Genomic DNA, 137,851 nt, shown 5'->3' on the forward strand with positions numbered 1-137,851 from the left:
AGTAAATTAGTGTTTGCCAGCAGCAGAGGTGGATAGGGGGAGGGTAGGGACATGAGAGCTAAGGGGCACAGGGTTTCCTTCAGGGATAATGAAAATATTCTAAAAATGATTGTGGTAATGGTTGCACAACTCTGAATATACTAAAAGCCACTGAACCATACATTTCAAATGGGTGAATTTTATGTTATGTGAATTATATATATGTGTAAATGTTTTATTTATTTTTGAGAGAGAGAGACAGAGTGCGAGCAGGGGAGGGGCAGAGAGAAGGAGACACAGAATCCAAAGCGGGCTCCAGGCTCTGAGCTGTCAGCACAGAGCCCTATACGGAGCTTCAACTCATGAACCCCAAGAACATGACCTGAGCCAAAGTCGGTCGCTCTACCAACTGAGCCAGCCAGGTGCCCCAAATTATGTATTAATAAAGCTGTTTAGGAGCACCTGGCTGGCTCAGTCAATAGAGCGTGCAACTCATGCAAACTCATGTTTGAGTCCCATGTTCAGTGTAGAGATTACTTTTTTAAAAATCTTTAAAAAATGAAATAAAAATAAAGCTGTTTAAAAACAGTTCTGTTAGAGGCGCCTGGGTGGCTCAGTCAATTAAGCATCCGATTTCATCTCAGGTCACCATCTCTCTCAGTTTGTGAGTTTGAACCACTGCCCCCCACCCCACACCCCCCAGCCCCTCGCCTCTGGCTCTGTGCTGACAGCTCAGAGAGCCTGGAGCTTGCTTTGGATTCTATGTCTCCCTCTTCCTCTGCCCCTCCTCTGCTTATGCTCTCTCTCTCTCTCTCAAGAACAAATAAACATTAAAAAAAAATTTGTTAAAGACTTGGCAGGAACAGGAAAAACAATTTGAAAAGCTTTTTTTTTTTTTTTTCCAAAGTAAACTCTACACCCAGCATGGGGCTCAAACTCATGACCCCAAGATCAAGAGTTGCATGTTCTACCAACTGAGCCAGCCAGGTACCCCAATGTTGACATTTTCTTAAAGTTAAAATCCATCAGTGGGGGGGGTACCTGCGTGGCTCAGTCAGTTGAGCCAGATAGTCAGTTGAGTCAGACTTTGGCTCAGGTCTGATCTCACCGTTTGTGGGTTCAAGCCCTGCATCGGGCTCTGTGCTGACAGCTCAGAGCCTGGAGCCTGCTTCGGATGCTGTGTCTCCCTCTCTCTCTGACCCTCCCCAACTTGCATTCTGTGTCTCTCTCTCAAAAATAAATAAACATTAAAAAAAATAATAAAAATAAAATCCATCAATAGGAAACAGTTAAAAATTACCATATATCCATATAATGGAAGAGACTAGACAACTATAAAAAAGAAAGAGGTAGATGTATGTTTAGTGATAATTAAAGATGTCCAAGACATATTATTAAATGAAAATAATTCAGTTGATGAATAGTATGTATGAGTGATACCATTTTTTTTAAAATTTTTTTTTCAATGTTTATTTATTTTTGGGACAGAGAGAGACAGAGCATGAACGGGGGAGGGGCAGAGAGAGAGGGAGACACAGAATCGGAAACAGGCTCCAGGCTCTGAGCCATCAGCCCAGAGCCTGACGCGGGGCTCGAACTCACGGACCGCGAGATCGTGACCTGGCTGAAGTCGGACGCTTAACCGACTGCGCCACCCAGGTGCCCCCATTTTTGTTTTTTAAAAGTCTATATCTTTGGGGTGCCTGGATAGCTCAGTCAGTTAAGTGTCCGACTTCGGCTCAGGTCACGATCTCACAGTCTGTGGGTTCGAGCCCCATGTCTGGCTCTGTGCTGACAGCTCAGATTTGGGTTCTGTGTGTCCCTCTCTCTTTGCCCCTCCCTAGCTTGCACTCTGTCTCTTTCTCTCTCTCTCTCAAAAATAAATGAACATTAAGAAAATTTAACAAAAAATAAAAATCTATAGGGGCGCCTGGGTGGCGCAGTCGGTTAAGCGTCCGACTTCAGCCAGGTCACGATCTCGCGGTCCGTGAGTTCAAGCCCCGCGTCAGGCTCTGGGCTGATGGCTCAGAGCCTGGAGCCTGTTTCCGATTCTGTGTCTCCCTCTCTCTGGCCCTCCCCCGTTCATGCTCTGTCTCTCTCTGTCCCCAAAATAAATAAACGTTGAAAAAAAAATTTAAAAAAGAATACTCTCAAAAAAAAAATAAATAAATAAAATAAAAATCTATATATCTTTTCTAATAAAGGAGAGTCATGCTGAGGGAGATCATGGACTTGTATGTTCCTCTCTATATGCTTCTCTATTATTTGCATTTTGTTTGTTTGTTTATTTATTTATTGAGAGAGAGAGTGTGAGTGGGGGAGGGACAGAGGGAGAGGGAGAGAGAGAATCTTAAGCAGACTCTCTGCCCAGTATGACCATGAGATCATGACCTGAGCCAAGATCAAGAGTCGGTCACTTACCCAACTGAGCTACTCGGGCACCTGTATTATTTGCATTTTAATGTTAGTTAAATATTACTTTTACAACTCAAGGAGATTCTATTCAGACCATTCTAGGGGGAAGGATGTCATCAAAGAGGACACAGAGTATCTAGCTTTCATTACGCAGGTATTGGTTGGGCTCTTCTCCTCCAGGCCTTACCGAAGGTGCTTCCTCTGTCTGGAATCACTGCCCTGAGTGTATGATATTACGTATACACTTGTACAATAAAATTATCCACTGGTGCTTAGTAAAAGCTCAGGTATCATTATAATATCTGTCTCATTATATGGAATTACTCGTTTACTTAACCCTGTCAGTGGGTTGTAAGGTTCCAGATGACAGGGACTGTTTTACTGTCCATGAGGGCCTAGTACCTATAGCCTGGCACAGAGTAAGTGCTTAACAAAAATATGCTCAGCGATACCTCCCTAATCCTTCTGTCACGTCTTTTCTTCCCACCTAATATGTCTTCTTCTTTCTTCGGGGCCAAGGAAAATCAAATCCTTTCCCTTCAGCTACATCAAGCCACATGGACTTTTCCTTTCCCCACTCCAACAAGACACTACCGTTCAATTGCCTAGCATTTCCAACCTTCCCGAGTGTTTCCATATTTACCTTCTTATTCCTCATGACAACCCCAGGACTGAGGAAACAGGCAAGAGGTGGGGAGGGGGCACAGAGTTGCTTACTGAGGGCCAACTAAGTGCAAGGCCATTTACCCACATCATCTCTTTTAAACTTATAACAATCCTTTTTTGGAAGTGGACATTTTTATCTCCATTTCACAAATGTGAAAATTAAACCTCAGTAAAATTATATAACATGCTGAGGAACACACAGTTATTAAACGGCAGAGTGGGTTTTGAACCTGGTGTCTCTGACTTTACAGCCCCTGCTATTTCCGTGACATCAAGTGAACAGATTTGTCTATTAACTATATTACCCAAGCTAGACAGAGTAGGAGGTAACATGTCCTGATTTCCAGCCCACTGCATCTTCCATCAGATCACTTTGCATGTTATATAAAGCCTGTAGCACACAATTTAACAATCACATGATATCTTACCTTGTTGCCCAATTGTTTTTATTTATATTAGATTCCACAGATTGGTACTATCTCCTTTTCCCCTGGCAGGAATTGTGTCATAAATAGCAACCTCCTTGAGCCTTAGTTTCCTCTTCTTTCAAATATCTATCTCACAGGACTGGTGTGAAGATTAAGTTATCACTTGTGAAGGCATCTCACACAGCCCACAATCTCTCCAGAAATATTTCTTGAATCTCAACTTCTTTTTCATCTCCTTCAACAAGTCACACAGGCCTGAGTACCTGGGTATGCTTGTATCAGGTCTTGTTATTTATATAACAGCATTCGATGAGGAGTAGTTCAGTGGGCACTTGTTGGATTTTCTCCCTTACTAGCCCCCAAAGGTTTGCATCAAACCAGTCCAAGATATGAGGAAAAGTGAAATGCTCCCAAACTGGGTTTAGCAATCTACAGTGTGTTAGCAGAGATTACACTCATACTCGAACCCTGTCAGTTGGTATAGCTAAGCCTATTTTACAGATGAGAAAATAGTCTTAGGTAAATTGCTAGTAAACTGCAGATCTGCCAAGACTCCTCAACACAGGCCTTAAGATACATTGGGCCTGGGCTCCTTCCACTCCACCTAGCCACCTTCCAAAGGTCAACTAAGTGCAAGGCTGGGGTGGGGGTAGAAACCAGACCACCACGTACTTTGGTATTTCTTGCTCCTCCTTCCCCTTTAGCTCCCGAGGATGTTTCATTGCAATTCACAGTACTTTTGCTTTGAGGATGTGCGGTCCCTTTAACGTCTTGAGTGACGTACGAGTAGCCCCGCCCATCGCCCCGCCCACCCCTCCCCACAGCTCTGTTCCAAGCCCCACCCACTGCTTTTGCCCTGCGCCAATTAACGCACTTCTGCGGGTGGGGAAGCTGGCCCCTCCTTACCTGGCAACTGGTCCGCTTGCTCCCGGGTAGATTTTCCGTTCAGTTCGTCGTGGTCCCCTCACGGCCCTCTAAGCAGTTGCCCCGCGGAAGTAGCCAAGTGTTCCGCCCCCTGGTTGCCATAACAGCAGTACGCGACGCCTCCTTGCGCCTTTCTCGTCTTTCAAAGCAGTCCTTCCTGGTCGGGGCCAAGACCCTCTCCGGAACCTCATCTTTAGTCGAGCAGAACCAGGGTCTGCGCCCCTTTGCGAGCGAAGGATTGTGTGGGAGGGTTGGAGACGGCGTCAGTCTGGTGCCCCAGAGGGGACAGGGAAATAGGGCTAGACGGGGTGGGAAAATTCAAAGAAATGAGTGGATCAGGTGTTAGGGATGGAAGGGAAGGGAGGGGTGTAGGAGGCTGGTAGGAGAACGTGGCTTAAGGGGGAGATGGGAAGAACTGGGTAGAGGACAGTCCGGGAGAAGGGAGGCGGAGCTACTAGAAGACAGTTGGGGCCACTGTGAAAAAGCCTGGGAAGGCATCCTGAAGGGAGACAGGTCCTCGGTGGGAAGTCGGAAGCGGAGGTTGGGAGTCCAAATGAGACGCTCACAGGGATGAGGAAGGAAGCACGGTTGGGAGGAGGTCAGAGGTCAAGGGTGATGGGAAGGGGTACCCTGTCAATGGAGGCGAGGGAGCTGAGGGCTGGTCAAAGCTGAGGAGACGTTCTTTCTCAGGAGGAGCACTGAGCTTGATTTGACTCCGGAGCCTTCAGCCAGGAAGAAAGATGTCAGATGAAGATGATCTGGAAGACTTCGATGCAGACCAGGATGATCTGGAAAAGGAAGAGGATGAGAGGGAGACAGAGGAGTGGGAGGACTACAGGAAGGAGGGAGAAGACCTCTCTGAGGAAGTGCGAGCATGGGAGCAGAGGGGTCCTAGGGCAAAGGGATCCAGTTGGGCTGGAAAGGGATGCCTGACTCCACTTCTTCTTGCAGTGGTTGCCCACCCCCCTCACGGAGGACATGATGAAGGAAGGGCTTTCTTTGCTCTGCAAGACGGGCAATGGACTGGCTCATGCTTATGTCAAGCTGGAGGTTAAAGAGAGGTGCCTTTATGGGGGACCAGGAGAGGCCTTGAGGTTGTAGGGCCCAATTTCCTTTCTCATCCTCTTTCTTGGGTGCCTCAGCTGGGAATTTGGAGCTCTCTTACTTTGGCCAGTGGAAGGGAAGGGTAGAATTTACTTTTCTGGAGCCCTGTGACTCCATCAGAGCTGGCCTGGGGAATTGGAGGCTGTGAGGGTGTGTCGGGGGATTCCTCCTGGACTCCTTCACTTGTCCTTCACAGTGTTGGTTCTTGGCTCTCCACCAAAAAAAGGTCCCTGCTCCCTGTTAAGAACCCACCTACCTTCTGTCCCGCTTCCTTACCACTCCCATTTGTCACTCAATCTTCTCTCCATTAATAGGCCATCTCCCTATTGCTCCCTGCTTTAGCACCTCTGTCAGTCCTTGCTGGATTATTAACCCTAACTCTGGCCTTTGCCATCTCCTAGGGATCTGACAGATATCTACTTGTTGCGTTCCTACATCCATCTGCGCTATGTGGATGTTTCTGAGAACCACCTGACAGATTTGTCCCCACTCAATTTCCTTACACACCTGCTCTGGCTCAAGGCTGATGGCAACCATCTTCGGAGTGCCCAGCTGAATGAACTGCCCTACCTGCAGGTTGCCAGTTTTGCCTATAACCAGATCACTGACACGGAGGGCATCTCTCACCCTCGTCTGGGCAGCCTGGATCTCAAAGGTGGGTCCTTAGGTTGGGCTACACGAGATTCTTTCTTTCCTCGCGTGTGGCCAACAGAAATGGGCAGCGAGGTCTTTGGTTGTGCCACAGAGCAATTTTCACTCATTCATTTATTCATTCTGACATCCATTATGATTTGTTGTGACATTTCTATGTGCTGGAGATGTAGCTGTAAACAAAACAAAATCCTTACTTGCATGTAGCTTCCATTCTGGTCAGGGGAGACAGACAACTATCAATGAACATAGTACATAAACAAATTTATATAGTACGTTAAGAGGCAATATGTGCTGTTGAAAAGTAAATTAGGGTAAAGGGAATGAATAGAGGCACAAGTGCAACTTCAAACAGGTTGGTAAGGACAAGTATCATTGAGAAGCTTGATATTGAGCAAATATTTGAAGGAGGAGAAGGAGTTAGCCGTGGGGATTGCTGGGGATTCTTCAGTCACTCCTCAAAGGCTTGGGTGAACATGTCCATTTGGCCCTTGTACTACCATACCACTTGCCCCAGGGCCCCGGGGTGTTAACTCTGGAGCTGTCCCTCCTCATATCCACCAGACAGGAGGATGCAGAGGCTCCCAACATTCAGGGTCTCCTGCTGAATATCTGGAGTGGCCCTCTGAGCTCCTAATACCCTCCTGCTCCTTAGGTAACCGCATCCGCATGGTGACAGGTCTGGACCCCCAAAAGCTGATCAGCCTGCACACCTTGGAGCTTCGGGGGAACCAGATAGAAACCACCCTGGGAATCAACCTTCCTAAACTGAAGAACCTCTTCTTGGTAGCTCACTGGATTAGAGGGTGGTTGGTGCAGGAAGGTGGGCACTGTTCTGGGGGCCAGGATGCCTGGTGTCTAGGAGGCTCAGCTACTAGCTTCATCATCATCGTGATAATTTGGTATCATTTCTTGAGCCCTTAGTTGGTGCCAGATGCTATGGGGACGCCAAGTTAAAGCAGACAAGGTACTTATCACCTAGCAGGGCTGATAATACATAATGCATAGGAATAAAGACAATTTGCTTTGATACAGGCAGTAGCATAATTTGCTCTAACTGAGGCACAGATACCAGGCAAAGGCAGCCACTTAAATGTCATGTTTTTGACTCTTGAGCTTCTTCATTCTAGGATAGTGCATTTCTCCTCAGTGGAGGCGTGGGGACTCTTGGGCCCGGGGATGGGTTGAAGCATCTCTCCTTAATCAAGAGGTGGCTTTGGTGGGATGAGCAGTAGGAGGTTACTGCTGACCTTTCTCTGGACTGGAAGCATCTCCTAGTCTTCTTTACTCTCTACACAACCTCTACCCACCTCCACTCCCCTCCTGCACTCCTTTGTCTCCACTCTTAGGTTGCCTCTGACTTCTCTTCCCTGTCCCTGCTACTTTCTCCCAATCTATGCACTGTATCCTGGGGTCTAGGCCCAGAACATGCTGAAGAAGGTGGAGGGCTTGGAGAGCCTAAGCAATCTCACTACCTTGCATCTTCGAGACAACCAGATTGAGACTCTGAGTGGCTTCTCCAAGGAAATGACATCGTTACAGTATCTCAACCTGAGGTATGTACCCCCTCCAGGCCCCACCTTGCCCCTACCCTGGACCAGGAGCAGCTTTTGACCCCATATTCCTCCCTGGCCCCAAAGTCCCAATCCTAGTTCACTCCCAGATTCTCACCTCAACCTTCATCCTGATCTTTACCCCTCCTTTCCTTACTGTCTTCTGCATTCAGTCCTAATTGCAACACTGAGACCTTTATAGCCTGAGACTCCCGAATCTTTATTCACTCCATCCACAGTTCTTGAGAACATGCTATATGCCAGGGCTTTGTGCTGTGTTTTGGCAACATTTAAAGGAATCAGAGACGGTCCCTGTCCTCAAGGGACTCAGAGTCTGGCTCCAATTCTCTTTTCTTGGTCCTATTCCATGTAAATTTCTGCTGCCCTTCTCCCATCTCCGGGACCCTTATTCCCCATCCCATTTCCTGCCTCTCTTCTCCTGAGCCCCACCTGTAAGGGATGGCTCCCTTACCGATATAAAACACAAGATGTGCTCAGATTTGAGGAGAGAAGAGTATTTGAAAGAAATTCTCTAGATAGAAAGGCACTAGGGATCAGGGGGTGATTTTCTTTCAGCAACCCTTGTCTGATGGAGGATTTCATGTGTGTTTCTTTAAGCAAGATGTAAGGACACTGCCTCCTTAGTCAACATGGCCAAATTCTTAAAGCTGGCAAAGGAAAGAGAATCTCCAAGTAAAGAGATGTGATTGCACCTTGAAGCTCCAATTCCTGCCATGGCTTCTGGAGCAATCTCTTGCTAATTAGTTCTGCCATATTGGTCAGGCAGGGCTGGGGCTGCAGGGTGGCAGGGCGGCGGGGGTGGGCGGTGGGCTCCTTTCCTTTAATGGTCTAGCCTGAGATAATGGACCCTCCTCAATGGCTGTTAATGGGGGTTGTTTGGAAGTTCAGTGTAGTGGGGAAGAGGTAGCTCAATGACTGGGCAATGGAATGCACAGGACAGCCCAGCACGAAGTGCAGTGGGAGTAGGGCTCCCAGTGAGAAACACCCTGTGAGGTGTAGTCACCTCCGTTGAGGTTAAGGCTGAAAAAACAATTAAACCTGATTTCCTAGAGGCATGAGACAAGAACATGAAAATAAACATATTTTATGTTTAATGAGGCGCATTAGGAGATGAAGCTTGTTCTTCAGGCCGGGAGGCCCCAGACCGTCTCTAGCTCTAGGCTCCTTCCTGAACGCAGCACCCACATTGCACCACTCACCTCCGTGAACTTAAAGCCCAGCTCCTTGTCCACTGGCCTGCCTCCTACTTGCTAACCTTTGACTAGGTAGGATTGATAACAGAAGAAGTTTGGCTTTGCAAGGGAGATGTCCCCCCTCCCCTCCCAACTACAAGACAGGGCTGGGACCTAGCTTTGCTGCTCCAAAAGGACAAATACGACTGGTGCATTACAGAACAGACCATGGTGCTCCCAGGTTCCTGGAAGGGCAGAGGCAGGACTGGAGCAGGTTGGACAGACAGCCCCTCTGCTGCAAAGCTGGCAATGCTGAGCACGCCAGTCCGCAGAGGCAGGTTCTAGGGAACCCGGTGGGAGATTCCCTCAGAGGCCCCATTCCTGGGAGCTGGCCCCCAAAGCCCATTCTGCCCCAGGGTGAATCCCTCCTGACCACTCCGGCAGGGGCAACATGGTGACCCACCTGGGAGAGCTGGCCAAGCTTCGGGACCTGCCCAAGCTGCGAGCCTTGGTGCTGTTGGACAACCCGTGTACAGATGAGAGTGACTATCGCCAGGAGGCCCTGGTGCAGATAGCACACCTCGAACGCCTGGATAAAGATTTCTACGAGGAGGAGGAGCGGGCTGAGGCTGATGAGATCCGTCAGAGGATGAAGGAGACCCAGGAGCAGGAGGCTGAGCCTGAGCACAGCTTCGAACTGGAGCAGTCTTCCATGTAGCAGCAGCTCTTTTAGCCTCCAAGAATAGTAAGGAAGCAGACAGAGAGGCAGGAAGAGGAGGCCAGGGGTCTGGCAGCCAGGGGAAGAGAAGCTGCTACGGGAGGAGGTGGCTGAGGCAGGGACATGGCGGGAGAACCCTTGGAAAGACCAGAGTTAGGAGTCAAGGGGTGTCTCAGAGTGAGTAGAGAGGACCAGGAGGGCTTGGGAGGAGCTGAGGAAAGGCTTAGGAGAATACATTAGGGGAGGAAAAGTAACCAAAGAGAATCTGGGAGGCTGGCAGAGATGCTGGTGGGGGGCTGGTGGCCACGTGCGACACACAGTGGAGATCAGCTGGAAAGGATAGGTCTGGGGTGTGGTGAGGGGTAGGGGGAAGGGGTGGAGGTGGTGGTTGAGGATGGAAGCTGAGGGGAGGCAGGGGAGGAAGATCTTGCACTAAAAATCTGAAGCTAAAAATAACAGGAAACAGGGGTTCTGGGAAGAAAGGAGGGAAAATGAGGCAGAAAGAGACTGGGGAGGTGAGCCCAGGGAGGTGTGGCCCCTGGGCACCGGTGATGGGGTCACAGGCAGCACGGGGAATGCAGTAAAAGGCCCAGAGGCTTTACTTCTGTCCTCTTCCTCCAGGAGATCAAAGACACTGGCCCTAAGACCCGAGAAGACTCCCAGTTAGGGGGGCTTCCACGTTCACCCCCCTCATCCTGAGACAGAGCATGCCCTCTCTTGCCTCACACCTGGGAATTCATCACAGCTTGCTGTCCAGGCTCTGGGTGGGCACCTGGGCCACGTCCGGTGGGCCTGAGCCCTGCCTGGAACGTGTGTGTGTGTGTGTGTGTGTGTGTGAGTGTGTTTGGGTGTGTGGCAGCCCTCGGGCAGGTATGGGAAAATCAGGCCTGGATGGGCCCAGGGGATGCTCCTAGAGTTGGCTGCAGAGGAGCTGCGGAGGCGGCTGGGTGTGTTACAACAGTTCGGTTTTCAAATAAAGAGACATTTTGATACTCTGTGTCTGACTGGGGTTGTGAGACACCAAGTCTGTCATGGGCTTCACTGGTGTGAGGCTGTGCCTGTTACCTTCGAGGGGGGCAGAGCGTGGGTGTGAGCGCGTGTGGGTGCTGGGGGCCAGGTCCTGGGTCGCCCCTAGCCCCTCCCCCATAGCTCTCCCCCGCGCCCTCCCCCACCCCGCCCCCCACAGGCCCCCCACCCGCACTCCTACGTGCGCCTCCGCCGGAGGCTCCTGACTCATCGGGGGCTCCGGGTCACATGCGCCCGCCCGGCCCTATCGGCGCCTCCCCCCGCCCGCCCCCCGCCCGCCGCCCGGGAGCCGCAGCCGCCGCCGCCGCCGCCGCCGCCACCACTCCCGCTCTCTCCGCGCCGCCGCCGCCGCCACCGCCATCGCCACAGGCTGAGTCTGCAGCCCCGAGGTGAAGCCCCAGCGGGCCCCTGCACCCCTCCGGCCCCCTCCCCTCGCCGCCGCGCCCCCCGCCCTTTCCCCTGGCCTGCGCGCATCCCTCGCCCCGTGGCGCTGCGCACCTGCTCAGTCATCTGCACCTCCCCAGGCACCCTCCCTCCCAGGCCTTCTAGGACCGCTCCTCTCGGTTAGTGGCGGTCGCCCCCTCCTCATCTGGGCGTCAGGTCTCTCCGCACCTGTTTCTAACTGCGCCTTTCTCCACCCTTGCCTGCCCCTCTCCCTCGGCCCCTCTCCGCCTCCGGTTCTGTCGCTGTTAAGTTCGGGGTCTCCCTGGGCTGTGCATTTTTATCCTGGCACGTCCCTTGGCTTTGCATCTGGAGAAACGTCTTCTCTTCCCATTCTTCAGCATCCCTAGACTTCTGAACTCCCCTCTCTCCCCTTCCTCCCCCATACTGCCCCTCTCCTTTTACATTGCTTCTCGCCGCTGGATGGGGGAGGGATGGGAGGAGGGGAGAATTTGTCTAGGGGCTGGCGTGGGGTGGGGGGGAAGGATGTGCCCAGCGTTACCTCTCCCCCCAGATCTCTTTTCCCTCCCCGCCCCCGCTGCAACCCCCAGGGTCTGAGGGCTTCTCCAGGACCCTCTCCCCAGACTTCTGTACTGTCCATCTCTTGGGAAGAGGAGGGACGTATGTTTAGGAGAGAGACTGGGATCTTGGAGTGGGGTTGGGGGTGTTAGGTTGCGGGGGAGGAGGGCTCTGGAGGAGAGGCCCCAGACAGCCCATCCTCTTTTGTCAACAAGGAGAAATGCAAGTCTGGCAGCCATTACACTCTGAGATCTGGGGGAACCCCACCACGAATCCGCTGCTGGAGCTACTGAGGGGGTCGAGGGAACCTGTGCTAGTGCCCCTCCCTCCTCACTGCGGTGTCCTCCCTTCTCACCCGTTTGATCCTACCCCGCCCCCCACTGCATTGACCTCCCCTTCCTCACTGCATTGACCTTCTCTCCCCGTGGGGGGGGGGGGATCCCTTCTAAAGCCGGGACTGCAGCCAGCTCCTCCCCACCCCCCACCCACTGCAGTAACCTCTTTCCCATGGCTCCCAGTCTCTGGCCCCTCCCACTGATCAGGCTCCACCTCTCTAAACCTCTTATCTTTCTCCTTCCTTTCCTTCCACCCAATAACTCAGCCATCATGTCGATAGAGAAGATCTGGGCGCGGGAGATCCTGGACTCCCGTGGGAATCCCACGGTGGAGGTGGATCTCTACACCGCCAAAGGTAGTGGGCAGGGCATGGGCCTTCCCACAGCCCTCAGGCTGGGTTTCCCCTGGCTAGGGAGGGGAAGCTGCCTTGATTCCCAGTGGGGATGGGGTGCTGGGCCAGGTTCACCAGCCTGGACTGTGGGGGTTGGATACTTCTTGTCCAGCGGAGCCCAGATAGGCTCATCTCTGTGTTCTATTTTATGTATGGGATATATCCTGCCTCCGCAGGCCTGTGTGTGTACCTGTGTGCGTGTGTGCATATGTGTGCTGCCTGCATAGCTTCATATCTGTGGGTTCCTACTTGTACTTGTGGGACCTCAACTGGGCAGATGAGGCCCCTGCTTATGCTTTGTGTGTGTGTGTGTGTGTGTGTGTGTGTGTGTGTGTGTATGTTAGCAGTGTGGGGATAGGTTAGAGCTAGAAAGCTGAAGGAATCCCTGGTCCCTGTAGTGTCCTTCTCTGTCCCTCCTTATTTCGTGTCCCTCTCTCAGGTCTCTTCCGGGCTGCAGTGCCCAGTGGAGCCTCCACTGGTATCTATGAGGCCCTGGAGCTGCGGGATGGGGACAAACAGCGTTACTTGGGCAAAGGTGAGGCCTTTTCTCTTTTCCAGACTCTCCCATCCCTCAGCTTTATACTCCTACCTCACACCAGTCCACAGCCCCCTTCTTGCCTGCGCCCCACTTCTGGCCCTTCCCAGCCTGACCCAGTCTGGCCTCTCTGCCTCTCCCCAGGTGTCCTGAAGGCAGTGGACCACATCAACACCACCATTGCTCCAGCCCTCATCAGCTCAGTGAGGCCTGCTCTTTGCTGGGGGCGGTGGTGGGCAGGACCAGGGTCCTGGAAGCAATCCTGGATGAGGGGAGGAGGGAGAGAAGGGAGATTCCTCTTGGGAATCATACTTCTCGAGGAGAGTGTGGGGAGACTCCTTCCCCACCCCTGCTCCCAATCCAGACAGGCCTGCTTTCACAGAAACCTGGTTGGCTGCTGGCCAGCTGTGAGCCTATGTGGGAATGGGGTGGGGCCCTCTGCCTCCGGGCCCAGCCTCCATCCTGGCCTGGGGTGATGGTGGCTCTGTCTACAGGGTCTGTCGGTGGTGGAGCAGGAGAAGCTTGACAACCTGATGTTGGAGCTGGATGGGACCGAGAACAAATGTAAGCCAGGGCTGGGAGAAAGTGAGGAGGTGTGAGCAGGGTGGGTGTGTGGAGCACACAGGGCACTGAAGGGGCCAGTGCTGTGGGGACTTCCTTCGGAAGGCTGTCTGGACTAGCCCACCTTCCATTCTCCTCTCAAAGCCAGAGCAAGAGAAGAAGAATTTAACCACAGTAGGAGGGAGTGACATTAGACAGAAGAACTTTGCAGCGTGAAGGGGGGGAGCTGGCAGCGGACAGTCTGGCCTCAAGATGTTTAGAAATAGGTGGAGCTGTCTGCCCTTTCCCATTACATCGAGTGTGTGTGTGTGTGTGTGTGTGTGTGTGTGTGTCCTGCTATTTTCAGGAGAGGACTGATGAGGTGTCGCAGGAGTGGAGAGGGGAGAGGGGTTCTCTTTTACTGGCTCCTTTTGGGGTATATAAGTGGAGTCAAGGGCTCGGAAATTTAGGGGACATTTTGCTCAGTGCCTTCCTCTGTAATCTCCCAGCCAAGTTTGGGGCCAATGCCATCCTGGGTGTGTCCCTGGCCGTGTGTAAGGCAGGGGCAGCCGAGCGGGAATTGCCCCTATACCGCCACATTGCTCAGCTGGCCGGGAACTCAGACCTCATCCTGCCTGTGCCGGTGAGCACTGCGCCACGCCTGTGCCTGTCCCAGTCCCAGGGGTGGGTGGGGGGAGAGCATGAAACCTTGTGAAGAATGATGGGGGTGGGGGGGGGGAGTGCATTGAGGCACCTAAAGAGAAAGGAGAGAGACTTGAGACTTTGAGCCTGGGAAGCTGGAGCAGGTGTGGGATCTTGGGTTAACAACCCAGGGGCAGAGGAGGGAAGTGCTCTGTGACTTTTCTGTCCTGTGGCCCCCCAGGCCTTCAACGTGATCAATGGTGGCTCTCATGCTGGGAATAAGCTGGCCATGCAGGAGTTTATGATCCTTCCAGTGGGCGCTGAGAGTTTTCGCGATGCCATGCGACTTGGGGCGGAGGTCTACCACACACTCAAGGGGGTCATCAAGGACAAATATGGCAAGGATGCCACCAATGTGGGAGATGAAGGTGGCTTTGCCCCCAACATCCTGGAGAACAGTGAAGGTGAGGCCAGGAGCCCTACTCCCTGCTTTAAGTCTTGCTCTGTCCTTGGACATCAGGAAGGGCCACACAGCTCCCCAGATCCTGAGGAGTATGGGTGGGAGGCCCTTGAGCCAGCTGAAGGAGGAACCCATACCGGAGTGGGTCCCAGAGGGCCTGCCACATTTACAGGCAGGCCTAAGAGGACAGTCTTCACCTGTCCAGCTGGGAATGCTGGGAGGTGGTCTAAGTGACTTGGAGGATCCATCCTGGACTTGAACTTTGTAGGATTCTCAGTTTGATGAGATGTACTGTACTGTAGGGATTCAATTCTGAGTCTATCCCATTTCTACCCCCAACCTCTCAGGTCTCTAAGATCCCTAATTTTTCTCTGCTGTGGGAGGAGCTATCTAGTGAATAGAAACAATAACAGGAAGGGGCGCCTGGGTGGCCAGTTGAGTGTCTGACTCTTGATTTCAGCTCGGGTTATGATCTCAGAGCTGTGGGACCGAGCCCTGCTTTGGGCTCTGTGCTGAGTGTGGAGCCCGCTTAAGATTTGCTCTCTCTTTCTTTCTGCCCTCCCCACTCTCAACTTAAAAAAAAAAAAACAAAACAATAACAGGAAGTGGCTAAGAGTTCAGGTTCTGGGGTCAAATTGCCTGGATTTGAACCTTGACTTAAGAGTTACTGGCTAGTGATCTTTCTTACTCAGCTTCTCTGTGCTTGTCTTTCTTGCCTATAAAATGGGAACAACAACAGTATCTCCCTCTTAGCACCATTGTACTTAGGTGACATAGCCCATAATAAATGATAGCTATTGACAAAAAAACCTGTTACAAACAGAATTCCATTCCTCTGTCCTCTTAGAAGATGGTCTGCTCTTCCCAGACCTGGGATGACCCTAACAACAATTGTAGCCAGGCTTCTTCCCAGCACCAGTCCTGTGCCTCGGCTCTGAATTTCTTTCTTTTTCACATTCCTCTTTGCCCACCCTTCCTGCTGGTGATCCCACTGTATTCCATCCCCAGCCTTGGAGTTGGTGAAGGAAGCCATCGACAAGGCTGGCTACACAGAAAAGATTGTCATTGGCATGGACGTCGCTGCCTCGGAGTTTCATCGCGAAGGCAAATATGACTTGGACTTTAAGTCTCCTGCTGATCCCTCCCGATACATCACTGGGGACCAGCTGGGGGCCCTCTACCAGGATTTTGTCAGGGACTATCCTGGTGAGAACAAGGGCTATGGGAGGGAGGGCAGCGCAAGGGTCAAGGGGCAGGCGGGGATGTGTGGGGCAGCCTGGGACCTTGTGGGGCACTGACTTAGGTGCCAGGTGGAGGTGTCCTAAGCAGAGCCAGAGAACCAGGACAGGGGCCAAAGAGCCTTCTGCAGGGGCTGGCTTTGTATGTAATGTAAATGTGCAGGTACCTATGGTGAATCTGTTTCATCTGCTTCCGGTCCTAATTAAACTCGTGTGTCCCGCAGTGGCTGGGATCACGGGGAGGGCTTTGGAAGGAACCAGTCATGGTGAGAGGGTGACTGGGCCCAGCAGGGAGCTTGTACCTATCAGTGTTTTTGACTGATGAAGCTGTGGATGCTGAGTAGAGCTGGAAGCGCTGTGGGGGTAGGATGGGAAGGCTGAGGAGGAGCTGAACTACCCTCTCCAAACCCACTAAAGGCTGTGACTCCTGCAGGGAGGAGGCTGGTTTCCGTTTCCCTGAGACAGAGCAAGACATAAATGCAAAATGAGGGATTTAGAATAGCACAGAGGGAAAGCTTCCTGGTAATGAAGGTGGGAAAATGCAAAGGCAGTTACGAGAAAGATCCCGAACGCTTGTTTTTTTGGAAGGTGTTCGGAAGGTGTCGGGCGTGATCGCATAGTGGTTAGTGCTCCTCGTTGTGTGGAAGGTTTTCAGAAAGAATCTAGGTAAGTGTCAGGGCAGGCTTATTTCGGAGGCAGGGAAGCAAGGATGAGCAGGCTAAGTTAGCCAGGGGATGTATCCATTTCAGGGAATCACAGGGTGGGTGTTCCTGCCTGATGCAAGCCCCAGGGAGGGTCAGCGGCCCCTCCTGCTCTCCCTGCAGTGGTCTCCATCGAGGACCCCTTTGACCAGGACGATTGGGCCGCCTGGTCGAAGTTCACAGCCAATGTAGGGATCCAGATCGTGGGCGATGACCTGACAGTGACCAACCCAAAGCGTATCGAGCGGGCAGTGGAGGAAAAGGCCTGCAACTGTCTGCTGCTCAAGGTCAACCAGATCGGCTCAGTCACGGAAGCCATCCAAGCGTGAGTGTCCCCTGGCTCTCCCCTACCCGGCCCCTGTTTCTACAGGATGCCTCTGGCAAGTGCTCCCAGCCTCGTCCTGGCATAGATGCTGAAGAGAGCGGGGAACCTGCAGTCACCTTCCCAGCTCTTCCGGCTCTGTCCCCTCCACCCCATGCCCTGTGCCCCTCCCAGAGAGCTTCCTGCCAGGTGTTTGTTTGTTTGTTTGTTTGTTTTAGTTTATTTATTTATTTTTGAGTGAACAGAGAGAGTGTGAGTCAGTAGGGGAGGGAGGGGGGGTGGGGGTGCGGGGAGGGGTGCAGAGACAGAGAGAGAGAGAGGGAGAGAGAATCCCAAGGAGTGCCCTGCCAGCACAGTGCCCCATGTGGGGCTCAATTTCACGAAACTGTGAGATCATGACTTGAGCTGAAACCAAGAGTTGGACGCTTAACTGACTGAGCCACCCAGGTGCCCCCGGCCAGGTGTTTCTCGACATAGACCAATGTTGGGGCTGGGAAGAGAGTGCCCAGTGTGAGGGGCTGGAGGTCAGTGCTGATGTATGGCTGCAGGTGCAAGCTGGCTCAGGAGAATGGCTGGGGTGTCATGGTGAGTCATCGCTCAGGAGAGACTGAGGACACGTTCATCGCCGATCTGGTGGTGGGGCTGTGCACGGGCCAGGTGAGTGCAAGGGCGATCTTTGTGAAATTGGTGGGTTCTGTCGGGTGGGTCTCTCTTTCCAGGTGTTTGCGGGTGTCGGGAGAATGTCAAGGGAGTGTAAGTTTCCTTTCAGGAAGTGAAGGGGTAGCCACTGAGCTGCATATGTTTGGGGATGTTTCAGATCAAGACTGGTGCCCCGTGCCGTTCTGAGCGTCTGGCTAAGTACAACCAGCTCATGAGGTGAGGAAACCTGGGGGATGAGAGCCCGGGGCCCAGAGGGTTAAAAGCTCCGATACCCAGGACCTGGAGAACAGTAGATATCCAGAAAATACTTGTTTTCGAATGATGGGTTTACCCATGGCCTGATTGATGGCTCCCACAGGTCATGTGGAGAAGCCAGGGGATGCCCCTGCTTGGGCCGGACATAGGGACAGGTGGTATGACAGGCTTGGAGAGGATAGGGGCCTCCTGGAAAGAGAAGTGGAATCCTCCTGCGTCCTTATTTCTTTTCTGGCTCATCCCTTCCAGAATTGAAGAAGAGCTGGGGGACGAAGCTCGCTTTGCTGGACATAATTTCCGCAATCCCAGCGTGCTGTGATCCCTCTACTTGCCTGGAGACCTGGAACCCCTCTCCCATCCTCCTGGATCCTCTCTCTTCCTGTCTTGCTCTGTGATATTTCACCCCGGACACCCCGGCTGACCTGTTGCTCTGTTCCTTGGCTTGTCCAGCCCCTGCTCTGTGCTCTCCCCACTCTGGGCTCCACACTCTCCACTTCTCTTTCCTTTCTATTCTCTCTCCTCAAAAACTGGCCATGGGACTGAGGATTATGAGGGAGTCCCCATGGAAGAACAGTCAGGGTCTGTGTAGAGGTGCATCAGGGCTGACTGGGGACGTGTTGAGAGAGGGGCCGTGTGTCACTGTGCTTTCTGCCGCTTCCACACGTTTGTCCATGTGGCATCTGAGCCAGGGAGTGTGCAGTGCCGAGGGGGAGGGGAGCGCTGGCCGCGTGATCATGCCTGGCCGAAGACTTCAGTGAATTATTTATTTGTTTATTTATTGTTCACTCGTCTTGTTCATTAATTCAGCGTTTCTCCACAACTCCAGGGCCAAACCCTGGCCTGACCAGAGGAGATCGCGTGTGTGTGCGTGGGTACTTCATGTGGCCGTAGATTCCGAGATGGCCTGGGGTGGGAGGTCTTGCTGAAAATGGAACGGGAAGGGTAACAGAAAAGGGACCTGTCATCAGTTCCTTCGTGTCTCCCAGCCCTTAACCTAAGCCGGCTCAGTCCAGAGGTGGGGCTGTGTGCCCGGGGACTCTTCCCCCATAGCTCTCCCCCAGCCCCGGCTTCCCTGTTCTTCCTCCAGCTGCACCCGAGCAATGTCTCACTCCCCTGTGCCACGCTCCACAGTTGCCACCACCTCTGTGGCGTTGAAATGAGCACCACCATTAAAGTCTGAATCACAGTGCATTGTTGTGTCTGAAGAGTCTTTCGTCCGTATGAGGGGAGAGAAGACGGAGCACCCAGAAGTTGGTGAAACTGGATAGCAGAGCTGGGGAGGACACAGAAAGATGAAGAAACCCAACCAGTATGGCTAAGACAATGGCCCTGCCTACCCCTCCCCGGCTGGGTGGGGACCACCTTGGCCCTGCCTTCTCATCAGCAAGCCTGGCCCCAGGACCCAGGTCAATGAAGAGTTCTTAACCTGGAGTCCAAGAATCCCTAGAAGTGTCAAAAATTCTGTGGGTGTGCATTTTGGGGAAAAGGGGTCCAAAGCATTCTGGATTCCCATAGGGCCTTGACCAAAGAAGGGATAAAGCTATGGACTGGAGCAGTTCCCCCACTGGGCCTCTCCCCAACACATTCCTGGCCACTGTGGGCCACAGCAGCGCTGTGTGGGCATCACCCCCTGCAAGATGGGGAACTGGGGAGGGAAGGATGGTACCAGAGGATCTGGAGGTGGGCTTGAGAAAGTGTTCCTGGAAACCTGAGAGTCGGGACCGCAAGGGCTGGTTTGGCCTGCGAGTAGGGCCCCAGTGTGTGGCTGGAGACCCACTATAAACCTTCAGCTCCAGTGGAACACTGACTTTGAGATGGGGACCCAGGAACCACCTAGGGGGAGAAACCCTCTCATAGGGCTGGGACACAGAGCAGAGCCCAGCAGGTAGGTGTTCCACCCGGGGCGCTGTGGCCACTAGAGGGAGGCAAGGTTCTGTGGGACACCAGGCTCCCCCTGAGCTAGGGGTGGGATGGGAGGAATTTCAAGGCTGTCCCCTCTATGGGCCTCCTACTCTGTTTCTACTCTGAGTTCTGGTCCTGGGCGCCCTGCCATCCTGCCCAACTCCAGAACTAGAAGAGGATTTTAGTCCTGTATGGGCAGGACCCATTTCACTGCTCTTCTTCCTGTGTCCCTGACATACTCAGCCATTTTCAGTTCTTGCCCCTGCTCCTCCAAGCCTCTTAGTAGGGGCATCTCATCTTTCCCTTCTCTCCTGTCTCCTGGCGCCCTTTCTGTTCCCCTTGGGGCACACTGTACTTTGTTCTGTGCCTCTCAGTTTTCTCTGGGGTTCCTAGGATCTATCTTCTCCAACTCCTGGGCTGACCAAGACCATTTTGGTTGGAGCCACATTTCCTAACCTCTGTCCTTTCCTCCCTCCTTGCTAGGTGGGCTTCTCTGGCAGCCATCCCCCCCCCCCCCCCAAAGGTTCTGGGTTGGATTGGGTTACAGTTGGCTCTGTCTGGGCCTCCCAGGCCCCTCTCTCCACTTTCCCTTTGTGCTGTTGCCTGGAGACCAGTGGGTTGTGGGGGGCTGGGGTGAGGGGGTGGTGGTGGTGGTGTGTGTGTGTGTGTGATGCACCCCAAAGCTGAACGGTGAGCCTGGTCTTAAGATAGGGGAGGAATTGGAGGGGGTAGGCCCTGGCTTCTCTGACTCTACCTGTCTTCTGTTCCTACGTAGGCCTACATTTTTCTTTTAGGCTCAGGTATGTCACCATCTTAGCCCAGCCCTTAGTGGTTAAAAAACTAGAGAGAGCAGCTCCGCCTAGAAGGGAGCTGGGAAGGGCCTGGGCCTGGGCCCAGTGGGAGACTTGAACTGAGAAGTGCAGAAAGAGAGGAAATGCAATGGGGAGCGAGTAGGAGGAGCCTTGGAACAAAGTTGGGGGGTGGGGAGAAGGAGCAGGGGCCATTCTAGGGCTTAGAGGAAGGGAGGGCAGGGATCACTGGGGAGAGGGGGACAGGGAGCTGGCCTGGTCTGTGGAAGGCCCTGAGGAATACAGAAGGTGAGCGTGCAGTAGAAAAGTGAGTGGCAAACCAAAAAGCTAAAGAGTGGTGATTCATCCCCAGGCCAAGGAAGCCTTGCCCAGGTTCCCCAGTGCTTTAGAATCTGTTTAAAGCTTCGGGTATTCCCAGAATTTGGCCGAGCCTGGCCCAAGGAAATATGAGGCTAATTCCACTGAGTTGTTACAGAGCCAGCCTCCATCCTTCCCAGAAGGCTAGTGGGATCCTGCCATGCAGGGCCTATCTTTGGCCTCTAGCTGGCTTGGCCCCACACATACCCTACTCCCACCCCAAATCTGGAGAGCTATTAAGGGCTCCCAATCCAGGCTCCAGCTCCAGCTCTTCCAGTTTCCCAGCCTGCCTCCCTCCCATTCTCTGGCCTTTCCAATCTCTGCTGCCAAAAATCACCCAGTGTCTTGGTGTCCTTTGTCCTGGGAGATGTTGCTGCTTGGTATGGGGCCAGGGAGACCGCCTAGAAGACATTGGTGGTGGACGGGCGGAAGTGTTGGCTTTAGGCTGGAGACTGGAAATGGCTGCCTGGAGAGCTAGGAGGGTTGAAGGAAGACCCTGTGGTCTGCGGGTGGGGTGGGGATTGTCTACATAGTAGAATGATTGGGATTGGGGAACCAGGGCCCCAAGGGATTTCGCTCCACGGTGAGCCTAATCCCCACCTGACCCCTTCCCTGTGGCCAAGAGTACTGTCTGTGATGACTTCAGACAGGTTTGGGGAGGAAAATGGAGACACCACCAGACAGAAGGGCCTGAAGAAGATGGTGTCCCATTCCCATAAATTAATCCCTTACCTACACTGGGGCTTGCTTCTCCCATTTCTATCATTTCCTTCTACTGCTTTCCCTTTCCATCTCCACTCGTCTTCCTCATCTCTGGCCTTCCCTCCTCCATACTGCCACCAAAGGCCTTGTTTATCTTACATTTCCTTCTAATCTTCTTTACCCACTCCCGCCCCCCCCCCCCCATTCTATCCACCTTTGTCTTGCCAACCGAAACCCTCCTCAGCTCTCTTGGAAACCCCCCACCCCCAGAATCCAGCCATCCCTGTGTCTTACCCCCTCCTTTGCCACCCAGTACCCTAGTCCCTCTAGAATATGCATCCGGCCCCACCTCTTTCAAACCTTCCTAAGGTTCTTCACCTTTCCACTTCTCTCCATGCTGACATCTCTGAACTCGACTCTCTCCAGCTTTCCATCATCACCCCTAAATTCTTACATTTATTATATTCCTAATACGAATCACCTCCAAATTACTCTCATCCAGAAAACCCATATTCCTATATATCAATGTCTCCATCTTTTCAATTTCTTCCTCTCCCCATGACCCCAAACTTCCATCCCATTCTCCCTCATAATCACCCCCCCCACATCTCCAGCTACATGTCTGCCAGAGACGCTGTCACCCCAAGATTTAGTCATCCCTCCTTGTCACATACCTCACTGCCCTCGGAGCCCCCGTGTAGCTCCATTTTCCCAACGTAACCCCATTAGACCAATCTCTGCCACACACCCACGACCTCCCACTTCCCCTCTGCCACAGACCCCTTGGTCCCCAAACTTCTCCAGTCTCCCCTTATCGGCCCTGACAACCAACAGCCCCTCCCACCCAGTCGTCTGGTTCCCCACATTCAGCCTCGGCGAACCCCTCCCCGCGCCCCAGCCCCCTGGGCCGGCCTCGGCCAACTCGCACAGCGCCTCCCCCTCTCCGGATCCCCCTCTCTCCCCCCTCGCAGCTTGCCTCGCGCTCCCTCCCTCGCGTCTCCCTCCTGGCCCCTCTCTCCTCCGTTCCTCCGCGCTCCCTCCTTCTCCCTCTTCCTCCCTTCTCCCATCCCCCTCTCCCAAGCTCCCTCCCTTCGCCGTCCGCTTTCCTGTGCGAGTCGCCGGACGCGCCGCCCAGCCCGCCCGCAGCCCCGCGTCGGGCCGGGGCCTCGGGCCGGGACCCATTTAGGGGGGACCGCTGGCCTCGAGGAGGGGCTAGGAGGGGGCGAGGGGGACGAACGCCTGGGAAGGGGCGGGGGCCGCGGGCGGAGGCCGCCTAGGGGGCCGGGGATCGCGCGAGTGCGGGCTGCGCGGGGCGGGCGCGGGCGGCGGGCGGGAGGCGGCGGGTCAGAGCAGCTCGGAGCGCCGGCCGGGCCGCGGGGGCGAGCGGCGCGGCGGGGGCGGGCGGCGCGGCCCGGGCATTCCGGGCGGCCGGGGGGAGGTGGCGGGCCTGGGGAGGGGCTGAACGAGAGCGGGGATCGGGGTCTGCTCCGGGGGCAGGCGGGCGATCGGGGCCAGGTGGGTGAAAAGGGGGGATGGGGGCCGCCCTCCGGGGGGGTCGGGCCCGGCGCCGCCGCCGTCGCGGCGGCGACTGAAGCCGGGAAGAGGAGAGGGGGGCGGGGGAGCGGCCGCCGCCGCCCCCCGGAGGCGCCGGAGCCCCGGATCCCGTTCGGAGCCAGCCAGCCGTCCCGAGCTACGACCAGGTAAGATCTGCTGCCACCCGGGCCTCGGGCCCGCCCGGGTTCTGGCCCGCGGCTCCCCACCCCCACCCCTCCCAGTTTCCCCCTCCCGCCGCCGCCGCCGCCGCCGCCGCCGCCTCCATTTGTTATTTTCCCGATCCGGTACCCCCACTGCGGGCTCTGCCCGGCCTGAGGCCGGGGGACTCAGGGGGGTGGGGCCGGCCCCCAAGGAGGGATGGGGGCCAGGGCACCCGGAGGATCGGGTGGATGGAGGGAGGTGGGAGGGTCTCAGGAGGAGGGCTGATGGGGCAGCGAGGGTAGCCAGGACCCCGGGACCAAAAGAGGAGCACCGAGGTGGAGGGTGGCTAGAGGAAAAAGGGGGATGCAGGCGAGGGGGCTTCGGGCGAAGGCAAAAAGGGACTGGAGATATGGCAGCGAGGTGGGGCATTAGGGCTCCAGGAAAAGGCCCAAAACCCGGGTTTCAGAACTCAGGGTTGGGGGTGCTAGGTGTAGAAGGGAAGTAGGAAATGGGGAAGGGGTGTGGTAGGTGGAAAGAGAAGGGTCGTAGCTGATGAAGGAGGAGAATGGAACCTGGGGAAACGGAGGCTCTGAAGGGACCAAGGAGAGGTCCACGTTTGAGAAGCAGAACCTGAGGTGTCACAGGGTTCAAGTGGGAAGTGGATGCCTTTGTGACTCTATTTTCTTTCCCGTACTTTAGGTCACCTCTGACCTTGTTTTTCCAGACCCCAGCATGGTTCCTTCTTGGAGAGGGACACACTGGGGCCCAGTGCTCTGGTCCCCCTAAAACTATGGGGAGGAAGATGGGAACACTGAAGGGAGAGTTAGGGAGAAAGGGTTTCTGAGAGGGTGGAAAAGGAGAGAATTGGATGGTCTTATATGCACTCCACGCAAGTTGTGACCTCCACCCTCAAGTCCCCAGAGCACCCACAGCCCCTCTAGCTGGGGTTTCTGAAGGGGGAGGTATCTTCATTTTTGTTTTGAGCTCAAAGATTTCTCTTTGTGCATGGGCTTATTTCTACTAGGGTAGGTACTCTTCTTAAGCTCCCTTCCCTGAGGGTGCTCCTGGAGGGTAGGAGTTGCTTTGGCAACTGGAGGGGGAGTGGCTGGCAGATGGACTCCTGGGATAGACTCTTGAGGGGCAGGTTCTACCATTTTGTTGCCATAGCAACGATCCAGTGGGATGTCCTATAGGTGGGGGTTCAGAATCTTGATTGGACCTCAGCCTTTGGCTATGTTCTTGGTACTCTTGGCTGGGTTCTGGAAGGTGTTTCTGGTGCTGCTGGTGAATAGGAGGTTCCCAAGGGGGTCCTCCGCCTTCCGGCAAGCAGTTTGTTGGAACAGGTAGACATGTTACTTGCCGGTCATAGACGTCGCTCCAAGTTCCTCCCCTTAGGCATGGTGGGAAGCTGGAAAAGCTTCTGTTCAAGTTACACCAGGTTTTGGTAGTTCTTTCTGGCTTCTGCCTCCCTTATTATTAGGGACTTCTTGTATATAGTATACAGTTGTTTGCTTCTTTGCACTGATATTCTTCTGTTTTCTTAAACTTGAGTTTCCCTTCCCAAGTCTCCCTTTTTCTCTTTCCCAGACTATCACGACAGTGACCCCTTCCATCCACTAACCTTTGACCTTCTGCTTCTCTGACCTTGTGGGAGTGGCTGGGCTCTCCAAGCTCATCTCATTTGAGGGTGGCCCAGGCCAGAGGGCTGTGCAACAGCCTGGTGCAGTGGAAATACTCTGAACAGGAGCCAACATACCTGGGTCGGGTACTGGTTGTACCTCTAACTGTGGCCTTGGGCCAGTCACTTCTCTGAGCCTTGGCTTCATTGTAAGATGAAGGGGTTATAGATAAGATGATCTCTGAGGCCCCTCTGACCTCCCCTGGTTCTAAGAAGGCTTAGACTAATGCATGCAGACTTATCTGCTGGTCTGGGCCGCATTGTTATCTAGGAGTCACTTTGGACTGGTTTGTTAGTCTGGCAGGTCTGGAATGATGATGGGGGCTGGGCCAGTGATCCTGAAATTCACCCTGCAAGCCTTTCCCAGAAAGCCTTATGCCTTGATCGTGTATTCCCTCTGACATCCTTCTCGTATTTCTCCCTTATTCTCCTATTCTTAGAGACTCTTTCCCTATTTCTCACTTTTGCATCTCCCCAATCTGGTCTTTATCCTTCTTCTTTTGCAGTAAGGCCATGAAAGGGAATGTGTGTAGTGTGTTGCAGAAACACAGTAGGTGCTTTATAAATATTAGTTCCAGTGACTGGCTCCTAGGGCTAGATGGAGTATAGTTCACCTTGTTGATGCTGAAGCATGCTCCGAGTTCAGAAGCATATATATGGCCCAACCCTAATTCCTCTCCCCTTGCCACTCCTTTCCCCCGAGATTACCTATGCTTTTATGACTGCTTTTCTCCTTCAAAGCTACTCACTGCTAATTTTATCAGATTTCAGCTGTTTAAAACAGTTGCAGTAGGGGGAGGGGCACACTGATTGCTGTGTTTTTCAGTTACATTCGTGCATTTCTCTGACCTTTTGGATCCCCTAGCTGTAATGGACTTGGTGAATGGGTTCTGGGATGGAAAGGAGAGATGGGCACCCTCCTCTAGAGGGGCTGGCAAAGACACACCAGCCACACATAGTAATCCTGGCTGTGCTTTGGTTAAGATTGTTTTCCTCTTTTGTTACAGCGGGTTTTGTTCTTTGGATTTTTGGAGGTTGACAATATTTAAAACTGATCTCCACAACAACTCAAAAATGTGGTAGTAGTTGTAGTTGAAGAAAAGTGGCTGGTTTACTGGACAGAGCATTAGTTCTAAGTTCAGAAGACCTGAAGCTCTGTCCCAGCTCTTTTATGATTCTAAGTAAATTATTATTAAGTTTCCTGGAAAGGTTAGGTTCAACCCCTCTCTGCCCCCTACCCCCCCCCCCTTGCCGGTCTCAGTAGTTAGGGTTCAGTGGAAGTGAATAATTAGGGTTCAGTGGAGGTGAAGGAGAAGTAATTACTCTGTATTCCTGGGGAAAAATATGCAGTATACTGTGATAATACCATTTACCTAGCCAGGCCTTGTAACTCAGAATAGTTGGGTAAGTTTACCCCATTCCCACCAAAATCGGGCAACATTTTATTCGAAAAGACCTACTGAAGTTAGTCAATAGGCCAGGAACAAGAACGGAACAGAGCACGCATATATACGTGACATCAGTGGGAGATACAGAAAGGAAGAAAACAGTGAGAAGATACCATTTTTGCTTCCAAAAGATCTTATGGTCCAGTAATACGGAGACCTGACCCTTAGCAAGAAATACCAACAAGTACAAAGGAAAATAGCTGACTATAGATATAGGTACAGAGATAGATAGGCCGTGAGGAGGTATGTGTCCCTGTCTAAACCAAGTGGGAATACAGGTTTACCAGTCTGTAAATTTGTATTAAGTGCTCACTGATTTTCACTGCTTTGGTTGGTAAAATGAAAGTCCTGACTTTCTAGCCTTGGGGAACCCAGGCACTAGAAGTGGGTGGGGGAAGGTCTCCATGAGACTCTCAGAAATAAGTTCGGCACTTTGGGGGTACCTAGGTTTGGGCTTGGGATTGGTAGGACTGTGTGCATTTGTGTTATAGAATGGGGCATTCTTCTCCCACCTACTCTGATGTGAAAAGATTCTTTTCATATCTCTGGGACTGATCTAGGCCTTCTGAGAACTCACCCCACCAACTTCTGACGAGAGTATAGCAAAGTCTAAAAGAAATAGCATGGGCTTTGAAGTCAGGGAGATGTAGGCCCGATTCCGGTGCTGTCACTGGTTTCTGTGTATTCATCACACGAAGTTGGGCAAGTCACAGTCTCAATCTTTGAGCCTCAGTTTCCTCCTCTGTATAATGGAAATAAGAATACCTACTTTGCAGGGTTAGGTTGTAAATATTAAATGAAACTGCATGTAAGGGCATGACATAAAGACAGCACTCAATAAATTCATACCTCAGCTACATTTCTTTATGCTCCCTGGGAAGGCTCTGTGGAACTCGTGTACCCACAGATACTTTCCAGGTATCAGGAAGGGTAGAATAATGTGAGTGCATGGGTAGGGTACCTCTGAGTTTTCTGCCTTCTCCAGAGTTGAAAGAGATGATGTGAGCAGAGTCTCTTTCATGTGTAGATAGCTGAGGTAGCCCGTGGGGCGAGCCAGCAGTGTCTTATGGGGGTTGTACCTCTTAGCCCAAAGGCTTAGGGTTGGGCCACTTACTCAAGGCCCTTGATAAGCACAACAGTATCGCCTTCAGACTCTGTTCCCCAATTTGGAGACTCTGATGGTTTTTTTTTTTTTTTTTTTTCCAACGTTTATTTATTTTTGGGACAGAGAGAGACAGAGCATGAACGGGGGAGGGGCAGAGAGAGAGGGAGACACAGAATCGGAAACAGGGTCCAGGCTCCGAGCCATCAGCCCAGAGCCTGATGTGGGGCTCGAACTCACGGACCGCGAGATCGTGACCTGGCTGAAGTCGGACGCTCAACCGACTGCGCCACTCAGGCGCCCCTCTGATGGTTTTTTCTAACAGGCTTCACTGAAAACAAATCCTGCAAGTTCCAGGGGCCTATACTGGAAACTTGGGAGATCCTGCTTCCCGCTTCCCAGGCCACAGCTGTGGGGAACTTGGGGTGAAGCAGAGAAGTTTCTGTATTCAGCTGCCCAGGCAGAGGAGAATGGGGTCTCCACAGCCTGAAGAATGAAGACACGACAGAATAAAGACTCAGTGAGTAATAGCTAAAATAAGAGCCACAAAGGGGCAGATGAGGGGCAGAGAAACTGGGGTGGGGTGGGGAGCGGTGAGGGCCTGGAGAGAAAGAATAGAAATAAGGCACGCCATGAAGTTAGGTGCTAGGTAAAAACAAAACAAAACAAACAAAAAAAAACGAACCAAAAACCTACATTGTCTGCTTCCTTCCTTTTCCCTCAGATGTCAATGAGGAGTGGACGGAAGAAAGAGGCCCCTGGGCCCCGGGAAGAGCTGAGATCGAGGGGCCGGGCCTCCCCTGGAGGGGTCAGCACGTCCAGCAGTGACGGCAAAGCCGAAAAGTCTAGGCAGACAGCCAAGGTATTCTGTCCTCAGGTCCTCCCACAGGATGCCCAGGCACTGGGGCTGACGGTGTATGTGTGTGTGTTGTGGGGGAACTTCCTGTCTGGCAGAGAGTAACTGTGGAGGCTCGGGAGGTAGGAGAAAGGAATTTTCTTTCTCTCTAACAGAAGGCCCGCGTAGAGGAAGCCTCCACCCCAAAGGTCAGCAAGCAGGGCCGGAGTGAGGAGATCTCAGAAAGTGAAAGTGAGGAGACTAATGCACCAAAAAAGACCAAAACCGAGGTGGGTGACCCTTGCAGCCATCCTCACCCATTTTCTGACCATGCTTTCCCAAAAACTTCCCTTCACGATTGCTACTTTAATCTTGCCTGGGACATGAGAGAAAAGTCATATCCTAGGGCTTATTAAAGGAGTCCTGTCTATAGTGTGTCAGGTGGGTTTTTAGGGCTTTAGCCAGACCACTAGATGACCAGGCAGGGCCAAAGGGCCTGGAAGAGTGTGAGGGATTCTAGCCTCTCCTTTTCCAGGTCCTGATTTTCATGAGGGGGCTGGAGAGGAGGTTAAAGGTGAGAGGTCTTAGTGGAAGGAATAACTCATAAGGAAAATGCATAAGGAGTGGTCTTCTTAAAAAGCACGGGTTTCTGGCATGTGTAGTTAAGGGGGTGAAGGAGATGAGAGGAGGGCGGATATGAGCTGGTGGAAGACAAGGATTTGGGTGTAGCTGGGGACAGCGAGATGGTGCTTGAGACGGACACTTGAGGAAAGAATGGAGTTTTACAAGGAGGGGAACAAGAGTGGCTGCTAGGGTGGAGCTGAGAATGTGGGGAGAGTGGAGGAATCCCCACGTGGCAGGGACGGGGGCTGGAGCCAGAGTTCATCACGTCGTACAGTGGTTGCTGGGAGGGGGATGTGGTTTTGTGCAAGGGAGGCCCCAAATCTCGGGGAAGCGAGGGAAAAGAAAAGGGAAAAAAAAATGGTCCTCCTTTTTCTACAGCAGGAGCTCCCTCGGCCACAGTCTCCCTCCGATCTGGATAGTTTAGATGGGCGAAGCCTCAACGATGATGGCAGCAGTGACCCTAGGGATATTGACCAGGATAACCGAAGCACGTCCCCCAGCATCTACAGCCCTGGAAGCGTGGAGAATGACTCCGACTCATCTTCTGGCCTGTCCCAGGGCCCAGCCCGCCCCTACCACCCCCCTCCACTCTTTCCTCCCTCTCCTCCACCGCCAGACAGCACCCCCCGACAGCCAGAGCCTGGCTTCGAACCCCATCCTTCTGTGACACCCGCTGGATATCATGCTCCCATGGAGCCCCCTCCATCTCGAATGTTCCAGGCTCCTCCTGGGGCCCCTCCCCCTCACCCACAGCTCTACCCGGGGGGCACTGGTGGAGGAGTTTTGTCTGGACCCCCAATGGGTCCCAAGGGAGGAGGGGCTGCCTCTTCAGTGGGGGCTCCTAGTGGGGGTAAACAGCACCCTCCACCCACCACCCCCATTTCAATATCAAGCTCTGGGGCTGGTGGTGCTCCCCCAACAAAGCCACCTAACACTCCAGTGGGTGGTGGAAACCTACCCTCTGCTCCACCACCAGCCACCTTCCCCCATGTGACACCAAACCTGCCTCCCCCACCTGCTCTGAGACCCCTTAACAATGCATCAGCCTCTCCTCCTGGCCTGGGGGCCCAGCCACTACCTGGGCATCTGCCCTCTCCCCATGCCATGGGGCAGGGTATGGGTGGACTTCCTCCTGGCCCAGAGAAGGGCCCCACTCTTGCTCCCTCACCCCATCCTCTGCCCCCTGCTTCCTCCTCTTCTGCCCCAGCCCCGCCAATGAGGTATCCATACTCGTCTGCAGGTAGCAGCTCTGCAGCAGCCTCCTCTTCCAGTTCTTCCTCTTCCTCTGCCTCCCAGTACCCAGCTTCCCAGGCATTGCCCAGTTATCCCCACTCCTTCCCTCCCCCAACAAGCCTGTCTGTCTCCAATCAGCCACCCAAATACACTCAGCCTTCCCTTCCATCCCAGGCTGTATGGAGCCAGGGTCCCCCCCCACCTCCTCCCTATGGCCGTCTCTTAGCCAACAGCAATGCCCACCCAGGCCCCTTCCCTCCTTCCACTGGAGGCCAGTCCACAGGCCACCCACCAGCCCCAACACATCACCATCACCACCAGCAACAACAGCAGCAACAGCAGCAGCAGCAGCAGCAGCAACAGCAGCAACAGCAGCAACAGCAACATCATGGGAGCTCTGGGCCCCCTCCACCTGGAGCATATCCCCATTCCCTGGAGAGCAGTAGCTCCCACCATTCCCACCCTTATGCCATGTCGCCCTCCCTGGGGTCTCTGAGGCCCTACCCACCAGGGCCAGCACACCTGCCCCCACCTCACAGCCAGGTGTCCTACAGCCAAGCGGGCCCCAATGGCCCCCCACCCTCTTCCTCTTCCAACTCCTCTTCTTCCTCTCAAGGATCCTACCCATGTTCACACCCCTCCCCTTCCCAGGGCCCCCAAGGAGCGCCCTATCCCTTCCCACCGGTGCCTCCGGTCACCACCTCTTCGGCTACGCTTTCCACGGTCATTGCCACAGTGGCTTCCTCGCCAGCGGGCTACAAAACAGCTTCCCCACCTGGGCCCCCGCCGTATGGAAAGAGAGCCCCGTCCCCAGGGGCCTACAAGACAGCCACCCCACCGGGATACAAGCCGGGGTCGCCTCCCTCCTTCCGAACAGGGACCCCACCCGGCTACCGAGGCGCCTCGCCGCCCGCGGGCCCAGGGACCTTCAAGCCAGGCTCGCCCACTGTGGGGCCAGGGCCTCTGCCACCTGCCGGGCCCTCAGGCCTGTCCTCCCTGCCACCACCACCTGCGGCCCCTGCCTCGGGGCCGCCCCTGAACGCCACGCAGATCAAGCAAGAGCCGGCTGAAGAGTATGAGACCCCCGAGAGCCCGGCGCCCCCGGCCCGCAGCCCCTCGCCCCCTCCCAAGGTGGTAGACGTGCCCAGCCATGCCAGCCAGTCAGCCAGGTGAGCCGCCAGGGTGGGGTAAGTTTGGGCCTGGAACGGGGAACGACGAAGGGGCAATGGAGAGACCGGCAGAGGCGACAAGAGGGGAGCCTTGACGTTCGTGTGGTGCCTTTTAGAGTACTCGGGGGCCTCGCCTCCCTCACCGCCTGCGCGGGCTGGTTTGGGGGCAGGGTCACCGCGGGGTCGCTCGGGCAGCTCGCAGGGGCTAAGCGCGCGCTGCCCTCGCGCCCGCCAGGTTCAACAAACACCTGGACCGCGGCTTTAACTCGTGCGCGCGCAGCGACCTGTACTTCGTGCCGCTGGAGGGCTCCAAGCTGGCCAAGAAGCGGGCCGACCTGGTTGAGAAGGTGCGGCGCGAGGCCGAGCAGCGCGCGCGCGAAGAAAAGGAGCGCGAGCGCGAGCGGGAACGCGAGAAGGAGCGGGAACGCGAGAAGGAGCGCGAGCTGGAACGCAGCGTGGTGCGTCACCACATGCGCCGTCCGCCTTCTGGCCTTCCTCTGCGCCGCGCGGGGGGGGTGGGGTGGGGTGGGGGTGGGGGTGGGGCGTGGAGGGCAGGGGGCAGGGGGTGGGGGCCGGGGAAGTCATTGCGCCCCCTGTCGGACAGGAGGAAGCACGGCAGCCCAGGAAATAGAGACCCAGGGATTCCAGCGGGAGGAATCCTTCCTTGCATCCTCCCTTGGGTGGGGGAGGCAAATTCAGATCAGAGTACCTGTGGATGGTAGGGAGAGCCAATATTCAGGAGAAGGTTTAGGGAAATTCCTACTAGGGTGAGTTCCAGTAAGGTGACGCATTTTGGCCTTCAGCTGCCGAGACAATTGAGCAGCTCTGGATCAGCCACATTTTACCAGACCTGCCCTTTTGACTCTGCTTCTCCCTGTATCCCACAGAAGTTGGCTCAGGAGGGCCGGGCTCCAGTGGAGTGCCCATCTCTCGGCCCAGTGCCCCATCGCCCTCCATTTGAGCCGGGCAGTGCTGTGGCTACAGTGCCCCCCTACCTGGGTCCTGACACTCCAGCCCTGCGCACGCTCAGTGAATACGCCCGGCCCCACGTCATGTCTCCTGGCAATCGCAACCATCCATTCTACGTGCCCTTAGGGGCAGTGGACCCGGGGCTCCTGGGTTACAATGTCCCGGCCTTGTACAGCAGTGACCCAGCAGCCCGGGAGAGGGAGCGGGAAGCCCGTGAACGAGACCTCCGTGACCGCCTCAAGCCTGGCTTTGAGGTGAAGCCCAGTGAGCTGGAACCCCTACATGGGGTCCCTGGGCCGGGCCTGGATCCCTTCCCCCGACATGGGGGCCTGGCTCTGCAGCCTGGCCCACCCGGCCTGCACCCTTTCCCCTTTCATCCGAGCCTGGGGCCCCTGGAGAGAGAACGTCTAGCGCTGGCAGCTGGTCCAGCCCTGCGGCCTGACATGTCATACGCCGAGCGTCTGGCAGCCGAGAGGCAGCATGCAGAAAGGGTGGCAGCCCTGGGCAATGACCCGCTGGCCCGGCTGCAGATGCTCAATGTGACCCCCCATCACCACCAGCACTCCCACATCCACTCCCACCTGCACCTCCACCAGCAGGACGCCATCCATGCAGGTGAGACTCCTACTTCTTTGTCTTCATTGCGTTCTTGTCCCCTGGCAAGTAATTGGGTCTTCTGTTCCTCAGGCCAAGACTTTTCTCCTCTAGTCTGGCATGAGCCTCTCTCCCGGGATTGCTCCCCTGATCTTGGCCTCCCTGTCATCCCCCATCTCTTCATGCCCCCAGAGACTGTAATAACCCACACCCCGCCCCTCTTCACAGTCTAGCATCTCACCCACGATAGAGGAAACCTTTGAGGGAACGCCACCTTTCTACCCTCAGAACAGCCCCCTCCCCATACCTGGGTCCTTGCTCCTTTGAATTCAACTCTGTTATCATTTCTTGCCATCTTCTCTCCTCCCAGGTGGAGGTCTTTCATGTTTTTCCCCATCTCCAGGCCTCCTACCTTCCAGAAACAGCTCTATAGCTTTGACTGGGGTTATCATAGGTGCTAATGAGCTTTATTCACTATCCTTTTGCTGTATTTCCTTTTGTCCAGTACTTTGCCGGATTTAGCCTCACAGTCATAGTCCTTCCTGGCTCCCTTGCGCTTTCTCTCTCTTAGCCGCCTCTCTCTTCTGTCTTACTTCCCAAACTTCTATCCCTTCCTATCTCCTCTAAGCAGTCCACGTCTCTCCTTTTCCTGAGACCCCTCTGACAACTGCCGTCTCCTATTCTCTGCCATCCACCTGTCCCTACTCCAGTAAGGTCTTGTCCTGACCACCCACTAGGCCCTTAGTTCTTCCATTATGTCTCTGTTCCTCACTAGGTCTCCCTGTGTTGATTGTCCATCTCTTCCCAGGCTTGGATCCCTTCACCCAAATGCATGGTTTTCCCCAAACCTGCCTTCTGGTGACACCTTCCTCTTCTCTACCCTCTAGCCTCTGCCTCGGTGCACCCTCTCATTGACCCCCTGGCCTCAGGGTCTCACCTTACCCGGATCCCCTACCCAGCTGGGACCCTCCCCAACCCCCTTCTTCCTCACCCTCTGCACGAGAACGAAGTTCTTCGTCACCAGCTCTTTGGTAAGGATGGAGGTTGGGGGTGGGGAAGGTCGAACGAGAGAAGGGCAGAAAAGAGGAATCTGGGTGGTAGGATTAGCCTGTTTGGGCTTGGGGAGGGATGAGGAGGTAACCAGAGGAGCTGAGAACAGGAGAAGGAGGGCTGAGGCCCTGCCCAAGAGAGGCACAGGTTTTAGTGCCAGGCGGAAGTTTGGATCTTCTCCAGGACTGGCTTTTGCCTGTTTTAGCCTCAGTTTCCTCTGTCTGTAAGGTGGCCAGCTCTGTCCTGGCCCAGAGTAAGTACTCAGGACTCCAGCAGTCATGGGCCCCCCCGCCCTTCCTGCCCACAGCTGCTCCGTACCGGGACCTGCCAGCCTCCCTCTCTGCCCCGATGTCTGCAGCTCACCAGCTGCAGGCCATGCACGCGCAGTCGGCCGAGCTGCAGCGCCTGGCGCTGGAGCAGCAGCAGTGGCTGCACGCCCATCACCCGCTGCACAGTGTGCCGCTACCTGCCCAGGAGGACTACTACAGGTACCCTGGGACACCCCTGGGCCAGGGGTGAGGGGGTGTGACCTTAGCCAGCCCAGGATGGGGTGTGGGCAGCGCACTGCTGGCCTTTGGCCTCTGGGGGAGGGAGCCCCTCCTTCACAGTCCTCCTCTGTGAGAGGGGCCAGGTCGGGGTTGACCTCGGTGTCTCATGCCTCTGCTCTGCATCCCCTCTCCACCCAGTCACCTGAAGAAGGAAAGCGACAAGCCACTGTAGAACCTGCAATCAAGAGAGCACCCATGGCCCCTGCATTTGGACCTCGGAGGCCTCCCTCCCAGCCTGCCACCCACGGCTGAGGAGGGGTGCTGCTCATTTGCAGGGTTTCAGCAGCTGGGCAGAGGGAGGGAGGAAGGGACAGATGGAAGGCCAAGGCTCCTGTGGTATGCAGAGGTGGGGAGGTGGCCAGGGGTGGGGGTGGGGGGTGGGGGCAGAAAGCGCACAGTATCTTGGACCAGGTCCCTCTTTCTTGTCCCCCTGCTTTCTTCCTCCCCCATGCCCAACCCCCGGTGGCCACTGCCCCTCCCCCACCCCGTTGGTGTGATTATTTCATCTGTTAGATGTGGCTGTTTTGCGTAGCATCGTGTGCTGCCCCCGCCCCTCCCCAGTCCCCGTGCGCGCGTCCCTTCTGCGATGTATGCCCCTTGCCCTTCCCCGACATTAATAATTTATATATATAAATATCTATATGACGCTCTTTAAAAAACATCCCAACCAAAACCAAACAAAAACATCCTCACGACTCCCCAGGAAGATGGCTGTGACTGGTTCTTTGCGGGCTGTGGGGGCGGATTGGGGCGGTGGTGATGGGGGACTACGCAGTAGTGCCTGGAGAGAAGGCTGTGGAACCGAACACAAGTGGGTGTAGCGACCTCTGCAGAGTTGGAGAGGAGATCTCGGAAGAGCCAGGGGCCCTGGAGCCCTGGCTCCGCTGGAGGGGTACTATGGAGCTAGCCAGTCCCCTCTTGAGTCGCAAGGCTGGGAAGTCCAGATGCTGGAGGCCAAGGACAGGCCCGCCTCTGACAGGGTCAGGCCTAGGAAGCCACTCAGACTTTGGAGGCGTTTCTGCCACTGGCCCCACAGCTAGGAGCCGCCAGAGTCCAGAATCCTTTCCGTCGAATAGATTGGGAAACGGTTATGAAGCGGAGGTGCAGGGGCGGAGTTCCACTAGGTTAAAGCGATTCGAAGTCTGGATTCTTAAGTACTCCTTGGTTTGAGGAGGAAGTGGGTGACCATTTCAAACGTGTGGAAGAGAAGAGAAATTGGAGGGCGTTACTTTGGAGCGCACACCCCTGCACAAGGCCATTTTAGGCAAGCACGGGGACCGCCTCAGCACTCAGCGTTTATTGCAGCGAATCACATCGTTCTCAAAAACTGCAGGGGGTGTGACCAGCTTTCCCAGCCAATCAGCTTTGGGTTCATTTGCATAGGTCTGAATCAAATGTTCACAAACTCTAGAAATGGATGATATAAACAAGTTTCTTTTTCCCCTATCTTTCCTTCTGAAAGTTATAGTGTCCCTCGTTGATTATACAGCAATCAGAATTAGAAAACGCGACACTGAGCTCACCCTCACCAATAGTGGCGTTCATGGATATCCCATGTTCTCTCCAGGCCACTTCCTGTAGTGTTACAGCTCTTTTAGAATTTGTCTAGCAGGTTTTCCGGTTTTTACCGGAAGACCCCCTCCACAATACGTTTTAAACAACAGAGCGACTTCGGTTCTAGGAGTGATTTTCTCTTTTAGATATTTTTTTTTTCACCCGCCCCCCCCAACGGCATCGAGTCCAGTTGGGTCATCTCTCGTTTTAAGGCGTTTTGGCGTTTAGTATTGCGCTGCACCGCGAGGCTTCCGGCTGCCGCTGATGCTGCTTCCCTTCCACCCCCGTCAGTTTCGAGAGTCGCTCTAGCAGGCTGATCGTTTTTCCCGTGCATTTCCTTGGTTCGGCTGCACGTGCAGCTTTTGTTACCCTATGGCGTCCGCCTCGGCCCAACCTGCGGCCCTGAGTGCCGAGCAAGCCAAGGGTGAGAAGCATTCTAGCCACCGGGTGGGCTTCCTGTTGGCGAAGGGCGCGGGCGGAGGGTACGAAGCGAGAGGTGTAGTTGCGCCGCCGGGAAATGGGGGCACAGGATACCATCTTTCTCTCCCCCCAAAGGGGTCCTTGCCCCTAGAGCGAGGGAATCTAGGCCGAGTTTATCGGGTTACTATGGCTTCAGCCCACTAATTCCCTGCCCTCTTCCCTGCGCTTTCGGTTGGGTCCGCCGGCCATGCTCTGACGCCTACCCGGGGATGCATCTGCCGCACAGTGGTCCTGGCCGAGGTCATCCAGGCGTTCTCGGCCCCGGAGAACGCCGTGCGCATGGACGAGGCTCGGGACAACGCGTGCAACGACATGGGCAAAATGCTGCAATTCGTGCTGCCCGTGGCCACGCAGATTCAGCAGGAGGTTATCAAGGCCTATGGCTTCAGCTGCGACGGGGAAGGTGGGTCGGATGAGGGTCGGGGTGAGTGGGTCCGGGAGAGGGCGCTCGATCCATCGGGTCCCTGAGCCGTCCTCCCTCATCTTGCCACACGGAGGCAGCCACAATCTGACGAACAGTATTGGCGGGCAGAGCCAAGGGTCTCCTGTGAACTTGTGCCAGGCGAAGTCTTAAATGCTGTTTGCAGTTACCCGTAATTATACTGTTACCCCATTTTAAGATGAGGGAACAGACTCTAGCAGTAAACTAAGTGCCTGAGGTCACAGCAGAGCTGGACTGGAACCCCCTTCCGATAGCTCTAGTTGGATGTCTGCGTGACAGTGCACTTGTGCAGCCCCTCCAACGTGTTTCAGCTAGTCTCTTTTGGAGGGTTGGCTGGCTAATTTCCTTGATGAGATCATGGTGTTCCCCAAAGGTGCTTATTGATTCAGCCCAGTTGGCCCATGGCCCTCCTGTGTCCAGGTTATAGACTTGAGATCTTGTGGATGTTCATGCTTCAGGTTCTTGTGACTAAATTGCTAAAATGTTTCACCTGATCATGAGACACACACTGCTTTGGGATATTTCATTCAGTGCATCCCATCCAGTTGTGATGGGTATAGACCTGGAAATGGTTCACCCAAACGACACAGGGCAGAGGACTGCTTGTGTCTTATTTTGTAGACAGCTCCCTGACTAGAGGGGGAGCAACCAGTGACTCAGGCTCAAGCTGCCCCCTCCTGATGTCTGGGGCACACTTGTCCCCTGGGGGTGTGGGTTGACGCTCCACTTCCCCTTGCAGGTGTCCTTAAGTTTGCCCGCTTGGTCAAGTCTTATGAAGCCCAGGATCCCGAGATTGCCAGCTTGTCGGGCAAGCTGAAGGCGTTGTTCCTGCCACCCATGACATTGCCGCCCCACGGGCCTGCTCCCGGTGGCAGCGTGGCTGCCTCCTGAGGGTCGGCCCTCCCCTGGGACACTGCCCAGGAAGGGAAGACCTTGATGTTCCAGAGGATAATAAACATGCCTGTGACTTAGCCTCAGTGTCAGTCTTTTGTGACCCTGACAACCTCCACCGCTTGGCCCCAGGTTCCCTCTGCCATTCCAGGCTGCTTCAACTCCCTGTCCAGATCCTTCCTAGGTTCCTGCTGGGCCCAACTCTGCCTGCTCCAGGGCACGGTGGGAGGAAGGACTTGCCCCTTAACACCCTGGATGGGTGGGTGGTCGGGCCTGCACAGGTGGCACCTCTTCTTCCTGGGTTTTTCCTGAGGCCCCCTGGCTTGTGTGTGTGTGCTGGGAGGCTCCCCTATTGGTTGGTGTTCCCTTGGCCAGGGTTACTTCCTGGTCTTTGCCTCCACCCGCCCTCCCTCCAGCTGCTCTGTCAGCTTGAGCTCCAGGTGGAGCTCCAAGTGGCTCCTCCCCTCCCAAAGGAAGGAGGCCAGGACGACGGCCCTGGACTACCCAGCGGGGCTGGAGGTAGAGTCCGGCCTCTGTGGGCAGTCTGAGGCCAGCCCCGCCCACCTGTCCCTTTTTCAGGGATCACTAGTCAGGGGGCTCGTCGTTGTCGCTGTGGTGCCATTGGCCTGGAGGGCTGCATCAAGGAGGAAGTAGCTGAGTTCCCAGTGTTCTTCCTCACCTGTTTGGGCTACTGTGCACAGCTGCGCCCAGGCTCGGCCCCACCCCTTGTGGCCCTCTGCCTGTGACTCCCCCATCCCTCTGGGGAGATGCTGTCCGGTGGGTAAGTCCCCGGCTCCACCTGGCTGCCACGGCCTCCTCTTAGTTTGGGAGAGAGGGGCAGGGAGGGTTCTTGCTCATTCCTGGCAGGTGTGCGACCATAAGGGCGATCTACTTCCTGTCCCTCCCTCAAGATTTGAGGAACTCTAGGCTCATTCTTGCCCCTCTGCCCCCTCCTCCTTTTCTCTGTCTAGCTCGTTTCCCCCGACCAGATGTGTATTTATTCTCTCCATTGCATGTTTCCCTTCACTCTCTGGCCTCCTGCTTCTGCTGTCTGCTTACCAGAAACCCTGGGTCGCCCACATCATCTGAAACATAACGTGTCTGGGAGGCAGACCTGAGAAAGCTCCCCCTTCTTCCCATGTAACTTCCCAACGTCTGGTGTTCATTCTACTTTCCTTCGGTGCCCCTCTGCGTCCCCCTCCCATGCATCATTCATTCAACAGATGCATGCGGGGCACCTGTGCCAGGTACCTTTTACGGTGCTGGCAATAATGGAGTGAAGAAGATGGGGTCCTTGCCCTCACGGAGCTTCATTCCAGTGGGAGGCAGCAGACTACACAAAGAACCCAGTAAATAGGACAGTTTTAGATTCTCAGGAGTGTTCTGCAGAAACGTGAAAACAGCTTCATGTGCTAGCAAGTAACCAGGGGTGGCGTCACTAACTGGAGGGATCCAGGAGGACTTTCCTGAAGAGGTGACATGTGCCCTGAGAGCTGGATGTGAGGAAGAGCCAGTCATGTGGTGACCAAGAGTCCAGCACCCCTGAGCAGAGGCCCTCCTGTGGGGACAAAGGAAACAGGAAACAGGGTGCCCCAAGCAAAGTAAAGCAGTGGGGAGGGAGGCGTGGACCCACAACTTCACATGCGGTCAGGATGGTGTGTCCGTGTGTGGTTATTTGCACCGGGCCGGGTATGTGTGTAGATGGCCGAGGATGGCGAGGTGCGTGCGTGGGACTGTTTGTGTTTGTGTATGTGTGTCCTGTGTGTGTGACAAGCCGGGTGTGTGTGTGTAAAAACAGGAGCTGAACTTGGGATCAGGCATGTACGTGGCTGTCGATGAGCTTGTTTACTCGACACAAACTGCATGAGGTGGCGTGCTAGCCTTTGAACATTCGAAGGTTGGCAAGATTGGCTGTGGACCCCACTGTGGCAGGGCCGACTCCGCAGACGCTCTTGCTGCCCCTGGCTCCAGGAAGGAGTTCGTGGTCTTTTGACGGGGCTCAAAGTCCAGGACTCAAGGGATGGTCGGTATTAGGTCATACGGTAAACAGACCAAGCTTCCCAGGTACCAGAAAAAGGGGGAGGCGGGGAGAGCCCCTTTTGGGGGGGGGAGAATCGATGTTTGATATTTCGAAAAGTGATAAAGTAGTCATCGTAGGAAAAATACTTCAGTTCAGCTTTAACACTTTGTTACTATTTTTCCTTAGTGTTTATTGAGGTCTAGCATACAGAATGCACATGAATGTTAAGCGTACGGCCTGATGAATGTCACATTTACATACACCTGTGTATATACCACCCAGATTAAGACGTAGAGCATTCCCAGCACCCCAGTTGTTCCCCAGAAATTGCCGCCTCCCAGTCAATTTATTCATTTTTATAAAGGTAATACATACCCACACGCTACAACATTCAAAACGGTATAAGGGAAAGAAGACATCCAGATGGCCAACAGACACATGAAAAGAGGCTCAACATCATTGATCATCAGGGAAATGCAAATCAAAACCACAATGAGATACCACGTTACACTTGTCAGAATGGCTAGAGTCAGAAAGACCAGAGATAACAAGTGTCGATGAGGATGTGAAGAAAAGGGAGCCCTCGCGCACTATTGGTGGGAATGAAAATTGGTGCAATCGCTGTGGAAATCGGTATGGAGTTTGCTCAAATAATTAGAAGTAGAAACACCATTTGATCTAATGACCCCACTTCTGAGCATTTACCCAAAAAAAATGAAAACGCTAACTCGAAAAGATACCTGCACCCCTATATTCATTGCGGCATTGTTTACAGTAGCCAAGGAATGGAAGCAACCCAAATGTTCATAGACAGATGAATGGATAAAGAAAATGTGGTATATATGTACAATGGAATGTTACTCTGCCATAAAAAAAAAATCTTGCCATTTGTGATAACATGGATGGATCTAGAGGGTATTGTACTAAGTGAAAGAAGAGAAAGACAAAGACTGTACGATTTCACTTATATGTGAAACCTACAAAACAAAACAGGGGTGCCTCCTGTCACAATTGGAAGAACATGTGACTCTGATCTCAGGGTCGTGAGTGTGAGCCCCACACTGGGTGTAGACATTACTTTAAAAAAAATCTTAAGGGGCGCCTGGGTGGCTCAGTCAGTTAAGCACCCGACTTCGGCTCAGGTCATGATCTCACAGTCCGTGAGTTCAAGCCCTGCGTCGGGCTCTGTGCTGACAGCTCAGAGCCTGGAGCCTGCTCTGGATTCTGTGTCTCCCTCTCTCTCTGCCCCAACCCACTCGCATTCTGTCTCTGTTTCTCTCAAAAATAAATAAACATTTAAAAACATTTTTTAAAAATCTTAAAAAACAACAACAACCAACAACAAACACCCAACTAGCAGAAACAGACCTACGAACACAGAGAGTAAAATGATGGTTGCCAGAGGGGAGGCGGGTGGGAGGGGGCAAAATGGATGAAGTAGAGTGGGAGGTGGAGGCTTCTAGTTACGGATAGAATAAATCATGGGGATGAAAGGTACAGCATAGGGAATACAGTCAGTTGTGTTGTAATAGTGTTGTGTGGTGACAGATGGCGGCTAGGCTTGTGAGCGGAGCATAATATATAGAGATGTCGAATCACTATGTTGTACACCAGAAACTAATGGAACGTTGTGTGTCAGTTACCCTTCCGTTAAAAAAAACAGGTACAAGGGAGAGGTGAATGTCCCTCCCAGCCCTCTCCTCCGGCCACCTAGTTTCTTTCCCTAGGGGAAGCCACCAGTACGAGAGCTTCCTGTGTGCCCTTTGTTAGATTGCTTCCCTCGTTTTGGTTTGGCGTGTTGTGTTTGTCTGTGGGATTACACACAGGGAGCATCGTGAACTTCTAGTGTGTAGGGCTTCTTGAGGTCATCCAGCCCTGAGAATATCAGTCGATGGCAGGGACCTCAGTCCCCAGGAGACAGGCCCCTGGTCAGAGTCCTGAGCTCTGGCTAATTCAGAGCCGCCCCCTTGACAAGAACCTATGGCCCAGGTATAGGGTGGAAGGACCCCCAGGGGGCGTGGAAGCTCTACCCCCACCTGCTTTCCCAGCTCTGCTTCCCCTTGCATTCTGTTCCTTGGCTCCACTGGCTGGTTAGGGCACAGAGGGACAAAGACTAGGGCGAGAAGTAGAAAAGGTGTATGTTTGACAGCTGCTATTTTGTCCATCCCAGTGCCCCAGTGGTACCTCTTCAGATGTGTAGGTCAGAGGAGGCGAGGGCACCTCTCCCTTTGTAAGCATCTGCTTGGCCGTGGCTGTTAGGAAGTGTCCCCTTCCCTGCAACCCCCAGTGGACAGGAGGTCCGACCTCTGTTCTTTGAAGCCCTAAGGCCTGGCATACAGGAGCTGAAATCACTGACCTTGGAACCCCTGTGGGGTTCATCCCGGCACCGCCACTTAACTGACTGCCTAACCTCAGGCAATTTCCCTACCTTCCCTGAGCCTCAGGTTCCTTGTCTGTAAAATGGGGATAAAGATAGCGCCTGCTTCATTAGGGCTCTGATGAGGGATAAATCAGATAAGGCGCATAAATGACATGAGAGCACAGTGCCTGGCATACAGGGAGACTCCGTGAAATGAGAGTTGTGGCTGTCACCGTTATTTTTTTTTAGTGTTTATTTATGTATTTATTTGAGAGAGAGAGAGAGCACGTGCAAGCAAGTGAAGTGGGGGGGGGATGCAGAGAGAGAGGGAGACAGAATCCCAGGCAGGCTGCGCACTGTCAGTGCAGAGCCCGATGTGGGGCTCCAACTCCACGAACCGTGAGATCATGACCTGCGCCGAAAGCAAGAGTTGGACGCTTAACCAGCTGAACCACCCAGGCGCCCCTCAGTGTCACCATTATTATTAGCTTGGACCAGGGAAGGCTGTGCGACGCGGCTGGTGGAGGAGGAAGGGTTGGCATGTGACTGCGAGTGGGCTCACGTTTACGAAGCCCGGTCTTCGCCTGTAGGCTGCAAGGCACATTTGCGTCCTTCTTTCTTGTGTCGTCACCCTTGCGGAGTGCCATGCTCCTGGAGCCTTTGATGGCAGACGACGTGTGGGAAGTGGGCCCCCTCCCCACCCCCACTGCCACCCTGCTCTGCTTCTCTTCTGCGCTCTGCTCCAAAACGAGAAGTACAGTGAGTTCCCCCAAGGGGTCGGCCGCGCCCCTTCCTGTCCCCGCCCTGCCGGCTGTCCCAGGCCAGTGGAGTGGCAGCCCCAGAACCAGGACCGCCAGGGCTGTGAGGCGGCCTGGGCGCTGGGAGTTGGCGGCCTGCCTGGGCTCACCAGCACATCTCATTCCCTGCACCCCCTTCCTCTCAGGGAGCCCCCAGGATGGTGAGGTAAGGTCCCGGGAACCACGGTAGACAGGAGGCGAGGGTGCCCTGCGGCCGGAGGGACCTCTCCTCACTGCCTTCCGGGCCTGCAGGTGGTTTCACCGAGACCTCAGTGGGCTGGATGCAGAGACGCTGCTCAAGGGCCGCGGGGTCCATGGGAGCTTCTTGGCTCGGCCCAGTCGCAAGAACCAGGGCGACTTCTCCCTCTCCGTCAGGTAGGTGGCCCTCAATTCCAGCCAGGGCCCGCATTTTGCAACTCCGTTCTCGGTTCCAACCTCCCAGCCCCCAGCACCAGCATGTCCCCCATCCCCCCTCCGTGTCTACCCCGTCCCTGTGTGTGTCCCGTGCTCAGGACCCCAGCCCATCCCCCTCTCTGTCCCTACCTCTCCTCTTACACCCACTGGCCTCACCGTCTGGTGCCCCGCAGGGTCGGGGATCAGGTGACCCACATTCGGATCCAGAACTCGGGAGATTTCTATGACCTGTATGGAGGGGAGAAGTTTGCGACACTGACGGAGCTGGTGGAGTACTACACACAGCAGCAGGGTGTCCTGCAGGACCGGGATGGCACCATCATCCACCTCAAGTACCCGCTGAACTGCTCCGACCCCACCAGCGAGAGGTGAGGGGCTTCATACCCTGACCCACCCCCGCGTGGAGGTGGGCTGCCTTCCCCCCCCTCACCCCATCCCTGATTTTCCCATCCTTCCCGGGGCTCCGTGGGCCTCTTTCTTCCATGTGATCTGGGCCTGTGTCTCGGGGCACTAACCCCTCATAGCCTTTCCCTCAACCCCTGAGAAAGCAGGGAACATCATCTTGCCCTTTTCCGGGGTCCCTGTCAGCTGGCCTCCCAGGCCTGCTCGTGATGCAGAGGCCTGGTGGCCGCCTTTCACAGTAGGCCAGCTCTGTTGTTAGAAAGCTCTTCCGTCTATGGAACCGAATTGGCCTTCGTTTAGCCACTCTCTCCCCCAGCACAGGTTGGTACACAGAGAGACGAATGTTGAGGAGGGGCAGAGGAGATTTGTATTTACGACGACATTTAATGCCTTATCTCAGCAACACAGTGATGACGGGTCTGCTTTTGGGGGCTTGGTAGAGCTTGACCAGAACACAGACCAGTTGAAAACTGTCCGATATGGTTGTGTGTGCAAGGGGCCTAGTACCTGGGCACAGGACACTCAAGGCATTTCTCCCCTGTCCCTTTGGCTTCAAAGATGTGGTCCCCACGACTGGGCAGGCTGCTCCCTGTGTGGTCTCCCTAAAGCATGGTGGGGGTGGGGTGGAGGACCAGAACATTCGGCATTACACCATGGCTCACTTTAGTGGCTGTATCTCAATGACAGCTCCATTAAGGTGAAGGGCAGCCCAATAACTCTAAGGGATTTTTTGTTGTTGTTTTTGTTGTTGTTTTTTTACACTCCTGGGGCCAAGCCAACTTGCCCTTGTCCTGTATTTGGGTGTTGATTGTTGAAATGATTGTGAATCTTGATTCTGTCCGTTTTCGGTCTTTCTGAGATGCGTGCCTCCCAACTCACATCAGTATTTTTGTTCAAGTCACTGATTCAGAGTTAGAACTGGGTGAGGCTGAGGTGAAGGCCCCGGGGCCCACCGCTGGGCACCACTCACCAGCCAACATGAAGCCACTCATCCATTTGCCTTTGAAGCCACCTCTTCTAGGCGCGAAGCCCAACCATGGATGACTGCTCATGGTGGCCCTCCTTGGTCCTTATTGGGTATCTGCCCCCTCTCGTTCTTTTCCTATGCCCCGCCTGCAACATTAAGGGGCCTTTGACACCTAGACTCTCTTGAACTCAGCGCGGTACCTCTCTTTCTCCTTGCCCAAAGCCGGCATCTTCCCTGCAGGAGGATGGGTTGCTGGAGGCCCTGGAGAAGCAGTAGGTTGTGGATGGGAGGAGCAGCTGAGCAGACCCCCTGGGGAGGAGGCTGGGGCCTGGCTTCAAATGGCTTGGGAGAAGGGGGAGAAGGGCAGAGCTGGGGGCTGGGGGGCAGGGAAGGATGGAGGGAATCCAGGCCAGGGAAACTGACTCCAAGAGGCCCTTTCGGTGACCCACGCCAGGACGCCAGCATGCCTGGCTCACCCCTGACCCTGGGATTGCGTGGGGGAGGCTCCTTCTCCAAACCTCCCTTTGTGTTCCCAGCCCTGGCCTGCTGCCTCTCCTCCTCCCCTCCTCCGAGGAAATTTGCATTTGTCCCGCCAATGGCTAGCTCTCTGCCTATGGTCAGCCTGACATTTGCATGGAAACTTCCTCATCCTGGGCCAGGGGGACGAGGGTCAGCCCCCTCCCCATTGCCTGGGGGGGCCCTGGTCTATCCCTGATTGGTGGGACATGGTGGCCTGGGGTGTTGCTTGGGGACAGGGAGAGAGCGAGGTGGGGCAAGACAGACTGGTCCCCCCCTCCTCCCCCCATCCCTGCGGTTGGAAAATGCCCCCTCCCCTGGTCCCTGGGCTGAGGAAACCTCACACCCTCACTTCTCACTCTCTCCCCAGAAGGAGTTTTGTGTTTTTTCCATCACGTGGTTTCCTGTGGGGCTGGGCATTGTGGGGCTACAGTTTCCTCCTGGGAAGGGGGTGTGCTTTGGGGAAAGGTCCTAGTTCCGCTTTCTGCCCTTCTGAGCCCCTCTGAGCCCCAGCCTCCCCTTCAGTGATGTCACCCTGGACACCTCAGAGCCCCCCACACCCCTGTTTCCCCAGCAGGGTTGTCTGTCTTCCCTGCCACCCAGGGGGGAGTTGTCCCCATCACGACTCCCTTGTGACTTCCGTCTCTCCCAATCTCCACTGCTCTCTGCGCAGAGTTTGGCCTCTGTGCTTCTCTTGGTCCCCCTCCTCTTTCCCTAGCTCAGCCCTGGCTTTCATGGAGACCCTTCCTCGGTTTCTCCCCTACAGTTGTGCTGGATGTGGCTTGCCTCTCTGCCTCTGTCTCATGCTCTCAGAGGCGGGCCCGGCTACCACCCAAGGGCCTTGGGCCCAGCTTCAGGCTCCTTATCTGTAAAATGGGATCGTACCTACCTCTCAACATTTTTGTGAGAGCAGTGGACCCAACTATGGCGGTGGATTTGAAAGCATGTAGCACAGCGCCTGGCACATCGTAGTCACTCTATTTCCCTTTCTCTGTGAATGTCTCTGCTCAGTGCCTGCCCCTTGGCCTAGGGGTCACCTTCCCTGATGTTGCCTTCTATAGGTGGTACCACGGTCACATGTCTGGGGGGCAGGCAGAGACACTGCTGCAGGCCAAGGGTGAGCCCTGGACGTTTCTCGTGCGTGAGAGTCTCAGCCAGCCTGGAGATTTTGTGCTGTCCGTGCTCAGCGACCAGCCCAAGGCTGGCCCAGGCTCCCCACTCAGAGTCACTCATATCAAGGTCATGTGTGAGGTAAGGCAGCCGGGCAGCGGGGAAGGCATCCTGCCGGGGCTCCTCTCTATGCTCAAAGCCCCGGCAGTGGGGAGGATCAGCCTAGGCTTTGGTCCAAGGCTGGGGGTGTAGGGAGGGAGACTCAGGTCATGCAGAATGGCCTGACTTGGCATCCCTCAGGGTGGACGCTACACGGTGGGTGGCTCAGAGACCTTTGACAGCCTCACAGACCTGGTGGAGCATTTCAAGAAGACGGGGATTGAGGAGGCCTCGGGTGCCTTCGTCTACCTGCGGCAGGTGAGAGGGGCGGGCCTGGCAATCCCTCAGACCCAGGAGCTCTGTGCTCTCAAGTGGGCGCTGACTTCTCACCTGTCGCCGCCCAGCCGTACTATGCCACTCGGGTGAACGCAGCTGACATTGAGAATCGGGTGTTGGAACTCAACAAGAAGCAGGAGTCGGAGGAGACAGCCAAAGCCGGCTTTTGGGAGGAGTTTGAGGTGCGTGGGGTCTCAGGCCCCGTCCCCTCTCTCCCCACCTCATACACTGGTCTGCCCCGTCTTATCTCCGTGCGCGGATGGCCCTCCGGGGGCTGCCACTCAGTTTCCCCCTCTCGCCCCTCAGAGTCTGCAGAAGCAGGAGGTAAAGAACTTGCACCAGCGGCTGGAAGGCCAGAGACCAGAGAACAAGAGCAAGAACCGTTACAAGAACATTCTTCCGTGTGAGCACCCTGCCCCCCGGCTGCCTTCATCCCTCCCACTTTCGGGCAGCGTCCATTCACCCAGGAGACTCCCCTTCCCCCAGCCAACCTCCCTCCATCTCATAAGGTCCCTACTCCCCGCCCCAGGAGGGTCCACCTCCTCACCCACACAACAGGGCCTCCTTTCTGCAGAGGGAGCCTCCCCACACTAGACATCCACCGCCCTCCTTCCTGAGACCTCCAACCCCGCTCCCCATGTGGATCCTCCGCCCCCACCTGCCCACAGTGCTCCGAGAGCCTCCTGGCCTCTAAGATAAGAATGGCCTGTGAGCTTAGGAAGGGTCTGACCCAGGGGCTGGTGAGTACCTGGCTGACCCAGGCCCATCTTGTTTCCTCCCTGCCCACCCCCAGTCGACCACACCCGAGTGATCCTGCAGGGACGTGACAGCAACATCCCTGGGTCCGACTATATCAATGCCAACTACGTCAAGGTCAGTGGCGCCTGCTGGTCACATGGGAGGAGAGGCTGGGCCCTGGGGATTCCCCATCTCACGGGGGTACTGGAGCCAGAGATGCGTAGCGAAGTTAGGTGGTGAGGAGGGTGGTGGTGCAGGGGCTCAGAGTCCTGGGATGCATCTCTCTACCCTTGCTTCCAGAACCAGCTGCTAAGCCCCGATGAGAACGCTAAGACCTACATCGCCAGCCAGGGCTGCCTGGAGGCCACAGTCAACGACTTCTGGCAGATGGCATGGCAGGAGAACACCCGCGTCATTGTCATGACCACCCGAGAGGTGGAGAAAGGCCGGGTAGGGCCAAGTCCCGTGCTGTCCCCTGATCCCCACCCCTTCCCCTCTCCCCTCCCCCCGCCCCAGTGCTTTGTTATCCATCGCCATTAAACCAAAGAAATGCCAGACGCCAGGGCAGAAAGTCCCCTCAGAGGGCAAAGTCCAACCCTTGTTGGGAAACTGAGGCACAGAGACACTCTTGGATAAGCACTGTCTCCCAGATCCCTGCTTCCAACCTGGGGCGCTCCTGACCACCAGACCCCGGTTTTAAGTGGGCTTTCTTCCTTTTTAAAAAAAAAAAATTTTTTTTAATGTTTATTTTTGAGAGAGAGAGAGAGAGAGAGAGAGAGTACGAGTTGGCAAAGAGAGAGGGAGACACAGAATCTGAAGCAGGCTCCAGGCTCCAGCACAGGGCCTAACATGGGGATCGAACTCATGAACTGCAAGATCATGCCCTGGGCCGAAGTCAGACACTTAACCGACAGAGCCACCCAGGCACCTCTTAAAGTGTCCGGAAGCAAACCTGCCTCCTGCCCCTCCCCCACCTGTCCCCATCCAAGCCACAGCCCTCCTGTCCTCCCTTGCCTCGTAAATCTCTCTGGAGTCTGCCCCTCACCCTTACCCCGCCACCCAGCCGGTATCCCTGCCTGTGGGCCGTGCCCTTCTATGGCACTTCTGCACTGGAGTCAAAGGGGTCCCGCCCAAAGCATACACTCCATCAAGCTGCTCCCTCTCTTGAACACCTTTCAGTGGCTCCCAGTTGTCTTCAGGTCACACTCTGAGACCTGGCCGTCAAGGCGGGGTGACTTCGTTACAACACTCCCTGCCTCAGGTTTCCACGCCTTGGCATCAGCTCACTTTCTGCTAGGAAATGACTTCCTCTCTCTCTGCACTCTCTCTGCCAGACAGACTCCCTGTTTTTGAAGACCTAGCTCAAATGCTTCCTCCTCTGTGAAGCCACCTGTGATTTCCTCCGTAACCTGGAGGGAGGATTAGTCTCTCCCTCTACCCTGATCCCGAGTGGCTCTGTTAACCCCGTTCGCCTCTCTGTGACCTCCTAGAGGCACAGGGGCAGAGACCGTGTCTTCGCTGTGTCTGCGACTCCAGCCTGGTCTCCGCAACTTCACGTACAACGTGCGCACCTGCAGATGTTTCCCGAATGAATTGCAAGGTTGAGTGGCTGGTCAGGTCTCACCGCCTCTTGGTGGCTGAGCCAAGACTGGATCCTGTCTCTGACTCTCGGCCAGTTCATCCATTCTTCCAACAAATGTTGCTGACTGGGCCAGCGCCAGGGACCCAGGACCTGGCAAAGGGCCTGGAACAGGTCGCTGTGTGTCGCTTCTGTGCCTCACTCCTCACCTCCACCCTCCCTTTTCAGAACAAATGTGTGCCATATTGGCCAGAGGTGGGCACTCAGCGCGCTTATGGACCGTACACAGTAACCAATTGCAGGGAGCACGACACAGCTGAGTACAAACTCCGTACCTTGCAGGTCTCCCCACTGGACAATGTGAGTGTCCCCTCCATCCTCGTCTCACTCCCGGGGCCCCTCCTGGGAGCTGCTCTCATGTCTGGTTGGGTAGGACGGGGTGGTGTGTGGGAACAGAGGGCACTGGCCCTATGCACTCTGCCCAGGGGGACCTGGTTCGGGAGATCTGGCACTATCAGTACCTGAGCTGGCCTGACCATGGCGTCCCCAGCGAGCCTGGGGGTGTCCTCAGCTTCCTGGATCAGATCAACCAGCGGCAGGAGAGTCTGCCTCACGCGGGACCCATCATTGTGCACTGCAGGTGAGAACAATGATGAAGTTAGTAGTCGTGATGGCCAGTAAATCCTACTAAGTGTCGTGTGCCGCTCATCGTAAACACTGCTTTCTGAGCTAATGCATTTCACGCGTCCGTCCCCCTGATCCCAGCCTCATCCGGGCTCCTTGACGGCCCCAGACCCCTGTGGGAAACTTAAGCTTGAACCCACCCCACTGATTGATCCTGTGCCTGGGGGTGGCTTCTTCAGAGACTTCGAGACTTCCCTGGATGTACCGTTTCATCCAGCCCTGCCACATACAGATGAGAAAACAGGCCCAGCGGCTTGCCAGCTGGTCTGCGAGAGAGCCTGCACGGACACTCACAATAGACCTCGGTCCTGGTCATGTTGTTTCCTCACACGGGCTTACTCAGCGTATATATTTTCTCGGCCCCAAGCATCTCCCATCTGGGGGCAGTGTGGCTCCCTACGTTTTCTCATTTTCCCCTCTGTAGCCCCCGGGGCCCTTAGCCTTCTCTGCTGCTCCCTTCCCAGCTAGTGACCCCAGCTTGGCCTCCAGGGTTGCGTGGCGACGGGTGGTATCTCTTCCAGAGGGGCCCACGCATCACTAGCTCCACTGCAGAACCTCATGACTAGGAGCCCCTGTTCCTGCTAAACGGGCAGGTGGGGGGTCAGCAAGGAGGAGGTGGGGGGGGGGCCCAACAGGCCTGAAGGGCAGAGTCCTGTAGATGGGCCTACCCAGCCCGCCTGGCCTGGGTGCATGGGAGGCAGTGGGTGCAGGTTCCTGGACAGAGACCGTAGTTTTAAATTTCAGTTCTGCTACTCACCGGCTGTGTGATCGTGGACAAATTGCTTGGTTACTCTGACCCGCAGATTCGTCTTCTGCAAATTCAGGATCTCCTATGGTTGCTCTGAGGGTGAAATAAGACCCCGTCACTGTGTCGGGAATGCAGTGAATCCCTGAAGAAATGGGAGCTGTGAATGGTTTAATAACTCACAGCAGGAAGAGAATGGGGAAACGGGAGCCTGCTTTTTCTGCTTCCCTACCCACTCCCTCCAAGTGACCCCAGGCTGCGAGGGCCTCACACTTCTTCCTTCTTCCCACCAGCAACTGCTTGTCCTGGGGCAGGGCTGGGTGGGCTGAAACTGGGGGTACCCCCCACGTGCCATCTAAGGGACTCTGCTCTGCCTCCAGGGGCAGGCCCATCGCCCACAACGACCCTCCTGCTACCCCCCTTCCACTTCTTGAAATCCCCATGGCCTTTATTTAGATGCTACAGGAAGGAAGTGGGTAAGGGGGGGGGTTATTTTTGACAATCTGGGTTTGAAATTAGACAGTGCAACTCAGGTCACCAGCCTGATGGGCCCAGCAAAGGGGGTGGGACTGCAGTCTCCGAGGGGTCCTGAGGTTCCCCGGGGCTGTTTCCCCAAGGGTGGTGGCACAGGGCGGGGAAGGGGACAGCCCTTACTGCGTGGCTCCCCCACGTCTCCACAGCTCCTGACCCCAGTGCCCTTTGTGCCCTGCTGTCTCTAGGACTGCCCTTTCCCTGCCGTCAGGGTCTGAAAAAAAAAGAAAAAAAGGGAAACGAAGCCCTGCTTAAAAAAGCTCTAAATATAACTTTAGAAGGGCAGGGGCAGGGTGCAGGGAAGGCCTCATTCAGGCCAAGGGTGTGGGAGAGGGCCAGGGGAGGCCCGGAGTGCCTGTGGGGCAGGCAGGACCTTGATGGGGCTGGGGCTCCTAGATCCTCCAGAGTAGGGAGCAGCCCGCGGCGGGAATGAGGCGTCAAAGCAGGAAGTGGTGGCGCGGGGAGATGGGGTGCAGCCGGCTGGCCTGGGAGCACTTGAGAGCCGGCCCGCCTACAAATCCCTGGGCTGAAGTGATGTGCGTGGGTGCGGAACCAGGGAAGCTTCCGCCTCCGGCCTGCCGGCCCTGTGACCCCGGGCGTGTTACCTCATCTGTCTGGAGCCTCAGTTTCTTCATGCTACCATGCTGGAGCTGAATGCCGGGGCTCCCCCTTCCCGGTGAGGCCTCTGACGGCACCCCCTTCCCTCCCCAGCGCAGGCATTGGCCGCACGGGCACCATCATCGTCATCGACATGCTCATGGAAAGCATCTCCACCAAGGGTGAGCGGGACCCGTGGGAGACGCAGGTGGGTGGCTGGGTGAGCAGTCCCTCGGTCACCCCCTCCGCCTGAGCCTGAGGTCCAACTGCCATGCCTGCCCAGGGTTGGACTGTGACATCGACATCCAGAAGACCATCCAGATGGTGCGGGCGCAGCGCTCCGGCATGGTGCAGACCGAGGCGCAGTACAAGTTCATCTATGTGGCCATCGCCCAGTTCATTGAAACCACCAAGAAGAAGCTGGAGGTCATTCAGGTGTGTGTAGAGTGGGGACTGGCGGAGCTGTGGGGGGACGTGGGCATCACCTGGTCCCTGCTGGGACCACTGCCCTCCCACCACACCTCTGCCCACAGTCCCAGAAGGGCCGGGAGTCAGAGTACGGGAACATCACCTACCCCTTAGCCATGAAGAACGCCCATGCCAAGGCATCCCGCACCTCTTCCAAGTGAGTGACCCCCGCCTGCCACCTCCCAGCATCTACTCCCCCCTCCTCCTCCTCGGCCCGACCCTCCCTTTCCAGAGATGACAAGTGCTGCTGTCAGGGAGACCTGGGTTCAAGCTCAAGCTTGACTCTTACTACCTGTGTTCACAAGTATTTCCTGAGTTGGGCCTATGTCTATGTCGAGCCTGTGCTGGGTACCAGTAGTATTCCTGGTGTAGAAGATGGAGCCTTTGCCCACAAGGAGCTTCTAGTCTAGTGAAAGGACAGTGACCAGGTCTCCTCGCTCCTGGCCTCAGTTTGTTCACCTGTGAAATGGGGTGGGCCAGACGGGGCCGCTGGAGCTGGGTAACCCTGCACGGTCTCCTGACCTGCGCCAACTGCCCGCCCCACCTGCAGACACAAGGAGGATGTATATGAGAACTTGCACACTAAGAACAAGAAGGAGGACAAGGTGAAGAAGCAGCGGTCGGCGGACAAGGAGAAGAGCAAGGGTTCCCTCAAGAGGAAATGAGGCGGGGTATGGCCCCTCTGCTTAGGGCTCCTCCTTGCCCTGCCCCCCAGTGTCGCTGGGTCCGGTGCTTTCCCCTGGATGGATGCGGTAGCTGCGGCCTTCCCCTGCCCTTCCCGGCCATTCCAGACCTTCTTGCTCCCCTTCCCCGGTTCGGTTCCAGCCACCCCCTTACTCCGTTCCTCCCTTCTCTTTGCAGCCTCAGCCCTGATCCCTGCAGAGGCCTCCGGTGGGCCAACCCACGGCCGGAACTGAGGAGCCCGCCCCCATTCTATTGTAATTTAAGTGGCTGTGTCCCTACTTCCCTCTTCCTGACCCTGTATATAGCCCCGCGAGACTCCAGGCAGCATCAGGCCCTATACTCTTGTAAATAAAGCCCCTAGGATCACTGTGTGTGGGTCTCTAACTGTGACTGTCTGGGCCTGAGGAGCTCAGAAGGGGACTGGGGGAGGGGGAGTGAGCAGGGAGCCGTGTGTGTGTGTGTGTGTGTGTGTGTGTACAAAAGCACAAAAGCTTGACTTTCACCTTTGACCTGACCTGGTTCTGGACTCTGCTTAACACAGCAGGAGTGTGACTGTGGGCCAGATTCCTCAGTCTCTTCTTAAAAAAAATTTTTTTTTTCAACGTTTATTTATTTTTGGGACAGAGAGAGACAGAGCATGAACGGGGGAGGGGCAGAGAGAGAGGGAGACACAGAATCGGAAGCAGGCTCCAGGCTCTGAGCCATCAGCCCAGAGCCCGACGCGGGGCTCGAACTCACGGACCGCGAGATCGTGACCTGGCTGAAGTCGGACGCTCAACCGACTGCGCCACCCAGGCGCCCCCAGTCTCTTCTTTAAAGTGGAGAATGAGGAAAGGTTACAGCACAGGGAATATAATCAATGGTGCTGTAATGGCACCTTGCATGGTGACAGATGGCGGCTGCACTTGCGGTGAGAGCGTAGCATAACGTATAGACTTGTGGAATCGGTAATTGGTACACCCGAAGGCAATGGAACATTGTGTGTCGACTGTACCTCGGTTAAAAGAAAAAAAAAACTATATATAAAATAAAATGGAGGATGATCCTGAGGGTGGTTGTGAAGATCATTGAGGTGAGGGATCAAGGTCGTAACTGGCAACAATTCATTACACGTTTGCCACGTGTCAGGCACTGTTTACAAGACTACACACTCATTCCTGTTTCACCGTGGGTGGCTGTGTCATTCCTGTTCCACCGTGGGGAAAACTGAGGCACGGGTAGGTCACATGACTTGCTCTCAGACACACAGCTACCGAGCAGTGAGGCTCTGAGATTTGAACTCGGGCCGTCTGTCTGCGGAGCACACACTCCTGGAGAGGCAGCCTTGGTCGCCCTGAAGGGACACAACCGCACTCCTCTAGCGCTGACTTCTAGATCTGAGAGCTGAGACCAGTACAAGCCAGGAAGCAGGGGCCTGGTGCCACCCACTGCCCCACCCCTCTCTGGGCTCCCGTGCGCCGTGCTCCTCCCTTGACGGGAGCCCCTACTGGCCTGGTGCTCCTGGGCAGTTTTATTTTTGTCCCCTCGGCCTTGCCCTGTGTCCAGGGTGGACTACCAAGGATCCCTTCTTTGTGTTAAGGCTTTATCTTGATTTGAATTAAGGCCCCTCTCCTGGCGAGTTAAGCCTGTGAGGGTCCCGCCCAGGAAGGCCCAGCTCCCTGCTGCAGGAGAGGCCGAGGGGTGGGCTGGCCCCTACTGTCATTCATTAGCATGTGCTTTACTTGAGTGTCCCCTGTGTCACAGGCACTGGAGCAGTGCTGAGGGCATGATGTGAACAAGACAATTCCTGTTGGGGAGCTAGGAGACAAGCCCACAAACAGGAAATAAGTACGGACAGGTGTTAAGGATGCAAACAAAGGAGACTGAGAGGAAGCTGGGAGACCAAGGAGAGCTTGGATTGGGCCACACAATAGCTCCTGGAGCCATCGCCCTCCAGGGGGTGGGGGTGGGGTGGAGCGTCACCTGCCGCCTGGGGTGGGGGGGCGGGGAGGACTCTTCTCTCCCGGCAACGCCTAGAGCTGCACAAAAGAAAGGCAGGTCCCACCCCTCTAACCACCCTAGGGCCAACTGCTCCGTAGGCTGGGACTTGCATCCAGGGCATTGAGGTGGGTCCAGGAGCAGCTCTGCCCCCGGGGTGCTCGGTCCATTTCCCACAGAGCAGCAGGGGCGTTTCTCCCCACGGGATGGCTAGGAGGGCTGAAGGACAGCAGCTCAGTACTTTCACCAGCAGGGTAGGGTCAGTACTGCTGCTCCTGGCCAGCTCTGGCCTTCTGGCAGGGGTGGGCTCCCCAACTTTAGGGCTGAGGACAGGGAGATACCCTGCTGGGGGGTTGAAGACACCCGTCAACAGGCAGGGATGCCCGGCAGGCGGAGGCACAACCCAATCCCTGCTGAGCTGACCCCTCGCTGACCTCAGGGCTGTCTGGCCTCGGAGGAAGGGGCTAGCGAGGGCAGGGGTAGCTGTGGGGAGCCCAGAGACATCCCCTCTCTTTCCCCCCCTGGAGACCAGGCTCCCTAGTGGAGGCTGGGGGGCAGAGGAGGTGGGTAGGAGAGGGGTGGCCTCCCTAGGGAAAGAGGCCTTTCCTCTAGGAAAGGGTGGGAGGCCTAGCGGGGTGGCCAGGCCTCAGAGGAGGTGCCTGCGGCTGGCCCTGGGAGGGAAGGGGTTAAGGCGGTGGGGGGGCAGCCTATGGCAGGAGGACACACCTGTGCGCAGGGGCGGCGGGCGGGGCCCAGGTGAGGAGCCTGCGCCGCCAGGCCCTGGAGAAGGAAGGAGGAAGAGTGGAGGCCCGGCGGGCGGGCTCTAGGCCGTTGAATCCTGGGCCTTGACTCCCCTTCCCCCGGCACTCACTCTGTGGGGGTCAGGCGGCCCCGGTGACAGGTAAAGGCCACTGGGAGAGGGATTCTGGGGCTGGGCCAGGAACCACCGAGTGGGGATGCAGACCGATGAAGCGGTGTGTGTGTGTGTGGGGGGGGATCAGGGACAAGCTGTGGGGGCGGCTGGGGAAGGGGCTCAGAGGTGAAGAACTGATGGGCAGGGGCCTGCGGAAGACCTACCTGAGTCCCAGTGGATCAGCAACTTAGGGTGGGGCTGGTGGCGGGCTACAGGGCTCACCCGGAAGTGTCCCCAGGGACTCGGGTGGTGGGGGATGGGAGCCAGGGTTCTGCAGCCTCTCCACAGGGAGCCTGGGCGGAGGACTGCCCGACCTGGAGGTGGGCAGGCTGGGCAGGGGCCCCCGTCTTACCCAGCAGTGTTTGGGTGCTGGTTGGGAGTCTCTAATACTGCCGGGTAATGATGGAGGCCCCCGTTCCCGTGTCAGCGACATCTACCGCCTCAGGCCCCCCAGCGCCCCGCTGGCTGCAACCCCCTCTCCCGAACCTCCCCACGCACCGTGGAAGCCCCTTCGTCTTGAGTGAAGTGTGTTGCCAAAGAGGTGGCTCTCCGTTGGCTGGCTGCCCACTGAAGGGACACAATGGCCCGAGCCCCTCCCCCAACCCAGTGTGATTTGTCATCTGGTGGATCCAGAACCCACAGCCGACCTTGAGCTTGGGATCTGCTCACATACCCTCAAGAGACCTCACCTGGACTGCGGCCAGGGTCCCTGTAGCGACTGGTCAGCTGTAGCCTGGAGCTGCATGTCGGCCGGCTCTGGGTCCATCTTCCAGTACAGTGTTGGATGGTCTAATTGTGAAGCTCCTAACACTGTCTGGTAAAGATGGCCCCCGGCCGGTTCCCTCGGCAGTGACCTTCAGGGAGCCCCGAAGACCATGGAGGCCTCCTAAGGAACAACCTCTGACCTTTACCCTTCTGGATGGGGGGTATAAATCATTAGAAAAAGGGAACAATGGGGAGGAGACAAAATGGCTGCCTCTAGAGTCCCAGCAGGATTTGGAAGCATACCAGGTACCTCCATTCTCTTCTCCCCTTGGGAAGATGAAAGAAATAAAGTGTGGATAGGAACTCGTGGCCGACTGATTCAGGTCACTTGACCCGTCTTTTGTCTAATTGTTGATTTCATCTTAGGCTCCTAGCTCCGGAGGAGTTGGGCTGACATATCTGGTTCATCTCCTTGTCCCTTTTATGACACTTACCTGCAGAGCAGGGGAAAATAAATCTACTTTTCTTCAACAATCGGGAGAAGCGGAAGATGAACCCGGTCCCTAACCCTGTAAGACTCATCTCCTCCCCAACCACTGCACTCTGTAATTTCTGTACATACTTTGCCCCCACCCCCCACCCCCGTGCTGATGACTCCAGATGTTCCTGGTCTCCCCCCAAAAGACAAGGGGTGGGAAACAGGGGCCGTTGCGGCATTCAGGCACAGGCAGTGGCTTCATTTCTCTAATGCATGAGTGGCCAAGGCTGTCTTGGGAAGGGGAGGCAGCCCGTGTGGGGACTGAAAATAGGCACTCGCTGTTGGGGGCCCAGGGCTGCTGGCATGAAGATCCGACCTCCACAGGTAAAGCCCTGCTCCACAAACAGCTTCGCACAGCTGATGACTGAGAAATTTGAGTATGGGTAGCCCACGGCAAGAACATGATCCACTGGGCTTTTGAACGCATAAAGGACCTCGACAGGCACAAATGGTTTCCCCCACAGCTACATGGAGCCTTGTTGCCAAGGAAGCAGCTTGTGTTGGGGTCATCAGATTATTTTGGTCTAGCTCAGCAAAGCCACAGCTGCTCCAGCCTTAAAAAAAGGAAATGTTGGTGAATAGATGTTGGCGATGTGGTAGAAGTGGAGGGTGGAGCGAGAAGTGCAGCTGGGCCTCAGGGTCTGAGGACCTGCTGCTCCCAGCTTAGGCCGTTTTGGATTTGACTCGGGTGGAAGCCCAGCCGGGAAGCAGCAGGTCCCAGGCTCTTCTTAATGCCTCCCTAACTGCCCCGGCTAGAATCTCGGCGCCCCCTGCTGGCAGACGCAGAGAAAGACCCAGGGGAGCATGACACTAACGTGCGCATGCGTGACCCTCCCAACCCAACTCAGACACACGATGCAAAGACTTAAGCTTAACTAATAAAAATTTATTGAGAATTCCTGGGATGGTGGTTATTGCCTCCCAACCTGGAGGGAGGAACCAACACTGTAGGAAATCACGCAGAAATCACGCTGTCCCAGCACCTCTGGCCAACACAGGGAGGAACAAAGTCATTCCCCCCCCCCCACCCCCCAAATTGGTCAGGCTTTGTTCATCCAAGAAGGGCCGGGAGGCCAGATGCAGAAGGGACCATCACATGATACTGAAGGGTGGGATGGGGGTGTGTGTGTGCTGGACCCCGAGCTGGCTCCTCAAAAACCAGGGGAGAAACAGACCCACTTCTCTGGTGGCAGAGTTCATGGTCACCAGGCTCACTTCTTAGCCTTGATGAGGCTGTCACTGTGGAAACCAGACAGACAGAAGACATTAGGGAACATAAATGTGAGAGGGAGAGCACCTCAGACCACTCCCTCCTTCCTGGGTGAGGGTGTGCGTGCGATGAGGGGAGAAAGGTGAGGCCACAGGGGAGGAGGCAAGTACTGGGAGAGGCAAGACCCTATTGAAACAAGGATGAGTCAACAACTTACCTGCCCCTGCGGATACCAGGTCACCAGACGAACGGGAAACACAGAAAGAGAAGAGAAATGCATGTGTGATCCAACAGTTTCAGGCCCCACCAGTTCTAAGCCCACCTCTGCTCCCAAGAAAAAAAGAAAAACATCTGGAAGCCAGGAAGGTCACGCTGAGAAGGGAGACTGATTCCCTTGACCACTACCACTCCTCCCATGCCCTAGAGCAGCAATGGATTTTAGGGCTTTCCGAGTAAGAGAACAGAATATCATTTTTCACTACTCTTCAGTTAGACCAAACCTCACAACTAGAGTGCTTTTTACAAGATAAATCCTATTTGACCTCGTAAGACCAATCTTACGAGAGTCAAGCTGGGGACCGTCAACCACCCACTTTTCTAACTGTTCACAGAAATGGTGTCTTTCAAGCCACCAGACTCAGGTTCCATGCTCTCTGTGACGCCCCCTTGTGTAGGTGTCTCACCGGGTAAAACTTTCATCCTGTAGATTCAGGACAAGGTTGTCAGCAGTGAGATAGATACGGTTCTGTGATGTGGCAATCTATAGGGCGGGAAATAAACAGATGTTTGAATTCACGCCTGGACTTTTACCTTGCAAGTCGACAACCACTGATTGAATACGTGTGGGTTAGGAACTCGGTGACAAGTTAAGGCATGGTTTCTGCCCTCAAAGATCCAGAGCAGTGAGCAACAGCGATGTATTAACAGCACAACAGAGGCAGAAACAAAAGGTCATGCCTTTTGTTTTCATGGAGAAAAGAGTGTTGGAGAAGCCAGGTTGAGTAGAAACCCCAGTAAGCAATATTTGAATCCCTTTACGTCAATGTGCTTTCACTTAAAACAATTCCAGACTCATGGCAGCCTTTGGGGGACACTGGGCTCTTGTGCTCACCGTCTTGGAGATGTTCTGGGCTGCCCGGATCTTGCGCAGTTTGATGTAGCCAGGGTTTTTGCTCAGGGCTTCTCCAAGGTGAGCAGGTTGGGGTTAAGGGTTCACACAAGGTCCAGTTTTGGTCTCAACCCGTGGCCCCATCCTTCCTACTCCAGCCCTTCTCTGGACTGTCAGATCCAAGGTTGCGCTCAGATAGTTCGTGCCTAGTCCCACTTTGGTCCCCATCTGTGGGCCCCCCTGCAGGCAGCTGCCAGGAACTGGAGGCAGCAGCAGAAATGGAGGCAAGGCCAGCAGTGCTATTGATCTGCCTTACAGTGAGGAGCCAGGTCTCAGGCACCTCTCTAAGATTTCAGACCCCATTCAAAACCTCCATCCCCAGGGAGCCAAGGACAGAGCACAGAGTCGCATTCGCCTTAGTCTCATCAGCCGGCCCATGAAGGAGAAGGGGAAGCAAGGTACTCCAGGGGCTGGGCAGAGACTTCTCTAGAAGGATATCATCCTGGCGGCCTCGGCCTCACCCTCGGCCTGCACAATCTTCTGCCGCTGTTCCTGCTTTGCTTTTTCCACCAAAAACTGGGCTCGCTGGGCCTCCTGCTGAGCTGTGGTGGGAGAGAGCCAGGAGGTCACAGATATGAGGTGTCAGGAACCCCAGCCTACCTCCTCCCTTCTCAGAAACCCTATTCCTCTCATAACTCACCCACTTGCTTGGCTTCCACAGCGGCCGTGTACTCTCGGCTAAAGCTCAGCTCTGTGATGGCCACATCATCCAGGATAAGGCTGAAGTCCTTGGCCCTCTCTGTCAGCTCCCGCCGGATCAACAAGGATACCTGGGGGTCAGGGAGGGGCGGGCGGATTGAAGGGACTGGAGAACTGGAAGGGAAGGGCATTGCTGTGATTGTCTGAATACCAGATCTCCTGAGAACGGCAAAAAACCACTAAGCCTTTCTTAGTTCCTCACTAGAACATCTGAGTTGGAAAGGACTTGGTCCAGTCTTCTCAGGTCACAGGGACTCCTCATCTTCCACTCTCCCCAACATAATCTACACTTCTAGACTTTGCCACTGTTTCCTCCCCTGGTTCCTGATGCTGACTGCTACTGAGTGCTGATCTTGACTCTCCCGGTTTCTCAGCGGACATTAGTACAGCTTTAAGTTGAAAAGGGAGCCAGGGTCATAACCCTTTTCTAATAAGCTGCCTTTCCTAATATCCACTGCTCGAGGCCTAGGAGGGAAGGTGTGAGATGGTGACAGGTCAGACCTGGGCCCGCTGGGTGATCAGCTGTGAAGCATTGAACTTGGCCACCACACTCTTGAGCACCTCATTGACAATGGACGGCAGCACTCGCTCCTCGTAGTCTAGCCCCAGGCGCTGGTACATGCTGGGAAGCTCCATGGCATTGGGTCGAGACAGCACTCGCAGGGAGATATTCACCATCTGCAGGTCTGAGAGTGAGGTCAGCAGTGGGTGGTCCAGGCCATGGGGGGCCTCCTCTGGTCTCTTAGCCAAGAACCCTTCGCCAAGCATTTCCTCCTCCACACACCTCCCTCTACACCTAACGCAGTGCTGTGCGGTTTGGAACTCCCCTGGGGAATGGAGGGTGATCAGGCTGACAGGCCAAATGTATCCTTTCCCATTGTAAAGTCTTCTCTACTCACAAGCTCTCCACCAGTAAAGCTGAGTTCTTATTTTGCTTCTGTACTGTGTTCAACTTCTATTGTAGGCTCTCTCATGCTGCATCAGAATCATTTGCATTCTTGGGGTGCCTGGGTGGCTCAGTCGGTTAAGCGTCTGACTCTTGGTTTCGGCTCAGGTCATGATCTCACTGTTTGTGGGGTTGAGCCCTGCGTTTGGCTCTGCGCTTTCACTGCAGAGCCCACTTGGGATTCTCTCTCTCTCTCTCTCTCTCTCTCTCTCTCTCTCAAAAAAAATCATGTTCTTTAAAAAATCATGTGTTCTTTACTAGACTATGGACTTGAGGACAAGGGTTGTGTTTTATGAGTCCTTTATTCGCAGGGCCTACCATTCAGAGAGTGTTAAGCCACTTTCGCTAAAAACAGTGTATTACAGGTGAGCTACTTGAATGAGTGCGCATGCCTGTGTGTGTGTGTGTGTGTGTGTGTGTACGTGCCCACGCACATGAGAAAGGGCTCTGGGTGATCTCAAAGACACAGCTTCTATGTATGGTCTAAAAGGGAACAGGTTCACCTGTGAAAAGTGGGCCAAGTTTCCCCACGACAGGGGAAACTACTGGATAGACTTGGATAGAAACTACGGGAGAGTCAAGCAGTTAAAACAAAACAAGGTCTTAGAATAAGGCTTTGATCTACACAGCGACTAAGACAAAGAACAAACAATGCCCTCACTGAACTTACAGTAGTGGGGAGGACAGCTGATAGATATGGGCAAACACACAGGGTGTCCAAATCGTACTGCTTTAACCTCAGAAGCAGGTCCTTTTATTATAGCTGTTTTGCAGAAGAGGAAACCAAGACCCAAGGGATGTGACACTATCCTCCGCCCCTAGGATCTGCCAGGCTTCCTTGCTTACTTTATGGAGCCATCTGGCAGGGACTCCCAGGTGCCCAGACCTACCTTTGGAGCCTGTGGGGGAGGAAATTTTTCGGGGTCTGGCCCGAATGTCATAGATGATGGGGTACTGGAACCAGGGGATCCTGCAGGGGAGGAACAGGGATAGGTATCAGGGGACTGCAGTTTCACTAGTTTCTCCAGGTGTTCCCTCACCACGCGTTTTTTGGCCTGCTCCACCTCTTAATGACCATGGGCAATGAGAAATTCTCTCCTCCCTCTGGAGAACAGTTTATGTGCCGCCCGAGTTTTGGGCAGCACCCACTGCTCCAGCAGAAGGAGGGAGGGGGCAGTAAAAGAGCAGCTCTGAATCCTTCGAAAGCCCTACTACAACCATTGGTGGGTTGGCGTTCAAGGGTGAAGGGGTCAGGGTCAGTCCGCTCTGCCCGCCATTACCTGAAGTGAAGGCCCTCGGCCAGAATGGTGTCCTGCTGCACGCCACCGATCCGATTAAAGAAAATGGCTCTGTGCCCGCCTTCCACTGTGGGGAGAGGGGTGGGGGTCAGGCCAAAACGCTGCTGAGAGTACGTTACTAACCTCTCGGGGAGGCGGGCGGGGTGAGGGTCTGGGTGAGGGCGGAGGCCCAGAGGGACAGGGCAGAGGTCTAGCGGGGGTGGGGGGAGTCCGGAGAGCGGGCAGAGGTTGCTCACCGGTGAACACAGATTCGCGGACGCCGTAGGCCACGGCGCCGGCCCCCAGCAGCAGCTTCAGCGCCGTGCCCATGCCCCGTGGCCCGGAGGGCAGCCGCCCCGCTAAGTCCTTCAAGTTCTGGGCCATGTCCGATCCTATGGCCGGCGGCACCAGAGGTCAGAAGCAGGTGCCGGCCCGCCTCTACCCCGCTCCAGTTTAGAGATCGCACCCTTTCACACGAGGGTCCGGGGCCCTCGGCGCTTGCGGGAGAAAGGGCACCGGAAGTGCGCTCCCTTCTAAACCCTCCCCAGGGCCGAGGACCCGAACTTCGCGCACAGGAATTACGCATCCGGAACTTCCAGCCCCTTTCTGGAACCCTGCCCTTCCAGAGAGGCTTCGGTAGCGCCAGACTGCAAGCCATCGCCATTTCCAAGTGCCCACTTTCAAAATGGCAGCCGGAAGGATGTTTGAGATTGGGCAAGCGCGAAGTTTAAGGACGTTATCGCAATTTCCGGTCCGGTTGCAAGATGGCTGCGCCCAGTGGCGGATTCCAACCTCGTGAGCGGCGCGTTGGAGAGCAGGAAGAGGGGTGGGATGCGGTGGCTCCCAAGCGGCCCCGACTCGGGGCGGGAAACAAGATCGGAGGGCGAAGGCTCATTGTGGTGCTGGAAGGGGCCAGTCTGGAGACAGTCAAGGTAGTTTGGGACAAGGAAGTGGAGAATTAGCAGATCGATAGGATGGGACCCCGGGGCGGGGGGGAGGTGAGGGTGAGAGGCTCAAAGTGGATGGAGAGGCAGAGAGAGTGAAACATGCTTTTGGAGGAAGAATAGCCTAGTTGACTGTCTTTTGGTTAAACACCTGGGTTGGCGTTACTCGTTTTCTTCTGCTCTTCGTGAATCTCATTGCAGCTGTCACATCCTGACTTCAATTGATATACCGGGATTCTGTGGTAAAAAGTTACCTAAAGGGAGGGAGGGTAGGGAAGGATAGACATGTCCATTGCGTCATCCCTAGGTGTCTTTTGTCACCTTCCTTTATAGTACTATCCACTTTGAAACGCTGGATCAATTATCATTGAATACTTTCACATCCTTATTTTTACCTGTCATTCAGCCCTTTTCCCGGATATTCCAGCAATTGTATATCTTAAAACTGCAGTGTTCTCACTCTGACTTTCTTGTTTCTCTTACCTTTAGAGCTAAACTTGTCGAATGAGGAGGCCCAGAAGAAATAGCACTGGTTTCTAAGTCAGACCTGGGTTTTAAACTTGTTTTTCATACTTATTTTAAGTGTGTGATCTTGAGAAAACAACTTTGTCTTTAGTTTGTAAAGTGGAGGTTAATACGTTGAAAGTGCTTTAAAAGTAATATTTTGATAGTAATGTGATTCTTTTCCATTTTTACTTCCTCAATCTTTGTGTTACTTTATTAAGCTTGCAGTCTAGAAAGTCTTTTTTTTTTTTTCCCATTTTTCTTAGGTAATTGATATTTCCAACTTAATTACAGGATCTTATATTTATGTCTCAGTTAATTGCTTGCCGTCTTTCCAGCCTATTAATTCTGAATCTCCCTTAACCACTTGTTTCTTCATATGTCCCATGGGGATGATAGTACGGACCTTATTGGGTTGAGGGGATGAAAGGAGGTAATATCAGCAAAGGGTTTAGAATGATGCCTGTCACTTGGAATAAATTATTGACATTGTTATTGATTCCAGGTTCCTCATCAAGAAGTTCAAAAGGTCATGGCCAAATTAAAATTCTTAGAGCATGCTGGTGGAATGTAGGTCAGATTGTCATTAATGGTACTCCAGGGATGATTGAATTCATAGCTGGTTGAAATTTTATGTACTATTATCTTTTGCCTTCCTGGTGCTGGTCCTTCTTGTTCTGCTAGCCTCGTGGAGCCTGCTCTCTCCTTTTTATTCCTTAGACTCCAGACTTGTTGGGCTTTGTTAGGGTCTTTGAAAGCACTAAGTTCTCTGATATCTTAAGGCCGTTGCACATAATGTTCTCTAACGGAAGCTTCCTTTACTTAGCTCTTTATTAATTCCTGTTTGACAGTTCATGCAACAATTACTGAGTATGATGCTGTTCATTTTTCAATTATTAGTTTAAATGTTATTTCTTCATAGGAGTGACTCCCTTCTTGGTATAAATCAGGCCCTCCTGTTAATAATCCTTTAACGAACATTTATTTTTCTTTCATAATGTTGATCACAATTTGGTTGTGGTTTCATGTGGTGGTTTACTGTTTGTCTCTTCCACTAGAAGGCTTCCATGAGGGCAGGGAATTAAAGGTTCTAAAAATTCTTATAGCTCTGATACCTGTTACAGAAAATGAATACACATAGTACTCATTCTCTGATTATTCTAATTAGTTGTTTTCAAGCTTATTAACCACAACCCGCAATAAAAAAGTTACATTGTGAGCCAGTACACACACACACACACACACACACACACAAACACATGCAACTATCTGATACCAAAAGCTTCATAAACTACTACTTACCATGACTACATGTAAAGTACTCTTTTCTATTTTATTAAAATAATAAAACTCCTGGTTATAACTTACTAATGGGTAGAAACTGGATTGTTCTATTCTAGAGGTTCTTTTTTTCAATAACTAAGAGTGTCCCACAGAGTTGGTTCTTTCCCTATGCTTACTCTCTGACATTTTTGTTGTTTCAGTTAATCAGTTTCAAAATCTACATGCCTCTTCCCCCAAGCTTTGTGGAGTTATGTTTCCTTTTTTTTTTTTTTTTTTAAAGTGTTTATTCCTGACAGAGAGAGTGTGAACAGAGAGAGTGGCAGAGAGAGGGAGACACAGAATCTGAAGCAGGCTCCAGGCCCTGAGCTGTCAGCACAGAGCCAGAAGTGGGGCTCGAACTCACAAACTGTGAGATCATGACCTGAGCTGAAGTCGGACGGCTTAACCGACTGAGCCACCCAGGCGCTCCTGGAGTTATGTTTCTTAAGTTGTTGCCAGACATACGAATGTTCTGTTGATACATAAAAACACAGCCTCTCAAATCCTGTATTTGTATATTTAGTGGTGTGGTTTTGGACTTTTTACTGACCACTTTATTGCTCCTTAGGACCCCCAAATTGCAATCTGCAATTCTTTCTTTTAGCTGCTATAGATTTTAGCCAGATCTTTAGTATCACACATGTAGTTAGTGTCTCTTCTAGTATACACTGAGTTACCAGAATAATATTCCTCATTCACTCAGTGCCCTGTTATTCCACAATTATTTCTGGCTTTGTGCTCGATACTTGAGGGACCTTGCAGTTTACAAAGCAGTCATATTTAATCACTGTTCTTCAGTGTTTCAGTTCTACTTTTTCCGCATGCGTTTTCCTTCTTCACACTTCTGCTTTTCCTGTATTCCAGCTGTACCTTTGCTCAGACCAGTCTTAACACTGGCACCAACCCTCTTCCGTTTTACTTTTGAAAGTATTCCTTGCTGAAGTCGCCTCCCGCATCATTAGAATTTTCACACTTTTCTCTCCATCCTCGCCAACACTTATTTCTTGTCTTTTTTTGATACTAGCCATTCTGGCTGGTGAGGTGATACCTTGTTGTGCTTTTGATTTGCATTTCCCTGATAAGTGAGGTTGAGCATCTTTTCATTTGTCTGTTGGTCATCTGGGTGTCTTCCTTAGAAAAATGTCTGTTCAGGTCCTCTGTCCATTTTTTAATCATATTTTTTTTTTTTTTTGGTATTGCAGAAGTTCTCTGTATTGGTTAATTTGGATATTAACCCCTTATCAGATATATCATTTGCAAATACCTTCTTTCCCATTCAGTAGGTTGCCTTTTTGTTTTGTGGATGGGTTTCCTTTGCTGTGCGGGAGTTTAGATCACGTGAAATCACAGGCTGTGTCCTTTTGTCATCCAAGATCATTTACAGGGGTAGGGGAGAAAGGGTCAGTGGCCATACAGTAAACCCCTGAAAGGCTTGCTGGGCCCCACCCCCCATTTCTGATTCAGAAGAACTGGAGTAGACTGAGAATTTGACTAACAGGTTTCTAGATGATGATTATGATGCTGCTGCTGCTTTGGGGACCACACTTTGAGAACCACTAGTCTAGGTAAAAGAAGCTTATGTTGCTGTCTGTCATGTTCCCTGTTCTTTAGGTAGGGAAGACCTATGAGCTACTCAACTGTGACAAGCACAAGTCTGTGCTGTTGAAGAATGGACGGGACCCTGGGGAAGTGAGACCAGACATAGCTCACCAGGTAACTCCAGGGTCAGAGCTCACGACCCCAAGCCTTTGTACAGAAGGTCGGGCAGCTGCGTGCTGCTTCTCTTCGCTTGAAACTATGCCTTGGTTTCTGCGTCCCCCAGAGTTTACTGATGCTGATGGACAGTCCCCTGAACCGAGCTGGCTTGCTGCAGGTTTATATACACACACAGAAGAATGTGCTGATTGAAGTGAACCCCCAGACTCGAATTCCCAGAACCTTTGACCGCTTTTGTGGCCTCATGGGTGAGATCTCTAGGAGTTAAGGTTCAGAACGAACTTGGCAGTAGTGAAGAAGGGAGGAAGAGGAAAGAGATAAATGAAATGTGAGCTTTGTAAATAGGGGGAGTGGGGTGTATGTTTGATACCAGAACAAGGACTCATCTTCCCAGGGGCTGGGGTAAAACCTGCATGGGTTCCTGGCCGAGTGAACTCATTGCCATCCAACTAGTCGTATGCTTGACAACTGCTCGTTCGTAGCATTTTAGGACCATAGTGTGGATGTAAAGGACACACGGAGCCCACTTTACCTGTGGGTTTTTCTGGTTAGATTTCTGGGCAGAAGAAATGGGGTCACCACCTAGCTCTGAACTCTTTTCTCCCCACCCTCAGTTCAGCTTTTACACAAACTCAGTGTTCGAGCAGCTGATGGCCCCCAGAAGCTCTTGAAGGTGAGATCCTGGCACCTACTGGTTGGAGGCGGGGTTCTGAGATTGTTTCTGGGGCTGATTTTTCTTTTTTTCCCTTGTTCTCTTTAGGTAATTAAGAATCCAGTGTCAGATCACTTCCCAGTTGGATGTATGAAGATTGGCACATCTTTTTCCATTCCAGTTGTCAGTGATGTACGAGACTTGGTGCCTAGCAGTGATCCTATTGTTTTTGTGGTGGGGGCCTTTGCCCATGGCCAGGTAAGGCCTGGGCTCAACTCTTGGGTTCTTCATAGAGCTGAGGCTTAGTATAGAATTCTGAGAACAGCTGGCATTTTGATGACCTTGGGAGATAGAGGGTGAGAACAAAGCCGGAAGACAAACAGGGCCTCCACCCCCGCCCCGCCAGCTGTATCTTTTGAGGACTGCTGGTGTATTTGTGACAGTGAGAGTCAAGGCCTTCTTCATCCTTTGTACAACTTGAACAGCACTGGAGGGGCGCCTCAGTGGCTCAGTCAGTTAAGCATCTGACTTCAGCTCGGGTCATGATCTTATGATTCATGGGTTCAAGCTCTATGTTGGGCTCCACGCTATCAGTGCAGAGCCTGCTTGGGATTCTCTCTCTCCCCCTCCCACCCTTCCCCCCCACGCACTATCACTCGCTCTCTCTCTCTCTCAAAAACAAGTAAATCTTTAAAAAAATAGCACCCTAAAGATCGGCTGGCTCAGTCGGTAGAGCTTGCCGCTCTTGATCTCAGGGTTGTGAGTTCGAGCCCCATGCCAGGTGTAGACATTACTTAAAAATAAAATCTAGAAAGAAACCCAGCACTGTGAAATACTAGCTGAGCCCTGTTTTCCCTTCCCCAAAGACGGGCTGAACTTGTTACAGAGTGACAGAACTGTTTCTCTCCTTAGGTCAATGTGGAGTATACGGAGAAGATGGTGTCTATCAGCAACTACCCCCTGTCTGCAGCCCTCACCTGTGCAAAACTGACCACAGCCTTTGAAGAAGTATGGGGGGTCATCTGACAATAGCACCTTGTTCTGAAACAGAGACTGTTGCCATTATATCCCTTGGCCCTGCTTTCAGCCCATTGCTCGGAGAGAGGACCTTCCTGCACCGTTGCTCGGAGAGAGGACCTTCCTGCACCGGCACTGTGGGGGGTTTGGGGAAGCCGAGGCTGTACATTTGCTATTTGTTTAGCCTATAAATACTGTTTATCCTATAAATATCTGGTAGTTCTTTGGGGATTCCTAAAATTAGCAGTATCTTAATGGTGGAAAAAAATCTTAATGGTTGTTCTCCTCAGACTCCAGGAAAAGATGTGAGGTCACAGCGTTTGCAAGTTTGGTCCCAGGCTTTGCGGTTAGGCCTTGACTCCCACCTTCTGGGCGGTAAAGGAGAGAGCCCTGCTGAATTTTCAGCTATGTGGCAAGCACGGAGAACGGTCTGTAAGGAAGCAGCCAGGAATGCCAGCAGTGAAAAACTGAACAAAGAGAAGTGATTTTATCTGGTACAGTTCCAAGGTAGAAAAAGTGGAGCAGGTGGGGCCTTGTACCCCACCCCGCCCCCCCATGGGGGGGGTGGTGGTAGCGGCACATATACAATCATAGTAAATTGGCAGGAGAAAAACACAACAGATTCCTGGCTAGAGGGGGAGAGATAAGGCAACGTGCATGGGGGAGCCCAGAGGGGAGACACGGGCCCTCTACTCCTCCCACGAGAGTTTCCCCTTTGGCCCCAGATGAAGACTTGGCTGGCAGCAGAGGCACGGCTAGGAGTATCATGTCTTCCCACTCCCTGGTTTCCATGTTCTCTGTGCTCTGAGGCGAAGGAGGGATGTGGAAAGGGAGACAAGTGGTTTCTGCACCAGCCCGGCGCTAGGCCACCTGCAAGAGAAGAGATTTGATTGGCAGGCTGGTCGGAGTTATTCCTTCCAGTCTCTGGTCTACAGAGACCAGACTCTGGGGGCCCAAGTTTGCCGTGATCGTATAGTACTCTGGGTCGTGGGGGCCCAAGTTAGAGTGGTCAGTGCCCCACACTTGTTTTCCCGGGAGCCAGGCTACCTTCAGAGTCACTCCAGGTTTCAGTACCGTCTCCCTGCCATCCGCCCCCAATCTATTGCTCTCGTCTATAACTTGCTGGTTCACCTTAGCTACAGGGATGGTCACTTACCAGGGAAATCGATTATTTCGCTTTCTTTAACTTTTCTTTCCTTGGCACCATTACTTTGTGAACATAAGGCAATATGAAGAGTAGGCTCAAGAAGAAGACGTGGCCAAGAAAATAGATGGATTTATACACCTGTGGGGAGATACCGGCCACTGAGCGAGAGACAGAGCAAGGACCGTCCTCACGGCCTGCGGTTTCAGCGATTTCCGCCCCCTCCGCTTACCTTAAACCACTTGTCCCACGTGAAGAGGCAGAAGGCAGTCATTGAGTAACCCATGAAGAGCCAGTGGATGGTCTGCTGCACCAAGTAGTAGAAGGGTTGTAGGATGGTAATGGAAGCCAGGTTGCTCAGGGTTGGGCTCTCCTGAATTAGCCTGGCAGCCTGGGGAGCGAGGGGAGAGGTCGTGAGTGTCTCGCTCGTCGTCGTCCCTGTTCACCCGGCACCCCTCAGGCCTACCTTTCTCTCCACGATGACAATGAGGAATTCCATCTGGAAGCAGACCAGGTATCCCGAGTGGAGGCCGTGCCAGAGGGCCAAGAAGAGCAGCGACAGTCCCTGGGACAGTTCTTTATTTCCAAGGAACTTGAGCCGTTTGAAGACGTAACTAGAGAAAAGGGTGGGTGGGGATGGGCCTCAGAGCAGTGCCTACTGCCACACTGGTGGCTCCTGCTCCGGGTGGTCTGGGGTGAGGGAGGCGGTGCCATCAGACTAGCTTTAGAAATGAAAGGCAGGGGCACCTGAGTGGCTCAGTCGGTTAAGTGACCGACCCTTGGTTTCGGCTCAGGTTGTGATCTCACGGTTTCGTGGGTTCAAGCCCCGCATTGGGCCCTGCACGGCCAGTGCAGAGCCTGCTTGGGATTCTCTCTCTGCCCCCCTGCCTCGGTCTCTGCCCCTCCCCCACTCTCACTGTCTGTCTCTCTCTAAATGAATAAACTTTAAAAAAAATTAAAAAAAGAAATGAAAGGCAGCGGAGTCGATGACTCTGTTCAGAGACAGCAAACAGACCTCACGCTTAGCTGGGTGAGCTTGGGCGAGCCACTTTGTACAAGATGACTGAGTGTCTGCTGAGCGCCTGGTGCCTAAACTGCAGTGCTGAACAGGGCAGACCGGTTCTCGTGCCGCTCAACACTTGTGCGTTGGTGGGGACAAATAAAGACGTTTGTAAACGGCAAGGGGGAACGTGAAACCAGGGCGGGACTGGGATTAAAATTCAAGGCACCTCTCGGTCTTGCTTGTGCCTTGCGAATGTGACAGGAGTGGTTTTCGGGGGGCCGGGAGTGGAGACGGAAGTCAGTATGTAGTGGGTGGGTGCGAGAACGACGAGGTTCTACCCAGAGTGGGAAAAGATGGATCGCGCATCCGTGCGCTCAAATCTGGGAAAGTGGTGGAAGAAGCTAGGGTCCGGACCCCCGTTCCAGCCGCTTACCGGGCCACCCAGGCATTGGTGTTGATGTTGAAAGAGGCGATGGTGCCGGTGAATCGGGGGGTCGTTTCAAAGAGCCACACCTTCATGTTGGCACAGGCGTCCCACTTCGCCTTTCTGTGTTCGTCAAAGTCATTGAAGCCCAGCCCTGTCAAAATGCACACTCCTTCCTGAGGGAGGGAGCATTCCGTTAGCATTCCTGCTCCTCTCCTCCCCACCGCGCCCCACAGCTTGTTGGAATATGGCCCCGGTTCATCTTTCCTACTTACTGTGACCAGCCAACAGGTGACATACTTGTACAGCACGAACTTGCCCCAGAGCAGCATGTACATGCAGCGGAACCAGAAATCGTGGTTCTTGAGGAAGGAACACACAGGCATTAGGGATACTCCCCGGGCAAGGCCAAATGCCCTTCATGTTCTTCCCTTCCAAACTTGAGGCTGACTACTTCATGTCCACCTGACGGTCCGCTTCGCTGCCCTTCTAGTAGGCTAAGAGGAATACGCAGGGAGCCCAGTGAACATCCATTCACCTTTTTCTTTGAAGAGTCCCAGAAACAGCATTGTCCCTAAACTCCTCTAACGCACTGAGCATTCGGGACACGGAGCACCGAGGGACTTTTTATATATCCATGGTCAATGTTAGTTTAAGGAGATAAACCTACCCAGAGTGCGTAGGGAGCTGCTGCAAGCCTTTCAGCTGGGCAGGAGCAAAAGCCAGCACTTCCCCCTCCCTTGGTTTTTGAATTCCCTAGAAGCCCCCAATCTATCAAGAGAAGAAAACAGGCTGGAGAGGACCAAAAGCTGCTCTGCTCCAAGGAGTCACTTGGCTGTAATAAATCAGGCTAAGAGCTGCTCCCGAGGGAGGTAAGGGGTGCTAACAGTGCACCTGGCACAGCCCTGTGCCCACGGAGGTCGTTCAGTGCTGGCTGATGAACATGTCGCGGCCCGGCTGGCATTGACACCAACTCTCACAGATCTAGAGCGAAACCAACATGCATTTGTAGATGGTGTTACCCGCTTCTTGGCTATCTACAGGGATCCTTGCCTGTCCATTTCTACCTCTGATGCAGTCACACTGCTGCTCCATTAGTAAGCACTCACTTCATAGTCTTCAGTGAGGAGATAGTCTTCTGTGATGTGGGGGCTAAGCAGAGTGTAGCCCACTAGGTAGACAAGGCCCAGACTCAGGCGCTTGAGAGCAGGTATGGTGCTGGAAAGGAACAAGCAAGGTCACAACGGACAGAGGCTATTCCCTTCGCCCTCTGACCTTAAATTACGGAGAGAGGGGTTTCAGAGTGTGCCTATCCGCCCGGAGGAGGACGAGTGGCTCTCCGTCCAGAGCCTTTATTCAGTCTCAGGGAAAGACAGCTCTCTGTGGTTGGCTTTGGGCAATGGTGAACGTGAGACCCTGCGAGTCACAGGGGCGGGCAGGGTGGGCAGGGGAGCGGTGTGGACGAGTCTGTGGTGCTTCCCCCTCAGGGCTCCTACACATCTCACGGCCTCACCAACCGCCTCCATCCACACTGGGACCGAAAATCCAGTGCGGAGGACTGGAGGATGACCAATCCTCAGTCTGCTCCTTCCTACCCTGGTTGAATCGAGGCCCAAACACAGGCTAGACACGTTCTCAGGAAAAGGATTTTTCTGGTAACTTTTCAATTTTCTACTGTGATATATATATACACACATATATATACACACACACACATACACACACACATTTTTATATATTTAACAATCTTTTCTTTTAAACCGAGAAAACGGGTTTTAAAGGCAGGGACGTGACTGTTCAGGCAAAATCCTGTGGCATAAAAGCGAATTTTTACGTTTGTACTACAGGGTCGGAATGGCTGGCTGGAAGTAGCCTACGCTGAAATGGGCCCGCCACCCGCGCTGAGCAGGTACGGAGCGCCCGTTACGATAGTCCGGGGCCTGTGCGGCACAGGCCTGTGAGCCGGGGCCGTGCTGGAGAACGCAGCCAGGGCTGGCCTGCAGGAAGGCACCTAGAAGTGGCTTTGTATTGGGTGAGATCACCTATACAGAGGTCTCGACCAAGAGGGGCAATTACCTGTTTGGTATCTTCCCTGGTATGTCAGTCAGCTGTCCCTGCACCAGCTTCATGTAGTGGTTCATTGAGAACTGGGGCCCTACCAAGAAGGCCCCATAGAAGTAGGAGAAACCAGCAACTTCCAGCAGGGAAGGGACACCCCGTATGGCATATTTCTGTTGCTCAGAGGACAAGGAATTCTATGCCGAGAAGAGAATGAATGGTTCAGGATAGCCTTGAATCTCCCCCAAGAGCCAGTCTGCGTGTTCCCCACCCTGGGACCCCACTGAACTGGGGTTCTTCAAACAGCCGTCTCTTTGAGGGCGTGACATGGAGAAGAGTAATTGCCTCACGTGGAAACGAGTATGTGCAGGGGTAACTTAGCAACAAGTGGCTGCTGCTTTTCCAAACGCCATGCTGGCACTGATCTCTGGACTTTGTGCGAGAGCTGGATCCGGGCAAATTAGATTTGCTGATCCGTGCTCAGTGCTATCTGAAACAGAACTCACACAGGCCGGGGATGAGGTAGAGGCTCTGCCCCTGGCATCTGGGTCCAGTCTTTTGATTACAACAGCTTTTCTCCTTCCCTCTGGTTCAATTCCTTAACCTCTCTGCAGAGGAATGGGAACTTACCTGATCCTTCCCTCCGTCAAAGTAGTCAACAGCCAGACCTGAGCAGAGAGAGAAGGTGTGGGTAGAGCAGGGGGAGAGGCCACTGAGGAGGTGGCCTGTGGACTGAGTGTAGCCAGGAGCGGACCGGGGAACACAGAGTAAGTTTACGGTCAGACGGGGAAGAGCCTAGGGGTAAAAGGGGAAGGCAATGAGCCAGCACTCACCAATCAGCTTCAAGGTCAGGACACAATGTGGCATTGTCCACTTGATATCATAGTTGCCAGTGGCTGTGTAATAATATCCGGCAAGAAGGTAGGCCTAGGGAGGGGGAAGAATTTACTCCATCACCAGCTAGGATTTCTTTATTTTCTCCCTGCTCTAAAATCCACTGTATTCTTTCATTTTCCCCTTCTCTTGGTCTCCTCCTTAAAGGCTTTTGTTTTTAAGTTTGATCTTTTAAATTAAAAAAAAAAATTGTTTATTCGTTTTTGAGAAAGAGAGAACGTGAGCGGGGAAGGGGCAGAGAGAGGTGGGAGGCACAGAGGATCCAAATCAGGCCCTGCTGACAGCAGATAGCCTGACGTGGGGCTCAAACTCATGAACCTGAGCTGAAGTCGGACGCTTAACCAACTGAGCCACCCAGGGGCCCTAAAGGCTTTAAGTTCCTATACATGGAAGCAACTGAACCCATGGAGGGGAATGCTCAAGGCTTCTCAGCAGAATGAGGGCTCAACCGAGAATTTGGAGCTTAGAGTCCGTAGCTCAGTCTCAGATGGTTTTCTGCCTGGCCTTTACGCGACACCCCTCCTGGACAGCTAGCTGGGTAGTCCTGGTCAAAACCAAAGAACATGAATGGCGCAGTCCTGTGCAAGGGCTCAGCTGTTCAGGTCATCGTCACTGCAACCTGCAGATGGGGCGCCTGCGCCTGCGAAGAGTGACCTACCTGAAGCCATGCTGCGGAGAGATGTCGGGAGAAAGGACTAGAAATCGGGTCTCCTAGGTCACTTTTTCTGCGCCACAGTCCCCGACCTCCCCCCTCCCCCCAAAACGGCTGTTGGCTGTGGTCTGAGCTGCCGAGGGAGAGGCGTTTACCATCTGGAAGCAAAATGTAGTGAGGACGGCAGTGACAGTGCGGCCCATCAGTCGAAGGATGAGGAACTGAAGTCCAACACACAGCAGGGAGTGGTAGAGCTGATTTCCTGGAGGCGGAGAGGACAGCAAATTTTAGCCTGTGGTGGTTTTGTTTTTTGGGTTTTGTTTTTGTTTTTTCGCATTCTCACCTGGGCTGAGACTTCTAAACACAAAGAGAATATTTAAAGAAAAAGACCTTTGGTATTAGGATTTTTTTCTTTTCAAAGAGACTCAGATCTTGGCGGGAGGGAAGGAAATGAACTGTATACATATAAGGGATCGTCAGGGCGTTGCTGCATTTCTGAGTGTTTGAGCTAAAGGGATGCTCCTGAAGAAGGCTGCTTGCATCTTGCATCCAGTTACAGCCCCAGCAGAGGAAATGATGGGGGGCTGGCAAAGGTAACCAAGCACTCTCAAAATGTTATCTGGGAAAGGGATGCACGGAAAAGGAAAATTAAGCTCTGGTCTTGTGCATACAAACCCTCTCTTTGCAAGCAGAACGTTATTAACTTCCCTAGCCATCACACTCTCTCCAGAAACTCTGTTTAAGCCTGTTCCTTCCCAGGTTCCCTCCAATCGCCGTGCTACTGCCAAGTTCACTCACCAAAGTTAAAATAAGCAATTGAGAGGCCTGTAAAGGCGTGGAAGAGATGGATGAGGTAGCTGTCCTTGAAGTAAAGGTAACGCCGATAAAATACAGCCATGGGGTAACCTAGAGGGGAGAAAAATCAGTCAGAGGGTCACGCATGCCTGATGCCCTCCCGGTTTTGGAAGTTTCTCTGGCATGAAATGCAGCCCAGAGTGGAAAATACGTCCCTTATGTGGATGACAGCAGAGAACAGTATCCAAGAATCAAAATTTGCTTTGTAAATACAAACTTAAAACTGAAGATATGGGGGCACCTGGGTGGCCCCGTCGGTTAAGTGTCCAATTTCTGTTCAGGTCATGATCTCGCAGTTTGTGGCTTCGAGCTCTGTGCTGACAGCTCAGAGCCTGAAGCCTGAGTCTCCCTCTCTCCCTGCCCCTCCCCTGCTCGTACCCTCTCTCTCTCTCTCTCAAAAATAAATAAAACACACACAAAAAATTTTAAACTAAAGGTATGAATTTTATACTGAGGCAATACAAAACTGGGTCCTAAGACTAGGTTTCCTTTATAGCCTATTAAATATTGCTAGGAATTTTCTCTCGCGTTTTTCTAAATGACACAAGGAATTGAGGGTGCCTAACGATGCCCTGAGATGCTAGTTTACACCTTTATGCTCAATTATGATTTCATCGCCTGTCCTGTTAGCAGAGTAATGTCAGCTTATTAACATTATTAAGAGGACAAATATAAATTAAAACCAGGCTACAAAATGGGATTACTGACTGCACATACAGTTGTAGACTCCTCACATACTGAGGTCTGGGCATCAACTGTGTTATAAATCCATGTAAATATCCTGGGGAAATGTCATCTAAAGCTGTGATTCCGAGTATAGTCCCAGGGCCACGACGACGGAACTACAAGGGGTCTCTGCTGGGTCATAAACTGATTAGGCATGGCGAAAGGCAGCTTACGGAATTAAAAAGGGTCAATAACATTTGGTATTTCTGAACTATAATCAGTATGTTCCATGGCTTTACTACACATTCAGTGTTCTGTCAAGGAGCGTTCTACTTTTTTTTTTTTTTTTTAATGTTTATTTGTTTTTGAGAGAGAGAGACAGAGTGTGAGCAAGGGAGGAGCAGAGAGAGAGGGAGACACACAATCTAAAGCAGGCTCCAGGCTCTGAGCTGTCAGCACAGAGCCCAACGTGGGGCTCGAACCCACGAACTATGAGATCATGACCTGAGCTGAAGTCGGACGCTTCACCAAGCCACCCAGGCGCCCCGGTCAGGAAGCGTTCTATCAAGAAGTCTGGCTAACGTGCCCGGAAATACTCCTCCTGCAGCAGAGCACGTGCAGAGAACTGGAATCCCCACGTCTTTCTGGAAGGACACTTCACATATCCTATCATTGCATAATTAGTGTTCCTGAGCTGCTCATGATTTATAGTTGCCGCACCTCTTGCTGTCAAATTATAGGTTGCAGTTAGTTTTTCGTGGGCAGTATGCTGGTATGCGTGGTTAAACTCTGAGATGCTTAGAAACGTGTTGGACACAAAGAAAGTGCTCGATTATTTATCAAGTGAATAGAAAAATGGATAATCATGTTTTATATTGGCCTATGTCCTTCTAGTCCTTTTCCCCATTTTTTTCTTTTAATTTACCAACACAGTTCCGGTATTTGTGTATCCTGGTTTTTTCACGGAACAGTGTGTCAACTATTTGATCTTCTTGGTGCTAGGACTTGCTGATGTTCTTTGATTGCTGTTTTCATCATGGGCTAGGCTCTTTAACAAATTTACAGCTGCTTGCAAGTAGTTAATTCTGCAGATGGTCTATGGATCACGGGCTCATTCATTTGACAGATGTTTGTTAAATGCCTACTCTATGCCAGGTATTCTGATTATAGAGCATATAATGAGGAAGGAGGTGGCATGTAATGGTTTATTCTCTTTCTTTCTTTTTTAAAGGTTATTTATTCTGAGAGAGAGCAAGCAGGGGGAGGGGCAGAGAGAGAGGGAGAGAGAATCCCAAGCAGGCTCCTCACTGTCAGTGCAGAGCCCGATACGGGGCTCAATCTCACGAACCCGTGAGATCATGACCTGAGCTGACTGAGCCACCCAGGCGCCCCTGTAATGGTTTATTTTCCTGCTAGCAGAAGATGAAGTGATATAGGATTAATAGGCTCAAGGGAGAGGGAGACATCTATAAACCCTTTCATAGTCAGATGAATGAGCAAAGAAACAGGACTGAGTCTCATTACATATCACGCGGGCAGGGACAGAACACCAGGTTACAGCAAGTTTTGCTAAGAAGCAGAGCCAGGTACTAGAAAGTATATAGAATAGGGTCCAACTGCCTTAAATTTTTTGCTTTTCACTTTTTAAAAATATTTATTTTTGAGAAAGAGAGAGAGAGAGAGGCAGAGAGAGAGGGAGAGAGAGAGAGAGAGAGGCAGAATCTGAAGCAGGGTCCAGGCTCTGAGTTGGACACAGAGAGCCCGACGCGGGGCTTGAACCCAGGAACCACGAGATCATGACTTGAGCAGATGTTGGACGCCCAACCTACTGAGCCACCCAGGCACCCCTCATTTTTTTTTTTAAGTTTATTTAGAGAGGGAAAGTGCGTGTGAATGAGAGGGGGAGGAGCAGAGAGAGGGAGAGAGAGAATCCCAAGCAGGCTCCATGCTCAGCGTGAAGCCCGATGCGGGCTCGATCCCACAAACTGTGAGATCATGACGTGAGGAGAAATCAAGAGTCGGAGGCTTAACTGAGCCACCCAGGCGCTCCTGCTTTTCATTTTTAATGTTTTAGAAACAGGAGTACAAATGAATAGAAGCGATAAATAGGGTAGATCTTAATTATCTAGAGTACTGGTAAATGAGTTCATCTATAGATAGCGAAGAGCTTATCTCTTTAGGCACTAAGACCTTTAACCAACTGGAAGCACTAAAACCATTTAGAAGGCTTGAAATTAAAAAACAAAACAAAACACGACACACACTACTCTGCTTCCTTAACCTGAATATACTTAACATTTTCTTGGTGATCTGGGCCATAATTATTCTGCAGTACAGTCATGATGGCTTTGTGACCTGTCGAGGAGTGTGAAACCGTTTGCCCGGACCCTGTAGGCCCTCCACTGTTCGGCATTCTGAGTTCTTGTATCTATTTCTTATGGCCTTCATGGCCCCTCCCTTGCTATTCAGGGATCAGGAGTCACTTCTTGAGCTTCGAAGAGTTCCCTTCCCAATTTCTACTTTACTGCAGGCCTTAGAAACCGTAACTTTGTGTAAAGTTGTTAAAGGTGTAAAAAAAAGATGTAAGAGCCAGAGTCTTGGGTGCTTTCCTTACAGGAGACTTAGTGCACAGGCCTGGTGACATCTGTTCTGGCCGCTCCAGGCCCCTTCCTCCTGTTTTCAGGTATATTTGGGGGGCGGGGTGGGGGTTGTTGAGTTCCCTACACGCAAGAAGATGGAGCAACTGGCAGAAAAATTAAAGAAGGCAGCAGGCCAGGTTACCACAGACACGGAGGTCCTAACAGAGAAGAGCAAAGCCTGGAATGAAGCCTCAGAGAGAAGAAGGAGCTGTGTGTCAGCCGAGTTGCTGGGACAACCCAGAGCTGATTTTGAGCGTAAACATCAAACCTGGCTCTTGGCTGCCACTCAGCTCAGCGGGCTTCGGGGCCTGGCTGCCCAGTCACCCCTAGAGGGATGTGCTGTTTGGCGCAGGATGTTGTCCCTCAAGCTGTTTCTGAGTCTTAACGCTTTTTGATGGGAGTCGACGCTTACTGTAATGGCTGCAGTCACCGGAAGAATCTTTAAAAACCAACGAGAGCACCTCCTCGCTCACCGCCCACCCACGAGTCTGATTCGGCAGGTCTGAGTGACCGTGATGTGCCGCAAGGGTTAACAAGCACCACCTCACGAAAATCCGAAAGCAAGCCGGCAGCACTTACTAGGTCCTGAGAATAACATTCTAAGCCTGATGGCCGGGGGTTCTGGTCTTTCCCATAATAGCACCAAACATGCAGAGAGGTTTGTTTTATGAACAAATTTGCAGCTTCACGCAGGTAGTTAATTTCCTAGATATCCTGTGGATCGCTGGCTGTCTCGTTCCTTTGACAAATGTTTATATAAATGCCTACTAAAGCCAGGTATTCTGTTTATGAAGCATAGGAGAACTTGTTTGGCTATACTGTAACTGTTTCTTCTTTTTGATTACGTTTTAAAGGTGGGGAGGGCTTCAGAAACTCATTAGCAGATGAAGGATGATGATCTAACACATATTAAACCTTGAGGATCCCCTACCGGAATGGGAATGTTCCAACAGCAAAAACTAGGGCATTCAAAATGCTCTGTACCTCAAAGTACACTGAAGTGGGTCCTCTTCAGAGGTTCAGCAGTCATGGAGCGTTTCCAGCTGTACTCTCCAGTCACTGGATCAGTCAGGTCCAAGCGCTACTTGAGTCAGAAACTAGGATCTGTCACAACCTAGACTGTCATGGAACTCCTTATTCTCTGTACGGTAGTTGTGAAATTACTTGTTAATCCTACAGGTTTGGAGGCTTCATTTGAAGAAGTAGAAATGAGCTGTTTAGGGGCACCTGGGAGGCTCAATCAGTTAAGCGTCCGACTTCAGCTCAGGTCATAATCTCACGGTTCATGGGTTCGAGCCCGGCATCGGGCTCTGTGCTGACAGCTCAGAGCCTGGAGCCTGTTTCGGATTCTGTGTCTCCCTCTCTCTCTGCCCCTCCCCAACTTGCACTCTGTCTCTCTCTCTTTCTCAAAAATAAATAAACATTAAAAAAAAAAAAAAAAAGAAATGAGCTGTTTGTATTCAAGTCTGATTAATTTCTTTGACTTTCAACCTGTATAGCTATTTCTGGACTCTGGAGGAATATGGTATGACCCCATTTGATCAGTCAGTGGTTCATATTACCCCGGTGAAAGGAATATAGAGCATTTTTGGCAAGTGTGAGAGAGAAGACAGAGTTAGAACTGCTATGTGTTGGCTTAGTCAGACACTTATACCAGTTTTGTCAAAGAAGAAAACTACCTCAAGCACCATACAAAGAGTTGGTATAATGTCCATAGCATACTGTAGTGGTGTTCAAACTTTCTGCTCTCTTTAGACTCTTAAAAATTACGGAGGACCTCAAAAACATTTGTTAATATGGGTACTATCTATCAATATCTACTGTATTAGCAAATAAGAGGTGCCCAGGTGGCTCAGTGGGTTGAGTGTTCGACTCTTGATTTAGGCTCAGGTCATGATCTTGTGGTTTTTGAGTTTGAGCCCCACATGGGGCTCTGTGCTGACAGTGCAGAACCTGCTTGGGATTCTCTCTAAATAAGTAAGTAAATGAATAAATAAATAAAAGAAAATTTTAAAGTATTTAACTACTAATTCATTAAAAAATAGTAAACCAGGGGCGCCTGGGTGGCTCAGTCGGTGAAGCATCCGACTTCAGCTCAGGTCACAATCTCGTGGTCCGTGAGTTCGAGCCCCGCGTAGGGCTCTGGGCTGATGGCTCAGAGCCTGGAGCCTGCTTCCGATTCTGTGTCTCCCTCTCTCTCTGCCCCTTCCCTGTTCATGCTCTGTCTCTCTCTGTCTCAAAAATAAATAAACGTTAAAAAAAAAATTAAAAAAAAATAAATAAAAAATAGTAAACCAATTACATAATATATAACATACTTTTAATGAAAAAAAACTATATTTTTCCAAAACAAACAAAACAATTTAATGAGGACAGTGGCATTGTTTTACATTTTTACAAATTTCTAGCCTTTGTCTGGCTAGATGGAAGGTAGCAGGATTCTCAAATCTGTTTCTGCATTTAGTCTGTTAATATGTTGTTTTGGTTAAAGCATATGAAGAAAATCTGGCTTCACGCAGATATACAGTTGGAAAGAGAATCTTAATAGCCTTTTCAGATCATTCTGAGTATTATTCTTTGATACTATACCAAAACTGGACAAGTAACTAATTTCCTAAGGGTAAGTGGCAGTGTGGGATCTGCAACCATATCAGTGAACTTTTCATTGAGGGCTTAAACTCACAAACCTGAGATCAAGACCTAAGCTGAGGTTGAGAGTTGGATGCTTAACTGACTGAGCCACCCGGGTGCTCCCCAGCTAAAATCATATATATATATATATTTTTTTTTATTTTTAACGTTTATTTATTTTTGAGACAGAGAGAGACAGAGCATGAACGGGGGAGGGGCAGAGAGAAAGGGAGACACAGAATTGGAAGCAGCTCCAGGCTCCGAGCCATCAGCCCAGAGCCCGATGCGGGGCTCCAACTCACGGACCGCGAGATCGTGACCTGAGTCGAAGTCGGACGCTCAACCGACTGAGCCACCCAGGTGCCCCTAAAATCATATTTCTTAATATCACCACTGATTTCCAGCAGAAAAGCCTTTGTGTATTGGGAAGTTGTCAAGCTCATGGTAACGGATGCAAGTTTTCCCACATTCTAATATTCACTTGAAAGCTTGAATTTTAGTACTGACTACAAATACTGTCAGTTGTTTTCCCTGAAGTGACAGGCTCGCTGTGCACATTTTCGAGAAACTATGTGCCAAATGCCCACGTCTCAGCAACCACAGTCTGTCAGTCATTCTTTCAAGTAAAAATGGTGTTCAATGAAAAAAGGAGCTGCCACTTCAACACGCAGCTCAAGCACCGCACAAGACCTTGGCCTCCACATGCCATTGTACTTCAGGATGAAGAAATGCTTTGTTTGTATTTCCCAGTTCCTCAAATATAACATTAAGAGGACGTGTACTCAAGGCTTGAGATGTAATAAAATTAATACTGATGCTTCATCGAGGATATTCTTTTTTTTTTAATTTTGTTTTTAACATTTATTTATTATTGAGAGACAGAGAGACACAGCATGAGCAGGGAAGGGGTAGAGAGAGGGGGAGACACAGAATCCGAAGCAGACTCCAGGCTTTGAGCTGTCAGCACAGAGCCTGACGTGGGGCTCGAACCCACAAACTGCGAGATCGTGACCTGAGCCCAAGTCGGATGCTTAACCGACTGAGCCACCCAGGCACCCCTCATCAAGGACATTCTTAAGTGAACCTGGCCTTTTTCTTTTTTTTGGACTCAGAGTGTGCTGCAGTGAAGAATACAGTGACTGAGGGTACAGCTGTGCCCTTGCCCTGACTGGCACTAAGGCACCCGCAGTCTACCCACCGTTTGTACCATCAGAGCAAATGTCAACGCAGTAAAAATGGCCAATAACATCTTAGTATTATAGTGAAGACAATTTTAAGGTTCTCAGTGACCCCTCGGGGTTCATGGACTACACTTGGGGAACTGATGAACTGCTGATATATGGAATGATGTTTTGGCTTAATCTTCCTTCTTATAATACCCACATCTGTACCTTTTCTTCCTCCTTGCTTTACTCACCTGCCCTCCTGTATTTTCTTTTTTTTTTTTCTATTGAGGTATGATTCACATACCAAAAAATCTTGCTGTTTCAAAGTGTGGAATTCAATGGTTTTTAGGATATTCACAAGGTTGTGCAAACATCCCACTATCTACTTCCAGAATTTTTCCATCTCCCCAAAGGAAACCACATATCTGTTACCAGTTATTCTCCATTCACTCCTGTTCCCAGACCCTGGCAACCACCAGAGGTTACTTTCTGTCTACAAGGCTTTCATATAAATGGAGTCATATAATATGACTTTTATGTCTGGCTTTTTTCACTTCACATAATATTTTCCGGGTTCATTTATGTTATAGCACATATCAGTACTTCATTTTTAAAAACATTTTTTTAGGGGCACCTGGGTGGCTCAGTCGGTTGAGCGTCCGACTTCAGCTCAGGTCATGATCTTGTGGTTTGTGGGTTCGAGCCCCGTGTCGGACTCTGTGCTGACAGCTCAGAGCCTGAGCCTGCTTTGGATTCTGTGTCTCCCTTTCTCTCTGCCAACCCCCCCCCCCAAACTCTGTCTCTCTCTCCTTCAAAAAAATAAACATTAAAAAAATTTTTTTAACATTTTTTTATTGGAGTATAGTTGACATACTATGTGATTACCAGTTTCAGGTGTACAATATAGCGTGTTAATACAATGTAGCGTGTTAAGCTACGCGCACGGTGCATTATTCTTTCTTTATGGCTGAATTATATCCCGTTTATGGATACACCATTTTGTTTATTCATTCACCAGCTGGTGGACATTCAGGTTGTGTCCACTTCTGGGTACTATGAGTGAGGCTGCTATGGAACATTTGCGTGCAAGTTTATGTGTGAACACATATTTTTCCGTTCTCTTAGGTATATACCTAAAAGCGGGTCTCTTGGTCCTCTTACCGTCCAACCCTGCACTTCTCAGTTGGTGGTGCAGACCAGTTTTTAAAATCTCCCATTTTTTGTGGACCAATACTTCTGTTAAAAAAATTTTTTTTTAATGTTTATTTTTGAGAGAGACAAGAGAGCGTGAGCAGAGGAGGGGCAGAGGCAGAGGGAGACACAGAATCCAAAGCAGGCTCCAGGCTCCGAGCTTTCAGTACAGAGCCCAATGCGGAGCCTGAACCCACGAACTGCGAGACCATGAACTGAGCTGAAGTCAGATGCTTAACCAACTGAGCCACTCAGGCGCCCCCCTGTTGTGGATCAATACTTTTGTAAAATACAGTCATGGGCTTGGATGATGTGAGGCTGTCAAACTGTTCCAAAAGTTCCTAAATGTTAAAAAAAAAAAAAAGTTCCTTAACGTTGACTCTCGCTTTCTTGGCTTGCTTTGACAGGTGGCCGGTTACAAGCTGAATAGATCGCACCGACCTATCTTTCTTTTTCTCGTTCACTGAAGGCTTTTTCCTGGCTCCTAAATATGGCTGATCTCCAGGATTCAGTGTTGACTCCCTTACCATGCTCGCTACGCTGCCTCTCTGGAAATGGCATCTACTCTCACCATTAATAGGATCTTCACGCCAAAGACAAACACATCTTTAATCCTAACGTCTCAAGTTTCAGTTCCACATTTCCTACTTCCTGGCCGGACATCTGAAATTCTGTATTAACTAAAACATGACTTACCCTCTACTGAGCCCTCTCTTGGCTTCTGGTTTTATTTATGGTGCCATCATTCTCCAGGTCACCCAACCACGTTCAAAAGCTTGAGTTTGGCTTTGCCCCTTCCCTGTCCTTAGTTCCCTCCTTTCCATAGGATCTCAGCACTGTTACCACCTTGTCTTCTGTGCTCCACTGGTAGGTCAGACCCTTAAGCACTCATCCTTAAGCTCCTGCACCCTGAAACTCATGCTCCCAGCAGCCCTACACCAGAGTACTCTTCCTTCAATTCCTGCTCAGAAAACACCAATGACTCCCAAATGACTCCCGATGACTACTCAACAGAGTGCCAGTCCCTAAGCCTAAGATTCAAGGTCCCTCTTCTAAACTACATTTCTAATTAAAACTTCCATTTCTCTGCTTCAGCTAAAACTGATCTGTCAGATTTTGCCCAAACATATCTTAGGTCTTTTGACTCTAGACCTTGGGTCATGCCAGTCCCTTTGCATGGAACGCCTTCTCCAACCACCCCTCTACCACTCATTCTAGAAAACCCAGTTCTGGGGCGCCTGGGTGGCGCAGTCGGTTAAGCGTCCGACTTCAGCCAGGTCACGATCTCGCGGTCCGTGAGTTCGAGCCCCGCGTCGGGCTCTGGGCTGATGGCTCGGAGCCTGGAGCCTGTTTCCGATTCTGTGTCTCCCTCTCTCTCTGCCCCTCCCCCATTCATGCTCTGTCTCTCTCTGTCCCCAAAATAAATAAACGTTGAAAAAAAAATTAAAAAAAAAAAGAAAACCCAGTTCTTTCCTTTTGTAAGGCTACCTCAGACCACAGTGAACTCATGGCCCTGTATATTACGGACTTGTGCCTTAAACCCATGGTACTTAGAAATAAGACTCTCATTTGGTAAGTCATTATATACTATAATGTGCCATTCTTTACATTTTTGTTGTGTATTAAGGTCTTTTGCTTGATTGGTCAACAGTAATGGATGTTTAACAGCTGTTTGACCTTGAGCATCAGTTTCCTCCTCTGTAAAATGGGGGAATAGCACCTGCCTCAGTGAGTTGTTGTAAGGACAACACATACAAAGTACTAAGCACAGTGCCTAATATATTGTAAGTGGGCACAAAATTATACAAATACACATTCACATAAAGTTAGAGGGAGGTAAAGAGGGCAGCCTTTGTTTTCCAAACATCTCCTTTCACCTTCCTGCTAACGGTCTTTTTTCCCTTTGTAGCCTCAGACCCTTAATCCTCTTCTTAGCTCATATTTCTCTTGTTAAAAAAAAAAAAAAAAAAAAAAAGTTAGAGGGAGGAAAAGCAGACGTTATCTGAGAAAATTCTGGGGCAAATGGATATCAGAGCTTCTGAATCTAATCTTCATTCCATGTGACAACCAAATGACTAAGGGGTTTCCTTCCCATCTGCATTTCAAAAGAAGACTCATAGCATATTTATTTTATAAGGGTACTGACTTTGGCTTGCCAACAGCACTTTTCCCAAAATACAATGTACTACTGAATTAAGGCGCTGTATGGTTGGAAGAACACAAACTTTGGAGTTAAGACAGACCTCAGTTGTTACTTACTAGCTGTTGCCTCAGGCTTGTTGATGGTTAACCTTTTTGTCCTCAGTTTCTGTTAACCTGTCTCATCAGTAAAATGAATATCTAGCTTAGGGTTTGTATATTAAGCCTGGTACACATCAGATGCTCAGTAAACAGAATTGGGCCACCTCTGCTTGAACAGTGAAGTGCCCGGTGATCTCATCTCGTCACCTGGCTGTGAATACCACCCATTTGCTGAGTTCTCCCCAATTTTCATCTCCAGAACAGACTGCTCCCTTGGACCCCACACTGCTATCGACTACTCAACACTTTGAGTAGGGGCACGGCTAACAGACACCTCAAATTTAACAGGTTCCGAAATGGCACTGCTGACCTACCCTCCTCCCTAAACCTGCTCCTCCCCTAGCCTGCCCCACTTCAGCAAACAGCAACTCACCCCTCCCTCCCTTAGGACTGGAACCCTGCAACCCTGCCATCATTCTTGACCTCCCCAGCCACATTCCACCCTCAATCCAGCCAGTCAACAAATCCTGTCTGTTCTACCTTGAAAATAAGCCCAGAATCTGACCACCTCTTCCCCTGGTCCAAGCCAACACCGTCTCTGGCCTGTATTATTATATAGTTGCCGCCTAACTTTCTGGCTTCTTCTCTTGCCTTCGTTCAGTCTAGCCTAACACAGCACCCATGGATATTCTTTTTTTTTTTTTTTCCCGTTTATTTTGACAGAGAGAGAGAGAAAAAGAGAGAGACAGAGATATTGAGGGGGGAGAGGGGCAGAGAGAGAGAGAGAGAGAGAGAGAGAGAATTCCAAGCAGGCTCTGCACTGTTAGTGCAGAGCCTGACATGGGGCTCGAACACACAACTGAGTCAAAACCAAGAGCCAGTAACTTAACCAACTGAGCCATTCAAGCGCCCCACCCACAGGGATTCTATTCTATCAGATCAGCTCATTCCTCAGCTCAAACCCTCAGAAGGCCTCCAATCTCACTCAGCAAAGCCAACAAGACCTGTTCGCTCTCCCCAGCTTTCTCTGACCCATCTCTGCCTCCGCCATGCTTCTTCCCCAGCCACAAGGCTCTCCCGTCCAGGCAGTCGGGCAGGTCCAGCCCCAGAGCCCTCACCATTAGTAGGTTCCTTGCCTGAAATGCTCTGTGTACAGATAAGCTCCAGTCCCTCAGGTCTTTACCAAAATGTCACCTTATCAGTGAGGCCTTCCCTGACCTTCCCATCTAAAATTGCACACACTCCCTCCTCTCCCCACCAGCACTCACCACCAACACACACTTCTTGTTCTTCTCTGCTTTACTTTTCTATTTCCCCCTCAGCACTTATTAATTATTTACATAGTATATATTTTGTTTATTTATCATCCTTTGAAAGTAGGGATTTTTGTCTGTTTTCTCCCCAGTGCCTAGTACAAATCCTGGTACAAAAAAGGTCTCAAAAATATTTGTTGAATGGATGACAAAACGAAAGGATGAGAGAATATTCTCTAGGCAGCCAATGAAGTGTTTATTAAGCATCCATTATGCGTGGTCAGCATTGCATTAGGCAAAAAGGGGAATGTTGGTAGAAACCAAAGAGGTGTTTTTTAACCCCCAGGGAGCTTTGCACATAAGAGAGAAGTATCAAACACTGATGTTCTTGAAGTACTAACTGCATGGAATAGCCAATGCTGTAGGAGTCAGAAAGGACAGAGATCAGTAGTGACCAGAGAAGTCAGGACGGATAGAGAAGATAAGGAAAGGGCGCTCCTGGGAGGAGAGTAATGTAGTAAAGACGCAGAGGTAGGAAAGAGCCCTTCAGAGTCACTTCAAGAGGGGTTAACTACAGGGGGGCGAAACAGCATAACAAAATGGCCAGGAAGGTTTGGAAAATGGGCAGTCTGAAATGGACATAACAGGAAAAAAGCAACAGGACTGTCTGGATGTGGGGGGGATGACAGAAAAGGAGAAATTAAAGATGAGTAAGCCACTGTGATGGTCTTCAAGGTTTTTGCTGGAATAAGCCCCTAAAAGACTTATGAAAAACTCTACAATCCCCTGTCACATTTTTAAGTTGTCATCTATTAGTTATAAGCTTAAACAATAGCAAGTGATGTGTTTTTTAAATGTATATCGAAGCTGTGCTTTAAGTACGTGTGGAAAATGTCTGCCGATGGCAGGCTAATCAACTTGATCAGACTTCCTTTCTGTTAAAAGAGGCCTAGGCTCATTTTTAAGTTCTAGTAAACATGTTAATACTTCTCTCATAACGACCATCTTATTTCTGAATTCTGGTTTTAAGATGGATAGATAAAAGGGGTGTCTGGGTGACTCAGTTGGTTAAGCATCTGACTCCTGATTTCGGCTCAGGTCATGATCTTATAGTTTGTGCGTTGGAGGCTGAGCTGGGCTCTGGGCTGACAGCGCGGAGCCTGCTTGGGATTCTTTGTCTCTCTCTCTCTCTCTCTACCCCTCCCTGGCTCTCTCTCTTTCTCTCTCAAAAATAAATAGGAGTGCCTGGGTGGCTCAGTTGGTTAAGCACTGGACTTCGGCTCAGGTCATGATCTCACGATTTGTGGGTTCTAGCCCCACGTGGGGCTCTGTGCTGATAGCTTGGAGACTGGAGCCTGCTTTAGATTTTGTCTCCCTCTCTCTCTACCCCTCCCCCGCTCACGATTGGTCTCTCTCTCTCTCTCTCAAAAATAAATAAACATTAAAACAATTTTAAAAAGCCGGATAGATAAGGTTGTCATGAGTTTGTCACCTGGATAAAATAAGAGCTGCTCAACTATATGCTAATTATACTTTAAAAAATAATTACAAAAAAAAAAAGGGACTGCTCCTCTTTGCTTTACTTTTGTGGCATCCTGGGGCAACCCACCATACCTTTTTTTCACTTGTCTAAGGCTGCTAACAGGTGACTTTAAGGGAGCTGGGAAAGGAGAACCTTCAGAGCAGACAGTCTTCAGCTTATTAGTTTTAGACAAGAGTACATATGGAAGCTGAAAACCTGGAAATTAATTCCCTAATCCATACCCATGTATCCCCTGGAAAGTCCTTGTGTACCCCTTGGGTACACGTACCCCAACATGAAGACGGATAATACGAGAAGTTTTGCAGAAAGAATTCCAAGTAATTTAACTGCTAAGTAGCTTCATTATATAAAAACAAATCATACAAAACAGAATGCGCCGTTGCCTTGTATTTTACAAATACAACATGAGACTCGAATGACATTTCTATTTTGTTGTTAAGTAGACTTCCTGTGCAGCGAGGAGCCCAGCGTGGGGCTTGAACTCACAACCCTGAGATCAAGACCTGAGGTGAGGTCAAGAGTCAGACGCTCAACCAACTGAGCCCAGGCGCCCTGACATTTCTGTCTTTTAACAGCTGCTTTACGCTAAGACCCCCGGGCCCGAGAGCACACACTTATTTAGTCTTCCACCATCGTCTTCAGGGAACTGACCGTGAGAAAACTTAAGAAGAGCTGCTTGAAATCCATGCTTTTATCCTTTTCTCCAGATTCAGAGAAAAGAGGTACCTTCCTCCTCTTTAAACATCTCCTCCTTCCCTTCGGGCCCCGTCCTTGGAATTCTAGCCATCTCAGTCTCACCAGAGAACTTTATGGTCTTTCTTGCTAGCTTCCTTATTCTTTCTTCCTCAATGATAACAATTATTATTATCATTAATGCCAGTGAATACCAACGAAACGCTTACCGAGTACTTACTACATGGCATGCGCTGAGTTAAGCACTTTACACACATTATGCCACTTAATCCTCCTAATTAAATGAAGGAAGAAATAATATTATTGTCTTCACTTTCTGAATAAGCAAACAAATAAAAACAGTTAGCTATACTGTGCTGATTGCCGAGTAATCCATGCAGCTGGATATTAACCAATGGGTCTCACCTCTAAGTCCGTGACTTAAGCCCCTAGCACATGATCTCCTCTAACTTCAAACTTCCCTTCTAGCCCTTCCCACTACCCCTGTCCCTTCACTGCTGCTTCTAGCTACTGTTCAATCCCACTTACTCCTTTTGTAGTCAATTCCCTACAATCATGGTCTAATTCATCTATTTCTTGTCTACCCATTTCTTAGCTTTCAGCGGTGCTCTTAGGACCTGTTTACTGACAAGATTATGGAGGCTCTTTGGAATTTCTAGTTAGAGATGGCTGGAAAAAGCCCCAGTTTCATTCTTATCTTGCCTGGATGTTATAATTTTTCTAGTCTATGGAAGGTTGCCACAGATAATGTCTATCTTGCTTTGGGCAATACTGCAGGGCCATGTTGGAAGGATCTATCAAACAGCTATCTGTTCTTTTAACCAAATTTCAGTTAAATTTTTCCAAGGATTACAGACTAGAATATAAAATAGGACTGCTTTTGAACGTGGCTTATTTGTTGTTTATTTATTTATTTATTTATTTATTTATTTAAATTTTTAATGTTTATTTTTAGAGAGAGAGAGAGAGACAGAGTGTGGGCAGGGAAAGAGAGAGGAAGACGCAGAAACCGAAGCAGGTTCCAGGCTCCGAGGTGTCAGCACAGAGCCCATGTGGGGCTCGAACTCACGAACCGCGAGATCATGACCTGAGCCGAAGTCGGACGCTCAACCAACTGAGCCACCCAGGCGCGCCCCTGTTGTTTATTTTTACCAAATACTTTCACGTGATAATTTTATCGTCACTATTCCTACTTTAAAGATCTGCCATTCACTTCTTTTTTCCATCCAACTGGAAGTTCCTGTGCCCAACCACTATACAGAGAAAAGGAAGACAAACAAACGGAAAGGACAGGAAAGCTTTGCCCGACACTGCCTATTCAAGCAACTGGTAACGGGTTAGGCACGTATGCTTGGTTACTGATCACTGTGTCAGCTGGAAGAGCACCTGTAGATTATGGACGTTTAGGTGAGGACGAAGCTCTCACCTTTGGAATCTGTTCAGAAGTGGTCCTTTGTTTCTCTTCACCAGATTAGGCCTGCGGATAGTAAGGGCAAGGTGCCAACACATCTTCCACACTCTGACAATCCTGTACAGCTTGGGCTGCGTTATGTGTTGAATGGTTATTCATAATATATTCAGATTCTTAGAACCTGAAGAAATCTTAGAAATCACTGACTCCAAGGCCTTCATTAGATAAGACACTAAGGCCCAAATGGGATCACAAGCATGCTCAAGGTTAACAGAGCACAGCTCAAATTAGAATCCACATCACTTGACTTCCATTCGGATATTCTTGCCACATGCCTTGGCACTTGGCAGTGACCTGCTAGCGACTCACTAATAAATACCTAGCTGTGTGCTTTTAAAGCTACAGCTGTATTATTCTTTGCTCAACAATAATCTACATTCAAGCATCTGGCTGCAGACACATGCACACTCATGTTTATGTTTGCTTAATCTCCTATCTATAAACAATTAACATCTACATTTTAATGCCAAGTCTAGGTGCTCTCCTGTGCTCTCTTTGTTAATCCAATTCTTGGGGACTCCCCGTCCATGCCTTCCCTCACACAGCTCAGTAAGAATATAGCGGTTCCCTTCTCAAAGCGTCCTCCAGCTGAGTATCTCGAACATTCTGCCAAATGTGATACAAGATTCAAGAAAACTGGGACAAGTGATCAAAGTGTCCTGGGGATCAATGAATAGAGGGGACATTTCAAAGGTAAACTAGTGGATGGCTGTTACTTGTGAGAAAGAAAAAGGGTTTGCTATGAAGGTTAAGAAATACTCGGCTTTGTGCTGGTGGTACGGAGCCTGCTGGGAATTCTCTCTCTGTTGCTCTCTGCTCTTCCCCTGTGCGTGCACTCTCTCTCTCTCTCAAAAAAATATATACATATTAGTTTTTTAGTCACTTAACCCAACCCAACAACCTAAACCCGAGCTGCCCCAAAGTCCCACCAAGAGTAATTCTTTAACTGCTCCATTTAAACCAAGTGCTCTTAGTAATAAGCAAGGCCATGTTAAGCTTAGTGCTGGCGGCTGATAGACCCACACGTTGGCTAAACTGGTAAAATCTGCTACAAAGGCTGAAAAGTTAAGACCCAACAGGGGACTGACTTTGATGTCACCATTTTTTGTTATGCCACAAGGAGTTGGACACGAATAGATTCTCACTAGCTTCTTAGTCCAGGAGTTAGCTGTCCATCAAGGCAAGCCCTCCGCAGTATTTCAAGTCTGATTAGATGGCAGAAGGGATGTGAAGATCGTTATCCATATGTTTGAATGTCCGGTTACAGTATTTTTCTATACTACGATGGTTTGTTCAAATGGTCACATAGTTACTTTGTTACTGTAGATAATTTTTTTTTCTCCCCTCCGACTTATTCTACAAAAATGTACAGACTGAAAGAATGTTAAAGCTAAAAGAGGCTGTTGACTGGCCTTTCTCCATTTTAGTGGAACAGGGTCAACAGCTGTTCAGACTGACTTTGAGGCACGTCAAGACACCAAAATGCCTTTCTTAGCAAAGACAGTGTATCACATTTTAATTTTCTGTAAATTAGTAAACGACATGGTGGCAACTTGCAGCCAATTATCTGATCAGCTAGAATATCCCTGGACTCAGGAATCAAGAGTAATCTAGTTCAGAAAATCACCTCTGCAGTTAGGGTAAATTACTTAGATTATTTGCATCTCAATTTCTTCATCTGCGAAATAGGGAAATTGGCAGCCATATCTGCAGGTTGTTGTATAGATTAAAAGAGAAAATATCCATGGAAACATCATACATGGATTTCTTTGGGGCCACTTAAAAATTCTACCCGTCAGTGCACCTGGGTGGCTCAGTCAGTTGAGCGTTGGACTTCGGCTCAGGTCAAGATCTCACGGTTCATGGGTTTGAGCTCTGTGTCAGGCTCTGTGGTGACAGCTCAGATCCTGGAGCCTGCTTCAGATTCTGTGTCTCCCTCTCTCTCTGCCCTTCCCCTGCTCACGCTCTGTTTGTCTCCCTCAAAAATAAACATTAAAAAAATTTAAAAAATTTACATACGGGCAAATATTTTATATAAGCATAATCTATACCTAACCTTAAACTTGGAGTATTCTTTCAACTGGTTTGGCCTCTGCCCACCTCACTATGATTTAACTAAATTAAGGCTATAGCAAGTTGAAAAAATAAAGGTCTGTAAATTGTACCCGGTACTCCCAGAAGAAGACCATTGGCCATGAAGCGAATAAAGCTTTAGTTTCAAGGCTCGTCCTTGGCATAGGCCCCATTTAAGGCTCTGGGCAGTGGTGGGGGGTGGGGGTGGCAGCTAACAGCATGTTCACATGGTCATATGTTTTTGTGAAACTTGTTAGCTATTTTTGTAGCCTTTTTCTTAAAAAAGGTTCCCAAGATTATATAAGCTTCAGGTCCCCCAAATCTTGGATTATACAAAAAAAAAAAAAAAAAAATCAACCACCACAACAAAATTAGGCATATGCCAGAAAATTCTTCTACTCCCAGAATCTCGTGGGTACAGGGCTTCATCCAAGATCTTCCAAATGACAAGCATATTCCCCAAATAAGTTCTGGTGGGGGGTTGTGGTGGGGGACGCTTGGCAGCAGTGTTGGTGGCTGTAGGATCCCGGCTGTCAGTGGCGGCACAGGTCTGAGGAGGGGTGAGGCTGAGAAGGCTGTGACAGGATTGTGACTGGTAGGCAGGGAGAGCCAGCTGGGACGTGGGATGCAAGGGTGGTATGTGGGAAGCAAATTTTGAAGAGGAGAAGGGGCACAAAGACTGTCGGTGTGGACTTCAAGATACATGGTCACCCCTAGCCAGCATGCGGAGTAAGGGAGCAGAGCAAGGGAGCAACACGTTGCCTACAAGCGCTCTTCTTTGTTCATTAACAGTTTTACGTACAGTGGCTGAAACGCTGGGTACATCAAGAGACCACAGGAGGCAAGGGGATGCAGCCAGGGTTAGAGAGGGGAGGAGAGGGGAACGTGGGGAGGGGAGTGGTGGGGAGGGGAGGGGAGGGGAAGGGAGGGGAGGGAAGGGAAGGGAGGGGAGGGAAGGGAAGGGAGCGGAGAGAAGGGAAGGGAAGCGAAGTGAGTGGGGCCACAGGGTGTGTGTGTGTGGGGGGTGAGGTATCCTGTATTTCATTATACTATGGCTATGCATTTCAGATGGCAGAGGCATCTGTGTAGGACCAGGAGAGGAAAGGACTGTAGGAATCATCTAGCATAGATGTTTATCACCTGGGAAAACAGGCCCATCACAGGCACGGTGAGAAGCAGCGGGCTGGCCAGACCCCCACGGTGCAGCCCCCTTCCCTGCTCTCTGACCGGTCCCCCCTCCTCTTGCCTCTTATTTGCCTTTCCTGCCCTTTCTGTTATTGCTTCCTCCTCTTCCTTCCCTTGTACAGACCTGAAGTGTTCCTCCCCCCCCCCCCCCATTTTTAATGCTTTCTGGATTTTGTGCGTTATGGTTCTCTCTCAAAAACGTCTAACTGGTGTGTAGTAACGTGAGGCCCTCCCCACCCCCACCCGCGCCCTTTGAATTTATGGCACTGGTTTTCAGTGGAGAAACGGGTCCTTCGCTCCTATGGTGACTTGATCTTGCCTAAGGTTGCCTGAGGGTTGCCCCGTCACAAGGCCCAAGTGGCTAATTAGCTGTTCTTTCTCCACCCCTCCCACCTACTGGTCATGATAATTTCTCTCCAGAGTTTAGAGTTGTCAAATCTGATCTTTGTAAATACAAACAAGGTAGGTGAGACTTTTTTCTCTGCAGGTATTTCAGCAAATGAAACAATAAACCCTTTCTTACATCTAAGATTCTAACAGAAGGAAAGATAACAGCATTACGCCCTGTAATTGTCCTCATGAATCTGAATAGCTGTTAATTGCTGGGTTCTGCTCTACCTGTGATCATACACAGTCCCTCTTTAGCCTTTTTTTTTTTAAGTGTAGAATTCACTGAATTTTGCTATATTCTCATTGTTGTCCAAGCATCCCCAGGGTCTAATGCTGGAACATTTCCATCACCCTGACAAGAAACCCCACCTCTCTGAGCACTCAGTCCCAATTCACCCCCCCTCCCCATCTCATCTCCTGGCAACCACCAAACTACTTTCTGTCTTTATGAATTTACTTATTCTGGACATTAAAAAAAAAAGTTTATTTATTTTGAGAGAGAGGGAGGGAGACAGAGAGGCAGACAGAGACGGAGACAGAATCCCAAGCAGGCTCCACTCTGTCAGAGCAGAACCCAATGCGGGGCTCAAACTCAATAACCATGTTATGACCTGAGCCGAAATCAAGAGTCGGATGCTGAACTAAGCCACCTAGGTGCCCCACTTATTCTGGGCATTTTATTAAAAAAACTTTTTTAAGTGTATTTATTTATTTTGAGAGAGAGAGAGAAAGAGAGAGAGAGAGAGAGAGAGAGAGAGAGAGAGTTGAGGGAAAGAATCCCAAGCAGGCTTTGCATGGTCAGCTCAGAGCCTGACGCAGGGCTAGAACCCACAAACGGCGAGATCGTGATCTGAGCGGAAATTAAGAGTCAGCCGGTTAACCGACTGAGCCACCCAGGCACCCCTATTCTGAACATTTTATTCCAATGGAATCATACAAAATGTGGCCACTTCTTGGCACAATAGTAACATAATGAAAACATTAGCATAATGTTTTCAAGGTTCATCCACATTGTAGCAGGTGGCAGCACTTCCCTTTTTATGGCTGAATAGTATTCCACCATAGGAATATAACATTTTGTTTATTCATTCATCAGTTGGTGGACAAATAGGTTGTTTCCACTTTTGGGCCATCATAATAGTGCTATGAACATAGGACGCAAATGTTGTACAAGTTTTTGTGTGAACGTGTGCTTTCGATTCTCTCAAGTATAGAAACGAGGGGTGGAATTGCTAGGTCAGACCGTGACTTTCACTTTGAGAAACTGCTGAACTGTTTTCCATAGTGGCTGCACTGTTTTACATTCCCTTCAGCAATGCACGAGGGTTCCAATTTCTCCACATCCTCACCGACACTTTCTTATTCCTGTTTTGTTTTGTTTTTGGACTACAGTCATACTAGAGGGTGTGAAGTGATACGTAATGTCATTTAATTTGCATTTCCCTAATGACTAATGAGTTGAGCATTTTTCTATGTACTTATTGGGCAACGGTATGTCTTCCTTAGGCAAATGTCTATTCATATTCTTTGCCCATTTTTTAATTGAGTGATTTGTCTTTTTCTTATTGAGTTATAAGAATTCTTGATATATTCTGGACACTAGATCCTTACCATATGTATGATTTACAAATATTTTCATAATCTGTGGGTTATCTTTTCATTTTCTTGGCAGTATCCTTGGATGTACAAAAGTTGGAAATGACCGATTTCTTTCTATATTCAATATTCAATTCTACATTCAATATTACTTGAATATTTGGGAAGATTTTTAAAAGCTAAAAATTATATATTTTAGAATTAAAAAATACTTTAGAATATAAACCAAGAGGGTAAGACTTGAAGAAATTTGGAGCTTCTGGTGATATGAGGATCTGGGTCCCCATAATTATGTTGGGTTCTTAGTGTAAATAATATAATTGTATGGCACCTAGTTCCTAGCTTTGCTTTTGTTGACTACTCTTTCAGAAGACTCAATGAAGAATTAAAGAGTGCAGTCAGATTATCCTTTGGCTAAAGAATGAGGATTTCTAGTAGCACTAATGGTTTGATATTTTTAGTCAGAGCCCCACTTTATTTGTACGCTAACTATAATCAATCTTTCTCCCTTTCGTCAGAGGTATATGTCATAAGAAACTTAAAAGGGCACCGTTCCAGTTGGCCTCTGCTTGCTGGCTTACAAACAGAAGTTTTGTATTTATGGACAGTGATCCAGAGTGGTGTCCAAGTGCATCTGAGTTTAGAGTTGCTATCACAGCAGAAATCGGAAACCTCAGGAACTATAAGGCATTTACCATGTCTACATGGAAGCCACTTCTCATCACAGCATTTACAAATATACAGTGATCAGAACGTTAGCTTCCTGGGATCCCATATCTGCCTCAGATCTGTATACGATATATATACATGAATCCTCTATTTTTTTTTTTTTTTTTAGTAAACTGCCTACAAAATTACTACCTCACCACTTATATTTTATGCAGCAGAATGACCATGTATGCCTTTCTTATGAAAATGCCATAGCAACATGAATACTTGGTACTGAAAAGCATCTTTAATTGACAAGAGCTTTTTATTTTTAATTTAAACACAGCCCATGCTTGGAGTGGGGCATTTAAATAGTCTACTTGGTGACTTCATGTGAGTCAAAAACAAAACCTGGGTCTGCTCATTTTTGGCCTGATCTTCTACCCACTTTCTGACAAATGTCCCTACAGCTAGAATGCAGTGGCATTTCTATCAGAAGCCTCTATTACTAACAATTTTGGTACATATGGTTCTTAGAATACTTGGTGCAAGGTGTCCAGAATTTAATGAATCTCACTTTATCTTCAAAGCCAGTGCTTGAGTAGAGAGGAACTTGGATTTAAAAACCAGTCCATTTTAAGCCCAAAGGCAATTCTTATCCAGAAATTACTTATCCTTATTTTTAGTGTCTTACACACCCCCTACTCTTCTCATTTTGAAAACGGGGTAGAAATAAAGCTGCATACAACATCATCTTTTGGGCTGCACAAATCACAGATAGGCTTTGAAGGCCTCTAGGGAGCTATGACTGCTTCACCAAGAGAACTCTAGGTGGGCCCTAAATCTCTTGGCCCTGGACTTCAGCCAATTGCTGAAAAAATGTCAACACAAACACACACCTCTACCTTAAAAAACTCTGTGCTTGGGAAGGACAGCTTTCCCTGGCAGCCGCGACTGGGGCACCTCGTTTTTGTTAGAGCTACAAGTCAGTTTATCAACTGTGTTAAGAAATGTGAGGCAATCGATTAGGAGAATGCTATACTGCTGGAGGTGGCTGATGCAAGACAGAAGAGGAAAGATGGAACTATTAGTCTAACAACCTTACGCAAAAAAAACCTCCTCTACATTTAACCTTCTCATCAAAAGTGTGAAACAGATGGTGGAGATAATGATGTTAGTTAGACAATGAAGATGATGATGATCTAACAGTATCATTGTTATAATAACATTAACAGTGTAATTTGGTAATAATAATAGTATTTGAGGAATAACAAGTGATGCTAGCAAATAGGGAAAACTAAGCAATAAGAATCTGAGAAATTTGTTTATTACAAAGATCACGGGATACGACACCATTTCAAAAAGCTGAAGATACTATGGGGACACCAAGTATTACAAAACAGTTACCAGAAGAAATAAACCAGTGATCCTCAAACCTCAGGGTAGTTACTATAACCTAGAGGACATGTTAAAACACAGATCATCAGGCCCCGTCTTTAGTAGGTCTGGGGCAGACCTAAGAATGTGCATTTCTAGGGGCGCCTGCGTGGCCCAGTTGGTTGAGCGTCCGACTTCGGTTCAGGTCAGGATCTCACGGTTTGTGAGTTCAAGCCCCTCGTCGGGCTCTGTGCTGACAGCTTGCAGCCTGGAGCCTGCTTCGGATTCTGTGTCTCCCTCTCTTTCTGCCCCTCCCCCATTTGTGCTCTGTCTCCTCTCTCTCAAAAATAAATAAACATTAAAAAAAAAAGAAAAAAAGAATTTGCATTTCTAACAAGTTCCTAGGATGCAAGCCAGGAGATGCTAGGAGGTGCTCATGACTCTGGTCCCAAGACCATAGAGTCTACTTGGAAAGGAAGGAGATGAATATTTGTTGAGGGAAGGAAGAGAGCAATTATTTAAAACTACCTTGGGTTAGGCTTGGTCAGATGCTTACATATATATATGTATTTTTTAAGTTTATTTTGAGAGAGTGCACACATGAGCAGGGGAGGGGCAGAGAGAGAGGGAGAGACAATCCCAAGCAGGCTCCCTGCTATCAGTGCAGAGCCCAAGGTGGGGCTGGATCTCAGGAACCGTGAGGTCATAACCTGAGCCGAAATCAAGAGTTGGACACTTAAACCGACTGAGCCACCCAGGTGCCCCCAATGTTTATACATTTTATCTCATTCAGTCCTCACACCCTAATGAGCTTCCCAAACTTTTCCAGAGCAGAGAAGAATGAATGTGTCCACACAAAGGGTATGCCTAAGCAGTTCTCTAGAAATAAAACATTTCTTTGATGACTACGCTATTTTAAAAATTCATGTAAATTTCACATCCTGTTTTGAAATATTGTTGCTTGTTAGGAATTAAATCCAATTTAAATATCAGATAAACTGCTTAATCCTTAACCTCAATTCTTTGGTAATATCGGCCCTCGGGAACATGAGGAAATGGGTGGTTGAAATTTAATAATTAGTCTATTGTAACACAGCTGGTACATATTTAATGCAGAATTTGTACTTAGGCCTGCAGGTGTTTAAAGACAATACACCTCCTACTGCCTTACTCCACCATTTCACCCCTTACCTACTTGAGAGGTCTATCAGGTTCTTCTCCACTATTCCTTTACGGATTCTCTATTGTTCCAATCAAACCAGCCCACTTACTGTTCCTCAGGTTTTTCTCACTTTTCCTGGTCTCCACATATATGTTCATTATTCTTTGCAGCTGGAAAGCTTCGTCTCTCATCTCTCCCTTACTAGAATCTTCCATAACCTTTAAGGTTCAGCTGAAATGCCATTTCTTTTTTGAAAACCAATCCCATTTTTAAAAGGCTGCTGCACTGAACACATCTGGTGAGTTCTGATGGCTCCCCAGACGGATTTAATAATGTCAGTGGGTATATAATTATTTTTGTTAAATTAGCTTGTGCATATAATCTCATGGGCCCAAATTTACACATGCCTCTACAAATAAATGATTCTTTAATTTTTTGTTTAATGTTTGTTTATTTTTGAGAGTGAGAGACAGAGTGTGAGAGGGGGAGGGGCAGAGAGAGAGGGAGACACAGAACCCAAAGCAGGCTCAGGGCTCTGAGCTGTCAGCATAGAGCCAGACACGGGGCTCGAACTCATGGACTGTGGATCATGACATGAGCCCAAGTTGGACACTTAACTGACCTAGCCACCCAGGCACCCTGTGATTCTTAAAAAAAAAAAAAGATTTGCAAATATTTTTTTGTGGAGTCATTCTTTTTCTTGAGTTTTGTATTTCTTTTAATGTTTATTTATTTTTGAGAAAGAGAGAGAGAGAGAGAGAGAGATCAAGTGCACAAGTGGGGGAAGGGCAGAGAAAGAGGGAAACACAGAATCTGAAGCAGGCTCCAGGCTGTGAGCTGTCAGCGAAGAGCCTGACACAGGGCTTGAACCTGCGAACTGTGAGATCACGACCTGAGCGAAAGTCGGATGCTTAACCAAATGAGACACCCAGGTGCCCGCAAATATTTTTTTAAAGATTATTTATTTTGACAGAGAGGGAGAGAGAGAGAGTACGTGCTCACTAGCAGGGAAGGGATAGAGGGAGAGAGTGAAAGAGAGAGAGAGAGAGAGAGAGAGAGAGAGAGAGAGAGAGACACAGTATCCCAAGCAGGCTCTGTTCCATCAGTGTGGATCAAATGATCTCGGCTCAGGTCATGATTTCATGTTTCTTGTGTTTGAGCCCCGCATGGGGCTCCACACTAACAGTGCAGAACCTACTTGGGATTCTGCCTCTCCCTCTCTCTCTGCCCCTCCCCAGCTAGCGCATACATGCATATGCATTCTCTCTCTCAAAATAAATAAACTTAAAAAAAAAAGTACTACTGGCACTCAAGAAAAGTTTTGTGCAATGTAAGATATTGGAGTGCAGATAAAAAGGAATTGGAAAAATATATTTAAAAGAAATCTCCAAACAGGAAGAGTTAGATTATGATAAAATCTGTGGCTATGAATCAGAATAAAGATAAAGTCTAAAAATGTAGAATATATCTACACTTCTAGAATTGGAAGAAGGCTTGAAAGTCACCTAAGACAACCCTCTTATTTTTCAGTAGTAGAATTTCTGGACCCTGCTTTGTATTATGGTCAAAAGTTCCATCTGTGTAGTTATTGCTGTTTAATTTCCATCTGGCTTGGCCTTGGTCTCTTCACATTGTAATTTCAGTGCTACCTGAAGAAGGCTATTTGCACTGAATAATAGATTTAGTTCTGAACCACCAGACCTGACTTTGATCCAAAGGGAACTGAATTAAAAACAAAAACAAAAACCAAAGGGAACTGAATTGTAGGACCTACTTTGATTTTAAAGGTTGTTAACCTTAGTGATGCTAACCTGAACCTCTGAGGAAGGAATCCTTACTCTTTAAGTGCAATTTCTGATCAGTCTAATAGCCAAGCCACAGTCATGGCCAAGACTAGAGAATACTCGTACTTAAGCAGGTGGCCATCTGCTCCATTTGGCCAGCTCCAGCTTTAGACCCTGCGAGGTATTTCATATGCTGATTACATATTGGTTTAAGCACATAAACTAAAAGGATACCCACAGCATTGATCTTTTCCACCCCCACAGTTTGCAATCCCAGGGTGGTAAAGACAGGGACTTTAGAGTTGGGTAGAAACAGGTATGAGCTTAGGCAAGTTACTTAACCTTTGAAGGCCTCAGTTTCCACAAGGGCAATGATCACAGCACTACAATTATCTCATGAGTAATTGGCAGGTGTAGGTGGGGTATTGTTCAGCACTTCAGACAATGTCTGGTACGTACCAAATCCTTAATAAATGCCAGCAATTGTTATTATTGACACGGGGTGGCAAGGTTAACATACTCAGTCAACAACAATTGGGTTCTCTTCTCTCTTGTATAAGCTTTTCCACGGCATTTCATTCTCTCCCTGATTTAATTAAGATATCAATATTGACTCCTAAAACTATATTTAGTCCCACTTCTCTCCTGAACTTAAGATTGGGTTTCACAACCCTTAAGACACCTGGAGTTGCCCTTGGAGCCTAAAGCAAATCCAAAACTAGACCACTGCTGGCACTGAACAGTATCTGACACTCCTTTTGACTTCTCTGCATTTGTGAGATACTGTTATCTTTCCAGCCACCCAGGCAGAAAGACTGTTTTTTTTTTTTTAAAGATTTTATTTATTATTTATATTTTTTACTTATTATTAAACACAATTTGTTTTAATGTTTATTTATTTTTTAGACAGAGAGAGAGAGAGAGAGAGAGGGAGGGAGGGAGGGAGGCCATGAGTGGGGTAAGGGCAGAGAGAGAGGGAGACAGAGTCCGAAGCAGGCTCCAGGCTCTGAGCTGTCAGCACAGAGCCCAATGTGGCTCAAACTCACGAACTGTGAGATCATGACCTGAGCCAAAATCAGATGCCTAACCGACTGAACAACCTAGGCGCCCCCAAATTTAATTTTCTTAAGTAATCTCTACACACAGTCTGGGGCTCAAACTTACAACCCTGAGATCGAGAGTCACATGCTCTACCAACTAAGCCAGCCAGGTGCCCTAGACTGCATTGTTGTTGTTGTTTTTTTTTCTTTAAATGTTTGTTTTTGAGAGAGAGAGTGTGTGCAGGGCAGGAGCAGAGACAGGAGACAAAGGATCTGAAGCAGGCTCCACCCTGACAGTAGAGAGCCTGACGCGGGGCTCCAACCCCACAAACTGTGAGATCATGACCTGAGCAGAAGTCAGATTGCTTAACTGACTGAGCCACCTAGGTGCCCCATCTGGACTGAGTTTTTTACGAACGACTTCTTTATCCTCCATTTAATCAGTTGCCAAGTCATTCATTCACGTATTCATGTGTGAATGTATGAAATATTTCTTGGGCCTTTTCCATAAGCCAGGTACTTAAGCTCCGGGAATACTGTTGTGAACAAAACTTACATGGTTTCTGCTCTTCTCTGCAAATATATAATTACAAATTGGAATATACACTTGGGAGGAAATTTTAGTCAATATGAGAGAGCACAGCAGGGGACATCATATAAAATGAGAGTCAGGTAAAAGGCAACCAACAGAATGGGAAAAGATATTTGCAAATGACATATCAGACAAAGGGCTAGTATCCAAAATCTATAAAGAGCTCACCAAACTCCACACCAGAAAAACAAATAACCCAGTGAAGAAATGGGCAGAAAACATGAATAGACACTTCTCTAAAGAAGACATCCGGATGGCCAACAGGCACACGAAAAGATGCTCAACGTCGCTCCTTATCAGGGAAATACAAATCAAAACCACACTCAGATATCACCTCACGCCAGTCAGAGTGGCCAAAATGAACAAATCAGGAGACTATAGATGCTGGAGAGGATGTGGAGAAACGGGAACCCTCTTGCACTGTTGGTGGGAATGCAAATTGGTGCAGCCACTCTGGAAAACAGTGTGGAGGTTCCTCAAAAAATTAAAAATAGACCTACCCTATGACCCAGCAGTAGCACTGCTAGGAATTTACCCAAGGGACACAGGAGTACTGATGCATAGGGGCACTTGTACCCCAATGTTTATAGCAGCACTCTCAACAATAGCCAAATTATGGAAAGAGCCAAAATGTCCATCAACTGATGAATGGATAAAGAAATTGTGGTTTATATACACAATGGAGTACTACGTGGCAATGAGAAAGAATGAAATATGGCCTTTTGTAGCAATGTGGATGGAACTGGAGAGTGTGATGCTAAGTGAAATAAGCCATACAGAGAAAGACAGATACCATATGCTTTCACTCTTATGTGGATCCTGAGAAACTTAACAGAAACCCATGGGGGAGGGGAAGGAAAAAAAAAAAAAAGAGGTTAGAGAGGGAGAGAGCCAAAGCATAAGAGACTCTTAAAAACTGACAACAAACTGAGGGTTGATGGGGGTGGGAGGGAGGGGAGGGTGGGTGATGGGTATTGAGGAGGGCACCTTTTGGGATGAGCACTGGGTGTTGTATGGAAACCAATTTGACAATAAATTTCATATATTGGGAAAAAAAAAATGAGAGTCAGGAAAGAACTCTCAGAAAAAGTGACAATTTGAACTGAGACCTGAAAGATGAAAGACGTCTGTTAGGTGAATGAATGAAGAAAATTCTAGGCACCTGCGTTAGCAGCTACATAGGCTCCAAGGTAGGAAAGGGCTTAATGCCTTGAGGCTGAAAAGTTGTGAGGGGCATGTGGATGGCTCAGGTGGTTGAGTGTCTGACTCTTGGTTTCAGCTCAGGTCAGGGTCAGGGTCTTAGGTTGTGGGCCCTGCGTCAGGTTCCATGCTCAGCGTGGACCCTCTCAGTCTGCCCCCCACGCCCCCCTCTCTCAAAAAAAAAAAAAAAAAAAAAGGTTATAAAAAAATAGTTGTGAACTTGCTTGAGATGAGGCTGGAACAGCAGGCAGGGGCTTACTAGCCACGTATGGAAGCCTGCAAAGAGTTCTGAGCAGGAAAGGCACAGCATCAAGACCTCTTTGCTTTGGGAGGGATAAGGACAGAATTAGAGACCAGTCAGAAGGCTACTCGTGTAGTTCTGGTGACAATCAGCAGCTGTGGTGATGGAGAAAAGTACATGTATTTGAGACATAATTTGGAGGTGGTATTGATAGGACTTGGGGACTGGGATGTGGGGAGAGAGTTAAAGTGGCAGGGCTGATTCTTAGATTTTTGACATGAGCAGCTGCGTAGATGAACGTGCATACAGAATCTACCTTTTATTTATTTATTTATTTTTTCAGAATCTACCTTTTAAAAGATTCTGTGTTCCAGGGGGTGCCTGGATGGCTTAGTCAGCTGAGTGTCTGACTCGATTTAGGCTCAAGTCATGATCCCGGGGTCATGGGATGGAGCTCTGTGCTGAGTGTGGAGCCTGCTTAAGATTCTCTCTCTGCCTCTCTCCTCTGCTCCTGCTTTCTCTCTCTCTAAAATAAAAATTAAAAGAAAAAGAAAAGATTCTGTGTTCCTAAAATATTTCACATGAGAACCCTATGTTCCCCTCTTGGTGCAACCACCTTGCCTCCAAGCCAATATAACCATCTAGATCATTGTTCTTTCTCATTGTTTTCCCAACTTCTTGTCTGTGTCTACTTGAAATCACCCTACACTGTATTATCTTCCTAATACAGCTCTGGTCACATTATATCCCTTTCAAATACCTCCAGGGATTCCCTACTCTTGGCTTTCCCCTTACCTGTCCCCCTTACCTTGGCTTTCAAGGCTCTACGACCTAACTTTCCAGTCTTATTTCCACCACTTCTCTAACTCCTGCTTTAGTCCAAGTGGACTACTTCCTGTTCCTTGACCGTGTCACCACGCATTCCTACCTCAATACCTTTGCTCACTCTATTCCTTGTGTCTTACCATCTGTCTGCTGGAACCTTATTCAGCTTTCAAAGTTCATTAAAGGGCCAATCTTTCAATCTCATAACCTTTGTAATTGTCTCATGGCACTTAGACTTCTGCCTTTTATTGTGGTTATTAGAGTACTTATCTCAAGCCCATTCCCTACCCACTGACCGTAAGCCATACTTTTGAGTGCCTGGTTCTATCACTCATACTGCACCAATGCCCTTGTCCTTGCAGGCTCAAGCATGGGGTTTAACTCACAGTAGGCATATTTTGTTGAATTTATTTGGAACAATTCATGTGATTAAGTATCTAAGGAGTGATGAGACCCCAGCTGTTGAAGGGGAGATGTTTTCTGGCAGTATTTGCCAACACCATAGCAAAATTCATCTTCCACCAAATTCCTTGCAATCACACAAAGGACAAACATAGATAGACACATCCCTTTAATGGAGTCTTCTGGCTGTTCAGGATACTCCAATGCATTAATCCTCATAAGCTTATCCTTTCCCTGAAGTACTGAATATTAAAAATTACAGCTTCTAACTCAAGATTTTTCAACCTACTTGTAACCCATTAGTAGGTCATGAAATCAATTTAGTAGGTCATAAACACTACTAAAAAACAAAATAGAAAAACACACCACATATGTAAGGATAAGTAATGTTTTCTGAAACGTGCTTCAAATACATATATAAGTGCACATGTGTACTGGGTCAGGATATGAAACATATTTCTCACCATGGGTCTGAGCCACAAAGGTTTGAAAGCTACTGCTTTAATGATCTATGGCCCACCCCGAGATCAGTACACAGAACCTAAGTAGGAAAAAATAAGATGTTAAGAAAGAGCAATGAGACTATCCAATTAAAAGTTATTCACACTTTAAAACGTGAATGCTTGATATACCTGACTCTTCCCTTGGGGCATCTGCATTTAAGTGCTTTTAACCTAAATTAATCTTGAAGTAGTAGAAAGGGAGTCAGAAATCATTTTGGACTACAGGCCTTCTTGGTACCTCTAACAAGGATTTCCTTCAGTATCCCAGTTCCCCCAGACAGTGGAGTTCCGGAACCAGGAACTCCATTACTGAAAGGCTACTCGTTTCTAGGTTACAATACACAGACGCGAGAATACCTTTGTAAGGAGAACATTTACAACCAGAATGCACTCTTTCTTCCAGGCATGTGTCAAGCTTATCAACTTGTGTTTGCATGTATATATTTAATCCACACCTAGAAAACACAATCCTATATATCCATGTGGAAGAGCTATGGCTGATAGGAAGCAACATGAGGCCCCAAGTCAATCTAAACATGAGAAACCCAGAGTTACTGAAGGCAACAGGACATGTGAGATAGGAAGGGAGGAGCTGGGAAATGGTAGACTGGCAAGGGGCCTCAGGAGTTTGGCAGACGTATTCACCAAGTGTTTATCACTTGATAACGCTTGGTAATGAGGAGAGAAGGACATGGAGAAAAAACAATGTCCCAGTCAGTTGTATGCCCCAGGACAGTACAGAGCAGTGGCCCACCAGGAGCACACAGGCAGTATTCAATTATGTCAGCAAAAAAGGGACCAAGTCCAAGTCCTAATTCCAGCCGTAGCTCCATTTAACAGGTTGCCCCCTAATAATTTGTTGCTACCTGTGTTACGTTCTCAATTTATAGTTGAGAAATCAACAGTGAGCTTCCAAACTAATGAATGTAAACACTCCTAATTGCCAATTACAACCCCAACAAATAACTGGGTCAGAGACAAGGCTGAAGGAGTAGAAGTTCAAAGCTGGTGTGGTGCAAAGAACTCTAGATTGGAATGTTGACAACTCTGGGTTAGATCTAAGAGACACGGGAGGTCCTTTTCACCTCTAAAATTTAACAATTCCACAAGGGAGGGAAAAGATGACCTTCAGTTGGAAGAAAGGAAGATCACCTTGGTTTTATATGCAAAAGGCAAGTAACAATTATATTAGTTGCCAAGGTTGTTTAAACGTAAATTGATGCCTCTCACATTATCTAGATCTAGTTAACACCCTTAGGTAATATTATATGTCCACGTCTCTGCTGACTACTGGATACATTACAAACTTCTTTCTGGCATTTAAGGCACATCTGCTCAACTTTTATCTCAAACTTCTTACCATTCTGATCTCTAATCTGCTCTTGTCCCAGAGCTGTTTGCTTAGTTCTTCCCCACCCCTACTATACCAGCTAAAGTCCCATAACCTTCACAAAACCTTCCAACTACTCAAGATTTATGCATCAGATCTTGACCTCTGAACTATTACAGGGCTTTACAACAGTCCTATTAGGTACACCTTATTCTCATTTCATAGGTAAGAAAATCGAGGCCCAGGGAAGTTAAGTGACTTGCCCAGGGCCCCACAGTTTGCAAGGAGCAGCAGGGCTGGGTCTGACTTGCTTGCCTTTCAAGTCCACACTTTTTTTTTTTTTTTAATCATTGTGCCATGCTGTTTCCATGTATTAAAAACCATGGACGAAAGATGCAGTAAAAAAAGCCTATAAACCAGTTATAATATAGCTTGTTGTGACATAAAGTCAGACACATCACATCCTTTGAACCATATAGGTCATAAACGCTTGGAGTAGCATAGTTTTTAAGGGGGTTGTCAGTCCTGTTTCCCAAACCCAGTATTAAAATAATATTCCAGGGTAAATGGCAGGTGAGTGGTTAAGGGTGGGGGAGAAGCAATATGGTATAAGAAGAAAATATTAGAAACAAGACAGAAAAGAGAAGTATAATGGAAGCTGGCAATGCAGAAAAAGGCTCCGAATATGGAAGTATAGAATATGGGGCTTAAGGGCCCACAAAGCTAATACCTAAGTTAGGGGGCCTTTGCCTACCACAAGAAGCGCGCATGTGTGAGAGTTGATATTAATAACAGACAGCAGTACACATGGACAGAGAGTAGAACTCAAGAGAGAGACAAATAAGGATAGGTCGTGGGGACACGGGGTAGATTAGATCATGGCATGAGGAGACGGTGGTGGCTTCAAATGAGGGGCCAGAAGGGTAGAGCAGGGGTCGAAGAGAAAGGTGAAGAGGTTCAGAGGGCACGGCACCCCCAGACTCGAAAAGACTTGTCTTCCTCTCGACAGCTGGTTGGCGTGATTGAGGATTCACATCCGGACCCCACAAAGCCCTCCTGGGTGGCTCCGGAAAGTGGAGGGGGGGGGGGGTGTCACGTCCCTATTCCCTGGGGACTCCGCGAGGGGGCGGAGCGAGGCAGGAGGGTCCTTACCCATAAAGATGGAGATGATGAGCCGCAGCGCCTGTTCCGACGCGCCCAGGGACGTCGCCAACTTGTTAAGGCTCAGCTCCTCGAAACCCCACCGCAGCACCCTCGCCAGCTCCGCCACCGTCCCCACGTCCCCCTCAGCCACAGACGCCATCTTAGCTCCGGGCGTCCCCCAGGGACCCCCCAGCTCCGCGCGCCCCGAATGTGGGCACAAGGCTGTAGCTTCACCCCCAATTCCGGCCCGGAGCCCGCCCACGGCGTGCGCATTGGCTGCAGGCCCGCCCAGTGGCTCCAGGCTCCCTTGGCTATTGGTCCGTCCGGGCAGGGGGCGGGGCCTAACGCAGCAAGGTAAGCAGAGGGCGGGTCTGAACGTTTGTAAAGCAAAGGTGACTCCCGCCGAGAATGAACGCGGGGCAGGCCAAGGGGCGGGGCTTGGGATCGGGAACTTGAGTTGCGATTGGAAAAGTCTAAAGCCTGCGGCGAGGTGATTGTACAACTCGGTTCTAACTGCTTGGGGGAGGAGTCGGTGAGGGCGAGTGTCCGGCCGGCTCGTGCGCTGCCTTCCCATTGGCTGAGCTGGGAGCAGGCGAGAGTCGGGGCGGGGGGGTCCGTCACCCGACCGCGAGGTTACTCTCGGTCGCCGGCGCGCCGGGGTTACTGGGGCATGTAACGGGGAGGGCGGGAATTCCTGGAGCAGTTTCGCGAGCGCCTCCTAACGGTACCTCTGGGCGGTTCTCAAACCGTTGGGCACGCCGCCTTCCCTTCGCAAGGGTGTCGGGAGAGCCCAGCGCCCCACAACAGTTTGCTCCTTTTAGTTCATGCATCCGTTTTCACGTAATCTCCCGGATTGAAACCTCACCTTCCCCCGAGAGGCGATGAAATTAAAACATGCCGATTTGGTCCGTATTATTTTCATTTAAAACGGACTAATTCGTCGCTATTGGACTCATATAGGTTCATGGTAAAGGTTCAAACAGTTTAGAAACAGAAAACAGAAAAGTTCTTTCTTCTCACCTTGTTTCCCATTCTTACTTCCTACAGGTAACCACCGTTCAGATTACGCTAACAAAGGTGTGTTGAGCATTTAGCATGTGCCTGAGACTGTCCTGGGCTCTGGGGAATACAATGATGAGCCCAAAGTTAGTGTTAATGCATGTGTAATTGCAAGCAAAAGTAAATGCTCTGAAGGAAAGGAGCAAGGTTCTTATGTAACAAAAGAACACTAAGAGTTTCTTATAACTGGAATTTGTGGAACCTTCTAGTACAATTATAGCTTATACTTCTATAGCACTTTGCGCTTTCTAAAGCACTTATATCCATATTATTTCACTTAATTTGGCTGTGACACAGGATGTTTATTATTATGATGTTGTCTTACAGGCACAGAGGCTTGGAGAAATTAAGGAACTTGCTAAGTTCCTTTAACAGTAAGTGGCAGATACAGAATTTAAACAAGTCTGTTAAATTTCACTTCCCTCCCTCCCTTTTTAGGAAAAGTTGTTTAAAAGATGAATTATTCAAAAAATATATGAAATATTCAGAACAGTTGAGAATAAGAGAACTTCCTCCCAGATTCAGAAACAAGCATCTTATACACAGTTGAAGAGCCTGGTATATCCCTTCCCATGGCATCTCTCTCCTTCCCTTCTGAGAGGTCACCACTTTGCGGACTTTGCTTTTATCAATCCCATGCCTATTTTTATATGTTATATACTGTGTACATCTAGAAAGAACATATTGTTTGCCTACTTTTAAACTTTATATTAATGGCATTACAGTGAATGGATCATTTTGAAGGTTGTTTTTACGCTTAACATCTTTATTGAGATGAATTCATGTTTTTACATGTAGCACGAATCCATTCATTTTATGGTGATGTAATATTCCATTGTATGATTATACTACCGTTCATTTTTCATGGTCATGTTGAAGAATACTTGGATCATTTCCTATTTATTTATGTCTTATTTTATGACAAACATTGCTGCAGTGGGCATTCTCCTTTAGGCAACAGTGAGAGTTTCCCTAGAGCCATGACTCCAAACTTTTTCTTTTTTAATTAACTGAGATCTCCTGTAAGAGATCTCAATAATAAAATCTTAAAAAACAATTGCCGATCAGGATCCACTAACTTGATATCAATTCCTACCGGTAGTTCGTGGTCCTCAGCTCAGAAAAGATTTCTCTAGGGTTTGTAATCAGGAGGGAAATTACGGGTTATGTACACTTTTAACTTTATTAGATTTTGCTGAATTGAAGTGTTTGGCTAGATGTTATTTAAGATCCTTGGGGTGCCTGGGTGGCTCAGTCGCTCAGGGAGCCACCTGAGTCAGTCGGTGGCTCAGTCCGACTCTTGATTTCCGCTTAGGTCATGATCTCACAGTTTGTGGGATCGATCCCCAAGTGGGGCTCAGCGCAGAGCAGGAGTGTGGAGCCTTCTTGGGATTCTCTCTCCCTCTATCTCTGCCCCTTCCCTGCTCTTTCTCTCTCAAAACAAATAAATAAACTTAAAAAAAAAAAGATCTTTAACATATCTGATTTGTTGAATAAGCAAAATATATTTGGTTAAGCATCTTATTTAAAAATGTAGAAAATTGGGGGCGCCTGGGTGGCGCAGTCGGTTAAGCGTCCGACTTCAGCCAGGTCACGATCTTGCGGTCCGTGAGTTCGAGCCCCGCGTCGGGCTCTGGGCTGATGGCTCAGAGCCTGGAGCCTGTTTCCGATTCTGTGACTCCCTCTCTCTCTGCCCCTCCCCCGTTCATGCTCTGTCTCTCTCTGTCCCAAAAATAAATAAACATTGAAAAAAAAAATTAAAAAAAAAATGTAGAAAATTGGTTTTTCTTTGTGTTATACAATTAGATAGCATGTTTCCCCTTCTTGAGCTTCTGGTGTTCCAAGAGAAGGCTGGGCATGGCACCGAGGCTGTGTCTCTGTTGACATAAGTGCCTATTTTCCTTTCTCCTCAAGGGTTTGACCAGCTACATTCTTGTCATTCTTCTTACTGTTCCAGTGCAACACCTCTTTCTCCAATTATAGTATCTGGTGCTTGGAAGAAGAGGTTAAGATTATGTGGCCTTTCACTTTGCGATTAAACACACTCATTGAGGGCTTACTAAGTCAGGTTCTGTGCTGGACCCTCAATACAAAGACGAAGAAGAGACAGTCCCTGCCCTCAAGAAGCTCTGTGTCTAGTGGGAAGAGGGACGTGAAGGGATAATTATAAAGCGAAGTGGAAGTGTTCATATGGAAATAAACAAAACATGTTAGTGAAATCGCTCTTCTCTTATTGCTGCTTTTCCTGTCCTTTTCTGTAACAATCTCAGTATCTATTTCTATTTCTTTCTCCCTTCCTTCCTCCTTTCCTTCTTTCCTTCCTTCCCACCGGCTCTTTGATCTCTGTCTATTATCATCAGCAGAGCTTTCCTTGGCTTTCTCTGAAGTTAACGGCCCTCTTTTTCCTTTCCCTCCCTACCATAATTTTGTGAATACAATCTCACTTTCCCTTGATGGTAGAGATGGTTGGTGCTCATTCAATATCCATCCATGTGCCTATGACTTCTCAACTCCCTGGTAGTCAGGTCGGGACCATGTGACTAGTTATGGCCATTGGATTACAAGCAGAAATGAAGTGCCATTTCCTGGCCAAAGGGATAAAAAGCCAGAGTGACTCCCAAACGTCTCTCTTCCCTTGCTGTGGTAAGCTTGTGGAGGCCACACGTTCTGTATAGCGTAGCTATATGGTAGGGGAAAGAGCTCTAGACTTGGCTTGAGCAGGAAATAAAAACTTTGTGGTGTTAAACCACAAGATTTAAAGTTACTGCTGCAACTTGTCCTGACTAATAATACACTAACCCATCACTCTTTATCCCCATTAGAATTTGGTATTCATTTTCACCATTTATGAAACTAATCACCCACTGGCCAGCAACTATAGTTACATTTACTTTCCCTTTTCTGTCTCATATTTTTCATTTCCAAGAAGTCTTACTTTATGCTGGAATACTTTTTTTTCCTCCATAGCATTCTTTTTTTTTTTTCTTTTTTAAAAGGTTTTATTTTTAAGTAAACTCTACACCCAACATGGGGCTGAAACTTACAACTCTGAGATCAAGAGTTGCATGTTCTACTGATTAAGCCAGCCAGGCACATTCTTGTTTTATGTACACAATCTGCTATTTTAGCCTGGAGAACATTAAATAGGAATTTGGGATGGGGAAAGTTTTTTTCTTTTATTTAAATTTGTCACTGTCCTTTTATTCTCCGCATTTTTCCTTTTTCCTCTGTGTTTCTGTTTCTTTTTGTTTCTTTGGTCTCTTTTAGGATGACTTTCTTTCATATATGAACAAGAAATTACAAAGTTGATTGGATCTAGGGATGATTGGATATATATTGGGTAGGGCTTGCTGACTGGTGAGTTTCACTGAAAGTGATTGGTCTGGGAGCTCTCTTTTCTGTTCAGAAACTCCCAAATGTCAGTATGTGGAAGGTTTATCCTTTAGAATTCTTCAGTTTCTTCAGAGAGGAAGCTGCCTATCTCCTGCCAGGAGTTTTTAGCTCCAAATTTCTCCCTTGTTCTTTTCTATGCCTACTGTCCCAGAGTCCGGAGTTTCTCACATCCATTTTCTCAGAATATAGCATCAATTACCTGCCTGGTGCTGGTGGAGTTGGGTATTAAATTAGCTGTGATTGGGTGTGGGAAGGCTTGAGTCTAGGCTTTCAGACCTCTGATTTTGGTTCCTCGCCAGCTACCCCCCTCCACTGTATCATCTACCCTCTCCCCATTTTCTTTCCATTATCCAGAAACATGTTTAAATGTTTCATCTGCTGGCATCTCTTCTTCTATTTGTAACTGGGGTGCAGGGGGGCAAGAGGACCTGGTTCTGGGGGTCCTAAACAGACCAGGTTTAGCCATTTGGCGCTGACAAAACCCAAGGCACAGAGAAGTGTGGTAGTGAAATAAAAAAGGAATTTATTTCAATGAGGCCAACACTAGGAAGGCACAGGTTAAAGTCTGTGTCCCCAAGGTGCTGAAAATGCTTCCAGATTTATATAAGGCAAATGTGGGACAAAGGTCGTTAGTAAAGGTCAGGTCAATCTTTATCGTCGGGCTGGGTCTTGCTGGCTCAGGGTGGTCTGTGAGGGGGTAGTTTTGGTTTCCATCAAGTGGTGTTTTATTCACAGAGTCTTTTGCCTGAGTTAAGAGATAAGCTGGAAAGAACTCAGAAAGTTTGAGATCAAAATGAAAGTAGTTGAAGTTCTCTTTCACCTTCACTTTGTCCTTCTAGATTTATATCTTTTCCATTCTACCCTTCATGCTTATTTTAGTTGGATCTTAGGTAAGTCAGTCTCCCTCTTTTTTTTTTTTTTTAATGTTTATTTATTTACTGAGAGAGAGAGAGAAAGAGAGAGAAATTCCAAGTAGGCTCTCTACTGTCAGTGCAGAGTCTGAGACGGGGCTGGGTCCCATGAACCACGAGATCATGACCTGAACACTTAACTGACTGAGCCACCCAGGGGCCCCAGTAGTCTCCCTCTTTGATTTAAAAATATTTTTCTAGGGACGCCTGGGTGGCTCAGTTAGTTAAGCATCTGACTCTTGATTTTGGCTCGGGTCATGATCTCAAGATCTTGAGTTCGAGCCCTGTGTCTGGCTCTGTGCTGATAGTGCAGAACCTGCTTGGGATCCTTTCTCTTTTTCTCTCTGCCCCTCCCCTGCACACTCTCTCTCTCAAAAACAAATAAACCTAAAATAATTCTTCTAAAAAATTAAAAATATTTATCTAAATGGTTTACTTTAAAAAATGCTTATGGATAATCAATTTTTGTGATAGTTTTATATCTTTAAGGAACATGCTTGGGCTTCTGTATTAGTCTGGGTTCTGCAGAGAAAACCAGTAGGACTGATCTATCTATCTTATCTATCTATCTATCTATCTATCTATCTATGGAATTGGCTCACGTGAATATGGAGGCTAAGAAGTCCCAATATCTGTAGTCAGCAGGCTATAGACCCAAGAGAGCCAATGGTCTGATTCTGAAGGCTTGAGAACCAGGAGAGCCAATGATATAAACTACAGTTTGAGTCTGGGTCTGAAGGCAGGGGAAGACTGATGTTCTAGCTTGAAGATAGACAGAACAAATTTTTCCTTACTCAGCCTTTTGTTCATTTCAGGCTTTCAAAGGAGTAGATGAGGCCCACCCCCTTTGGGGGTTTTACTCAGTCTACCTATTGAATTGTTGATCTTATCCGGAAACACTCTTAGGGACCCAGAATAATGTTTAACTGAATATCTGGGCACCTCAAGGCCAAGTCAAGTTGACATAAAATTAACCATCACGGAGGGGCTCCTGGCTGACTCAGTTGGTAGAGTGTGTGACTCTTCATCTTAGGGCCCCAAATTCAAGCCCCAGGTTGGGTGTGGAGACTAGTTAAAAAAATAAAAATTTAAAAATAATTAAAAAAAAAGATAAATAAAACAAAGGTGAATAAGGTCTTCATGGTCTAAAAGACACCATGACTAATTAAGAGCTAATGAGTCCTCTGAGGATAACCATCACGGGGTGCCTGGGTGGCTCAGTTGGTTAAACCTCCGACTTTTGGTTTCAGCTCAGGTCATGATCTCACAGTTCATGACTTCGAGCCCTGCATCAGGCTCTGCGCTGACAGCGAGGAGCCTGTTTAGGATTTTCTGTCTCCCCCTTCCTCTGACCGTCTCCTGCTTACTTTCTATCTCTCTCAAAAAATAAATAAACTTCAAAAAAAATTAACCATCACAAGTCCATCCTTCATCAACTTGGCATTCACATGCATCTCCTTAAACCATACTTATTCTCCAAATAAAGACAACAGCAAGGTCCTATTTCCATCTAACTCAGTACAAGAATCCTGTGTACAACTGAAAACACACCAACCTCTTCACCAGAAGATGAAGTAAAATCATTGAAATGTTTACTCTTCTCCTTGATATCTCATAACTTAAATACTATAATGTAAAATTAAAAAAAAGCTTAAATACTACGGTATAATAGAGGGAAGAAAACAAAGATTTGATATGTGTATATAACAAAATGAGGAATACTCATGACAATTACAGTCTTCATCTCTAACTGGTCACATGGTCATAGCTGGTATTTGTAACTACCTTCTTCTATTATCTATTCTGTATTCTCTTTGCCTTTAGCAAAGACCTCATTTGGTTGTAGTTCTTTAGCTGGTGGTATGACTCAACCCTTCATTCCTGAAGGATCTGGGCCATGACTATAGAGTAAGGCAAAAGGGCCCACAGAGATCACCAAGCTGAATGCAGATAAGCTCATTAATTGACCCACCTCAAGATGGCCGCAAGCCCTAACTAACCTACAGGCTACTTAAACCAGGAGCAGTTACCAAAAAAAGGGAAAATCCCATAGTTCCCATACCTTCTCACTCTGTCCTATAACTGTGGCTCCCTGCCACAGCCTTGTCGCACACAGTCTCTTCTCTGCTGTCCTGCCCAACACTCCCTTATGGGTGTATTCAATTAACTTCTATCCCTTTTGTTATGTCTGGGTGAATTCTTTCACCACATATGCTGCTGGCCCCCATCTGATCAGGATACCCCCCAGTTAGTAATCTTACCTGGATTTGGTTGTGTTTTCCATTGACCTGAATCACAGGGCATGGTAATACTAAAAGAACCCCTGAGGGCTCTCCTGTATTCCAGACATACTCTTCCTTGCCTCCATTGTGGAGTATCAGTCCAATTTCCCCTTGGTGGTCAAGATCAGTCAGCCCAGCTAGCTCAGTAAATTCCTTATTTTTTGATTTAGAGGCATTAGGAGTCCCAAGTGACTGGGTGGCTGTCTTAACTTCTAGTTCAGTGGGATCATTGTTGTGTCTCCTGGTGGAAGCATGTCTCCCTCTGGAACTAAGATCTCCAGGCCAGCAGAGTAAAAGGATGCAGGAATAGGAAACAAAAATTTTGCTAGTGTGTTAGTAGTGAGTGATGCAACTCCCATTTCCACTCCCTTGATTCTTGGACCTGTGAATCTTGGCATGGGAGAAATAGCACTGTATATCAGAAATTGATTCAAAGCACATACTGTAAGGGTTAAATTGTAGTGTAGGGCTAACCTGTAGCCTTAAGAAATAACAGCTTTGTTTTAACACTGTAGATTAAGAGATAACAGCCTGGACCGCACTCTGGTCAAGAGTGTCAGTCCCCATTGGTTGGCCTTGCCTCTCATTGCAATAAATTTTGTTGTGACTGTCACTGGTGCCCGTAGCATTCTGTTTCAGGAGTCATGTGGACGCAACAATACAACCTTTTGCCCCAACCCTGCAAGGTACTGTCACCTAGCTGATGCTGTAGTGAAGTCTTTGAAAGGCCATCCCATCATTCTATCAAGCCAGCTACTTCAGGATGGTGGAGAACATGGGAAGACCAGTGAATTCCATGAGCATGAGCCCATTGTTATAGTTCTTTAGCTGTGAAGTGAGTTCCTTGATAAAAAGCAATGCTATCCATTCATGATGATGAATAAGGCATTCTGTAAGTTCATGGATGGTAGTTTTGGCAGAAGCATTGTGTGTAGGGAAGGCAAATCCATATCCAGGGTTTCTCTTTGTAGTAAGAAGAAAATGCTGGCCCTTCCATGATAGAATGTAATCACTTGCCATCACCCCTGGGAAGGTTGATCACCCCTGGGAAGCTGCCATGTTGGGGACTTAGTGTTGGTTTTTTGCTGTTGGCAGTTTGGGCATTCAGGAGTGGATATAACCAGGTCGGCCTTGGGGAGTGGAGGCTCATTTTGCTGTACTCATGCATAACCTCCATCTTTGCCACTACGACTATTTTGTTCATAAGCCCATTGAATAATGATGGGTGGCTGGGGAAAGAGACTGGTATCCACAGAATGGGTTATTCTTTACTTTTGATCCTTAAAATCAGCCTTTTACTGAGGTTACCCTTTGGTAAGCATTCACATTGGACACAAATTTCTTCATATTTTTGCCCATTCAGAGAGGTCTATCCACATACCTCTTCCCAGAATTTCCTTGTCACCAATTTTCCAATGCATTCCTTATAGGTATCTGACTATCCAACTAAACCAGTGGCCACAGCCCATGTAGTGGTTTGTATTGCACATCTAGCTATTTCTCCTTCCAAGCTAAGTAAACAACCAGGTGCACTGCTCTATCTTTTGCCCTCTGGGAGGATTTCCTTTCACCATTATTCTTCAGGTATGTCCCAGAAAGGGGCTTGTAGGGCTGTAGCTATTCACATTTCAATATAGTGTCTGCATATTGTGTAGGACCATCTGGAAACCAGGCCCAGGTCTTCTCTTTGTCTTTGAATTGATCATAGAGAATTCCCCATGAGGCCATAGGTACAGGCTAAGAGAGATAAGGCAGTGTCGCAAGAATGACGACCATGGGCATTTGGGCCACTTCATGTAACTTGCCAATGTCTTCAGGGCCTGTGTGGGCCCATTCACGTATATACTGTTTCCATTTGGTGATGGAGTACTGCCGTGTATGCCCAACTTTATGATTTGGTGGGTCACATGACACCTAGTCCATGATGGGCAGCTTAGATGGTATGGTAACTTGGTGGCCCATGTTAAGTCTCTGCTGAGGCCCGGGAGCAAGCCAAGAGCTGTTTCTCAAAAGAAAGTAGTTATCCACAGAGGATGTCAGGGCTTTGCTCCAAAATCCTAAGGGCTTACACTATCATCCTCCTATGGGCACCTGTTAAAGGCTTCAAACAGCATCACTAAAGTGCCACTGACACTTTAAACATCATTGGGTCTGCTGGGTCATCTGCCCAAAGCAGAGCAGCTCACTTAGCAGTCTAGAGGACCAGTTGCAGAGTCTTCTGTTACCCTGGTTCCTACTCAAAGCTAGCCGCTTTTAGAGCCACTTGGTAAATGGACTAGAGAAACAAACCCAAATGAGGTATATGTTGCCTCCAAAATCCAAAAAGGCCCACTAGGCATTCTGCCTCTTTTTTGATTGTAGGAGAAGCCAGACATAACTTATCCTTTCCCTTTGAAGGGATGTCTCAAAATGTCCCACATCATTGGACCTCTAGAAATTTCACTGAGGTAAAAGGCTCCTGAATTTTTGTTGCATTTATTTCTTACTCTTTGACATACAAATATCTTAGCAGTAAGTCTAGAGTAGTGGCTGCTTCTTGCTCCTTAAGTCTAATCAGCATAATTCCCTCAATGTAATGGACAAGTGTGATGTGTTATGGAAGGGAAAGGCAATCAGGATCCCTGAGCACTAAATTATGACATAATGCTAGAGAGTTGATATGCCTCTGAGAGGTAAGACAGTGAAGGTTGTATTGTTGGCCTTGCCAGATAAAGCAAACTGCTTCTGGTTGTCTTTCCTAACTGGTATTAAACAAAGAAGTATGTGCCAGATAAATAGCTGCATGCCAGGTACCATGATGTGAGATAATAGGAAAGATGTGTATTGGTCTCTGCAGTTCCTGGCACAGAGCAACTAAAAGCCTTGTAATTTCCTGAGTGAGAAGATCCTTGACCTCTCTTCCTGACATAGGAGCTTGGAACTTCCTGGGTGACAGGAATGTCTTTTGTTCTAATGAGGCAACTCCGGATGGGCTCCTGGAAGACTCCTGGATAAGGAGGGCTAGCCACAGGAAGACCAAGTCATCATTGGAAGCTTGGAATTTTCAGCCCTGCCTTCCCATCTCTTGAGAAGGGAGAAGGGCTGAAAATAGAGTTAATAATCAATCACACCTACATGATGAAGCCTCCATAAAAATCCCAGTAGTATGGGATTCTAAGAGCTTTCAAGTTGGTGAACACGAGGAGGCTCTGGGAGAGGTGTGCACCCCTTTCCCAGAGGTATCTCTTGCATCTGGCTGTGCCTGATTATTTCCTTTCATAATAAACCATTGACCCAGTAAGAAAAAAAAAAACAAAACACCTCTTGAACAATGAGATTTGATGAGCTTCTGAGTTGGTGAACATATCCACATTTAGGGAGGGTAGGGCACCCCAATTTCATGGGGATAGAGGCTCCTGCACTCAGGACTCTTCCACACCTCATTCTTTTTTTTTTTTTTTAAGTTTATTTATTTTGAGAGAGAAAAAGAAAGTGGGAAAGGCAGAGAGAGGGAGAGAGAGAATCCCAAGCAGGCTCCAAGCTGTCAGCACAGAGCCCAATGCAAGGTTTGATCCCAGAAACCATGAGATCATGACCTGAGCCAAAATCAAGAATGGGACACTCAACCAACTGAGCCACCCAGGCACCCCCAGACCTCATTCTAGGTACCTTTTCATCTGGCTGTTCATCTGTATTCTTCATAATATCCTTCATAATAAGTTGGTGTTGAAAAGAAAACCATGGGCCCAACATGGCATCACTTAGGTTAAGGCCCCACGTCAGTAAAAACCAACACAATACCTAACCTAACTGCAGTTTCCAAACCTCCCTCTCCCCACCCCCCAGCCCCCATAATGTAACCTGTAGCCAGTCAACATGGAATTTATTGGTAAATACTAGGAAATTTACCGATAAACCACTTCCTTTCTCCTTAGGAAGACAACCTCACCTAACCAATGCTTCCTGGCTAATAAATTCCCTTCTCCTTCTTTTTAATGCCCTCTCTGCCTGTAAAACGTTTCTTGAGGTCAGTGGAGCTCCCCTCTACTTGCTGGATGGGATGCTACGCAATTCATGATTGTTCAATAAAGCCAATTAGGTCTTCAGATTTGCTTGTTTTTTAACTTGTTCTTTTATATGTCTTTTTTTTTTTTTTTTGCTAAAGTTTATCCATTTATTTTGAAAGAGAGAGAGGGAGAGTGTTCGAGCAAGTAGGGGAGCAGCAGAGAGAGAGGGAAAGAATCCCAAGCAGGCTAGCAGCGCAGAGCCTGACACAGGGCTCAAACCCTCAAACCATGAAATCATGACCTGAGCCAAAATCAAGAGTTAGACACTTAACTGACTGAGCCACCCAGGTGCCCCTAACTTTTGTTTTTTAACACTGATCTTCAGAAGTAAATATTTCTCTGAGTTCTGTGAGACACTCTAGAAAATAAATCAAATCCAAGAAGGGATGTGGTAACCTCTGACTTAAAAAAAAATTTTTTTTTAGTTTATTTTTTGAGAGAGAGAGACAGCGAGCAGGGGAGGGGCAGAGAGAGAGGGAGACACAGAATCCGAAGCAGGCTCCATGCTGTCAGCACAGGTCTTGAAGTGGGGCTTGAACTCATGAACTGTGAGATCATGACCTGAGCGTAAATTGGTCGGATGCTTAATGGACTGAGCCATCCAGGCGCCTGGGAACCTCTGATTTATAGCCAGTCCGTCAGAAGTGCAGGTAACAACCTGCACTTGCAATTAGTGGGGGCAGTCCTGTGGGACTGAGCCTTCACCTGTAGGATCTGACAGTATCTCCAGATAGATGGTATTAGAATTGAGTTAACTTTTGCAGGATGCCTAGTCAGTGTCTGTGGAGAATTGGAGAATGGCCTCGTGGTATTGGTAAAACACACACTGAAGGCATGGAGAAGGACCAAAGAGAGAATCCTGGAGAACATAAAAATGTACAGGGCAGATAGAGGAGCTTGAGAAGGAGCCCAAGCAAGAGCACAAGCGATAAGCAGGAAATCAAGAAAGGGTAATACCAATAAAGTCAAGAGAAGACAGAGTTTAAGGGTAAGGGAGTTTCAATAAAAGATGGTTGAGTAAAGTATGTTTATTCACTTCCTAAAACACCAAAATTAACGATAAAATGAGTATTAGAAAAGAACATCCCATCTGCAATAAAATTAGAATGTGGCTACAGCCCAAATCATTGACTAAAAGGAATATCTGTCAGGTATAATGAAACCTTGAATCAAAACAAGAGAGGACACCTGAAGCAGATACTTCCCCAGATATCCAGGGAGTCATACATTTCTCCAAAAGTAAGTGAGAAGTGGGGCACCTGGTTGGCTCAGTGGGTTAAGTGACCAAGTTCAGATCGGGTCATGATCTCATGGTTTGTGTGCTGGAATCCTGCATTGTTGGCTCTGTGCTGTTAAGAGAGCCTGCTTCAGATCCTCGGTCTCCCTCTCTCTCTGCCCCCTCCTGCTTGTGTTTGCTTGTGCGCGCTCTCTGTCTCAAAAATAAACTTAAAAAGAATAAAACCCTTTCCAAAAGAAAAAATAAGTGAGAAGTACCTAAGAGACCTACTCAAGCATCCTTTGTTGGGGCAACGAAGATTAGGAGCACAGGTATGTCATGGTTGACTCTTCCACAAAATCCCAGCATGCCCCACATCTGGGGAGCCAATGCAGGTGCCATCTTTATTTGGTACTCTGTTTCCCAGACTCTCACTGGGAAAAATTGCCTGGAGGCAAGGCAGAGATAGGAAGCAGGGCCTGCCTCAGCCAATTTTATTAGCTGTTGATTTTAGACAGTTGAACAGAGATAACTAAATAGCAAATATCTAAATAAAATATAGTTGTAAACTCTGAAAGCCACATGGAGGACTAGATGATGTACTTTTCCAGAAGTGGGGGGCGGGGGGGATGCAAAAAAAAGAGGAAGAGGAAAAAAAAAAAAAGAAGAGAGAGATGATAAGAAGTGTGTTAGTGCAGATGATTCATCATTTTGGTTAGAAAATATCCTGATGCAACATGATTGCATTGAAACTGCCAACTCCCTTGAAGAATTTCCTTACTCCTTTCCCAATATTACTTGAGAGCCAAGATGAGAAATACACAAGCAAACCTGAAATGATACCTATGAACAAAGACAATGAAAAGGGAAAAATGACTCTGGTAGAAAAGAGACCACTGACAGCCCATGGTGTGATCTGACAATGGAGATACACAAAGTGTCTCCATTGGATACGTTTAACCACTTATAAGAGGCAAGGAGGGGTGTGTGTCACTATGTATATGATACTTTCTAACATTTTTGGAAAACTAAGGAACACGATGAGGTTGGCTGGCTGCTCCCAACATTACTGGCCAAAGTGGTGAAAGAAAAAGATGAGCTCAGGGTGTAAGCACCATGTAATGACCACCCTGCCGGGAGAAACTCCCTTGTGCCAGGCAGCCTTGGGGCTAAGGTTGCTGAAAATCAACTGCAGAATCTTATCCTGTTGAATTGCAAAGCAAGCTGAACTCTCAGACTCTCAGGGTGTCTGCTGTTAAAGTGGCAGCATTGATTGGGAAAGAATGGGACCCCGTAAACTGGAATAGGGATGTGTAGAAAGACCCTGATGAAGCTAAGGACATTGCAGTTCTAAATCCTGATGAATCTTTGTCAGAGGAAAAGCCTTCTCAGCCCCCCGTGGAAGCAGCTTCTTCACCTCCAAGCCCTCACCTCTGCTTGAGGGGATTATCTCTGCGTGGCCTGAAGAAACTGCAATGGCTTTTCCTCAGGCAGTTGCTACAGAAAGACAATGTTGCTTCTCTTCAGGATCCACACCCACCATACCTCTTTGCTTCAAGACGCGTGACCAGATGTAAGTCCTGGCAAGCCCCTAAAGGTGAAGTATAAAGTATGACCCAAGAATAAGTGCATTTACACTCTAAAAGAACTACCTGAGTTTTCTAAGTTATACAGACAGACATCCAGGAAACCTGTGCGGGAATCGATATTGAGGGTGCAGGATAATGGTGGAAGGAACATAAAGTTAGATCAGGCCAAATTTAATATAGGCCCATTAAGCAGATATTCTGTATTTAATGGTGCAGCTCAAGGAGTTAGCAAGGGCTCTAACAGTTTGTTTTATTGGCTGAAACAGGGACCAGAAGGTGGCCCACAAGTGAGTGAATTAGAAATGCCAGGCCTGCCTTGATTTAATGTAGAGGAAGGGAGTCAAAGGCTTAGGGAGATTGGGATGTTGGAGTGGATTTGCCATTGAAAACCTACCTACTCACCACACTGGGAGGGTCCGGAAGACATATCTTTCACCACTTGTAAAGAGAAATACGTTTGTGAGTGGAGGCCCAGCATCCTTGAAGAGTTCTGTGATGGCTGTTCTTTGTAGGCCAGATCTCACAGTGGGAACTGCAGTCACTGAATTGAGAAACCTGAATACAATGGGAGTAATTGAATCTTGGGTTGGCGGGGCCAAGTGGTGGCCATCAACTACCAAAGGCAAAGTGGGCATGGTTACTATAATGGACAGCAGAGTCAAAGCGACAGTTATAAATATGTGACTTGCAGAGGACTATGGCATTGGTTAGTTGATCAGGGTGTTCCTATAAATGAAATAGATAGGAAGCCAACTGAAGTCTTACTTCATCTGTATAAGCAGAAAAGGTTTAGGTCAAGTGAACAAAAGTCTACTCTCAATCATAAGAATAGAGCCACAGCCCCTTAATCATGTTTACAGACCCAGAAGCCTTGAACAAAGGAGAGGCCAAGTCCCTTGAGGAAGGACTCTGGTAAACTGTCAAAAATTTCTATTGTTGGGGCACCTGGGTGGCTTGGTGGGTTAAGTGTCTGCCTCTTGATTTCGCCTCAGGTCATGATCTCACGGGTTGTGGGTTCGAAGCCCATGTCGGGCTCCGTGCTAAGAGCTCAGAGCCTGCTTGGGATTCTGTCTCTCTCCCTCTCTCTCTCTCTCTGCCCCTCGCCTGCTCATGCTCTATCTCTCTCTTCCTCAAAATAAAGAAATAACCTTAAAAAATGTATATTGTCGATTTTTCTCTCAGCCTTCCCCAAAGGAGCCTACAGCCTTAACCTCTACTAGAAAAGCAAAACCTAGTAAAACAAAAGCAACATCCCATTCCTGGGGGGATTGCAGAGATGAGAGCCGCCCATCATCAAAGACGTGAACGATGTAGGGGTGTTGATTTCCACCACATCTCTATCCAACTCACATATTTGGCCTGTGCAGGAGACTGAGGCATCTTGGAGAATGACAGTGGATCATCATAAGCATAACTGGGTTGTGACTCCACTTGCGTTGTTAACATATCCCCTGTCTATTAGATGAATTCAGTTTTTTCCTTCCAATGTAGGGGAAAACCCAGTTCTTCCCTGCTGTGTTTTTCTTTCTGGGGACTCTATTTTATTACTCACACAAAAACACTTACTTCAGGTCACCAATCATGTGGAGGTTTTCCCTACACCTACAGTTTTCTTTGACACCAGCTATGTGTCTCACAATTCAACTCAATTTTGACTCTCTACCCAGAGATTGTTATTAAGCAATTCATGAACTGGGCAGCATCCCATCTAGCAAGTAGAGGAGAGCTCCACTGACCTCAACAAAAGAAAAGTGTTACAGGTAGAGAGAGGGCATTAAAAAACAAACAAAAGAAGACGGGAATTTATTAGCAAGGAATACATGGGTTAGGCAAGGTTGCCCTCCTAAGAGGAGTGGAAGGGGTCTGTCAGCAAATTGACCAGGAAATTCCATGTTGACTGGTTAAAGGTTACATTCCTCGGGGAAGGGGGGGGGGGTGGTCAAAACTGCAGTTAGGTTAGGTATTAAGTGTTGGTTTTTACTGATGTGGGGCCTTAACCTAAGTGATGCCATGTTGGGCCCATGGTTTTCTTTTTAACACCAATTTATTATGAAGAATACAGATGAACAGCCAGATGAAAAGGTACCTAGAATGAGGTCTGGGGGCGCCTGGGTGGCTCAGTTGGTTGAATGTCCCGTTCTTGATTTTGGCTCAGGTCATGATCTCATGGTTTGTGGGATCGAACCTTGAATTGGGCTCTGTGCTGACAGCTTGGAGCCTGCTTGGGATTCTCTCTCTCCCTCTGCCTCTGCCTTTCCCACTTTCTTGCTCTCTCTCAAAATAAATAAATAAACTTTAAAAAAAGAAAGAAAAAAAAGAAAGAATGAGGTGTGGAAGAGTCCTGAGTGCAGGAGTCTCTGTCCCCATGAAATTGGGGTGCCCTACCCTCCCTAAATGTGGATATGTTCACCAACTCAGAAGCTCATCAAATCTCATTGTTCAAGAGGTTTTTTTTTTTTTTTTTTTTTTTCTTATTGGATCACTGGTTTATTATAAAAGGAAACAACCAGGTACAGCCAGATGGAAGAGATGCAGAGGGCAAGGCATGTGGGAAGGGTCAAGGAGCTTCCATGCCTTTGAAGACACAGTCTTCCAGAACCTCCATGTACTCACTGTGAGAAGTGAGATGATGTATTTTCAGAAATACCAAATAAAAGCTATGGTGTCTAGTTAATATTAGGTTTACAACCTATTGGCAATATGTATGAACCTCTCTCCCCACAATGGAGTCCCAAACCCTTAGACACTTCACTTCCTGGCCTTCTTCCCTTCTCCATTTTGAGGGATTATTTTTGACGGGCTTTGCAATGAGCAGGCGCTGAAGAACTGAAGTTTCTGTGTCACTTCAAGGAATGTACATTTGTTCCAATGAGACTACTTTGTGCCTTACATGGGCATAGGCAATGTCCGGGTAAGGCCGTAACCTCTGTAGTACTCAGCCAATGAGGAGCCAGGGGAGGGACTTGCATGCTAGGAGATAAATTGTCTGCTGGAACTGCCCCAAGTGTGCCTGTCCATCTGACACCTGCTCTTGCAAGAATGTTGATTAAAGCTGACTCACCTCACTGTGCTCAGAGTCTCCATGTCCCTCCTTTGATTGGGTTAGTGGGCTTATTTCTCACTTTTACCAACCTGGAAATTCCCGTTCAATAGTTTTTATAACTTTAATCTCCAGTCCTGTCTTCCTTTCCCAGAGGTCGGTGGAAGGGGCTAAAAGTTCTAGCCCTCTAAATCACTTGGTCTTCCTGGTGGTCAGCCCTAACCTGAGGCTGTCTAGGGGCCCACCCTAAGTCACTTCATTATTAGCATACTGTCAAAAGTGGCTCTTTATGAGAGACAAAAGGCACTTCTATCACTCAGGAAATTCTAAAGGTTTTAAGAGCTTTGTACCTGGAACTGGGGACAAAGGCCAAATATATTTTTTATACCACATCCCTCAACCCCTATTTTATATCAGACCCCAACCCCTCTACTTCAGATGGTATAGAGGTCAGGTAGATAATGTGAAAAAGTGAAGTAGGTCATATATATATATATACATATTCTATATATAATATATATATAGAACATAATGTATATACATACATTTATATGTATAAATAATATATATACATATATATACATATATATGTATATATATATATATATATATATATATATATATATATATATATTTATAATGGTGTCTTCATAGTAACCTGGTAGGTATCTTCTTTATTTCCATGAAGAAACAGATCCCCTCCCATTTTTTCTTAGTATTTTGAACTTGTTTTGTTTTTGGTTTCCCACTTTTGATAAAAATGCAGGGCTATAAATAAACACAGTTCCCTTAACTCTTTAAGAAAAGTACAGTGACAAATGTCAATCGACTCTTGACCTCAGAGTCAGGGACAATAGGAAATATTGAGACTATGAAAAGCTACAGTGGATGCCTTATGTGGAACTTCAGGCTAGATATTCTGTTTTCTCCAAAAGAGGCTGGAAATAAAGGTTTTGTGTGTGTGTGTGTGTGTGTGTGTGTGTGTGTATAAAACCTTCTGTTTTTCAATGTTAACTGATGAGGGGACCATAAGGCAAGCTGAGGACAAAGCATAAGCTCTCATATCCTTGCTGGGGATATGTGTGACATTTCTCAGGCACTTCTAGCTGCCCAAGAACAAAGGCAAGGACAGAAAACAAATGGTTAAACTGATAGTCTCCATCAGTTTATAAATATCTTAGTAATATTACAAGAAAAGGGCAATCTTATCAATAACCTAATCTCCAGTAACTCCCTACAGTCTTAAGGATAATGCTTTGCTAGAGGGAAAAACAACCTTAGCTTGACAATAGCTAGGCCTCCAGTAATCTGTGAGTCTTCTTTAGCATATGGAAATCCCTTTAAGAAACTTCCCCTTGACTTTGTCTCTCCCCCAACTCCATAGTATATAACCAGTCTCTTCACAACCCCAGTGCAGCTCTTTTTGCCTACGGATCCTGTCCCCTGGCTCTAATAAAATCACCTTTAAAATTTTTTTTTTCAATGTTTATTTATTTTTGGGACAGAGAGAGACAGAGCATGAACGGGCGAGGGGCAGAGAGAGAGGGAGACACAGAATCGGAAGCAGGCTCCAGGCTCTGAGCCATCAGCCCAGAGCCCGAGGCGGGGCTCGAACTGCCGGACCGCGAGATCGTGACCTGGCTGAAGTCGGACGCTTAACCGACTGCGCCACCCAGGCGCCCCTAAAATCACCTTTTTGCACCAAAGATGTTTTCAAGAATTCTTTCTTGGCCATCAGCTCTGAACCCCACCATCACTCCAAACCTCCATCATTGACCACTAATTAAAAAATCTTAAAAAATGCTGTGTAGGTCAATATAATACAAGGCAAGCCAAACACATTTGCTGACCCGCTTTGGTTATAGTCCATTAGTTCATAGCCTCTGCTTTGACATATTTTCTCCCAGTGGCCTCATCCTTTCTGATGGCTTCACCTACATGGTGATGCCAGCCTAACTTGGCATTCATGCATATCTGTTTCTCTCTGGTGAATGGGTGAGGTGGCTGTAACAGTAGGGCTATTTTCACAAGGAGCCTTCTGGGAGAGAACTCATCCAAAGGGAAGAAGGAACCTGCTGAAGTCAGTAACAAATTCTCAGGGCCAGAGCTATATGACTGACTACTACTAGACTGACTTCTGTGAGGACAAGGACTGTGTCCGTTTTGTTAACACTGTATATCCAGAGCTTAGCAGAGCCTGGCACATGGTGGATACTCAATAAGTATTTGCTGACTCACGGACAGACGGACTGAATTCTTCTTATTGCTCAGTGCACGTCACTCAAACTGGTCTTCACCTCAGCCTAAATGAATTCGTATCTGAGTCCAGGAGGCTGTGTTTAAAAACTGCAGGAATAGTGTCACAGAAAACTCTGTAAGACGTTGGTACCGCTACACATTGCCTTGGTACTTCTTAGAAAGAATAACCAAAAAGAGAAAAGCAAATGTTATTCTCTCTTTACATTACTTTGGTCAGATGGCAAAAGTAAGACAATGTAGTAGTGAGTTTGATATTTTTTATTCAAGAGAAAACAACCCATGGATTGGGGGAGTATAGCACTCTCAAGGGATGTTTGGGTAACAGCAAGTTTTACAGAGCATCAACAGAGGTAGCTACCTGTGATTGACACGGAAGTCAGCGGTTTCCATAAGGCTAGCAGGTCCTATTTGCTAGGATAAGGTAAGCTAACGCTGACTGGGAAGATGGCAACTGGTGTTAGGTTTCTTTGACAGTGGAGCATTTCTTTGAGGGCAGGCTGACTTAGGTTTAGTTTTGTGACCTGGGCCAAACCACTGGGGCAACTTCCATTTTGTGGGTCCCGATAGTATGAATTAACTTTTTCACTTTCCTCACTTTACATTACTGTGCAGATTTAGGCTTTAATAGTCTTCTGTATAATAGCAGGAGGTTCCTTCCAGGAGATGTTACAGTTCCTATAGTATATGGTGAAGAAGTTGCCAGGTGATAGCAGACAAGAGTGTTTATGAACATGGGGCTGGAGATCCAGTATAAGTGGGTAGAAGGAAGAGCCAGAGAAATGTTACGGGGACCCCATTTATATCCGCGACTTGGGGAAATAGGCGTTATATTTGGAGGTAGTGGCATAGACTGCTAGCTGCTCACCAAATCCCCATCTCTTCATCCTTCTGGGCACAAGACCCACAGTTACATTTAACTTCTTGGTTGAGTTCTAGCCAGTGGAATATGAGTAGAAGTTATGTGTGCCACACTCAGTCCTGGCTCATAGAAATCTCCCACTGTGTGATGCCCCATGTTTTTTCTTGCAATGGCCCTGGAAAGAATGTACTGAAGATAGCTGGGCCTTTGCTGTCTTGCTGATCTAGGACCATTTTGGACTGTGTATGTGAGTAGACAGGAAATTTCCATTATGTTTGAACAAAAAAAATTTTTTTTTAGATTTATTTGTTATTGCATTAGCCTACTTATTTAATACAGGGGCTAACTAATAATTTTATATGTCCTGCAACATAAATACCTGTATATATTTGCAACATGGGTGTTTGGAATGATAATGGAAGATCAGATATCCTTGCAGATTTTGAGAATACTAGTTAGCTATAAAGACGCTGAAGCTGAAGAGATGCCCTGGGCTGATCCAGGGAGCCTGGCAACGGTTTCAAAAGGAGAGAAAATATGGATGCAGTGTATACCGCTTCCTAGGAATGATAGCAGGAAATGGGGCTTCCTATAAAGTGATCATAGGGGTGCCTGGGTGGCTCAATTGGTTAAGTGCCAACTCTCGACTTCAGCTTGTGATGCTGATTTGACAGCTGCAACCTCAGTGGGTTCAGCCAGAACATGTACGAGTAGGTCATGATCCCATAGTTTGTGCGTTCAAACCCCACATTGGGCTCTGTGCAGCGCCTGTTTGGGTTTCTCTCTCTCTCTGCCTCTCCTCCACTTGCGTGTGCACACACACACTCTCTCTCTCAAAAATAAATAAACTTAAAAAAAAAACACAAAGTGATCATAAAGTGCTCTAACTCAGACAATGAATTTCAAAAAAGAACAAAGATCTTCCTTAAAAAAGACTTGCAAAGAGTGTTAGATGGAACAAAGTGGGACTTGTGAAATCCAGACCAGGGTCCCACACCTGAGTGTTTTATCAGGAAGACAGACTGCATATTGGGTTGCTGGCTGGTGGTGAAGGCTGCTCAGCTTCCTGGGAAAATAACGAGGTCATGGGCATTCTCTGAGGATGTATGGCCCTGACTCAGCAATGTTGGAACTCAGGAGTTATTTTCTTCCCTAACTCAAATCTGGGATAGAAACCCTTTTCATGCCCTCTTGTAATATCCCATTTCTACTGCTGTTCCAATGATCTATTGCAGAATAATGAAGTCACTCCAAAACTCAGTGACTTAAAACAAAAATACTCTTTTTTTTCTTTATTATCGCTCATTGTTCTGGGTGTTAACTGGGCTCAACTAAGCAGTTTGCACCAGGGTGTCTCATGTAGTCACAGTCAGATGGCGCTGGAGTCGTCTTGAAACTGTGTCACTTACATGACTGGTGTTGAGGTGATGCTGATTTGACAGCTGCAACCTCAGTGGGTTCAGCCAGAACATGGACGAGTAGGCTCCATGTGGCCTGGGCTTCCCTACCTCATGTCCTCTGGGTTCCAAGAGTGAGTGTGTCATGAGGACCAGGTGGATGCAAGATGACCTTTTTAACCTAGGCAGCCTATGGAATGGGAGGAGATATTTGCAAATGACCTATCTGATAAAGAGTTAGTCTATAAAATCTATAAAATCTATAAAGAACATATCAAACTCAACACCCAAAAAAGAAACAACCCAGTTAAGGGGCACCTCGGTGGCTCAGTTGGTTGGGCGTCCAACTTCAGCTCAGGTCATTATCTCGCTGTCTGTGAGTTCGAACCCTGCATCAGGCTTTGTGCTGACAGCTCAGAGCCTGGAGCCTGCTTCGGATTCTGTGTCTCCCTCTCTCTTCCTGCCCCTCCCTCGCTTATACTCTCTCTCTCTCTCTCTCTCTCTCTCTCAGAAATAAACATTAAAAAAAAAAAAAGAAACAACCTAGTTAAGAAATGGGCAGAAGACATGAATAGACACTTTTCTAGAGAAGACATCCTGATAGCTAACAAACACATGAAAAGATGCTCAACATCACTCATCATCAGGGAAATACAAATCAAAATCGTGATGAGATACCATCTCACACCTGTCAGAATGGCTAAAAAAACAACAACAAACAACACAAGAGACAACAGGTTTTGGTGAGGATGCAGAGAAAGGAGAACTCTCTTGCATTGTTGGTGGGAATGCAAACTGGTGCAGCCACTCTGGAGAACAGTATAGAGGTTTCTCAAAAAACTAAAAATAGAACTACCCTATGATCCAGCAATTGCCCTATTTGGTATTTACCCAAAGGATGCAAAAATACAGATTTGAAGAAGTACATGCACCCCAGTGTTTATAGCAGCATTATCACCGGTAGCCAAACTATAGAGACAACCCAAATGTCCATCAACTGGAATGGATAAAGAATGAATAAAATGGATATATATACTCAGGAACATTACTTAGTCATCAAAAAGAAGGAAATCTTGCCATTTGCAATGACATGGATAGAGCTAGAATGTATTATGCTAAGTGAAATATGTAAATCAGAGAAAGATAGATGCTATATGATTTCACTCAGATGTGGAATTTAAGAAACAGATGAACATATGGGAAGGGGAGGAAAAAAGAGAAGAGAGGGAAACAAACCACAAGAGACTCTTAATGACAGAGAACAATGTTGATGGAAGGAGGTAGAAGGGAAGGGCTAAATGCTTGATGGGTATTAAGGAGGACACTTGTGATGAGCACTGGGTGTTATATGTGAGTGATGTATCACTCCTGAAACCAATATTGCACTGTATGTTAACTACAATTAAAAAGAAAGAAAGAAAGAAAGAAAGAAAGAAAGAAAGAAAGAAAGAAAGAAGGAAAAGAAAAAAAGAGAAAATGTATTAGTGTTCAGTAATGACATGTAAATTTCAGGGGTTTTTTTCCTCTTTATATATAAGAGAATAAAGTTCAATTATGTTTTAAGGAGTTGTTTGTTTTTCATTGGTTTAAATAATCTAAAGGAAAATAAATAACTTTGGAACTGAAAAACAAAAAAGAAGTCACGCAGGATCATTTCCACTGTCCTCTCTATATTGTTGGAGTAAGTCATAAGCACTTAGCCACATTTAGGAGGAGGAAACAAAGGAATGTCAAAGAATTTGGGGGCATGTTTGAAAACCACTACAACTGCTATCATAGGACTTTCACACATTTTTCTTGTCTTCCTCCCCTACTAGAAAGTAAGGTCCTTGAGGGCACTGGGGATTCTTGTTAGTGTTTGGATTCTCCAACACAGAGCAGACATTCAATGACTGTTTGCTAGATGAATGAATGGATTAGCATAGCAATATTGGAGGTTTCAATAAGCTATCATTAGGGAAAAGATGTTCTGTTTGTGAGAAGTAAAATATTTGTTTGTTGGAACTAGAGGGTATTATGCTAAGCGAAATTAGTGAGAGAAAAGACAAACATCATATGACTTCACTCATATGAGGACTTTAAGACACAGAACAGATGAACATAAGGGAAGGGAAGCAAAAATAACATAAAAACAGGGAGGGGGACAAAACAGAAGAGACTCTTAAATATGGAGAACAAACAGAGGGTTACTGAAGGGGTTGTGGGAGAGGGGATGGGCTAAAAGGGTAAGAGGCATTAAGGAATCTACTCCTGAAATCTTTGTTGCACTATATGCTAACTAATTTGGATGTAAATTAAAAAAAAAATTAAAGGGGCGCCTGGGTGGCGCAGTTGGTTAAGGGTCCGACTTCAGCCAGGTCACGATCTCGCGGTCCGTGAGTTCGAGCCCCGCGTCGGGCTCTGGGCTGATGGCTCAGAGCCTGGAGCCTGTTTCTGATTCTGTGTCTCCCTCTCTCTCTGCCCCTCCCCCGTTCATGCTCTGTCTCTCTCTGTCCCAAAAATAAATAAACGTTGAAAAAAAAATTTTTTTTTAAAAAATAAAAAAAATAAAAAAAAAATTAAAATTAAAAAAATGTTTTTGAAGAAGTAAAATATTTGGAGGAACTACCATCTGTAATTGAGTTCTTTAATTAAAAAAACATTTTTAAGAGAGTGAGAGAGAGAGCGCATGAATGGGGGAGAGGGGACGAGGTGGAGAGAGAGAGAATCTTAAGCAGGCTCCACACTCAGCACAGATCCCAACTCAGGGCTTGAACCCATGGCCCTGGGATCATGACCTGAGCTGAAATCAAAATTTGGACACTCAACTGACTGAGCCACCTAGTGCCCCAACTTTTTGTTTGTTTGTTTGTTTAAAAAATTTGTTTTTAACATTTATTCATCTTTGAGAGACAGAGAGAGATAGGGCAATGGCAGAGGAGGGGCAGAGAGAGAGAGGGAGACACAGAATCTGAAGCAGGCTGTGTCGGTTTGAGCCCGACACAGTGCTCAAACCCATGAACCATGAGATCATGACCATGAGTCCAACGCTTAATCGATCGAGCCACCCAGGCACCCTGTGCCCAACTTCTGTAGTTGAATTCTGAAGACATAGGGAAGCCATTAATGTTTTTAAAAAGTGTAGTTGGGGTTGTCATTAAGGAAGATAAATATTATAGTCTGTGTAGGACAGATTTAGAGATGGTGAGAAAGAGGAAGGGGGGAAGTTTTAAGGCATCTATCCACAAGAGATGTCATGAGGCTCTGACTTGGAACAGAGGAGTGGATATGAAAGACAGTGAAAAGGTAGAAACAAGTCTCAGCAAAGACTGGGGGCAGAGGAGCGGAAGAATGAAAGATAATTAAACCTTTGAATTTGGATGGCAGGGAAAATGGTAGGGTCATTAACAAACAAAGGGAAGGCAGAGTAGGACCACAGTTGAAACGTTAGATGTTTGTGTCTTATCTGAAATCTCCACTCTTTTATGAAGACTTTCTGATTCCTCCTTAGCCAGATGTAGTATCTTTCTCCTTGTCACTTTGTTATATTCTGTCATGTTGCTTACTTTCCTCTCTCTTGTATGAGGATTCTGACCCTATCACTTTTGTGTCCCATGTAGAACTGATGAGAGAAAAACTCTTTAAAGTCCTGAGAGGTAAGGGAAGCCATTTTAGATTTCTTTCTAAGTCAACATGACTGTACATAAACTTTGTTTCAAACAGAGGTCTGATTGATGGCCCATCAAATATGCGTTGTACATCTGCTTTATGAGTAGCTTATAGGAAAACATCTTGTCCTTAATGAAAGGGCAGGCCTACGCCGGCCGACTCCGTCTTGTTCATTGTCCTTCACCTTGACCACGCCTCCTCCCCTTGAGTAACCACCCCCCCCCCCCCACCTGCCTAACAGGACTCGGACCCTTCCCCAGCCAATCGGCCGAGGCCACAGCCATTACCTCACCAACTGCCCCTAGATCCCAATAAAACCTTTGTACTTTTGAAACTCGTTCTCTCTCCCTGGTATCTCACCGCTGCGTCGGTGCAGGTAGGGGATTGAGCTGGAGCTAGCTTGAATAAAGGCTCTTTTGCTTTTGCATTGGACTCGGCTCCCTGGTGGTCTTTGGGGATCACGAATTCTGGGCATAACACTTAAGATATTGATCAATACTCCAACTCCCTTTATTTCATGAAGTTAAAACTAGTGATTTCTGCCTACATATTAATATAATCTTTTGAAAGTATTCACCTCTGACATACTGATGGACAGATTAAAAAAATTTTTTTTAATGTTTATTTATTTTTGAGAGAGAGAGAGAGCCTCAAGCAGGGGAGGAGCAGAGAGAGGGAGACAGAATCTGAAGCAGCCTCCGGGCTTTGAGCTGTCAGCACAGAGCCCAACATGGGGCTCGAACTCACGGATAGTGAGATCATGACCTGAGCTGATGTCAGATGCTTAACTGACTGAGCCACCCAGGCATCCCACTGATTGTCATATTTTTATGTAAAAAAGTATTTAACTCTGTAAAAACTGTTCATTCCCTGGAGTACTTTCTTCTCTGTGAATATTGTGTTTCCTGGGCAGCTGTCCTGATCTGTGCTAGAATAAAACTCTCTCTCTCTTTTTAAAATCATATTAGAATTCTTTCTGGTCAAATTGCATGGACATTTCTTGGCTTAGTTGGCAGGACATCAGAGAAATCCACCTGAGGCCACCTGAGGTCTTCTGGAACCTGGCACTTGGTACCAGCATGGGCCCTTTGTATACCTCTGGCTTTTCAGCAACCTTTGAGTGGATCAGTGAGTTCTGTTATGCAGATCTCCTTATTTTAAGTTGACAGTCCTGACTTTTATTCAAGCTGGTTTTAGACTGATTTTATTTGTACTGGTAAGATTTTCTAGGTAGGAAACCTCTGGACAAGGGAGTAAAACTTGGGTTGGCTAATTCATATTTGGCTTTGGTCTGGCAATAAAACCTTAAAGACTGGATAATACCAACGAGTCAGAAAATGAGAGATTGAATTATTTAGCTCTGAAGATAGGGGATACTTGCTCCTTCTAGCCAAAAGGCGTTCTCAGGTGACCGAGAGCCTAATGGAAGTATCTGAGGTTATTCCTCAAGATGAGCAGCAGTCCCATTGGGAATTTCATTTTGTTCACATAGTAAATAAAGTCTGGCTTGTCTGGGGATGCACCAGTAAGGATTGATCATCTGGTGCTTGGAGCCCCCACGGCAGTTTTAGGCTACCAATGGGGAAACACCGGATACCTCAGTGTGTTTCACAGCCTCCTGGAAGTGTACTCATAAATAGTACACTTTGGCCCACTATATTCTTCTCTCCCAAGAGAATTGTCCAGATTTCATACTAAAACAAAAGCCTAAAGAAGATGTGAAATCATGCTCTAAAGCTGAACAGCTCCCAGGGGTGCCTGGGTGGCTCAGTTGGTTGAACGTCCGACTCTTGGTTTCAGCTCAGGTTATAATCTAATGGTTCCTGAGTTCGAGCCCAGGATCAGGTGCCGTGCTGAAAGTATGGAGCCTGCTTGGAATTCTCTCTCTCCCTGCCCTTCCCCTACTCACTCTCTCTATCAAAATAAACTTAAAAAAAAAATAAAGCTGAACAACTCCTGAATGCACAATAGCCACCTACATGTTCCTGAAAAGGGGACTCATAATTCCTTGTACTAGCCCTTGTAATACATCTATTGAAAAGTTTGGAGATTTGTTCAAGACCTGAAATCTAGAAATAATACTGTGGTGCCTTGACATCCAGTGGTCCCAAATCCACATACTTTGCTCTCCTTGATTCCAACCAATAAGCATTACTTTTCATAGTGATAGATTTGTGTAGCTCCTTCTTCAGTATTCCTGTAGATGTATTAAAATACATATTAACTCAAGGTTCTGCCCTAGGACACCCCAATTATGACCCCATTTTCTTCATTTTGGTACATGAAAACAAAGGGAATGCTCTAAGTGTATTAACTCAGAAGCATAGTGATCAACATTGACCTATAGGATACTATAGCCAACAACTTGGTTTGGTGACTAAAGGACTTCCACCTTGTATGAGAGCAATTTAGGCAACCACACTCACATGCAAGGCCACTGAGGAAATAATAATGGGCTCCCCTTAACTATATTCCACATTCAGTTGTATCTCTTCTATACTCTCATCTTAACATTATTCTGTAAGTCAGCTTCTTAAAAAGTAGTATTACTCTCCATACCTAATAGTATTCTAGCTTGACAAAGTAACTTTAACCCTGCAACTTTACTTCCAGATCTACACAAAGACCTTGATCATGGGTTTCCAACCAGGGCTTTAGCAGAATGGCTCCTGAAAAGAAGGGTGCTGAGAAGAAGGTCCGTTCTGCCACCAACGAGGTAGTGACCAGAGAATACACATCAACGTTCACAAGCACATCCATGGAGTGGGTTTCAAGAAGTGTGCCTCTCAGGCATACAAAATGATCTGGAAATTTGCCATGAAGGAGAATGGGAACTCCAGATGTGTGCATTGACACCAGGCTCAGCAAAGGAATGTTCCAAACTGTATCCGCATGCAGTTGTCCAGAAAACGTAATGAGGATGAAGAATCACCAAACAAGCTCTATATGTTGGTGACTTATGTACCTGTCACCACTTTCAAAAATCTGCAGACAGTTAATGTGGATGAGAACTAATTGCTGCTTGTCAAATAAAGGCATAAAACTACCAAAAAAAAAAAAAAAAAAAGGCCAAAAGACCTTGGTCATGACTGTATTTCATTAATTGATTATCTTCTTATTCCTAGAAAAGACTTACATGAGACCCCATTGATAATGCTGACTTAATTTGGTTTATGGAATTTACAGATGATCATAAAGACAATCAAAGACATTACTAAGTTAGATATGCAATTACTTCTTTAACAGATATAATTGAAAGTTCTTATTTACCCCAAATAAAAAAGTTCTTATTTACCCCAAATAAAATCTTCACGATCTGAATTAATTGCACTAACTTGAGCTTGTCAATTGACTAAAAATCAAATCACAAATATCTATACTGACAGTCACTATGCCTTTGGAGTAGCATATGACTTTGGAAAGTTATGGAAACAACAAGGATTTTTAACGTCCTCAGGACAACCTATAAAAAGTGGGAAGCAGGTTGCAAAGTGATTAGGTATGATACAACTACCACAACAACTTGCCATTATTTAGATACCTGGGCATTCTAGATTTGATACCATAGAAGAAAAGGAAATCATTTGGCTGATGTAACTGCTAAGTGAGTATCTCTAGATACAAATTTTGTCCATCATCAAGAATGCTCATTGTTCCTTGATATTAATTTATTAAAAGATCTGCTTTTATGGACTCAAAGGGAGAAAATTCAACCCCATCACT

The 137,851-nt window shown here is 49.0% G+C and overlaps 8 protein-coding genes and 2 non-coding genes across 16 annotated transcripts; 7 read left to right on the top strand and 3 right to left on the bottom strand.

Moving 5' to 3' along the window:
* The first annotated feature begins 2,408 nt into the window (after positions 1-2,408).
* On the top strand, positions 2,409-10,623 carry LRRC23 (leucine rich repeat containing 23). The gene is made up of 8 exons (XM_043561877.1): positions 2,409-4,624; positions 5,103-5,278; positions 5,364-5,473; positions 5,918-6,171; positions 6,823-6,953; positions 7,587-7,723; positions 9,358-9,658; positions 10,253-10,623. The coding sequence occupies exons 2-7, from the start codon at positions 5,153-5,155 to the stop codon at positions 9,629-9,631; spliced, it is 1,032 nt and encodes a 343-aa protein (XP_043417812.1). The 5' UTR covers positions 2,409-4,624; positions 5,103-5,152; the 3' UTR covers positions 9,632-9,658; positions 10,253-10,623.
* Positions 10,624-10,913: 290 nt separating this feature from the next.
* On the top strand, positions 10,914-18,886 carry ENO2 (enolase 2). 3 transcript variants are annotated; one of them, XM_043561874.1, is made up of 12 exons: positions 10,914-11,046; positions 12,219-12,308; positions 12,784-12,879; positions 13,024-13,082; positions 13,374-13,443; positions 13,929-14,062; positions 14,303-14,525; positions 15,530-15,727; positions 16,584-16,785; positions 17,331-17,439; positions 17,600-17,658; positions 17,947-18,886. In XM_043561874.1, exons 2-12 carry the CDS (start codon positions 12,224-12,226, stop codon positions 18,014-18,016), a joined length of 1,305 nt encoding a protein of 434 aa, XP_043417809.1. In that variant the 5' UTR covers positions 10,914-11,046; positions 12,219-12,223; the 3' UTR covers positions 18,017-18,886. The 3 variants fall into 3 exon arrangements, with proteins under 3 accessions (XP_043417809.1, XP_043417811.1, XP_043417810.1); XM_043561875.1 differs by lacking the exon at positions 10,914-11,046 and adding an exon at positions 11,200-11,220; XM_043561876.1 differs by lacking the exon at positions 12,219-12,308 and having other exon boundaries at positions 10,946-11,046.
* A 3,585-nt stretch (positions 18,887-22,471) lies between these two features.
* On the top strand, positions 22,472-35,118 carry ATN1 (atrophin 1). 3 transcript variants are annotated; one of them, XM_043561871.1, is made up of 10 exons: positions 22,472-23,167; positions 27,716-27,910; positions 28,115-28,252; positions 28,402-28,515; positions 29,228-31,251; positions 31,487-31,709; positions 32,139-32,835; positions 33,702-33,845; positions 34,172-34,352; positions 34,551-35,118. In XM_043561871.1, the coding sequence occupies exons 2-10, from the start codon at positions 27,884-27,886 to the stop codon at positions 34,582-34,584; spliced, it is 3,582 nt and encodes a 1,193-aa protein (XP_043417806.1). In that variant the 5' UTR covers positions 22,472-23,167; positions 27,716-27,883; the 3' UTR covers positions 34,585-35,118. The 3 variants fall into 3 exon arrangements, with proteins under 3 accessions (XP_043417806.1, XP_043417807.1, XP_043417808.1); XM_043561872.1 differs by having other exon boundaries at positions 29,231-31,251; XM_043561873.1 differs by lacking the exon at positions 28,402-28,515 and having other exon boundaries at positions 23,041-23,167.
* Positions 35,119-35,240: 122 nt separating this feature from the next.
* On the top strand, positions 35,241-37,859 carry CB4H12orf57 (chromosome B4 C12orf57 homolog). Its single transcript, XM_043561879.1, has 3 exons — positions 35,241-36,390; positions 36,673-36,849; positions 37,628-37,859. The coding sequence occupies exons 1-3, from the start codon at positions 36,339-36,341 to the stop codon at positions 37,777-37,779; spliced, it is 381 nt and encodes a 126-aa protein (XP_043417814.1). The 5' UTR covers positions 35,241-36,338; the 3' UTR covers positions 37,780-37,859.
* On the top strand, positions 35,991-36,052 carry LOC122474156. Its single transcript, XR_006294838.1, has one exon. It is a non-coding gene; the product is annotated as a U7 small nuclear RNA (small nuclear RNA).
* Positions 37,860-38,205: 346 nt separating the features above from the next.
* Positions 38,206-53,196, top strand: PTPN6 (protein tyrosine phosphatase non-receptor type 6). 3 transcript variants are annotated; one of them, XM_043561880.1, is made up of 16 exons: positions 38,206-38,560; positions 43,208-43,330; positions 43,543-43,737; positions 46,316-46,505; positions 46,665-46,781; positions 46,868-46,981; positions 47,106-47,202; positions 47,593-47,672; positions 47,838-47,987; positions 49,345-49,476; positions 49,602-49,756; positions 51,788-51,855; positions 51,957-52,108; positions 52,207-52,298; positions 52,692-52,812; positions 53,003-53,196. In XM_043561880.1, exons 1-15 carry the CDS (start codon positions 38,547-38,549, stop codon positions 52,804-52,806), a joined length of 1,794 nt encoding a protein of 597 aa, XP_043417815.1. In that variant the 5' UTR covers positions 38,206-38,546; the 3' UTR covers positions 52,807-52,812; positions 53,003-53,196. The 3 variants fall into 3 exon arrangements, 2 of the variants coding, with proteins under 2 accessions (XP_043417815.1, XP_043417816.1); XM_043561881.1 differs by lacking the exon at positions 38,206-38,560 and adding an exon at positions 42,963-43,121; XR_006294421.1 differs by lacking the exon at positions 52,207-52,298 and having other exon boundaries at positions 38,296-38,560.
* Positions 53,197-57,823: 4,627 nt separating this feature from the next.
* On the bottom strand, positions 57,824-62,808 carry PHB2 (prohibitin 2). Its single transcript, XM_043561883.1, has 10 exons — positions 62,516-62,808; positions 62,262-62,346; positions 61,872-61,951; positions 60,537-60,721; positions 59,977-60,106; positions 59,775-59,878; positions 59,280-59,357; positions 58,852-58,928; positions 58,386-58,391; positions 57,824-58,197 (listed from the first exon to the last, which is right to left on the bottom strand). Exons 1-10 carry the CDS (start codon positions 62,640-62,642, stop codon positions 58,170-58,172), a joined length of 900 nt encoding a protein of 299 aa, XP_043417818.1. The 5' UTR covers positions 62,643-62,808; the 3' UTR covers positions 57,824-58,169.
* LOC122474187 lies at positions 59,448-59,709 on the bottom strand. The gene has a single exon (XR_006294867.1). It is a non-coding gene; the product is annotated as a small nucleolar RNA U89 (small nucleolar RNA).
* A 184-nt stretch (positions 62,809-62,992) lies between the features above and the next one.
* On the top strand, positions 62,993-68,624 carry EMG1 (EMG1 N1-specific pseudouridine methyltransferase). The gene is made up of 6 exons (XM_043561884.1): positions 62,993-63,190; positions 66,641-66,742; positions 66,852-66,993; positions 67,360-67,418; positions 67,506-67,655; positions 68,310-68,624. Exons 1-6 carry the CDS (start codon positions 63,023-63,025, stop codon positions 68,421-68,423), a joined length of 735 nt encoding a protein of 244 aa, XP_043417819.1. The 5' UTR covers positions 62,993-63,022; the 3' UTR covers positions 68,424-68,624.
* Positions 68,625-68,874: 250 nt separating this feature from the next.
* On the bottom strand, positions 68,875-108,834 carry LPCAT3 (lysophosphatidylcholine acyltransferase 3). Its single transcript, XM_043561882.1, has 13 exons — positions 108,439-108,834; positions 75,388-75,495; positions 74,745-74,851; positions 73,877-73,970; positions 73,674-73,711; positions 73,062-73,240; positions 72,095-72,203; positions 71,261-71,347; positions 70,995-71,161; positions 70,025-70,172; positions 69,791-69,949; positions 69,571-69,699; positions 68,875-69,284 (listed from the first exon to the last, which is right to left on the bottom strand). The coding sequence occupies exons 1-12, from the start codon at positions 108,587-108,589 to the stop codon at positions 69,583-69,585; spliced, it is 1,464 nt and encodes a 487-aa protein (XP_043417817.1). The 5' UTR covers positions 108,590-108,834; the 3' UTR covers positions 68,875-69,284; positions 69,571-69,582.
* Positions 108,835-137,851: the final 29,017 nt, after the last annotated feature.

Source organism: Prionailurus bengalensis, chromosome B4, assembly GCF_016509475.1.
Source record: "Prionailurus bengalensis isolate Pbe53 chromosome B4, Fcat_Pben_1.1_paternal_pri, whole genome shotgun sequence".
Lineage (NCBI taxonomy): Eukaryota > Metazoa > Chordata > Mammalia > Carnivora > Felidae > Prionailurus > Prionailurus bengalensis.

Excerpts from the sequence above, each read along its gene's own strand:
- LRRC23 (XM_043561877.1), top strand. The coding sequence starts at position 5,153 with ATGTCAGATGAAGATGATCTGGAAGACTTCGATGCAGACCAGGATGAT. Across the intron at positions 5,279-5,363 it reads GAGAAGACCTCTCTGAGGAA|TGGTTGCCCACCCCCCTCAC; the intron begins GTGCGAGCATGG and ends TTCTTCTTGCAG. Across the intron at positions 6,172-6,822 it reads GGGCAGCCTGGATCTCAAAG|GTAACCGCATCCGCATGGTG; the intron begins GTGGGTCCTTAG and ends CCTGCTCCTTAG.
- ENO2 (XM_043561874.1), top strand. The coding sequence starts at position 12,224 with ATGTCGATAGAGAAGATCTGGGCGCGGGAGATCCTGGACTCCCGTGGG. Across the intron at positions 16,786-17,330 it reads GTCACGGAAGCCATCCAAGC|GTGCAAGCTGGCTCAGGAGA; the intron begins GTGAGTGTCCCC and ends GTATGGCTGCAG. Across the intron at positions 17,659-17,946 it reads AAGTACAACCAGCTCATGAG|AATTGAAGAAGAGCTGGGGG; the intron begins GTGAGGAAACCT and ends CATCCCTTCCAG.
- ATN1 (XM_043561871.1), top strand. The coding sequence starts at position 27,884 with ATGAAGACACGACAGAATAAAGACTCA. Across the intron at positions 27,911-28,114 it reads CACGACAGAATAAAGACTCA|ATGTCAATGAGGAGTGGACG; the intron begins GTGAGTAATAGC and ends CTTTTCCCTCAG. Across the intron at positions 28,253-28,401 it reads AGTCTAGGCAGACAGCCAAG|AAGGCCCGCGTAGAGGAAGC; the intron begins GTATTCTGTCCT and ends TCTCTCTAACAG.
- CB4H12orf57 (XM_043561879.1), top strand. The coding sequence starts at position 36,339 with ATGGCGTCCGCCTCGGCCCAACCTGCGGCCCTGAGTGCCGAGCAAGCC. Across the intron at positions 36,391-36,672 it reads GAGTGCCGAGCAAGCCAAGG|TGGTCCTGGCCGAGGTCATC; the intron begins GTGAGAAGCATT and ends TCTGCCGCACAG. Across the intron at positions 36,850-37,627 it reads CTTCAGCTGCGACGGGGAAG|GTGTCCTTAAGTTTGCCCGC; the intron begins GTGGGTCGGATG and ends TTCCCCTTGCAG.
- PTPN6 (XM_043561880.1), top strand. Across the intron at positions 43,331-43,542 it reads GACTTCTCCCTCTCCGTCAG|GGTCGGGGATCAGGTGACCC; the intron begins GTAGGTGGCCCT and ends GGTGCCCCGCAG. Across the intron at positions 47,673-47,837 it reads TCAATGCCAACTACGTCAAG|AACCAGCTGCTAAGCCCCGA; the intron begins GTCAGTGGCGCC and ends CCTTGCTTCCAG.
- PHB2 (XM_043561883.1), bottom strand. The coding sequence starts at position 62,642 with ATGGCCCAGAACTTGAAGGACTTAGCGGGGCGGCTGCCCTCCGGGCCA. Across the intron at positions 61,952-62,261 it reads GCCGAGGGCCTTCACTTCAG|GATCCCCTGGTTCCAGTACC; the intron begins GTAATGGCGGGC and ends CCTCCCCTGCAG. Across the intron at positions 60,107-60,536 it reads TGATCACCCAGCGGGCCCAG|GTATCCTTGTTGATCCGGCG; the intron begins GTCTGACCTGTC and ends CCTGACCCCCAG.
- EMG1 (XM_043561884.1), top strand. The coding sequence starts at position 63,023 with ATGGCTGCGCCCAGTGGCGGATTCCAACCTCGTGAGCGGCGCGTTGGA. Across the intron at positions 66,743-66,851 it reads GACCAGACATAGCTCACCAG|AGTTTACTGATGCTGATGGA; the intron begins GTAACTCCAGGG and ends TGCGTCCCCCAG. Across the intron at positions 67,656-68,309 it reads GGGCCTTTGCCCATGGCCAG|GTCAATGTGGAGTATACGGA; the intron begins GTAAGGCCTGGG and ends TTCTCTCCTTAG.
- LPCAT3 (XM_043561882.1), bottom strand. The coding sequence starts at position 108,589 with ATGGCGTCTGTGGCTGAGGGGGACGTGGGGACGGTGGCGGAGCTGGCG. Across the intron at positions 72,204-73,061 it reads CCAGGGAAGATACCAAACAG|CACCATACCTGCTCTCAAGC; the intron begins GTAATTGCCCCT and ends GTTCCTTTCCAG. Across the intron at positions 69,950-70,024 it reads TTGTCATCGTGGAGAGAAAG|GCTGCCAGGCTAATTCAGGA; the intron begins GTAGGCCTGAGG and ends CTCGCTCCCCAG.